The 136762-nt window shown below is 41.0% G+C and overlaps 3 protein-coding genes across 3 annotated transcripts; 2 read left to right on the top strand and 1 right to left on the bottom strand.

Annotated features, from left to right (window-relative positions):
* Positions 1–9259: 9259 nt before the first annotated feature.
* On the bottom strand, positions 9260–12333 carry cUnh1orf52 (chromosome Un C1orf52 homolog). Its single transcript, XM_079157445.1, has 3 exons — positions 11907–12333; positions 10731–10941; positions 9260–10605 (listed from the first exon to the last, which is right to left on the bottom strand). Exons 1-3 carry the CDS (start codon positions 12204–12206, stop codon positions 10454–10456), a joined length of 663 nt encoding a protein of 220 aa, XP_079013571.1. The 5' UTR covers positions 12207–12333; the 3' UTR covers positions 9260–10453.
* A 19779-nt stretch (positions 12334–32112) lies between these two features.
* col24a1 (collagen type XXIV alpha 1 chain) lies at positions 32113–110262 on the top strand. Its single transcript, XM_079157929.1, has 60 exons — positions 32113–32453; positions 41106–41176; positions 43921–45293; positions 47664–47717; positions 51320–51373; positions 55825–55878; positions 56565–56618; positions 60218–60262; positions 60751–60804; positions 61259–61303; positions 62237–62290; positions 63077–63121; positions 64857–64910; positions 65534–65578; positions 69420–69473; positions 69812–69856; positions 70260–70313; positions 70545–70598; positions 71550–71603; positions 72617–72670; positions 72761–72814; positions 73651–73695; positions 73918–73971; positions 74832–74876; positions 77979–78032; positions 79251–79304; positions 81274–81327; positions 82694–82747; positions 84132–84185; positions 84431–84475; positions 85955–85999; positions 88089–88142; positions 88844–88897; positions 89015–89068; positions 89363–89416; positions 91373–91426; positions 91842–91949; positions 92787–92840; positions 93202–93309; positions 94649–94702; positions 95597–95650; positions 95783–95839; positions 96878–96931; positions 97960–98013; positions 98522–98575; positions 99821–99874; positions 100274–100381; positions 102937–103044; positions 103184–103291; positions 104548–104601; positions 104760–104822; positions 105012–105065; positions 105236–105271; positions 106100–106135; positions 106565–106591; positions 107477–107542; positions 107772–107940; positions 108076–108185; positions 108509–108727; positions 108812–110262. Exons 1-60 carry the CDS (start codon positions 32401–32403, stop codon positions 108956–108958), a joined length of 5154 nt encoding a protein of 1717 aa, XP_079014055.1. The 5' UTR covers positions 32113–32400; the 3' UTR covers positions 108959–110262.
* A 681-nt stretch (positions 110263–110943) lies between these two features.
* Positions 110944–135146, top strand: znhit6 (zinc finger HIT-type containing 6; the record flags this gene model as incomplete). The annotated part of the gene is made up of 10 exons (XM_079157928.1): positions 110944–111083; positions 111646–111711; positions 113301–113407; positions 113675–113760; positions 115288–115391; positions 124764–124832; positions 125093–125173; positions 127820–127900; positions 132489–132613; positions 134758–135146. Exons 1-10 carry the CDS (start codon positions 110968–110970, stop codon positions 135144–135146), a joined length of 1224 nt encoding a protein of 407 aa, XP_079014054.1. The 5' UTR covers positions 110944–110967.
* Between the last annotated feature and the right edge of the window lie 1616 nt (positions 135147–136762).

Genomic DNA, 136762 nt, shown 5'->3' with positions numbered 1-136762 from the left:
AGAACTCACACTCAAAACAAACGAATAATACATTAAGCGTGTTAATCCTTGACGCTCTAGGAAAGCAGCACTTCATCATAATTGAAAATCTGGAACACGACATTTTTTATTGAGGTTACTTATTATAAAGACTGTCGACTTGTCTCTAGCCTTCTTATCGTTATTATCTGTATACAGTCTGTGTCATCAATAAATGTTCATGAAACATTTGCTGTTAAAAATGTTGATAAATCATCATAGCAAAATTAAAACCTTAATTATGGGTTCATCATAAATAAAATATAATTAGTTTCAGACATAACATCAATCATGCTTAAAGTATATTTTACTTAAAGTTATGGTGAGGAACTTTAAACTGGTTATGAAACAGTCTGATTGTAATGCTGATGCCTCAATATGACCTACATAAGTAAAAGAGAATTTTCTCTATTTCTATAGTTCAGATGAAATCATTCAGCTTGACCAGAAACTCCTTCAGCACAGATTCCAACGGGATATCCAAGGACCATGAAGCCCTCCGTGGACAAGACCCAAAATCCGGGAGGGAGGAGGAGAGCTCATCGCCCAGTAGTATCATGTCCTCCTGCCAGGAGCAGAGCTTTGCCTCAATGCTCCTCCGGTCCTCACTGAGAGCCACCACTGACACCACGCTGCTTAGGCTGTATTACTGGGCCCGCAGGAGGGGAAGGAAGGAACTCCAGAACCAGAACCAGGACTGAGCGGAGCCGGCTATCAGACCCAGATCAGTAAAATTAGAGGTTTTCGAAAAGGGACTCTGGTACTAAAAAACACTACCACTTTTGTCCTCAGGACAGCCAAAATCAACACAAAATGAATGTTCCTTGCAGTAGCTTTAAGTTAAAAAAAGATATATCTACTACCGTATTAAATATTGCAATAGAAAAAGACTCTCATGAGTAAGGTTGTACTAAAGAAAAACTACAAAATATCAGCAAAATGTACTGTGAATTAAATGCAGGTTATCATAATACTATGATGCATTAACACGTGAGCAGCATTTTCATGTAGTCAAAATGGAGTGTTTTAACTACTTTATATATTTTGAGGTTGTTTTATCTATAACAATATATAACAATATATAACAATATATAACAATATATAACAATATAACATATTTTAGACGCTGATTGTATATTTTGGATGAAGCTTTTAATGTGAAAAAACAACTTCTTGTCAAATGGAGTCAAAATACAATAATAGGAATAGGAAGAAGCATTAAATACTTTTAAGTAAAACTACCTCAAAATGATATGCACTGGAGTAAATGTACTTATTTACATACTGCCAGTGTATTCACTATACAACCTTTAAAAAGTTCAAATGCGTTTTAAGGATGAGGAACGCTCCGATTATTATCTGAATGTTTCCTTTTAATCTCATACCCAGGATGAGAATGTATCTTTGGGTCCGGGTGATGGTAAGTGAAATGTAGCTGCATCCTCTCTATTGAAATTCAACACGTATTTGTTCCCGAAATGTGAAATAAATTCAGCTTGAGTGCAGGGAGCCAGGACTTTAAATTACCACCTTCACTGGTAGCTGTGAAGGCATTCCAGCAAACAGCAGGGAAAACAACTCTAAAATGTGCTCGACCCGCTGCAGAGAACGACAGAGAAGCAATAAGGAGGATGGCGATAACCTAGCGGCTCCGGATCGTCTCTTACCATTTACAAATGAGCAGGATTGTGTATGTCATGAGGAATGTGTCTTTTCCTAGTTTCATCTTCATTATTACACACCCGCAAAGGCTATTTTTCATCCTCCAACGGCAACCTAAAATGCGCAGCCTGCCACATGATGGATCACTGCCGATTATCGGGCTGACACTTTTATCTGAAGTGTATCTTGAGTAATCCTCTCCTCTTTGACCTTGCAGCTAACCCACGTCCCCGCTCGCAGCCCAGCCCGGCACTGTGATAGCGTCCCAGACAGCAGAGAAAGAAATGAAACATACTTCACTTGAACCTTAAGCCATTTGTTTGCTGTTGCCTCTACTTGGAATGTGCGAGAGGATGAGCTGCTGAAAAGCTGCAGTGGGTGTATGAGTGCACATGCGCTCTCTGCCTCTCTTTAAGGCACACATACTCCAACTCAAATACCTACACACACATTCCCCCTCTCTCTGACTGAATCTCTCTCCTGGCATTACCGCCTCTCTTTTCCAAGGTAAAATGTCTACCCATGATTGAGGGCATTCATTTTCGGAGACTGTGCATCGACAGGGCCCCACATTCACCCTCCCTTCTACCCCACCGCCACTACTACCCCCAGTAAAACATGATAAGCATCTGTTATTGCTCTGCAGGAGCCGTGTGGGCCCTGACGCCTCGGTCTGCCTCCCCATCTGACTGCCTAGACCCTGTCTGGGCATTTATTTACAGGTCAAAACTTGTAGGATGCGGGGTGTGTTTGTGTGTCGCAGAGAGAGAAAGGGAGAGCGTGGGGGGAGAGGCGAGGGTCGGAAAAGAGGCATATGCATCAGGGAGGACACAAACAGAAGTGTTGCAATTATTCCACACATTCACTGGAGGGCGTGAGCCATATCTCTTTGACATATAACGTCTATTAGTGCAATTTGAATGCTGCAAATGTCTTGCATTCCTGAAAATGTGATTTTGTCTCGTGATATCTCTTAGTACGCGGTAATACAGCAGTGTACATGTACATGCAGTGATGGCTTGTTGCATGTGTGGCAATGGAAAACTGGGTTGTAAGATATTTCTACTTCTACATAGTTATTCTTAAAGCTTGTCATTATGCCACCAGTTCAGGTTCAGCGTAAAATCAGACGAAATCACACAGGTTCGGCAGAAAACTCCTTTGGCTCCGACTCCAGTGGGGACTTTGACAGCGACCAGCCCTCAACGGACCACCCCGGATGGCAGGCAGGCAGGCAGGCAGGCAAGAGAGAACCAGAACCAGGACTGAGCGGGGCAGGCAGTCAGACCTTGCTGCAGCAAAATGAGAGGTTTTCTAAAGGGAATCTGGTGCTAGCATACACTGCCACTTTTGTTCATATAGGGACAGCCAAAATCAACACCAAATGAAAGTTGCTTGTAGTAGCTTAAATTAATCGTCTATAAAATGTTAGATAATAGAAATAAAATTCTATCAAAGTTTTTCCAAATCTGAATATTGAAATTGCTACATCAACAGCAAATATTCACATTCGAGAAGCCATAACCAGCGTGGTCGAAAGCAAAAGTTGCTGATAGTAAACCTGTATATTGATTTCAGGACTTGTAATGTAGCATTTTGGCTGTGGTACTTGCGTAAAGGACGTAACACTTCGTTCACCGCTGGTTACTGTCACTATGCTATCATCTATCTTAAAGTGATACGGCTTCCTCACAAGACTTCTTGGATACACATCCTGCGTCGGTGTCAGCTCACTAATTCACAAAAGTGGAATATATGACATAACATATACACGCAATGAGTTAACTAAAAACACACAAAAAGCTCTTGTCAAGAGACTCGGCATGCTGACTCAACAGCGTAGTAAAACGTTAGGTAGTTTGTTTTTCTTTTTTTTGCCTCCACTAGTCACTTGTACCCTTTGTGAAGGCAGTGGCAGAACATCTGCTTAGCTGGCCCCCTTTCAGATGGCCGGGCCGACGAGTGTATGAAGAGGAAAACTGTGTGGGTGTGTGTGTGTGTGCGGGGGGGGGGGGAGAAAGATAATATATATATGTGGGTGCACGTGAGTGTGTGTTGGGATGCGGGGCTTTGCAGCTGTTGGGGCTCTCCCCCTGATGGATGCCCATTGTTCCCTCTCTCTGTGTCTCTGGCTCTCTCTCTCTCTCTCTCTCTCTCTCTCTCTCTCTCTCTCTCTGTCCTGGCTGGTTTATGGGCCTTCCCATTTTCTCAATGCACACCGCAACTAAATTTACGTCCTTGGACACAAGCCTTTCTCAGGGTATAAATCAGTCTGGATGGTCCCTGTAAGAGTAGCGTTGCCAAGGGCCTGCAGCTTCACGTTCCATTATTGTCATAGCTATTCACTCATATTTTACCATTGAAGAAAAACATCTAAAGGGAGCTCTTATTGTGCCTCACTGCAGTTATATCCACACCAGTGTCTTTTTAAAGCTGTCGATTTGTATGTTAGGTTTTGAACAATTTATCTTATAGCTTTAGAGTGAACCTTTTAATAGCCACATTTTGTGCAGAGTAAAAATCTTTGAATTTGACTGATTTCCATAAAACAAGGAGTCAGTTTATAAAATCTTTATGAGCACAAACAATAACGTAATTAAATTATTTGAAAACCAATAAAATGCATTGCAGTGTTTTGCTGCATCTGTGTGATCATGGTAGGGACAAACATTACCATACAAGTTAATATCCAAGCCATAATAAAAGGCCAATATCAGTGACCTGATTGGTGTTAACGTGAGCGTCCGGTGTTTGAGTTTGTGTGAGCAAACATCATATTGTCCTGTCCCGAACACAGATAAGCTCTTATCTTGTTATAGATATAACCCTGAATGAGATAGCTGCCATATTACCTAAATATTCTGTTTGCTCACGTTGACTGGAACATCTGTGAGTGTTATATTAAGATGCATAGCATAAAAAACTAAACAAATAAGGCCCTCTTAGCTGTCAGTGTTATCTCCTGTGAAGCACACACAGTGACTTATGGGGGAACCGTCTAAGTCTGGGGTGACTTCACCACTGCTGGTATAAGACTCTACAACCTAAACTTCTTTTAACAGAAGCTGCCAATAGAGAAACTGAAAGCAAAGCACTCATTAATCAAACATTTTAGGATCAATAATGCCAGGAAGGATAGTGATCTGGAGAAGATAAAGATAATGGAATTGGGCTGCATTAACCTTTTAACCTTATTTTTTGAGGCTTTTAGTAGAACACAAAGACTGCAAAATAGATAGAATAAAATAACAGAAAAGACCATATGTACCCAAGTGTCACGTGGAAAACAAGTATACATATCCTTAATTTATATTTCAATTAATTATATTTATGCATTCATATAAGTATATTATCATGACATGTTTATTTTCTTGATTAATCAATTAAATATTTAAAATATTATCAGAAACTGTAAGACAAAAAGGGTCCATTGCAATTTCTGGGAGCACAAGGTGACATCTCTAAATAGCATTTCTATGTCAAAGATATTCATTTTACTTTAAAATAAAAAATAAAAAATCAGGAAATCACCACATTGAAGAAGCTGTACCCAGCAGAATGCTTGGCTTTTATCCTTTAAAAAAAATGTATGACAGTCTCTTGATTGACTATTAGTTTCAGCTTGGACAATTTTGAATGGATTTGTCAGGAATACATTCAAACACAATTAGTGGTTACTTACTTTTAGACACATCCCCACTGAAAAGAGAAAACACTGAAGACCTACAGCAAACTTAAACAACTTGCTGCACCCACTTAAGCCTGATTGGGTAAACGGCAGGACAAGGATGGAGATCACAGAATTCTTACAGATTGTATCTCCTCCATTACCGAGAAGCAGCCAGGTTAGAAGGCCGCCGCTAACTGACACACACACACACACCCACACACACACACACACACACACACACATACTGGGCCCGTCTAGTCGACTGTTCCATATCCTTATCAACAGACAACCTCTGACATGGTTATCATGAGGGAGGTCAGACTGCTTGTCTCTTGCTACTGTTCTCTATCATCTCTGAGCTGAACGTTCCTTTCCCTGAGTGCATTCATCATGTGACCAGGCCTAAAATGTTCAGCTTTGCAAGTCTATCTTCATGTTCTTTCTGTCTCTACCAAAACTAAATCAATGTGTTGCTATCACTTATCTTGCAAGTTTTACCTTAGATGTAAGACTGCACTCAATATTTTTTAAAGAAATCAATGATTTAAAGAGAGTTTAACAGATAAAACATTGATTTTTTTTCAAAGTGCTAAACCTTAAGATTCCCACATGATATTGTTCTTAATGCCATATTTGTGGTAGCTTTGTACTGTGATTTTATAACTGCTCCTAAAAGTTTTCACTGGTGCAGGCATCATTTGCCTAAAAAGAATAAAACTCATGGGACATTATGTATGAGTTAAGTTTAGACTTTTTAGGTATTTTTACAATAGAAATAAATGGAAATTTAGTATGTTTGACAAAGTATTTAATGTACATGAGTTTCAAAACCAACTGTGTTATTTTCCTGAGATTGTTTCTCCATTCCTAAATGTGTTACATTTCTTTGTAACGTGTTATCCCTAGTTCTGAATTGTTTTTGGCAGCCGATGAAGATCAGATGAAATCCTACAGATGTTCTATGTGTTATTGGAGGAATGGAACCAGCACGTCACGGGGGATTGGAAACATTCAGCTGCAATCAGTGGCCAGAACCACAATCTTCCTGTAATTTACAATATTATATTACTGCCTCACCATTGTTTGGAAAATTTGACTCCACGCTAAATAAGAGGAAAGAATCTGTGGTTTATAGACCACTGTCTTCTCTGAGCCAGGCAGTCATTTTAATCTTTTTAGTTTTCTCTAAAAAGAGACGTGATTTCAACATACCATACATTGATAATTACGCTCTTAATATTCTTCCCATCTAAAGTGAAAGCTCAAATGACAGGTTAGAGGGATCTGTTTGTCTCTGGGCGCCACAGAGGTTTCCTCTTCTGCTGAACATCTGTTCATGACTGCTGGTGTGAAAAGCCACTGTTTGCCTCTGGAAAACATCCAAGGATGAGTGAAGGTTTTAGCGAAGTCGACAAGTCAGTGGGTGTGTTGACATGGAACCAGCGTCCTAAACTGGTGTAGTGTTTGCAAGATGTTAGCCACACCGTCATTGGCAAAGACTGGGTGGAGACCCACAGGTGGGTCCGCAGAAGATTTTATTAGGGTCACAAAATCAATTTGCAAAATTTCCTCCGTAGTCTTTTATTCAACACTGTTATGGAGTACACATTTAAGCCACATCAGGGATCCTGAATGTTCCTACTGTTCTGATTATTGTAACTTACTCATAACATTGAATCTAATATGAAAGGCAAGAGAACATTCTGTTTGTTTAAATGATAGAAAATGAAAAAAACAGCCCGTTAACTCCAGCTAAATGCATTTATTTGGCCTAATTTATAAAGTATTTAACATGTATATATGTTTTCAATAGCACATGCTTATAATCAAACCTATATCTCTTCAAAGGGGCTGGTTTACCTATTCAAGATAGGGTGATAAGTAAGGTGATGCAGAAATGGCAGTAAAAATGGTCAGGAACGTTCATTCAGGCACAAATACGCTTGTGGTTCGGGAAACACTGCGCTAGCACCATGGCTTTATGGAATGAAATGTCCATCTGTCAGTTGGTCGACCACTTTGATCCAGACTGAAACATGTCCACAACCATCGAATGGATTGCCATACAATTTTATACAGACATTCTTGGTTCCCAGATGATGAATCACTGGCTTTGGTGCCATTTAGAGGCCCGTAGAGGATCAATTCTACTGACTGATTCCCTGACATTTCATGCCCATATCTGCAAAACATCCCCACCAGCCTCAGCTGTGCTTAGTGTTAAGTGCTAATTAGCAAATGCATGCTAACATGTTAGCTCACAGCACCACTGTGACTTTGAGTACAGCCTCACAGAGGTGCTATAGCTGGGCTGCAGACTCACAGTCTTCTATCAAAGAAAAACAAGAGGGGAAAACCATTCTTCTTGTGTCAGCCTCGGGTCCCCTGCAGCACCACGCCACAGCCACAACTCGATTTCCATACAAGCTGCGACATTGTGCAGACTGTGTGAAAATGTCATAAGTCAGATAGCAGCAGCTGTAGGCAGCCAACTCAGTGAAGGTCCCTGAATGCTCAATGGCCATCATGAGGTCTTGACCTGCCAGTAAAGGTGTCACAGTGATAAACGGTTAGTGTGACTGACACTTTTCTTCGCCCTGACTGCACCAGAAAACACTCCTCCTCTCGGCAATTTAGTTAATAAGTCACAATAGTTCCAATCCTGAGGGTGAGTACGGCACGTAAACCTTGTTATTTTATTTAGACATTGGGGACTTTGTTGAGGTGAAATGTATCAGTCTTTTAGGGACTTCAGTGATTGATGCTCTGATAGTATGGAGGGTAACATAAGACCAAGATGTTTTCTTTTATTAGATGAAGATAAGGTCAGTCTTCTGTGACATCCAGTGGGATGAAAAAAAGCTTTCCTCTGGTAACATGATCTCTATGATACAAAAGGGCTACAGTCCAGCAATACAGTATAGATGTCATATCATCAGAGAGTAAAAATTCAAAAGCACAAAAAAAACAAGCTGGAATTTATGTTTTCCACACAAATCTATGAATAGAGAATTGCACAACATATTATCTGGGAACTTTCCAGTCACTGATTCCTAAGAACACTGATGGATGCGACCTGGCTGGTCATTACTCATACAGTACGGAGAGAGAAGTTATTTGTGCGTAAATATGGCCGATAAAATCAGTCTGCTGCTGCTGCTGTTGTGCGGGCCCAGCTACGCGTTTCAGACCAGGCACATACCTGCAGGCTGGAATATTATCAGAAGCATATTTTTGCACTATTTCATGTCAACCCACAACTGGCTGATAGGCCAGGAATTCCCCTGATCACTAAACTGTTGCAAAGTGGAAACTTTTTCTTTTTTTTTTCAATGCTTGGGAAACCATTATATCTGCTCCAATGGTCACAGAAATTCAAAGAATTATTTTGGGAATGTATAGTCTATTACCTGGATAGAAACAAAAAGTATTTAGGCTGTTCCACTGACTGTGACCGGCGGGGGGGGGGGGGGGGGGGGGTTCTGTTAGAGATGTGACGATAGCAGATTTGATCACGCATCACTATTAAGACTCTCACATTGATCATTATCGGGATGGTCGTGAATATTCTTTCAAGTGACTTGGAAAGGCTTTTCGAGCTTTTTTAAAATGTATCTTTTATTCATGGGCGACCGCATGATTTATGATTACTTTATTTAAGATTGTCTGGTTCCCTAAAAAAAAGCAGTGCGTCCTCTGTGTGATGTAATAAAAATATGTTTCTCAACAAAATGTAAAGTATAGTGATTCCAGTATGTTTGAGTATAATTTAACGCTTTCTGTAGCACTTTCGGAAATTGTGCCTTAATTAAGTCAACTTCAAAGACGGAACAGCGTTCTCCAATAAAATATGACCAAGTGGTTTATGATGAACACTTAAAAACAATTTATAAAATGATCTGCAGACGACCAGTTTACACTGATGAGCAGATTTGCCGGCAGAAACAGAAGGTTCATAAAACAGTACAATGTTCCAAAAAACATTTGGATACTAAACATGCAAGACGTTTTATTTCACACAGGTGTAAAGTGTTGCGCAATACAAGGTACATGAGACTGAACAGTCTGTATGCATCGAGTATCTCAAGAGAACTGAGATGAGACTAACTTCCAAAGTGAAGATCAGAACTCCCCCTCCTGACGAACAGCTTGGACCCTTCTAGTTTGGGTGCCCAATGTTCACGCAGTCAAAGTGAAGCAGACTTCACTACAAACATGGAGGGAGCATTTCCTAGCGTAGCTTATGGGCGACATCTAGTGCTCATAAGCAGGAAGAACAAGCAGTTTTTAAAAATGTAATTTCAACAGATTCACAGCCATTTTAATCACATTTTTTTTTTATAGGAAAGTCACTGTATTAACACAACACACACACACATACACACACATATATTTCATGTGTCAGTGGTGATTAGATATTTTATACAACACAAGACAAACACAGACAAAGAAAACCACCACAGCTGAACTTCACTGTTATTTTAGCTCGTTAAATTAAAGCAAACAAGAGGCAAAGCCACCTAACCACGTTTATGTTCAATGTGTCACAGCAGGCTAAACCCTGTTTCTTAAATCAAACCACATGGCCTTCATCATTATGATAACATCTATATTCACCGACTTCTTTGCAAAGACTCAAACGAGAGCAATGTGGCAGGTTTAAACTCTCACGTCACCTTGTCGTCTAGACTACATATTGGGAAGTAAAGCGAAGGCGATGCCCAGTACACGTTGTAAAGCTGTGACTCGTGATATCCCTCATCCCTGTGAAGACAGCTGGTGGGTAAAAATCAAAAGAGGGATGATGACCAAAACTATGCAAAATACGACTATAAAACACTTCTTTTCCTTATACTTGGGAAAACAGTCCGTGGAGATTTACCAGAACCTGAGTTCTGAAAATGAAACTTTAACAGTGGGACTGTTAAAGTCCTTTAATAACAAAACACTATAATATTGCAAATGATGTCAACACGTAGGTAAAATGTCTATTTATGTTTGCAGCATACCACCTACTTGACCACTGTGCTTATATCTTTGAGCGTTTTCAGCCGACATAAAATATTTAAATTAAAAAACAGATTGTTGCGGGAGAGTTGGGCCTCAATCGACATTTTGCCTGAGGAACCTTTTCTCCTCCTCCACGAAATTCTTGTCCGAGGTCGCTTGTCCCATGTCCCTCTTCCTCTTCTCCTTCTGCTGGAAGGTCTCCACTCGACGTTTCTTGGTGGACAGGTCGAGCTCTGACTCCTCATCTGATCGCCAGGTGGTGGTGGTGGTTGGTTTAGGGATTTTTTGGGGTTGGATGGAGAGCGGGAAATAATTAATTTTGAATTACTCAACAGCACGCCAGTCAAACATATCAACCTAACCAACTCACCTGATTCAGGAAGTTCCTCCTCTGTGGGTAAGAACCGGGCGTTGCCAGCGAACGGCTGTGGTGCATCTTCCCCGTTGTCCTCATACACATTGGACCACTTTATTGCCATGTCCATGCCCGGGGGAGGTCCCTTCTTCTTCTCTGGCTCTGCAGTGTAGCTCTCAGGAGGGGGTACAGCGTTTGTCTTCCACGGCTTAAACTCTCTGGCAGGCTTCAGGTAGCACAGAAAAACAGGGTGTGAACTGGCTTAAGAGGAGGTAACAAAGGAAAAGTCTGTACTATTTACTAAACTAGACACATAAAGGCTCCAACGAATGAGCTGTAACCTCCGAGTTTGTTTGAACTCTTTCCCCTATATAAAGAGAAGTTAAATATCGATAATTAAACCTGTACTATCACATAAGTCACAGTCTGTCTACAAGAAGGCCCGTATTAGTGAAAAATGCTGTTACAAATGATGCCAAATAGGTCTCATCTTGCGCTCTTATTTTGTGTACGTGAAACTAATTTGTTTGACATAAATATCAATAAAATCAACTATAAAATAGTGTTGCCCTTAACACCAATATGAAGACGTGTGTCTCACTTGTCCAGTCTTGTGGTATTGGTTTGGAATCAATGGGTCAACTTACATGGACTCCTACATTTTACTGCTGCACTGGCTCTACTCCAGTTACGTCCCGTTCCTTCTTTATGTTCTTTATATATCAGGTGAATAGCGCTGCCAACACCAGATGACACGGAGCAAGAAGCAGAGATGCTCACAAGTCCAAGTCCTAATAACTCTCTTATGGTTGTAATGAATGCACCATTGCTATTGTTTACATTCCTTATGGTGCACTACAGGAATGTAGTAGTGTTTGTGTTTTGTTGGTCATGTGTTTGTTGTGTTACAACTGAATTATGTCGTTGTGCATCCCTGTGAAGCACAAGGACAATACATGATCCCTGAATCCTTAAATCACCGGCTGCATGCCATCTAGTGTGCTATGCACACTGCACAGATACACCTTAAGGTATTCAAACCGTGTACTTTATCATCACTCCTTTATATAAATACCTGTATTGTGCCCATAGGAATGAATACAGACTCAGGTTACACGAGGTAACAGGCAGACGTGTAACCCTTTTTCAATGACGTAAGTAACGCATCGCTGTCTTAACTTGTGCTTTTACCTCTTCTGGAGCTTTGACCGTGAGACTCTCCCAGTCTATCTCCTTGTTCAGCGGGTTGTAGAGGAAAGCAGGCTTGGACACGGAGCCGAACAGCTCCTCCGGTTTGGGTAACGGGGCTCCACCGGCGGCTCGTTTGGTCCCGTGTTGGGAGGACTGGGCTCCGCTTCCCGTAGCGTCGGTCCCCGGTTTCTTCTTTCGACTTTCTCCCTCCTCGTCGGAGTCGCTGCCATCGCTGCTGTCGCTCAGATCGTCGTAGCTCGAAAAGAAACCTAGAGAGCTGGACTTCTTTTCTTCTGTCATGTCTGCAGCGGCTCGTAATGCTCCAACAAGTAACAACCTGTGTCTGTAAAAAACAAATACAAATGTGACTGTAAGGCTATTTCGGTTGGGTTCGGATTAGCACCTGTAAGCCCTACTCCATTTTGAATCAGCCTCCAAGAGAGTCGTAAAGTTTGGAAGTAGTGTCGTGGCGACTGTCGTAAAGCTATTTCATTAAAGGAGCAAGCCGAGAAAAAACCGTAAAAACAAAGTACTGTTGGATTTGGACTTCACGTCATTTTGTCAACATGCAATCGACTTTTTTGGCAGAATAAACGACTCTTTACTTTCTATTTATCTGCATGTGCTGTAGTCATTTATATTGTTGTAGTATTTTATCAGTAAACAGCCGCACAGTCGGTGTACAGATGTGAAACAACAATATATATTACAGAGTGCTTTCACAAAACTTGGCAGTGAGGCTTGGCGCTGCAGTCATGCTTCAGCTGTCGCCCAAATAGCCTCCAGATGTCACTGTTAAAATTATTCAAGTTGAACTGATGTCAAAATGCAATGCAATTATTTATTATTTGTTGCATTTTGACACATGATATTTTAGCCTGTAATCTTTTTGTGAGACATGTAATCAGATTAGTTGGCTTATGAACACATATACTAGATATTAAAGACAGGCTTCAAACAGTCCCAAAGCGATATGTAAAGATTTTTGTTAAACACTGTAACTTTTATTCAGCAGGCAGTGTGACAGCATGATCATCAGCTTGGGAACTATGAAAGAAGAACAGCAGTGCGCCATAGGCACTGGTATTGTCTGACCACTAGAGTGCGGTATAGTCCCACCAATGAGCCCCCTAAACAAATCGTGAGGAACTGACAGCAAATGAATACCAGACAACCAACTCTGCATTGGCCTGATCATTGTCCACTCTGGTTTGGAACTAAACTCTTATACTAAATAAATATTGGCTATAGAAGCATGACCCTCCAGGACAAATTCATAATCTCTTATGCATCATTGTTACTCGTGCTTAGATGTTCGTCCAGTGAAGATTCTTTCTCTGCTCCCATTACTTGGACCGCCGCCTTCAAAACACTAAAGAATTCAGAGGGTCACATCTCTTCTCCTGATGATTTAGAGCAGTTCAGAGAACCTAAACAGTTTATCTTGGGTTTTTGGAAGTCTGCTAGACTTAGAGGGGCCAGTCTTTGCGCGTTCACAGGTCAAACAACGACTAAAAATGGAAAGGATAGACAAGTGAATTTAAATGATATACTGCTGCTAATTCCTCTCTCCATTCCCTGTTCTCTTCCTCTCCATGCTCAATACTAACGATACAGATGCTTCAAATGAGACGTTTACATTTTTAGGTGCAGCTTGTGATCAGATTTAGATTGAACAGATCCATAACACATGTTCATGTGCAGGAACATATTTAGATTGTTTCACTGCTTCCTTGTTGTGATTGAGTGTTTTGACATTTTCTTTCTTTGTCTTTATTTCAAGACCGTTGTGCTCCTTAGTAAACGTAGTAGCAGCAGCGCCAGCAGTGGTGCTGCCATGATAAGCACCTAAAGGAATCGTTGGATGGGTATGACTGTCAATACATATTTCACGAGTATGTTATGTTTTTTGGCAACTAATGAGCAGGTTGTGAGCTCAGAGGTGATATTCACAGATATTATCCTTTTAACAGGTAGACAGTTTATGGACCGTCTGGGCCGTTTTAATGAACTGGCAATCGATGTGACTACAAATTCTTGGAACTTAGCTTCCAGAGGTGGTACCCTGTCTCTCTTATCCTCGTTGTTCAACTGCACTGCAATTAAATGAATAAAGAAGCAACATCTAAAAAAGCACAAGATCTTAGGTCTTAAACCAATAAATGTTGTGAGATAATTCCTCTTTTTTCCCCCCAGTACAATTTCGCTTGTTTTCCAGAATTGAGACTAGATGTGTGTAGATTGTTCATCAAATAAATAAAACTTGAACTCAATTTGAATAACTATTGCAACAAGCCATTGTATTGACCCTAGTCCCTGTTTTTCCTCTTACCGGTCCCACTGATAGGACTATGAGACTCCATTTGCCCCCATATGTACTGCAGATTTTGTTTAGTTCTTCTGATCATATTGTTGGCAAAACAGATAATAAATCCAGCAGGGAGGATACTGTCCTAGTTGGGACAATTGGCCCTTCTTTTTGCTAACGTTTTTCTCTCCAATCTCTACAGAGACTGACCATGATATGAGAAATTCCCCATGAAGGTGAAAAGCCACACCTCTTCATGTCTCTGTTTAATTTAGCCATTCATAATCTCTTGAATGACTTTAATTGATCTATCTATCTATCTTAGCTCAGGTCAGGACACATCTGTGACAGCACATCAGTGGATTGTTTACTGTTTGCAAATACAGCATTGGGCAGAAGTTTTATTCTCTCTATTTCTCTTCTAACTTTTCTACAATTAAGAGAGAGATGCCGACTAATTTGAGCTGACTAGGACTTTTTTCTCTAAATAATCCCTACTGGTTGACAGAAGGCATCTCCATATGTTTTATAACACATTTGGTGATTCAGAGCATTTTTGATCTTGATTGTGGAAATCCTGATTACGTTTTTGATAATTAAACCCACGGTCAATCATTAAGTTGCCAAATAACACCTGGAGAATAAAAAAAGGGTTATGATGTGCTTGTTAAACCCAGATGGAAGATTTCACTCTTAACTGTAGGCCGGATATCTTTGTGATTTTGTGTTGCAGCCCTCTTTGGAACAATCCAGCTGTTTTCTCCGAGGTCCAATCTGTTTTTTACCTGAATATCATTGTTTGTGATTGGTTGGAGACTTAGTAAGGGAAGATCCCTTTAATATTCTTAGAGTGTATCACTGCATGTCACCTTATAAGAGTTAAAACAGCCTACCAAAGTAGTTGCAACCTCTGGCTGATGCCACTGAGGTGACATTTGAACTCAAGCTTTGTTGATGTAGTGGGATGACACAGTAAGTAGAACAGTGACCTTAAAACAGTTAATGATGAGAACAGATGCTGATGTCAAGATCATTGTCATTTTCAATGGACGTGAACATGGCCTGTCTTTATGATTTAGGGGTTGTGTTTATTTATTTTGAGAAGTCACGTATGGCCCAACCAGCATTTCTATAATCAATTTCTATATAATCCACAAGATTCAAGTCTGTAACACCCTAGAGCCGCCATGCTGACAAAAGTGTATTAAAGCTAAATGATTGTTTGTACTGATAAACAATAATTTGGTGACGTGACAACATATAAACTCAGTATAACAAACCTTGACCTCACCCCTTTATTTCTAGGTTATAGACCTTATTATATTACGATGATCATTTTCTATGTAAATTATACTGAACATTTCATATGCTGTTGCTGTTGATGTGTGTCTGAGAAGAAAGCTGGATACTATTACCATTCCTAATGCTAAACGCCCTTCTCCTGATTATCTTGTCTAGTCAAATAAAACAAACACACATGTTTTTTAAAAATAACATTTGATATTGTATTTATTTAACCAGGATATATTTTACATACATAAACTAGACATAATTAGTTTACACCAAAACAAGAGAGGACGTGTAAGGTATGAACGATAGTAGCTTGACTCTTTAAAACAGTTGCTGGCTTCATGTACAAATAGGGAATATGTTTTTTTCTGTGATAATTATCTATCATTAGAAATTGATTCGGCTTGACATTCTCCAACAAGTGTTGAGGATTCAATTATTGTAATCATAAATCATGTATCAGTTGAAATATAGAAGAAATAACTGTGGCATTTCATTCATTTTCTTTGATATACAACGTATGGCCGTATGCCACATTGCAGCTACACCGTTCTGCTACTGGAAAAAAAAAATAAATAAGTCAACCCCAATTGTCAAAGCAACACCTGGGGGGAATCAAATATTTATGCTCACCGTTTCTTCCAGCATTACTCGATATAAATGTCATCACTCCTTTTATCTTCTTCTATCTCTTTTTTCCATCTCAATATAATTAACTGGAAAATGACTGAGGTGGAAATAACATGTGGTGTCATGACAGGTCTCCCCCCCCCCCCCCCCTCTTTTTCCAGAGAGAAAGACTGAGCTGGAGCCAAGAGGCGACATTCATGTTAAAACATGCATTTTTATATTCATACACGGTGCGTGTGTACATGCATTGTCAAATGATGCATATTCACTTCATCTTCATTCGTCAAGACTTTTGTTATCCATCCCTCATGTTCCTCGCTTTCTGTACTTCTCTTTTGATTCCTCTCCTGCACTTCTGTTTATCTCTCCCAATGTGTTTTCTCTGGTCACTTAACACTCAAACTTAAGAGGTGACATTCTTTGGCTCGTTACATTAACTCAAGGCTCTGTTTGCACTGCGGCCTGTCGGGGCTCGTGGCTGGAGGCCGTAACGGGATCCAACTGATGTGGCAAGTATAGAGAAAGTAAGAGACAGAGAGACAAAAAAAAGGGAAAGAGAAGAGACGAGGGGGCTGCTGGGAGAAGGTGTGGGAGATCTGGGTCAAAAGGACAGTTTTGGGGGCGAGTGGGATGTGGTGTGGGCAGGAGCGGGTGCTGGGGGGGGTGATCATCCCCATCACATGTTCCACGGTGTCCTGCAGCGTGGATGGCTGTGGGCTAAGCACACACAGCACAATCAACCCCATGCCCTTCCTGATGCTTTGATTTTCACCGCTCTCTCTCCTCTACAGCCTCCACAACATGCCCATACAGACCCCCCCCCCCACACACACACACACACACACACACACACATACACATACACACACCTTGAGATCTCGACTGTACTTTGATCAGACCCATTCATACAAAAGTACATGTTAAAGAGAGGTAGTCAAGGAGTTTGAGAGTGGCAGGACACTTTTTTTTTTCACTGCTCTAGTTTATGACGGAACGTCAGAATGATGAATGCGTACTGTATGAGGTAACCACAATGTCAGCTTTTGATTATGGGTCTTCATTATTTCCATGTTCAACTACGTTAAAACATGCAGGGGAAAAATGCTAACGGCAGCTAAACCTCCCGCTCCCAAATATGTAACATTTGAGCAACATTCACACTTTGTTAACACTTATTGTCAGATGATCAGTCCGTGGAAGTCCAAATCAACATCTTTTGGCTATCCATTTCCCTGTAAGGCTCTTAGTGGTTGTCTAATTGTGTGGTTCTCTTGAAAAAATGAAATGTTTCTCTGTCTTTTAGCAGATGTAGAAATTCTTTGAAAATACTCTTAAGATGTTTTCTTAAAAGCTACACTGAAAGATAGAATTTAACCCCACAACAAGCCTGACCCCTGACCTTTATGCTCTTTGACAGTCGCTACTCAAAAGCTAACATTTGCTTCAATACTTTATCAAATAGTTGCCAGATACCATCTTGACTATTCTCGACAGACAAGCGAGAGACAGAACCTGAAGGGGCACAATAATAAAGAGAGACAGGCAAGAGTGCTCCTATGATCTTCATAAGATTTAAGGCTGGCTGCAAAACAGATTGGTCACTTCATGGAAAAGCCCCCTTGTCTGCATGTTCTGCACATGTCACAGAAGAATGCTTTGAGTCAAGGCTAGCAACATCTACTTTTCGAATGCATAATTGTCAGTTCTGTCTGGCAATCATCTCTACAAACAGGAGAAGAAGAAGAGGATTTAAGAGTTAAGAGCCAGGTAGTGAATAAACATCAGCAAGGTCTATAAGAGAAGATCTGAAGCACAGACAAACGTAGCCTTTCCACCTCATGCTGTTGCACTTCTATCGCCTATATTGAATGTTATTCCACATTTTCAAAGTGAATGAGACAGAAGCTTTTGCAACTTTCTAATAATTTATAAGGAAGAAACTTACAGAACAAACATTCTCTGAACAAACAGCTGTCAATGTGTGTTGTCATTTGTTTCTAGCTGAAGGCAATGTCGTCTTGTCAGAACTGAACTGTCAAATCTAATGACTTACTGTACATGTTTAAACCATGCGGAGAAGACATTTTCTTTTTGACAGCTTGTTTCAAAAATCATGGTCCGTCTTGCAGGTAATTATGCTCTGGGTTTGTCAGTTGTTTGCACCACTTTATAAGGAAATAATGCATGACTTCTCATGTCTAACGAAATACATGCTTGAGGGGAAAATCGTGTACATGCTTCATTCACAAAACATTGCAAGGAGTGTCTGGTACGTAAACTCCTTAAAACCAGAATGTGTTATTTTAAAACTTCAGCTAAAGATAGAACATGTCAATTGAGTTTTAGAGGTGCCAGCCAAACCGTTTCAATATGCTACCAGTCTTAACGCTAAGCTAAGCTAGTCACCAAGCTTCATAATCTAAAAGACAGATTTCAATCTCCTCATCTAATTCTCAGCAAGAATAGACATAATTCCCCAAAAGTCTAACTATTTCTAACTAACTAATTCTACTGCTTCGGCAAATGCCAAACACTAACAGTATGACAGCGGTCTGTTCCTGTGCCAGTCCTTGTCTTGCTGTAGGTCGCTGTGTGATGGGGCGTGAATGAAAGGGATTGGGGGCACATTTCACACCTTGGGGGCAGCTTGGTGGGGGGTTGGCAGCGTCTTGATGAACAGAGTGCACCTGGCTGACAGTTGAGGTCCCCCAGCCTCCCTGGTACAGACAAGGTTTACAGATCAAAGCAGGGTAATCCCTGCTTCATCCAGTCACACACTCCTCCTCCTACGCCCTCTCCTCCTCGTAGCGTTTCATCTCCCAAACTCCCTATCCTCGGACGCTTGCTCTGCATCTTAAACAACCCGCAAAGTGCTCTCTATGAAATGCACCTCAGCCTCCCTCCCCGTGCTTGAACTACCTGTTTCCCCTGATGCCCATTTTGAACCCTGAAGCCCTGGCTGTGGGATTTTCCGACTCATTAGCTCTGCTCAGTCAAGTGGAGAAGCCTGCGGATTCCTTCCAGCCAAGTTCATCAACCCAGCCAGTGGCTCCGACTGTGAGGTGATAAGAGAGAGAGGGCTCCAGCCATCGGACCCCGCGGAGACTTTGTTTAGTGTGAAATGAGATGAGGAGGAGGGGGGACAAGGAGGAGTGGGAGTGCAGAAGATGGGAGTGCTAATCAAGGCCTGTGGACGGGTTTTGATGCAGTGGGATATGGGAAGCGGGGCAGCACCACACCCTAACCCAGTGCAGCGTGTTTAACACAGCTTAGCAGTGTAGTTACGGGAGTGTTAACGCCTGTCAGTTATATTACTGCTCCTCTTGGCAGCAGGTGTCTCTTTGACCCTGGGTCTGATGTGCAGACGGTGTCCTGTTGACCTGGTCTGTTTGAAGCAATACGTCTAGCACAGAACAACATGGAAAGAAGGGGAACACCTTTTCACACCAACATTCTCCAAAGGTTTACCGATGACCCTAACTGTTAAAAGAATGATGGTTGCTCATGTCAGATGTTCACTGACATTTGAACATTGTTCTTTTTTTTTGGGGGGGGGGGGGGGTGTATCTGAAAAGAGTTGCAAGGTTAATTGTTGCTGAAGAAACATGAATGTGTGTATCATCATTACCTGAAATCTCCTCCTGAGCTGGCTTTATTGGGCTTTAAAGGAATAGTCCACCAAAAATCTAGATTACAGCAGACAGAATTACAGCATACAGTGGGTTCATCTGAGATTTGTGTTTCTTTCTTCTGAAACATGGCTGATGAGAGTGGTGAGAGTAAACTAAAACGGTAAAGTTGTAAACAAAACAATGAGCTAAAAGACATGAAGACGCTCCGAGGGGAACAGTAGAGTCAGGTGATAATTGCCTTTAGGTTTGTCAATATGAGTGAGCCCTTTCACATTGTTCACTTTTTTCCATTGTTAAACCAATAACACTGATTGGTAGATTTGGTCAGGTTTATGTAACTATAGACTACTTGGTTAAGCTTAGCGAAAGTGAAACAATATCACGATACTTTGCCTCTGAGAGGCAATATAAATCACATGACCACAAGAGGTCCTTGTCAAGTTAACCTAAATATAGGTTGTCTTAGGCATTTGAACAAATGGTCCATGCGCTCTGCATGAGTGGTGTCTATGTGGTAAGAGTTTTTGCTGTGAAACTGGGTCACCATTGGAATCTATTGTAACTATTTGTAATCCAAAGTAAAGCAAGTTTGGTGCAAGCTTTATACATTTCAGAGCCACCTTTCAAGAAAATAGGATATTATCTGATAGGTAAACTATATTCCTTAAAAGTAGAAGTGGAAGCAAAATGATCTTTCTGTGTTATCATTTTCCATTCATGATCTAAAATGCAGAGTTTTATTCTCAGGCTTCTGGGGACTATGTACTTTAAGGCTGCAAGAGGACAGAGGTAAATCACACGCCTCTGTTTGGTCGGGAGATTCACAGGGTCCCTCTGTTGGACATTTACAGGAAGAACTCAGAGCGGTCCGTCAGACGCTCCCTGTTACGAGAAGACACCGTCCAGCACCCGTGTTACTGCACATGTCAAACCTCACAGGTCAGCAGAGCTACTGTGCAGCAGGTATGTGATGGGCTTAATGGAAGTATTTGAGCTGCTGTATTAAATTCCACACCGATTTAATGATTCAACTACAAAGCTCTGCTTTTTCTTTTTGACCAAGCACTACTTTAGACTTGCCACCTCTACTCAGATCAGAACTGAATACAAGTAGAGTTAAAATTGCAGGATTGTTGAGATAAATGGACCGAGGTGTTGAAAAGATTAAATCTCTTCCTCCTAATGGAAATGCTTACCAGAGTCCTGCTTTGTTTTACTCATTTCTGGACTCTTGTCTCACATGCTGCTCACAAATGTGGGCCTTATTTGTCTTGGCCCTGGAGCCATTTTTGTTTAAGAAAAAAAAAACAGGCAAACAAAAGGGCGTATACAGAAATAGCCCTGTGAAAGGGGATCAAGTGTCCTTGTTTCTATGCTGTAAATAAATGCAGAGGGATTAGAATTGACAAGCAGCCGGAGTCTCTTAAACGACAACATGGTTATTTAGCCCTGAAACACCAATAGTGACACTCAACTCACACAGGAAATGTAAATGAGCCTAAAACAGGCAAAGATCATAAAAAGTATGACTTTCTTTTCCAATTTGTGTCACATAACTGTACAGAGAGCCATCTTGTTTCATTTAGGTGCATTTCCTACAATTTAGCATTCATTTTTCCTTTGAGTTGTCCAGAGAAGAATGCAGTCAGTGTGTAAATCCACCAGCAGGCACTTCACAGAACATGAGGGGCACAGATAATAGCTGGATGCTTTCATCCAGTGTTGCTTTTTTCATTTGTTTTAGTCACGCCACAGGCTACTCATTTAGAGCAAAGTGTTCACAGATCTTAACTCGATCACTTTCTTGATCTACAAAGAGGTTTCTTTCCATTGAATTCACTTTTGGACTTTGTCACTGACCTCATGTTGTTTTGCTTTGAGTGTGTACGTTATTCTGACTGGATTGCCAGTGTTGCGATTGAAAACCTCCTAATTTACATTGCTGGTGATTTTCTTCGATGTTTTACTTCAGTGGGTGCACTTCTGTTGGTTTTGATAACTCTGCTTACTTAAAGGTTGCCAATACAGAATTCAGAGGATATCTATTGCCTCCACACAGCTCTCAACATGGCAACGGCTGAGCCGGTGGCTAAAAGCTAACCGTGCCAAACGCTAACCGTGTCACAGTGTTACCACACGTGTAAAATACATTTCTGCCAACAACACCGTGAGTCAGCATTGTTGGCGGTTGCAGAGCGACGGTCATTAGCTATTCACACACAGTATTCACGTGCACTAAAATGACCGTGCGGCCGACCCGGCCATGCAAACAAAGCACAGAGAAGCTCTGTTTACAACACACATATATCTCTACATAACAAATAGTTCTTTGCTGCTATATCAATGCTCTGAATGCCATATATAGAACCTTTTAAGTTTGACATTTTTGAAAATAGCCTACACTTTACATTTTCTTTCTGAAAGTAAGATCATCTCTGAGAGTGGTATTGACCTTTTAGCCTGACTCGAATAAGCATATTCCCCAAAGTATCCAACTATTCCTGTAAAAGTCCTTATCCAGGATATTTTAACAAGATTTTCACATTTTCAACATCGTAACAAGTTTTATTAGAAAAGATTAGCTACATTTTGTTCATGTAAAAAGTGTTCAGTTACAAAGGCAAAAGATAAGATGATGATGAAGATGATTAGATGAAGTTATTTTGGGGGACACGTTTATAGACTTTATTACATAATACAACCACAGCTGACAAAGCCACAGTCTTGGCCAGCTTAATGTTTGGGTTTCCATGAAGTCCTGTATCCAGCAGAGCTAGTCAGCTCAAAACAGTCTGGAAGTCATGATGGTAATGACCTCAGGGGTATCTCTGTCTAGACTGCTTGGATACATCTTTTATTTTTCAGGTCAGCAACAGGATATGTTCCCAGATATTCATGTTGTTTTAATCACTACTGGTGTACAAAACATCGATGCATCTTTCCATGTATTGATAAAGACATGTTGTAGGGCGTCCTACTGGGCCTCAAGCAGTGAGCAATTGCTCAACAAGTTAATATTACTGCTGCGTCTTATTGGCAAACATCTGGGGGTAAATTAGATCAAAACCTCTAGGAGTCCCAGTCTGAAAGAACGAAGAAGTCTTTTTCAAATATTCAGTAATTTCTACTACAAGACATAAACTGACATGCTTCAGTCAAGTCTTCAATTTCTATCCCAAAAAGTAAATTATAGAACGATCACATTTCATATTAAAAATTCTGCTTTTCAGACACATGTAATAATAGAAAAACAATACCTTTAGTGTCTCAACTCCAGGCCAATTAGTTCAAACTGAATATGTGAAAATGATGTCCTGAATATATAAGTAATTAATAAGTAACTCAGTAATTATTTAAAACAGCTGAGCACCCTTAGCAAACGATACTGAAACAGGAACATTTGTTGGGAACTATTAATATTTTTACATATTTGCTGCTCTAGTGAGTATTTACGGCGGCAGGACTGTGGATGTGAGATTGACTTAAAATAAACTGTACAATGCCCACGTAGATAGTAATGAAGAAACATGTCACCCAGTGCAACAGTGTGACCCAATGAAAGGTTTTTAGTAGTTTTTGGAAAACAGCACTTAGGATCAATTCGTGGTTGGTTTTGTTTTTTTCAAGGGATTTGCTGACAAGAGAAATATAGAATATATCCGTTAACAGCAAATTGTCTGTTTTGTCTTTCACACATACTTGGTAATAGTGAAGTTGCAGAATCAAATTCAGAGGTGGAGAGTAACATTCACTCCAGTACTGAAGCTTAATTTTGAGGTACTTGTACTTTACTTGAGTATTTCCATCTTATTTAATTTCGATACTTTAAGTACATTTTGCTGATGTTACATCTGTACTTTTCCTTAAATTAGTCAGAAATGTAAATCACACTGCAGGAAATTCTTAATCTCATGTCCTTTTTAATCCAAGAAATGACCTAAGACTTTGCTCTTTAATGTCTGTAATACTGCTGGTAGCCTGGATAGCATACACATATGAGGTAATGATGATGAAGTCCTTTGCAGCGAGCCAGACACACCAAGCCTGGCTGTAGCCCCGATAGCAAACACATGAGGTAGTGGTGATTGCCCATCTGTGTCTGGGGCCTGGCTTTTTAACCTGTGTCCTGGCTAACAGGTGGCATTGCTTCGCCCCAGTGGACAGAGGGGCTGCAGGGCAAGGAAGCCGCGGCTATTTTTTGCCTTGGTGACACGAGGCAGCTGTTGAATAGAGAAGAGCTTAAACTAGTCCTGACATGCAGGGGACAAAAGGTCCTTGCCACCCATGGGTTGCTGGTAAAAGAAACGCAAAGTGGAAATTTACTGAAACATGACCTCATTGCTTTCCTGTGACCAGTTTTCTTTTACCTTTTAAGCAGCTATTAATATTGTTGGGATGTAATACTCTGTAATACTTGTAATACTCATCAATATTCAATGATGACATGACTATGTGCATGTGAAAGGTGTTGTTGTTCTGACAAACCAACAGATAATTATCACTGTAGTTCCCGTCAGCTCTACAAGGCAGTTTAGCACCTTTCAGTACATTGTTTTGGTTTGTTTTGAGTTTGTGTGTTATAAAGCCACTGCTCAATATCATTTCATTACCAAACAATGAGCAGTCAACTTAGCAACTAGCTGGAGAAGAAAGTGGAGCGTTTAGCAGCTTAAGAGCTGGAGTTAGTGAAGACATAAACAGAGCTGAAAAAAGAGTGAGTATTGCATTTGTCAGATGGTAAAATAAACACATAAAACACATCCCAATGAATAATGCTGCTCCGAATCTGTTGAATGTGCCTATCAACTTAAAATGTAATAATGTTGTCAGTGCTTTGTTTGCAGTGTGTCTCTGCTGTTGCCAAAAAGTTATGAACCAATAAAGAATAAAGAATAAAGAATGAACCAATATTTAGACATTCTTTTATAGCCAAGCCAGCACTTTCACAATCTGAAATTGATCTGCTTCGATGTTGAATGCTGTCTGCTTCTTGTTCAAGTCTTCTTCTCCTCCTTTGGGGTGTTGCTGTGGAAACCAAGGATCACAGCAGGCCCTCTTCTCCTGCAGCAGTAAATGCATGTTACCCCCCCCCCCCCCCCCCCCTTGAAACTGGCAACAATTTTCTGTGCAGTTGTTTCTAATCTTGTGTGTTTGCTCTCCCAAGAAATAAATAGTTAATCTGTTTTTCATTGTTTGTGTTTGAAGTTTTGAGTGAATGCACTTGGGCTTCTCAATGCGTCTGCACGGCTGCAGTTTCATGCACAGGTGAGTCTTGAGAGAGGAGGAAGAGCTTGCTTTTCACTCAGATGGCCTCACAGGGGCCGCCCGCAACTATTGAAAGAGAGATATTAATCATCAAAACATGCACACATGTAAAGCCATGAAAAAAAAAATCTGGATGTTTCCCAATGTCCTCTTTCTCTGGTTTCTCTGAGCACTCCACCATAAAAACCTGCGCCAGATAGTATCTTAAACATCCAGAATGTTTGTTTGAATCCATTTGGAGTAGCAGATGTGGAGTGTGTATTCATAGAAAACTGTATTAAAAATAGCTTTCCTTCCCAAGGTAATCTGAACTTTCCTGCACTTACACTGACTTTATGGCTAAGCGGGCTAAGTCGAGAATCAAAAAGACTTTGTAAAGCCAAGGAAGAAGAGTTCAAGAGGCCAGGGATGCCTCTGTTTTCCAAGCTCTGCAGAAGCATCACATGGGAAAAAAACCTGGTGGTCCATTTTCCCAGAGCCACCATGCTCAAGTCTGATGTTGTGACAGGTGTCTGCGGTAGGGCTCCTTAGCACCTTTAAAAACATCCTAATCTCTCCCTTTGAATCTATGGACTGATATGACGGAAGACAACAGTCAGTTTGCACACTCCAGTTGTTTCATGAACTTTGTTTTTCAGTGAAAAGGGGGAAGAAACGACAGTTTACGTTCCCCAGAACAACCCTCTGCTAAAAGCCATAGTTAAATGAAGTATGATGGTCGACAGCGAGCGATGGGCGGGGGTTGACCTGAATTTTAAAGTGTATTTGTGGTAGGAGCAGACACGGGAAATGTTTATATCCTAGAGAGGCGTCAGTGAGCTGGTGTGAAGTCTTTTCCGGGTTGAACACGCCTGTGAAAGATGGACATGTACTGCTGAAGCCCCGTGTCATGGCTGCCGTTACCGCCAAGGTCTCTGTTGAGCAGCACTTCACTTCTGTTTCCTGTTGTCGCTCTAGCACCTGTGTCATCTCTTCTGACAACGACACTGTCTGAAACTGGACCCAGCTACTACCAATCCGCTCTCCAAGTATCTCAGCGCGGCCAAGTTTAATTCAGTGTTCGTAAATTGCACTTCAAATACTTCCAAATATATATAAAATGTGCATTTTCCACAAATTTGTCACAGTAACCGTTTGGCTGAGGAAGCATTCCCAGAGTCGTAAACCCATTGCAGTCCATGCTGAGTAAGACTTTCCCTGTTAGCTATGGCAGCACATGTGCTTGTCTCATGCCCTGATAACAAAACTGAGCTTAAAGGAATGGTTTGACACTCAGGGAAATACATATTTTTTTCTTTCTTGCCAATAATTAGATGAGTTTGATATCACTCTCAATTCTACTGAAAACTGGAAGTTAATACCTGGCTAACTTAGCTTAGCATAAAGACGGAACAGCTATCGTGGTTGTATACAAAGGTGATAAAATCCACCTACCAGCCCCTTTAAAAAGATCACAAATTAATTCATTAGTTTAATCCGTACAAGAAACAAAGTGCAAAATAAATGGCGCACATGCCAAATGATTTCTTTATGTTAGGATAAGTTAGCCAGATGCTGCTTATAGCTTCGTACAGACATGAGATTGCAACAAATCTTCTAACCTAACTCTCGCCAGTAACATAAAAATGAATACATGCATTCATTCAACAATCTAATACTGCTCATTAATCATGTTTTATGTCATTGGTCTTTGCTTTAATGGTCAGAGTGAATGCAGAAATCATCGGAAGAGATGAAAGGATATCTGCAGCACACACAGGGTTTGGACACATGGCATGCTTGAGGATTCATGAGATTTCAAAACACAACAATGATTTTCTTTGTGATCTTCTGAATCTCTATCAGGGTTGTTCAACACTTTATCCCTGCGTAAAGATTATCGTCATCAACGCTGGCTTCACTTTACATGGAAAATATATGGGATCAGGTCTAAATTACCCGAGGCCTACTGGAGATAAGAAGGAACATGCCTTTCAAGCCATTCTCTCAACCCTCTCAAGAAATGAAAAGGGATTTTGTATGAGGAACATTGTAGTAAGCAAGCATAAAGCCACTCTCTGTTCCACAGCCAACTCCTCAGAGAATTCAAGCCAGACAGAGGATCAGCTCCAGAGATGAAAGTGAGGTCAAGGTGGCTTTTTTCTCCTCCTCCTGAGGCTTCTCCTCTCCTCTCTTCTCTCTTCATCCCAAACTGGGAGCAGACAGAATTCAAATTATATAATAAGGTGCTCTCTCTCTCTCTCTCCCTCTATATATATATATATATATATATATATATATATATATATATATATATATATATATGTATACATACATATGTATGTATACAATTGCATCCACATTGTGTAACTCAATATGCAGTTATGTGCATACGATACAGATCTGTAAATCTACTATTTTTACTGGAACATTTTCTAAAAAATAGCTTTTTGCTGGAAAAAAATCCTGAATCTTCTCAGAACAACTCTGTGTAACAAAGTGCTCACTAACTGTTCCTTTAACCATGTTGCTCAGATTCAGTGAATTGAGTGGATTGAGAGGGGAAAGATTACCATTTGTTCAACAGATTAAGTTGATTGTCAAGTAGTCCTTCAAGTGCTTTTTCTTACAGTTATTAATTGTTTTACCAGATTTTCTAAAACTGTCTTGCCATCACTTGTAGCTATAACGGTGACAGGCTCTTTATCTATAGCTATATCCCCTCAATTAAAGCTTAAGGGCCACTTCCCTTCAAATTTCCTCTGAACTTTGCATTTGTTTCATTTGGAAAATCCACAGTTTTTCTTTGTCCCCTTCAGTGAGATGTATAGGAAATCCATCAGAATACTTTGGGATGAAGGCCTGATTTAACAACAGGTGATTTAAGAGAAAAGGCAGGAGTGGGACATTAATTACATCCACAGTATACAGAGCAAAATGTCTTCATCTTACTCAGCACATTTCTTCTTTTCCTGTTTTCCTTTTCTTGCCAGGCAGTTGTTTCTTTCCTCGGTATCGTCAGATTCAAGTACAGGCACTGCACTGGTTTCCCAAGCACTGTTAATTGATGATGTTGAGGAAACCATGATTGATTTAACATTCATCTTAAACGTGAGTAATTTATAATGTGATTATGGCAACATTTGAATGCCAGGTTTTTTTTTTTTTTTTAAAGTTGTGTGACTTCTGCTCGACATGTGCAAAACTAATTACACACACATACAAACCCCTCTGTTTTAAAACAGTGGGAATTTTAAAAGACCTCCGTTTTCTTTGAATCAAAATGATATTTGGGAAATTGTTCAAATGAACCATCAGCTAACCAGACAATGTTTCAAGGGCCATAGCTGCAAAATCCGTCCGGAGTGCATACAAGGTTTCACGACGAACATGAAAAGCCAAACATGAGGCAACACCTCACTGTGCAGTGTGTGTGTTCCCCCTCTGTGCCCTCTCTCCACCCCATATGACCCACAAAGGGACTTTCACTTTCTCTGCACACTCTCAAACTTCCTCTCAGCCCAAACTCCCCCTTCACCCTGGACTCCCCTGGCCCCTCTCTCCCTGCTTTCCCATGGTCCCTTAAGCTCTACAGACCACCTCACTACATACACACACACACACACACACACACGCTCTTACATGGAGCATTGTTTCAGCTATCGACTGCGCTGTATTCCACCATCTGTTAAGCACTCTCCCAGCTGTTGCCCACTCTTTTCCCACTCGACAAAATAACAGCCCTACGAGCGGGTGACACGCACGCAGGACAGAAATTACACAGGGCCGTGTCTGCTAATTAGAGACGGAGGCAGGTTTAGTGTCTAGTCAGGCTGCAGGTAAGTCAGCTGTCAACCTGGTCGCACACACACACATGCCGACCTATTGCCCTCCCTCACACTGATTCACGGCAGACGCTTACTGATGAGCTGTTTACCTAATGAGGCACACTTCGTGTCTGCAGCATCATGTCAAGAAGATGGCACTTACAGTCGGCACTCAAAAGCACATTTTTATTATGTCTCCTGGCCGGTTACAAGACAACATTTTGTTTTACGCTCTACCAACCGTAGAGCCTTCCCTCTTCCTCATCTACTTTCCAGTCCGGTTGACTTTGGCTTCACTCTGGTCCTGTGAGGCTTAACGTTTCCACACACTCCACATTTACAAGCTGTTACTGTACTATGAAATGTTAACCTGAAAGACAATATGCTCTCCAACCAGCACATGGTGTTCGAATTCAGGACTTCCAGTGGGAAGCTCTGGAGCTGAAATCACGAGGATGCAGATAGTGATACATGGAGCCCCTGGGACTGGGGCCAGTGACATCCCCGAATCCAAATTAGGTAAAGAGACACAACATACTGCCAGAAAATGCAACCTATAGTTATTTTTAGTTTTGTGCTGAAAAAAGGTCATTATAATCATGTTAAAGAAAGTATGTTTTCCATTGCTTTTAAACTATTTAGTAATTTTGGTACAGTAAGAAGTCAAGCTATGTACACATGCTCTCTGTGCATTATTCAATAGTTGATTGTTGGAAGGACTTTGTTTGTGACCTCATTCTGCTCTGATCAGAATCCTGCTTGGCCTTCGCATACTTCTAAAACTCTGTAGTAATTGTCTGAAAAACACAGATCCATTGACTACCATGGTGATTGTGACTTCATTACAACACATTTATTCTCATATGTCTTATTGGATAAATTATGAAACTGCAGGAGAGGAATACCACATGTTTTAAAGGAGGGGGTCAGTGGACACTCATCTGGGTCTGTCCATTCCTTAAGAGAGAAAAAGAGAGGTGATCTGATTCTGATTATTGGACACCAGTCATTCCGTGGGCCGTTGAACGTTGTGGTGCTCAGTGCACAATGGACTGATTAGTACACATCTGGACATGTGAAAAAAAGAGAAAATTCATCTTGAAAAGTTTGCTGTAAATCTGCGTGCATACTTGGCTGAAGTACTTTAATGGTATAATATAGTGAAAAGCTCTATAGAATATTTTCGCATCATGAGAGGCCCGATATCAATTATTTCATCAAGGTTTCATTAATATGACACATGTCTGGATTCAAACTTTCTCAAGTGTTTACCAGTAAGCACATGCTTTACTTCTCTGCAAGATATTATTTAAGCAAAGGCAATGTCAGGGCTTTGCTACAAACTGATCATGTAATTCGTTTGTTCATGCTGTTGATTCACAGTCTTGTCAGAGAACCAGAATCTCAACATTTTTGCTTCCTGGAAGTGGAAGAAAACATCTGGTAGAAGCATTGCTGTCCCAAGATGCTGGCTGCTGGTGGAGCAAGAGAGAGGGAGAGCATCCAGAGCAAAGTGCTTCTTCCTCTGAAACAACTGTCTTTGATGAAGAGGGGGAAGAGAGTTTGACTCACTGCTGCAGACACACACAGACCTCCATAGCGTGTTTGCAGGCACCGCGACATGAATGCTCTTTATTAGCCTTGCCGTTTATAGTGGCTGGCAGGCTCACTTGGAGTTTCCAGGGCACGTAGACCCCTCTTATATTACTCCTTGTTTGGGCATTGTGACTGGTCACTGTAACTGTCCTTTTGCTGTTTTCAGGTTAAGAAACGCTGTGTGTTCCATGTGGGATTAGAGGCAGGAACAGCAGGAACTGTCTCCTTGTGGCGTCCCCCCCAGTTCCCTAAACTGCAAACCATATGGACTCCCTCTACGTCCAGGCTGAGCTGTAGGAGGCTGCGGACGTCTGGAGGAGGATGCTGGGGTGCGTTGGGGGTTGGGGGGGCCCAGGGATCCACAGTGCTCTGTTTGTTCTAGGGTAATGGGTTATCCTTGATCAGGAAAGGTAGAAATGTATTAGAGCCTGTTTGTTTTGAAAAATCGATGGGAGGGATAAAGAAAAGCTTCGGAGGAAACACGGCGGTGCTGAGCTCAGACATAGTTACTGACAAACAAAGAAGGGTTATTTCTAACTACAGTACATTAAGTGCCAGAGCAAAAATGTTTCATGATAATCACTGCTAGGGTTTATACAACTTATACATTTGTGTTCAATTTCAGGACTAAAAACAATGCAGCATATGGAACTGATGCCAAATCAAAGCCTCTCAAACTGCATGCATTGCTACCTAGCCTGTTAAACCACCTTCATGTTTCATTTTCTCAGACCGGCACAGGATTATGTCACATGGTAGTCTGTAAAATTTGAGTAGAAATTCAGTTATTAGGTCCCTGGCCCGCACTATGCATTGCACTGTGAACCCTGAAGGATCATAGGTAACCATTAACCAACCAAACAATGCCCAAAATACTTTCTCATTGATCTGTTTTGGCTTATCCTCATACTGTCAACTGCTTATGACATTCAAATTAACTTTTGCTGTGTCCAATCCACCCTCTACTCCCCTGCTAAGAAAATACACTCTTAGATAATGGTGCACTTTTAGGGATATGTGTCCACAGACGTTTTGCACCAAAAGTAAAAGTTATAAACTAACCCCGATATGAGTTGCCTAATGATGGATAACATACAATCTTGCCATTGTGCCAGAACAACAGTGCCTTGAGCTGCAGCACCTGCAGATTTGCTTGTCAGCATAATTCTGACATTGTCTGGCATCATTTCAGTCTTGGTGTGTACTCTATGTGTATACATACACATGTGTCAGTAAGTGCTGGTGTGTGTATGTGTCTTTACATGCAAGTTTATGCTAATTTTAGCAATTAGAGCCTGCCCTGCAGAGTATACGGTACTTTCATATATTATGCCTGCTTGGGGCATTTTCGCGGGGGCTTCACTTCGGCGAGTATCAAACTACGTTTTAGTTTTATGGTCACTACTGATTAGTCAAATTGAGGCCATTGATGAACACGAGCCAAAAGTCCATCCGTGATGTCACGAGCTCGTAACTGGTGAAATTCAACACCACCGGCTGGTAGGAGTTGTGTCGGGGTGAATACGGATCCCCTTGCATCAGTGCAAGTCAAGGCACATAGCAGAAACCACCGCCTGGGGGTAAAGACGCTCAGAGCTGGATCTGCTGTTGTGTTGGAAACCACTCAGTGAGAAGCAGTCGAGCTGTGACTCTGTATCGCACACAGCAGTTGAGTTAACTCTCCTGCAGTCCTCCAAGCCAACTTTTCCATGCAACTGTTGCGCGTCTCCACTTTGGATAGAAATAGTCGGATCACTGCGCGCCGCAGAGCGCAAAGGATCTGAAAAGAGTGGGAGAGATCTCTCCTCCGGACTGCGATACGATGAGGAACTTTTGAGGTGCAGAACTCATCCGTCCACTTTACGCTTCCTTTGGCTGTTACCAAAGGGCTAGCCCATGAGCAGGTATCCTCTTGAGTGTGATTCTGTTTTCACCCAGATCTCTGCTGCCTGGACAAATGCATACAAATGCATTTAGGAGCTCAACGGACAAGGAGTGGACACGTTTCCGCGGCAGCAACGTAAGTGGGCAACTATTGGTTTAATAGTATGCAGATGTTAGGCCACCTATGTACATTTTAAGCTGTTCCTTGTACAGATTTTCTTATAAAATGGCAACGGGGGGGACTTATTTACGCCAGTTGACTCAGCAAAGTCCTTGCAAATATACAGGATTTGCCACCAAAACGTGACTGAAAATACAGTATTTTCAATTCGGTCAATACGATAAATGCATAGAGTTCAATATTTAAATGATTGGTCAGTTAATATTGTTTTACATTTTCGTATGTTTTCAATTAGATCCTTTTGTTTCTGTTGACTTTTCGTCCCTCAGTTCTGCACAATAATCATGCAAGCCACGCTACAGCTGCAGATGTGTACTTTAAAAGTTTTGAATATTTACTGTGAACTTCTTTTTCATGCTGAGTTTATCTTGATGAATGTAGCTGACATCTTAGTACGTGCACGTCTTGGCTTTGAACTAGCCTCATGAACATGCAGCCTGGGATCTCCTCCATTATTATCTGAATACCATGTGGTCCACTGCTGAACGCCCTTTCACTGACATAGCTATGATAAGCCGGGAAATGAACACTGAAAATGGCTTGGAAGCAATGATGCTTACTCAGCATCTCTGTGATAATTCCCTGTTGTGCTCTATGATGACAAGCATAACAGAAATTGTCACAGACTCAAGATCTAACACATTAATCAAACTCTGTCATAGTGTTTGCCTTAAATGGGGGGAAACATCTATTCAGTGCCTTTTAAACCTTAACATTCCTCATGGAAGTGTTTATTATTGACATCCTGCATGCAGGTTTTGTTGTCCTGTTACATTCAGCTGGGACTGTGGAGCTACAGAAATGTGCACGCCTCCATAGGCTACTTAACAGGAAATGTATTTTCTTCCATCAGAAGTGAGTCCAAGTTGTCTGTACTCTATTATGAGTTCCTTCCAGATACGATCTAAAGAGAGCTGAGCTCACAAAGCATTCTGTTGTTCTCCGCTGATAGTGTTTGCTCAATGGAAAACAAAGTCAACCTGAACTCCTGAGAGATGCTTTTTTCTTCCTCCCTGAGAGTGAAAATGAGAGCCTTACGGGAGAACTGGGTTAACTAAGAACAATCACGGCCTCCCTTGAATTCACTGGGAGAGTTAGTGTGTATGCATCAGTGGTTGACTGGCTCCTGAGCTCCAGACAATCGCCCAGTGTTGCAAGTATTGCTGCTCCATTGCTGGTGGCGGTTGGACGGTAGAGCTGCAGAGACTCACAGCTACTCACATACTGTACACTTTAGTGAGAGCATGCTGTCTCCTCAACGCTAGCTGGTGCTTCCCATGATAAGTTGATGATGCAAGTTTTTCAGGAAGTGGAGATGAGCTATACTTTGGAGGAGGGGATCTAGACTAATGGCTGATTAAAATGGTAAATGTAATGATGGATGATGAGGTGGACTGTTTTTTGCCTGGTGCTCTGACACAGTGGTTAGTTTACTATTACTTTAAGTGTGATTGATTCATCTAAGGTGTGGTGCACCTGTGTTTTAATGAAAGGTGTGTTCGGTATGTTGCTAAGGTGTTGGATACAGGGTTTCTCTTTTATTGTGAACATCAATGGAAACTAAAGAGGGTACCCTATTAATAAGGAGGCATAACACTCAATATATAGTTTATTTACATGAGGATTCAAATATCAATGTACACACTCTTCTTATTTGACTGGACCACCAACAAGTCTACTGTGAAGAACTACTCTCCAACTCGTTAAGTACAGATACTGTACCTCGTCATGGGGCTATCATCACACTTACTGTGATTATGGCCTCACATCTTTTGTTTTGTTTTCCGTGTATTTTAAGCTAAAGAGTCTGTAATCTTGGGCCAATAAGAGTCACAAGCTCAGTTCAATCCTATGTGGGTGGTATAACATGAGGCTGAAGATAAAGAGCAGTCCACTCCTAAATAAATAAAAAAGTCTCAATGATTGGTATTTAGCTATGTAGCTAGTTTACTTTTTTTTTGTTTACATTTACGCTCAGACTTATACACCACCCCATTACAATGGAGGTGAGTAAAAGCTGTTTGTAACATGTGAAAAATGTATTGACCTTGACAAACATTAAAAAAAAGTCAACAGCTACGGGTCTTAAAAGAAACAATGTCTAAATTACTCAAGATCATCTACAGAGCCCAATGCAAACATTTCTATTGTGACCTAATTTCTGCCCATGGTGAGGAACTGTTGATAGGAAAAGCATTGCTGAGGTGGCGTTATAATTATTATTACTATTGTTGTTATTTTTTCAGAGTATTCACTCCTGTAAACAAAAATAATGCAAGGTGGAATCACAGTCTGCCCTTTTCCTCTTGCTGCCATATAGTCACCTTCTCCGCACCATTGCCTGCAGGGATTGTAGCCTGTCTGTGAGAGTGAGTGTATTTAACCCTTCTAACATCTGCAGGTCCCCCCCGCAACAGGAAAAGGGCAAACTATTAAAGGTGGAGGTTTACTCACAGCTCTTTGTCTGCTCGCTGTCTTGTGGACTAAGTCAATCTTTACTCTTGTCTGCGGTGACCTCTTGACTCCAGTCACCCATCTGAGTGAGCACAAACACGCACCACGCTCGGCTCTTTGGCAATTAAGACGCCGTTGGTCTTAGAAAATAAGATGAATAGTTTTGTTCACGAGTTGCCTGGAGTAGTTTGGAGATGCACCAAATCTGCAAAGCATTTCGATCCTTATCCCGAGAGAGAACATCAAATGGCCAATTGAAACCTGGGAACTTGTTGACCTGCTAATTTCCGCTCACGGCTGTTTAGACACGAGAAGAAGACAAGCCCTCTCAGTGCTTCCATAATGAAGTAATTATGACCAGGATACAGGTGCTAAAGCTGAAACATGGCCAGTAGGAGCATATATTGGCTGTGGATCAGTTACTTGCTCATGTCCAGGAATCTTTTGGTCGAGACTGATAAGCGAAAGCATGCAGTTACAGAACACCTGATTAGCAAGACACTCAGATGTTTCCATCGAGAGAAATATCCGCTTGGTCTTAGCATCTGAACGGTGTGTGTCTGTTTGTGTGTGTGTGTGTGTGTGTGTAATGCTGGGTATTAACAGTAGAGCTCTATAGTTTATATGATAGATGTCATTTTTGAGCGCTCCGATTTATTTCTCTCACAGTTTGATGTCTTCGCAAAGTGACTAATGTTATGAAACTCACTACAGCGAGTGAGAGCACTGTGTCAGTTTATGTGTCGAAGCTATTTGCTTCACTCTGTTTTGAATCCCGCTCTATTTAAAACGTGGGCTCAACTGAGCCATATTTTTGCCACGAAGGGCATATAACAGTGGAGGTTAGGCAAATGCTTCAAGGTCAAGCTCTATGAACCTCAATTTTCTGAATGATGACTCCATGTGGAGTACTTCTAAAGAAGTGAAATGTGACAGGTCAATCAAGGTGACTCCCATTGTGTTTATTTAGATGGTCCAACATGTCAGAGAACCTTTCCACCGAAGGCGAAGTAAAGAGGAGCTGCTGTACATGGTTTTTACCCCCAACACAGATCAACAGCAATTTTACCCGTACACCTTCCGTTCTGTTTATTCCCTCAAGAAGGCAAACATTTTAGCGTTGTTTGGGTAGATTAACAGCTTTGCATACTTTGTTGAGACTAATGGATTTAGTAAGTGGCCTGCCAAATGAGACATGTAAACATTGTACTGTGAACGTCACTGCTCACAAAGTCACCCCCTGACAGACATCAATGATGAAAGTAAGAAAATGGTTTCCTTCTCCTTATGAGGGCTGTAAACAGACCTTAAGTGACATCGCTCTATTTGCCAAACCAGATGAAGCACTGCACCTCTCCATTTGCCCCTCAGCCTTTTTCCTCAGTTGAATGAATCATTGTAAAGGCTCCAAGCTAATTTTGAGAGAAGAAAGGCAAGATCTGTTACTGCTGGAATGATTCATTGCAGAGAGGAGTTTTAAATTGGGATTATTTATAGTCTTGACATGACACCCACTCCCCACGTGGTGGCATTTCCCTCAGTCAACAGAGCAGTGTTTGGGGAGCTTTGTCTTTCTTTCAGCAGTCTTTTCCATTAACTGCAAGGACTGGAAAGTATGTCATAGTGTGCTGTCACTTAGACTGGGATTTACCACAGGATTTAATAAAGAAACAATGAAACTGGTGGCTCTGCCTGTAGCCTATGTTCAGGGCACGAGCAACTCAGTTCTGTGGCTTCCTTCCTGTTTGCATATAACTAAATAAAAAACCTTTAAAAAAGGTCTGACAAAGTTCACCAACTGAAGCTGAGACGGAAGGATGTAAATGCTAGGATTAAGTTTACTGCGTCGCTGTAGATGTGCTGAAGCGATGACCTGAGTCTGCACGGTTGATGAGTCTCAGGGATGCCTTAAATAGCCCTTTACAGGGAGACTGTGTGACAGACAGGCAGAAAAAGCTGTCTGAATCAGCATCACATGGCCCCACTTGACACTCCAAAAGGGAATGTTACGGGTTATATTTAGTTTTTTTTCCTTTTTTTTTGGTCTTCTTTTAAACTCTGCCAACTTTAATGCAGAATCAGCTCGTCATTGGCTTCATAAATGTCAGTCTTATCCTCTCCCAACAGATGAATGATTGTAATCATATATTCCCCCCTCGTTTTTCTCTGTTGCGTTTTCCTGCTTCAGGGATATGTCTGTTTCCGACAGTGGAATGTCACACCACTTTCTCGATGGGGAATAAGTGACAGACACTGCCCATAGTGTTCCTGCTTTTCTTTCCTTTTTCTCTAGTTGTCTTTTTCTCTTCATCTCTTTCTTTCTCTCTTTCTCTCGTTCTTTTCTCTGCCTGCGTCTGTCTCTCTTTGTTTTGCTCAAATCTGCAGGGCCACATTGCTCTGGGAAGACAAACATGGTTGCCTGTCTGTGGCTTTCCATCCAGCAGGGCCACGCAAACACGACTGGCAGCCTCTTTGCCGGGTTAATCTTGTCCTCAAAGGCCATGAAGGAGAGATGTTTGTAGCCATAACAATCCCTACATTTCTAAGGTGCGACAGCACCCGGTGATTGATAGCAGTCTTACATAACTGCATATTAAAATAGCAGAACTACAGTCTCCTCTTGTCGTTTGTCCTACCACCGCTGACAATCATCCCGCTAGTTGCCAAAAGCCCCTTCAAGTTGTGTCAGCAGCTGTTACTGCGTCCAGGACTGTCGATGTGATTGATTTGGTTTGAGTGTACTGAGTATGCTTTGAAGCAGTCTGTTGTGGGAGAAAAGAAATGGCATGTCAGTGACGAGGACTACTGTTTAAAGCAAAATCCAAATATCAGATCATATTTTAGTTTGTATGCAAAGTTTCCCCACATTTACTAAAAAGTTATTATTCCATTTTTTAGGTTTAATGGTTTGGTGTATTTGGTAGTTTGACATGTGATTTGACTGAGGAAAACATGAACAAGAAATATGATTGTGCTCACCTGTGGTATTAGTTTTTGTAAAGCTAGGGTTGATATTTTAGTTAGTATATTACCCTTACATCCAATCTGTACCAATACTAAAACACTGCTACATATCTTGCTTTGCTTTTTCACACCCCTATACTGGTTGACAATGTCGGTAAATGTTACACTGCATTATACAGTTAGGATACCCACAACACGGATGGTGAGAGTGTATAACCAGGATGAGATGCTCTGCTGTTGCTTTAGTTTTAGACATTTCGTTGAATAAAGACTGAAGACAGGTGGGGACATTCGTGCATGGTGGTCTGTGTAATCGCTGGCCTCTGAATTACTAACGTCGCACATGTTCCCCATTTAAAACTGGTCTTAACGTAATATGTATGTGAAAATCTCATCTGAATAAGGCAAAATGAATGTCAATGTGACGTGTGAATGCACACTTTCTTTACATTTCTTTGGCTTTTTACTGATGGTGCACAGCACAAGCTGCCCTCCTAGCTGTATGGTGGGCACTGCCACCTAGAGGTGGGGTCAGTGAGGGTCAAAGTACTGAAGTTCCAGCGATGAGAGAATAAGGTCATGCAGTCATATATGAGTTACACGTAGGTCCATCTCATTGCGTGAATATGTGTGTTTACAAGATGTGCTTTTTCTTTTTCTGTTTTTAGCATGATGACAATTTTCAATAGCAGTCAAAGCAGTAGTATATAAAGACGTCTTTTGAATCACTGTATTATCATGTATGGTATGTGTGGCTTTTCAGAATATATAAGCAGATCATGATCTTATTTTATATTTAAAAAACATTGAACAAGAGAATGAGAATGAAGATCGATGAGACAAAGTGCTCTTTGCAAGTTAAACACATGATAATCTTGAAAAGCAGGCGTGGCTCTTATCAGTCTAAATTTCAGCTGGGGATTTCCCTCTTTGTGGTCAAAGCTTTGCTGAGGCATGCCTCCATGAACAGCATTTAATTGATATGAACCAAATGTGCCTTTGAGACAAAATCCCTGATTGTCTGTGAACAGTAAAGCATGACACAGAAATGCTCCCTGCATGACTTGTCACTATATTTACCGACATAAAAAGCCTGAGTTAGGTTGCCTTTTAACGGATTCACGCTTCTTCATACAAACCGATTTCAACTCAATGTGGTCTCGGGCTGAAACTTTTACTTTCATTATCAATTAATGTGTCCAATCAAATGTCCAAATCCAAAGGTATTCAATACACAATGATATCAACAATGAATGCTTATGAAAATTGTTCCCAATAACTTTTTTGGTCAATTAACAAATGAATTTACAAATAATTTCAGCATTAATGTTTACCATTAGCCAGTGAGCCTATAATTAATTGAATGTATAAAGTTTAGATTCAACATGAAATATATATTTTTTGTATATTTATGGTAATCATTTAAGTTTAAGTTTTCGCTGCTTGTTAAATATGTGTTTACCGTCACATTGCACAAGGTTTTCTTCCTTTATTTTGCCCATGGTGTGTTTACCCGATGTGAACAATGTCATAACATTTTTAGACGTTGTTTAGGCCACTGCCATACATTATTCCATCATGCTTGTTTCTAATTGGCCTCAAGCACACACAGGACGCCTCAAACCCAGACGTTCTAAATCACTGCGCAAGGTAGCGAATTACCTGCATGCTGGCGAAAATAATTTAACTATAGGTCACAGTCAGAACAGACTTGACTTTGATGAATTAGTTTTGTCAACGTTAACTAATGTTGCCGTTAGTTAATGTCAGTTAGCTAGCCTAGCTAGCTGCCCTTACCGTTGGCTTTTATCGTTGTATGAACGTTCAATTAACGACCGTTATGGCTGGCTAGTCAAGGTCTTTTCCTTGTGACATCTCATATAACGTTAATATGTGAATGTTACAAGACATTTTGGCAATCACAGGTGCAGTTAGGCAATATCGTTAATAACGACTGCTTTCCGTTAGCTTTAGGTGTTTGAGTTCTAGGGCCCGTGTATTGTGCATGCTGGTTCAACGTCATTGTTTACTGACTTGCCTAAATTGAACATGGTCATCATTCCTGTTATTGATTTGCCTGTGTTTCTTTCTGCTATGGCATGTCAAAACAACTGATGTGAGAAACGTTAAAGGCAGGGTTGGTAATCTTGAGAAACTAGCAAGAGTAAGCTATATTTAAAAAAATGATCCAACCGCTGGCTGGGATGGCATGCCACTCTTGTTCTAGTGGCATGTGGCAAGCCTGAGCGGTATGCCACTGTCGGTTTTGGTATACTAACTTCTGGCACTTATAAACAGTAACATGCCACTTGTGTTCTAGTTTCAAGAGGTAAGCCATCAGGCAATCTTAACCTCATCACTCAAGAGGCCCGTGCCTTCTACTCTAAATAGCTGATTTCAGGGAGACTCTCCCTATGTTGGCAGGATAAGGCTAAACTTGTGCAGCTAATGACTGAATAGAAAAAGAATAGTCAATTTATAGTCATTGGTGTTTTTCTCAGACTTACCACAATTTCGTGCTCCATATTTCACTTGTGACCGAAACAAAACCTCAACAAGAGACCATTGTTCTTTGTAGAGCTGATTTATTATTTGACTTGAGTGTTGGCTCATCTGTGCGTCTCAGTGTACTCAGGGTAATCAGTATGGTGTCTGAATGTAGCATACCATCATCTCTCCTTTGACAGTTTCACATGCAATGAAAACCTTATGGCATGCATCTTTAGGATGAACAGCAGTTCCTTGTTTGAACTATATCCCCAGGACTGTAATTGGTTTGGAGAAGGGGTGCCACCTTTGTTAATAGGTTAGCGGTTAGCATTGTTGTCTCACAGCAAGAAAGATCAGGCATGAGTTTCCAGTCCTGGTCCCCTAATATTTACTTTGGTTTCATCATGGACATCTAGTTTTCATCTTAGGCTGCAACACACGAGGAGACTTAGACACTCTAATCAGTCTTACATGTAAATCTATTTTTGCCCTGCGATGGAACGGCAACCTGTTCCTCAAATGATTCAGTGGACATACTGTATGTAAGAGAGCAGGGTCTTTTGATCTGAATGGTTCTTCATTAGCTTGACACGATTACTGATTGGAACATCTGCCTACATTTCTCTGTTTCAACCTTTCAATCGATTGCAATTAAAATGAGCTGAACTGTTATTCATTTGTGTTTGTGTGTCCCTCTAGGTGGAACTTTATCCTGCTCCTGTCAGTATGCTCAGCAGTACTCTCTGGAGAAGAAGACTACCTAGCTCAAGGTAAACAGCAGAACCCTAATACATGAATTAACTAGCATTAAGAGTATCACTTATATAAAGGTCCCCATCTTTCTTTATGTCTTTGTGACTAGTGAACTACTCTTTCTGACATTTGATCATGCAGCCATATCTACACTCAGTTTTTACAACTTCATCCATCTTTTGACATTCAGAGGTTTCTGCAAGAATGTAAAGAGAACTGATATGTCTTGATTCCACGGGTTGCTCTCTGTGAATTTGTTGACGGGTTATGTCACTGGGCCCTCTGCCAGAAATACCAGATAGTGTATGCACACTTAACTTAAGGTTGACCTCTCAATATTCCTCACATCTCCACATATGTGTGCATTGTCTATTGCCCCTTGCACAGAGGAAACAAACCGCCTCAAGGGTCCCTACCCTTATTTCATCATTGTCATGAGCCCACTCCTAGCAGGATCAATCCATCATAACGAGGGGAGGAGGAATGCACACAGTGCTAGAGCAGCTTGTCTTCACATATGAGACAGGTTAATTGGAATCTGGGCTGACTCTACCTCGGGCTAAGAATGTCAAGGACATCTCAGTGCGTGCTTAGATCAGCTGCAGATAGATAGTCTCCCTGCCAGGACTATAAATCCTGCAAAACAACATCCAGGATGCTGTACCGTATATCTTACTTTTGTTTATTACACTTTATTACAAGTGAACATAAACACAGACACACAGGTCAGGGCTGCTTCTTAAATGGCCGACCCATTTCTGATTCACTTGATATTTACATTTGTTTTTCTGGAACTATTACTTCTCAATACTGACATAAAGTGACACGTGTGACACATATGTCTATTGCTTTCATTCAAAGCCAACACTGCACGGAACTTCCTCTGTCTCCAAATAATGTAATAATGTTTGACTTAACATACAACATCTGTTACCTGTGGGCATAGGAAAAGAATGACAAGACCATTAGGAGGAATGCTGATCTCATGAATCTCTGGTGGCAGATTGATTCAAAAAGGCTGTGTGGACTGGTTTCCTTTATCTTAGTTAGGCCCCATCCTTTCTCAAGTCCCTTCCACTCATCTGGGCCACAGCTGCCTTTCTGGTAACTACTCCAGGAGAATAACTGGGAGGGGTCACCAGCATCATAGGACAGCCAGTGACCAGTGACTTGGTTTTTTTTTTACTTGAAGAAGGACATTTATTAAACCTGTGATCAGTGAGAATTGCAACAATATCTACAGATAACATGTGCGTGTTACGGTGGTCTGTAATGACTTGAATATGTTTGTCTAGGGACCATTGTCCCGCGTTACTCCCCATGTTTCTTGTTGGTCCTTGTTGTCAACTCTCGAACAAAATCTTCACTTCACAATTACTTTTTCACAAAAGACATCAAAAGCCAAATTCACAATCCACGACTTTTGAAGTCGTCAGATCGCTGTTCACACTATACAAATTGTTGTCTTGTAATCGTGAGTCTTGTAGTCGTCGTGTTTTTCACGCTACATGACTGATCGGAGAGAGGGAGTCACACACTACAGCCTTTCTCCAGGAGGAATTCCAGATGAGGTCTCTAAACTATGTTTTGTCACGATAACACACGCCAGAGGTGACACTGGAATAGCATTGCTTGTGGATGTTGGCGTTGGCACACATGTTCACATAATAGCCTGTGTCAGCACGTCCTAACTATTTCCCTATGTAGATCAGTCACTGTGTTAAGTTGTATGTTTAGTCATGCCAACATCTAACACCCTAGGTATCAACTTTGCTATTGCAAATGCAATACATACAGTACATGAAGTGTCTCCCGCTCTCACTGGCCTTGGTTCCCTGGCAGACTCCCTTACAGGATAAGATATTTAGTATCCTAGATATCTGGAATGCGTTTGCGTCTTGGCTTGCGTCATTGAACAGTTCACACATTGCGCTTGCGAGCCGATGTGTGACTTCCGAGGCAACACGGATTTGCCTCTGATCTGGGGCTAGTCAGTGAGTGGAAAATCAGGGCTAAAGTTGTGAGAACTATTGCTTTCATTGAATATAAACACAGGCATTATACATAGCAATGGAATTGTGTTGGCCCCTGTAACTACACAATACTGAATCTGGCTTTGTCAGGCTAATTAAAAGATATTTGTCTCTTTTGGTTTATGATCTTAAATGGTAGTTGTTTCCTAAGGATCGTTGTAATCCGATAAAAAGTCTCTCAATTACATTACCAGTAATCTTTGCTCTTTTTTTCTATATTATTGTATCAATTTAATAGTTTGTAATTTGATTTAAAAGTTTAGTTTTGTGGTTCTAGATAAAAGAGAGAGGGAGAGAAAACATGGTCCCCAGTAGGACTTCACAATTACATGGAATTAGACTGTTGCATAGACCGCAGAGCTACCTGTCTTATTATCTTTTCTTTTAATATTATTGCTATTTTGGTTTGGTAGCGTTCTTTAGATGTGTCGCCCTTTATTGTTACAATTAACTATTGTGCATTTCTCAAAATCCACTGCAAGTACCAATCTCCATTCAACAACAAATCCATGAAGATGACCTCGAAAAAATTGTATTCCAAAACAGTTCAAACTTGTTTTAGTGACTTTATCTCGAAATAAATTGTCAATATTCACAAAAGTGAGTACCTTAAGAGAAGTCCAGGACATGTTTAGTTTTTTTTTTTAGAAACTATTTAACCAAAGCCTATCTGCTTTGTGATCCAGTTTAGGCATCCTAAACTTACCATTGTCTCCTCTGTCCTTCAGGAGTGGATATCCTCTATCGACTGGGGCTTTCAGCTCGAAGCAGCACAGAAAAGAGGACAAACCCACCCTCGACGACTCACACCACTCTTCCCTCACCTTTCAATCTTCCTGTTTCTGGATATGGGGTATTATTCGACTCAAACTCCCTCTATGAGGCTCCGGCAGCCAGTCTGTTCCCACCTGAGATTGGCGAGGAGTTCTCTGTTGTGGTTAGCCTGAGTTCCTGGCGAGCAAACAATGCTTTTCTTTTTAGTGTCAAAGATGGCAGGGACAGGCTGCGTTTTGGCATTCAGCTGCTGCCACGCAGAGTGGTGGTTTACATTGCAGAGAAAGCCTCCATCTACTTCACCTACAACTGGCAGGATGGGCGCCAGCACCCTTTTGCTGTTGGTGTTCGTGCACGCTCGGTGTCATTCTACGCGGATTGTGGAGCAGTGCAGCAGCGGGAGCAGACCCTGGGGAGATCTCACACACTGGGAGATTCTGGGGGTCTCTTCACTCTTGGCAGGATGAACTCTAAAGCGGCAGCATTTAATGGTCGAGTCTGCCAACTAGATGTCTATCCCTCTGCCGAAGCTGCCGCACACTACTGCAACTACCTTAAAACACAGTGCCGGCTGGCCGACACTTACCGATTGCCTTTGCCACATCCGAGTTTGGATATTAAGGCAAGTGACCCTCCTTCCAACCCTTTGACAAAGCCCCTTGTTGGAGTAGCAGCTACCCATCACACTCCCTTAAAAGCTACAGCAGTTTTCAAACTGTCCCCCGGTAATTCGGCCATGCAGTATTCAACACTGAGCCCATCAGGACAACCTCAGGATCAGAGCCACATTTCCAAATCGGATCCCCTTGCTCTCTCCACCTCATCTTCGTTTCAGCGTGACAGCCCTACCTTAGCCACCCTGAGCGGACGAGCAGTTCTGGATCTTGCCTATAGCACAACTATCACCACTAACAAAAATGTCTTGGCAAAAGGGAGTAGCCCGCAGGGGGACACTGATCACTCTGAAAACAGCACAGAGGAAGAGATCAGCTCTGGGAGCCTGCAGTCTCCAGATGCCACCCCAGGCCTGATTTCCGCAGTCAGGCAAAGTCGGGTGAAGGAAGAACTCAGGAACAGCACCATCAACAGCTCCAGGGACTCTCACTCTGGGCCTCAACAGACTCATCAGCTCCTGAAGACTCATCTGAGAGTCAACGGCACCACTTTGTACCGAGAGAATCAGGTGGACACCTCAGAACAGCATGAGCTGGATGGCAGCTACGAGGATGTCGACATGGGAGGATATGATTATGGGTATGAGGATACAGACTATTTATATGACTACGAAGATGGTTTCCGTGGCCCCAAAGGAGAGCCAGGTTCTCCGGTAAGTAATCTATGAATGACAAGTCGTGTTATGAGTGTTTATGGAACTTTATTCAAAGAGTTGAGACACAAGTCAGTGCAATGCTGTACATGCTCAAGAGGGAAATGGCAATACAAGGCAATCAAAGGTAATTTAGGCCCATCCCACTTAAAATACTATATAAAAACATACACACAGTATATATGAAAATATATTTTGGCAGGGCGGTGCAGTGATTTGTAGTTGATGGCATGTCCAAGCACTGTTCTTTTTTCATGTATCTACAAGTTGTTAAAATAACATGTCATTCCCTTGCTGAAATACTGGCAGCCACTTTTGCTCTTATGTTAGAGAGGAAACTCATCTGAAGGTTGGAAGTATATACCCTGGCTAGATAAATTAGCTGTACATCTAGCCGTATGATGTAAGCAGGCTGTCAGGATACCTTTGCCTCTGAACATGCTTTTATAGCTCAGACTTACAGGTATTGCTTAAGTTTCCATGAATGAGATGTGTCGGGACTGAGGACTTAAGAGTTTGTGTAATGACGTAAGATGTCTGGACTCATCTACCAGTTTCCATAGATCCACTTTAAGTGCCTGCAGGTCTGTGGGTGCAACCCAGTTTTGCCAGCACTGAGCTGTTGCAACATATCTTCATGTCTCAGAGCATGAGTACACTGTACTGCAGTATTATGTATACAGTCAAAGACTTTTCCAGTCGGTCACAATTTGACAAATGATTTGTCAGTCTATGTCTTGGCTACTCTGACCACTTTGTTGCAGGCATGCTTTGAATACTGGGTCATCTGGAGGTCGGTGGCTCACTCTGTGTCATTGGCTCTTCGTTTGAACTTGAAAAGAGCTGGTTTACATCCTCAGGGGAAGTATTTCATAGTTTTACAGCCACATAACTAGACAGTGGCATGTGCAGGGTGAAAACGTGAGCCCGGTTAACCCTTTTTTGAGCTTAACAGCAGTTAACAGCATTTCTTTCACTAGAGCTCATTTTTTCTTTTGATTGTCAAATTATTCATTATTTGGATCAAGTTTGACAATATACCTGATTATAACAATGATCAACAATCCAATATGGATTATACATAAGTGTGGAAGTGTAGACTTTCGTCAGTCATCACCTCCTTAATGCATTTCCCGGCATGTCTTAGTTACATGGTCTGTTATTAAGCTACCTACAACAGACAGCTTGCGTTTTTACCACATGTTGGGTTACAATGCAGGGGCTATTCAGCTCCAGCTATGTCACACAATGCAACAAGTTGAAAAGATGATTCATTCTACCCTTCAACTTTACAGAAATGTGACTTCTTGAATTGACCCTTGTTTTGGCCGCATGTGTGAAGGACACGAGTATTATCATTTTACTGCATGAGTGCCTCTCTTTCTTTCGGCCTCGTTGTTGTGGCGAAGTTGTGTGCTCACAGTTTCCATGTGTCTGTGTGTGGGAGTGCAGATGAACACACAACTGTTTCTTTATTCATGTCTCCCTCTGTGCCCATCTGCTCTGACGGGGGTTATTAAGGATGCTCCAGAACACCCTGTCACGAGCTCTTATAGCAACAATTCAGAAAAGTAAATAATAGTAAATTAAATAGCACAAAGTCTGTTTTTCATCTAAAAGTGTGAACTTTACCTTTAGGGGGTGAGAGAACAACTTGAGGAATAAATAGCTTCCTTGCCCAGAAGGGGATTTCCTGCTGACTGCTTGATGTTATGCAGTATTGGTCATTTCTGTTCAAGTGTGTAATATTCAATACAGCTCTCCTTTAAGGGAATCAATCTCTCTCACTCAATTTACACCTCTAATCTATTCAGCGTACTAGCTAATGCCCTCCACTAAGTGTTAGTATTTTTAAACTCTACCCTTTTTTCATTCAATATAACTGTAATTGTCCCTTAATAGAGTCAGATTTTTGTGGAATTACCGGATTGTGGTTCAGATTTTATTTGAATATATGTATTTGATATTATAATAGATTTTTCCAGCAAAACAATACAAAAACACTGGATATTGTTTAACATGAGTCTCCTTACCAGAACATGAAATGCAGTTTTTCCATGAAGAAGGGTTTGTTAATGCCACAGACTGACCACGGGCTGGTGGTGTCAGTCTCATCTCGAGAATGTAACCTGACCCTTCTGTTCGGAGAGATTCCCAATAGAGCTTTTAGTTGAAAACATTTGGCGCCTGTCTTTGAACTTCATAGCTCTCTTACATAAATATAGCACATACTCATCATTGCAGGGCCTGGACAGTGCACTGCATGTTATTGCTTGCCATTAACATACTCTCATCTCTCCCCCCTTTTCTCCCTCTCTCTATACAACATTACCTTCTTTCTTTCCCTGTCCCTCTGTCTCTCTGATTTAGGGTCCTCCTGGTCCCCCTGGTTTACCTGGTCCTTCAGGAAAAAGAGGTTCTCGGGTGAGTAACCTGCGCAAAGGGGAAGGTACACAGGAACATACTTTTAAATTAATTATTTATCAGGAGCATTCTGACCATTTCACTCTATGTGATAGTGGTATTCAATAAAGACGTTCAATTTAAAATAGAGGATTTCTTTTCACTACCAGATATGTGTCTATTATCTCTCTTCATGCATTCTCTGCTTTGCATCAAGGGCCAAACAATGCCCCTTAGCTTTGATACAATAACATCATATCACAGCCTGTTGTAAGCTTTTATAGACAAATTCCAATTTGAATAGGTTTTTATGAATACATGATAAAGTTCACATCACAATAGACCCTCCTGGGCTGGCTGAATGCATATAATGATGATGATGATTTCATTATTTGACTCTTTATTTGTATGATTTGCATGTTGCCCTTAGAGGTGCAAAGGATCACAAAACGTACGGATTATATTGTATCACTGTTTTGAGTCATGGATCGGATGATCAGAAAATAGGGGCGGGGCAAATATTACTTTTATAGATACCATGAACATGTTTTCTGCCGTCGTTTTGATCGCTGCTCATCGACTGCTCATCGTTTTATATGGTGAGGTCTGTATAGCTGACTGATCTCAGATGATGTGAACAGAAATACCATATGGAACTATTGCAACATCTTTTGAGATGCTGGCCACTCTTCAGGGGCCAACATGCAATGGAAATGAAGTTAGTGCTTGGTTACCTATTGACAGTTTGAACACCTGCTTTTGGACAACGACTCTAAAGTGTCTGAATAATGATCACTGACAAGTCATTGCTTATTAACATGGGGAAATGTTTTTAAGTGCATGAGCATACAGTAGTTGTTTCCTTCTGTGTATTAAATGTAGGCAATGTGTGTGTGGTTGTCTTTGTCAATTAATAGTTAAAACAGTGCAAGGGGTTTCATATGTGGGGGCATGTTGCTTAAGGTACCGTTGAGATAAAGAATGATGATCCAGGGAGTTGGAGTAACAGGTCAGTGCGTGTAAGTGCTTAGACTTTACGCAGATTTTACAACTCTGGAAAATGACCGAGGCAGCTATTATTTCATCTTTTGTTCACGATGATTGCAAAGTTAACAGTCGAAATGCAGCGTTTCAGAGTAATGCAACGCATTTTGCCAGATGATGTCATGTTGCATTGCAACAACAGTTGAGCCAGGTTCAACGCTTTACTGGATCCCCCTGCTTTGGCATCCCCACTGCGTCAAATTCAAATTATTTTGAAAGCGGACGTCTGTTCTGCTGCATTTTAAGAGAGAGCGACAGGCGGACCAGAAGGCAGATAAACAAGAAGACGGGCTGGCAGACAGAGTGAGGTGGCAGATAGTAAAACATGTCTCCCAGTAAAAGGCTGGGAAAGCACATAGCTGATACATAACATACTCTTAACTCCATTGGCTAAGTCATAAAGTGGAAACAGAGGGAGGCTTGGAATCATTACGTGGTGGGAAGCTGAGGGCAGTGTGCGGTACTGTGGTTGTGTCTTTGCTGTCTCAGCACAGAGCAGCAGACTTATTTTGCTGCCTCTAATTGTTAACGTTATCAGACTATGAGTCTATGATCCAGGGTACACCATTTAGCGTGGGCATTTTTCATGGAAACAGGCACTTCAGAGGTTCTTTTCTTTTAAAGAATCTCTAAAGGCGGAGACAGTTGAAGTATTCAGTTGGTGATTGATACAATAATCAAGTATTATTAAGGAATGAAGGGCTGCAGTGATTTTTGTATTGCTGTTTTGCAAACTTATTATATCACTATATATTGTTTTTTTTTATATATCTTTGAGGCATACATAAGCAAAATGTTTTGTAAGTTAACATTTAAGACTTGTTTAATCACACTTTACCAAAACCAAATAATAACTTTAAGAGTTTTACTTATATTCGATTTGTTATGGTCAACATGCTCTCGCGGAAACCAAGCTCAGATTACTGACAAAAAAGGTGCTAAATTTGAATTTCAGAGCATAGCTAGTGCATACACTAGGCTCTATGGCTCATTGATGAAAGTATTGCGAAGTTTATGTATTTACAGTATTACAGACTGGGTGGCTGTGGTGACATTCCCGTAAATCAATGTTGTATTCAAAGTTTCAACTACAAGACTTCAGACTGCTAAACTCTAAGCACAATTCCATTGTTTTCACTCAAGTAGAAATACTAAATTAATCAAACAGGACAGAAATCTTAAGGATTGCCACTTTAAAGCTCTGAATATCTTAAAGGGAACCTTTAAAACAATGACAGTGGGAGAGAATAAGAAGGCGAGAAGGAGAGCCTGCTTCCTGGTTCTTGGCTGTAATGCAGAGAAAGCGTGGTCTGCAAGCAGCAGGATAACAGATGTGCAGGAATGTAGTGCATTTTTGGTGTGTGTGTGTGTGTGTGTGTGTGTGTGTGTGTGTGTGTGCATATGAATGTGCACGAATGCACAAGGCATACGTGTGGATGTGGGGTTGTGCATTCATTGCATACCTGTGATGTTCAAGGAATTCTGTCCCATGACGGCCGTGGTGGTAGTGGAACTATCAAGGTGCTTTCCATTGAGAGATCTGAGCGAGATATGAAAGAGAGCCAAACTATTCAGTTATTCCAAAGACACTACTTTCTGTCACAACTTTATCTCTCTTTAGTTCTTAAGACTTATGACTCGTCTTAAGACAGAACCAGAAGAGGGTTGATTGCCAATTAGGTTATTCACAAGAAATGTGCCTCGGTACAATAATACAATAAACAATACTGATAAAATACAAGAAACATAATGAGGAAATAAAAATTCAGGCAAAGTACTAGTTTTAAAATACCAGAACAAATATGTACAATGTATGAGACGGCTGTAAAGTTTTGTGCTGAATGTGCAAAAATATTGGTCAGTGTGCAAAAGTTCACAGTGAAGAAGGTATGTGCAGTGTATGAAGGGTGTAGTTAGTGGAGATATGCCTCCTCTCCTTGCATCTCAGTCCCACCCAAGGGAGAAGCGAGCGAAGGAGACGAGGAAGAGATGCAAGTCGAGGCAACAGGCATTTAACAGAATGAGCATCCTTGACTTGGAGCTGTCACTTTAAAGCGGGGTCAATTAAATATGATAATGTAGTGAAATTGCAAAATAGTGTTTATTCAAAACAACATTTTCCCGTTAACAGCCGTTTACACTTTTAAACATCATGTCACGATAATAGCAGTTGAATTCGTTGAATACATTCAACGATAAAAACACAAGTAATATCAAGGTGAAATGTCGCCTCGCTACACAAACGGTGAAGGGCAGAGAGTTTGATCAAATATTGTTTTTTTAAGATCATCTTCCGCAATCGAACTGTCTTCTCGCTTATAGCTCCTCAGGCAAGCCTCCCTCTCAATCCTTGCCCCCTGGAATGCATCCTAGGCTTCAAGATGAAGTGCTGAGATCAATTTACTGGGCGCAAGTCAGAAGATTGTGGAGCGAGGAGATGAGGAGCTACAAAATTAAGAAATGGGAAGAGCCCCAAGTCAGTACTGAACTGTTGCTTTCAGCAATGCACAGCCATTTAATGTCATTCTCTCTCTCTCTCTCTCTCTCTCTTTCTCTCTCTCTCTCGCTCTCTCTTCCAGGGTCCCACCGGTACACATGGAAGCCCAGGACAGCCTGGACCACCTGGGCCCAAGGTGAGTGGCCTTCTCCCATGGTAGGGAGATACAAACAGTTACATTTGCTGTTTGAGGGAACTCTCAGAATCTGGATTCTGCTCAGAGAGCTAATCCCCCTTAAGTCCCTATTTGATAACATGCTTTATCAAGCTACAGGGAAAGGAAATTCAACACAGAAAAAAATACTGATGTATGAGGCTGGTGTAGAAGACATCTACCATTTGAGAAAATAAGGATACGTAACATTGCAAAGGCTGATTATTAACACAAAGCTGACACATTTGTACACATTCAAGTGGTGATGAATATGATCGCACCATTGTTAATAATGGCACAGTTGGTTGGATTTGGGAGTCATTGTTGGACAGTCAAATTAAGATTTCAAAGAAGGGGATGAGAGCCTGATCTCTCTGCTGCCTGAGGATGTGTATTGTCATTGAACATGTTGGCCTGCCGAAATAAAAACACAACCAAGAACGTGAGATGGCAATGTCATTACTGCGAGAAATCAAAGGATATTGTATCTAGCTTGAAGCCAAGTCTTTGATGCCTTTCGGATCAAATTGTCTGTTTTTGTCATTTGTAATCAAGAGCCATCTCCTCTTCACAGGCAGGCAAACAGTCTGTCTGTCAGTCTGTATCCATTGTAATCAATATATCTTTTTGAGTTGAATATTGTTTGTCACTAACATCTAATGTTTAGAATGAGTATTTATACTTTCGGCCGGAAAACGACCCAAACTCAGATCATGTGTGTGAAATGTGCGTGACTCTTGCCTGAATTTGTCAAGCCCCCCACGCTTGGCTCGGGTTGTTTTTCAGAACCTCTTCAGGAAATCTCTGCTGCTCGTGTTGTTTTCCTTACAAGACTCTTGTTGTAGTGATCTCACCAGGTCACCTTAATGTCTTTTAAACCTTTGACACTAAGTCTCCTCTGCTGTAGTTAAAGTTTTCATCAAAAGGAATTAATTGTAGCAGATAATGAGCCAATCGCAATCTCTCAGCGCAAGGGGGTTTAAACCAGACACAGCCAGAAGTCGGTAAGAGTGATAAAAATGAGCCATTGTGTTCTCACAGTGCAGCAGGAAAGGCTGGAGGAGACAAGGATGGTTGTTGGCCTAAATGACAGACCCCATAGCAGATATTGTTGTAAGCCTGGCTTTCACCGTGGCATAATGGGGCTAGTCCTTGCTCATTAGCCATGAGGCTGACTTCATATGAAGAGAAAATGAAAGAAATTAGGCATTTTTTAATCTTTGGCAAGTTTTTCCCAGCATTCGACCGGATGAAGAGGATACTTTGGTACAACTGAGCCAGGATGTGTGCTGATGCTTGTGGTGACTGTTGTCCCGACTGACTACCACAGAGTGGCTGCATACACCATGCAGTCAGTTAGGGAACAGTCCTGCTATAAAAGCTGAAACAAAGGACAAGTGGATGGTCCACCCTCCCCTCCTTTGTCTTTTTGTGTGAAACTGTTTGCTTATAAGTGAATAGCTCTTCATTTGGAATTGTAATACATATACTTTATAGCCAATGACAAGACAAATATATGGAAAAGTACTTTTCATGAATTATGATCTCTTTGTCTACCTCACCTCACACACATAAAGAGAGGAATGTTCTGTTTTCCTCCGTGATTAGTCAAACAGCACATCGACATAGATGTATTTGTTCTGTGTCACCCTTGACCTTGCTGGGACACTGTGCGCTTTTGGCCGAGGGCGTCTGATTGGTGAAATATGGGGCCACCTGCTAGCTCGCTGTTCCTTCAGCTCGTGGACCCACATTGGTTTGTACACATAGAAAACTCAAAATCAGCGTATCTAATACCGTAGTGACCTGTTAGTGAGTCATCCTCACATCCCCAGCCCCATTGTGGAGGCGGAATAGAGATTGAGAGACTCTTTGTCTCTGTTTGGAAAAGATATCTCTTGTTGAAATGTGTTTGGTTACTAGGACGAACACAATGTTGTTTAGTCCCTGAAGCTGAGCTTAGTTGACGTGTTTTAAGCACAGTCTGAAGTGTTATGACAATAAGCTTGCTGAACTTAAAAGATCCTCTTGGTCTGCTTCATGCACTGCTGACTTTTTCAAACAGAAAGGAACTCTGGTATTACGCTGTGATAGCACTTCTGCTCTCCCACCCCCACGCTTTTCTATGCCTCACTGGCTGTCAGTCAAAACTATGGAAACATGATGCTCAACATCTACTGAGGAAAATGTACGGACCTAAGGTGTCAAACAGTGGCTTAGCACGCCACACCAGAACCAGCTGAAAGGTTTTTTTACATTTTATATTCAGAAGTCCTTGCTACTGCACACCTCATCACATTTGAACAATCAAAGAAGACATTATAGTGTATTGAGTGACACTTGTTTGACGTGTTTTCTTACTTTACAAACACGTTTTTATTATAGTTCACTTGTGTTCCCGATGAGCACAATTACGATAGATTTTCAAACGAGATATAGGATGAGACAATCCCATTTGTATCGATAAAGTTTAATATTGTGACATATAACACGTATATTTTCCTGTATATGTGTATTAAACATGGTCAGATCTTGTATTTGTAGGGTGTGGATGCAGTTTGATTTGTATGTTTTAAGAGTAACGTATAGCTGTGTGGACGAGCGACAGAGAGAGAGGTGGATGCGCTAAAAGCAGACTGGAGATCAGAGCGTAGGTTTGATAGTTTAGTTTTCACTGTAGGATTCAGTTTGTATATGAATAAGCATTGTTGCTCCTCAAAGCCAACATGTGAGGATGTGGGCATGTTCATAATTCTCTTGGGAGGCAACTTAGGCAAGGACTGGTCTGTTTAGCAAAATAACATTCATTTCACAATAACTCTTTAGATGAGTTATTGTTTTATACTTTTAGAACCACAAAATTGTTGAAAACAGCACGATTACCATATTAAATTAAAGCAGTCCTCAAACGTAGCTTAACCATGTCATGTGATATAATGTCTGTTTTAAGAAAAAAACACATGTGGCTTTGACTTTCAGCTGAACATTCAGCTGAATTGTGCTGAAATTCTGTTGAGGTATCCAAAGACTGCTGCTTTGTCATGCCATGTCACCTCTGTAGATGCAGCTCTATCTGTAAGAATGTTTGAGTTTAAACTACATTTTTATATGTCTGACAATAGAAAACATTGTATGACCCTGTCCTCATCAGTTTAAGAAGAAAAGCCGGAAGACCTCTGGCTTTTGAAATGCAATATTGCTGTTCTTTGGAAATGCACTTACCATCAGTTCCATTCTGGCAGACTCTTTGATTTCCCTTCTGCCTTGTGGGAATAACACATGTGGTCTGAGATGACACAGAAACTGAGTGAGGTCTGGATCCTCAAAGGCATTTCTACTTCATTGTTTAGTGTTACTTGCTTAGTCACTGTGCAGACATGTGGATGGCAACTCTGCAATGAGTTCTAGATCTAGATTTCTTTATACATGAAGAATTGTCTGTACGTTTAAGTATGACATTGAAAGATCAAGGGACCTCTAGAAGCTGCAGTGTATTCAGAGTAGGACTGAAATTCCTAAACTATATAAATAAATAAAAAATATGTCCAAGATGTACTCTTTTCTGGGCCTTTTTTAATTTCTTGCTATTTTAAAAGTCACTTAAAATGGTAATGATACTTAAATTATGCATCCTTACCGTTCACTGATATCAATAAATTGGGTGGATTATTGTCCTGGTTACTACAAAAATGTTCAGAAAGCAAAATTGGTCCCTTCAAAGGCACATACATGTACACATACTCTCCAGTATTGCAGAGCACACACCTCCCTCCACAATGCCTGCTGTGTCACGTATAGAACTGAGCTGCAAACGGCTGAAACCACAGACTGTAGAAAAATATGGATATAACATCCTTGACTTACCCATAGATTTCTAAAGGGACATTTTAATTGTTTCAGCTGTTTGTAACCACAATATCCTAATTTGAACAACAGTGTGGTATTCATCACAGCTAGCAACGTAACTGTCCTTACGTCACCTATTTATACCTCTATTTTTAGAAACGTTTGAGATCTTAATCTGCTGACTTCAATAAAGTTGAATATTTTTCTGGCGCTAGCATCTTGCTACCATTAGAGGAGCTTTATCTCAAGACATCTCCACATTGGCCACAGATTTTGCCGCTTGGCTACAGCCAAAGAGATAATGGGAGAAGCGGTCCAAATTATGGGAAAGAGAAAACATGCAAATTTATCTGATTTCATTTACTTGCTTACTCACAACTATTGTACTTCTAAAAATCAACATCTTTCAGTTGTTTATTAAAAAAAAAACACTTTATTGCTGGTAATAAAATGGGTGTTTCATGACATTATTGAATAATTTATTTTTTTGAGAATAACCATAATTTGAAAAATCTGGTGCTCCCAAAAGAATGTAGTTGCTGTCATCATAAGTCATCCCTTATCCTTTGACCCTGTTTCTATTCTAGGGCTCAAAGGGAGACCCAGGGCTGTCTCCGGGCCAGGCTCCACCAGGAGAGAAGGTAAGAAATCTTCCACCGGTCTCTGTGTCAAGCGCCCTGGTCCTCTGTGCTCCTCTGGCCCTCGTAACTGTCACAAAGCCTTGAGTCGTTTGACAGTGATTCTTGTCTTGAGGCATTTTACCTGAGCTGGTCGCACAGACACTTAATCTCTGCCCAATGGCTGCTTTCTTATCTCTGCTTTTGATTTAATGTATCCTAATGTGGGCAAAGATATTGTGAAAAGAATCCTAAAATGTTTGTTCAGATCAGTAGATTATAACAGTTTATATATACTGTAGTGTATATGATGAAGCGCTTAACGCTTTCTAATATGTGGATGATGAAAAACAGATTTTTTTTATTTCATCTAATTAACCATTTTCTGTATATATGTGTTCCTTCAAATCCCCCTTTCTGCATTTGTGACTCTATTATCATTCATGTGTCTGGCTTCAACACAGCTGGTTTCTCTTACTCTCTACTCTCTCCATCCTTGTCTCTTTTTCTTCCAAACATCATCACAGTTAGGATTTTCTTGAGCAGCGCAGCTAAATGTCTTGAACTAATTAAGCTCCGAAAGTATCCTTTTCCCTTCAAGCGTTAATGCTCTGTGCATTCAAGCTCCCACGAAAAACTGTCATCATGTCTCCCTCTCTTTAAAACCAAAGATATAACATTTGTCCTAACATTAACATTTGTTCCAACAGGGTGACAGAGGTTCACCAGGTCTGACTGGGCTAGATGGATTTCCAGGTCCAATGGTAAGATTTTAGTTTTTTTTTTATCTTCTATCTTTATTTGTGATGTTTAAAGCAGCAGCTGATGCTGAAGATAGAGGAAGGCTTACTGTCAGAAACTATTTTAGTTTGATGTGTCCAAGTAACTCAGTTTGATAATGATCAACAAAACTATTAGATTATAGGGGTGGGTAAAAAGAAACGATTCACCTGTGTATTGTTATTTTTTTATTTTTATCAATGTTTTGATGCCTGAATTGATGTAATTGCCTCATTTTAGTCTATGCAGAGGTAGAAGGATGTTACCGCTTTTATTGTTGTAGCCTGAGTAACGTCATATGTCGCTATATCCGTTTCAGCTGAAGTGAGAAAGCAGATAACAGCGGACGGTCCGAGATACACTTCAACGGCTTTAAACAAACTACATCACAGTAGCATTAGTGCGAGTATACACCACGAGGCTGTAAAGACTGAGTAGATGGCGCAATGACGTTTTATAGTCTCATTTAGCCATGGAAAAGCTAATCTAGTTATTTAATTTATTTTACTCGAATTTAAATTAAAACATTTATAAAGCTATTTCAGACATCTAACAAAAAATCTATTCAAAAAATCCACTGACTTCGAGACAAGAGATCCAAAAATGCTAACTATGTCCGGGTAATAAGGCTCATTCCTGCCGTACTCTATTGCGGAACGTGCAGTCAAGCCAGCCGTTCCGCGCATCTCCACGGTCAAATCAGCCGATGCTACAAATGAAGTGCACCCATAATACTGACATGCTTGTCAAAAGTATTCAAACTGCCCAGATTGAGCTGACCATAAATGTATAACGAGAATGGAGCTGATGCTGAGTCGACTGCTGGTTTGGGCAAATTTAGCGGGAGCATACGCGTGTGACTACGTCTGGTTTTCAAAATAAGGTGATAACAAAGGTTATATACAAAATAAATATATGTAAATAAGATTAATTAGATTTATTTATTAGATGTTTACTGTATCAACTGATTTTCCAGAGTAAAAGTCCCTTGAAGTGTATAATTCAACTTTCTCTTGTTTATATTTTTACTACTGTTAAAACAGTAACCAAAAATCACAATAAATCGTAATAATATATGTATCTTAATAATACTTGCAAAATTGCAATATATATCAAATCAGCAGTGTTTTGATCATACCAAAGTGGGAGATAACCATATCGTCCAAACCAGTTAAGATTGCTTCTTATATTTTACTTTTAGAGCAGCATTTTTCATCACCTTTATAACAGCAGCTCTGTCTTTTAATCATCTGCATTAATTAGGCACAAGGAGGCACACATATTATTATTTCATTCAAGTTAAATGTTAGCTAAAGAGGAAGTTTAAGGGTTAAGGGCAAGCATTCAAACACACGCGCAAACACACTTTGCTTATGTGCGCACACACACACACACACACACACACACACACACACACACACACACACACACACACACACACACACACTGTATCAGTGTTCCCACTGTGTTCTCCCCTAAGTGTTTGCCACAGACGTTAGCTGAGGCCTCTTGTGGCCTAATGTGGTCAGTATTAGGTTACCCTGTCAGAGACAGCCTACAGCCCACCCTGCTCTCTGCCTGTCTTCATTATTTATTTTGATCTAAATAGAAAGAAACATTCATAGAAACCAATAACCTTTTCTTGCTTGCTTTCTTTTTTCATATATCTTCCCTACACTTGGTTTTCTTCTTCACTATCTTTGCATACCTCTGTCTTTGCATATCTCTCTCTCTCTCTCTGTGTTGTTGCCCCTCTCTCTCAGAGCCTCAAACCTGGCTGTTAAGATTTGCTGCTGCCATACTTAAACTTGATATGCTTTGAGGTCAAGGTCAAAGGTCTTCCAAAAGAGGAAAGGCACACTGCCCAGGGTTAGGAGGTCAATGACACGCACAATATCCCATGCCTCCTTAGGTCAGCAATTGTCATGCCTAAGGAGTATTTCAAGGATACAGCTATCAATAAAATGCAGGACACTGCCATTCTTCCTATATCCACCAGTGTGCACATATTCACAGGCACACTCAAGCCCTTTACCTGTTAACTCAGATTTGTTCTGTTATGCTGTATTGCGTTTCATTTCTTCTTCAAAATGGTACATTGCTGTTGCTGTGCTCAGCATAGCTGTGACTAGAACTGAGCTTGTGGCTTTACAGAACAGACTTAATCTGTTATAGCAGATCACACTGCTGCCGTGGCTATATCTACACAGTAGTATAGTTGCCTCTTATTGAAGCTTTGAGTTGTCTCCACATAGCTGGCCTTCACCTTGCCTCCCAGGAGGCCATCCCAGTGTTTGCAGTAGCTGAACCTAATATGCCCAGCACATGAACTGTGCCCTCTCAAGTATTTCCAGAGGAAATGAATGGCTCGGGTCCTATGCTATTTACCCTCAAGTTGGCCTTTTATAGTGTGAAGGTTCATGTGTCACAACCTTGGAAGCACCCAACCGAGTCAATGGTACTGTGCAAGAAGGTGTCTTGCTTTCCCCAAAAAGACGATGACCTGGCTTTGACCAATGTGTTTTGGAACTGTTAACATCTGTTGTTGATAATCAAGTCAAATGGAAAAATAAAAGGGCTTAAGAGAAGCTTGGATTTACCGAACAATACATCTTAGCAAAGGAACTAGCAGAATTTGGCGGTAGCACAAAACTGACTGTGGATTAGAATGAGCAATTTATTTTATAGATTTTCTTTTTAGGTTTTAGTCGTGTCAGTTTCCTTTAAACCTCAACCACACTGTACTCTGCAACCCATCAGTCAGAGCCCAGAATTGGTCATGGACTGGATCCTCAAAAGACAAACAAATGTAGTTTCTATTTTTGAAATAGGAAATGAAACATCGAAACTGATTTATTGTATCCTCACCAATTCCATCTGATGCGCACACATGCCCACCATCTCCTTCCCAGTCTCTGCCCAACAGTAACAGAGAGTGCAAACTATATGGATCTTAACACTGACCATCCAACCCATTTTAAATGTCAGTCTTGAATGCATGGGAATTTGCAGTCAGAATCACACCATCCCCTAACATGCCTCAATGTGTTTAATTGTTTGATTGTTTGTTCGTCCTTTTTTTTTTACATTATTAGCAATGCTAGTGCCATGCTATTTAATGAATTGCCATGAAACTCCGTACAGACATTCATGGTGCCCAGAGAATGAATCCATATGACTTTATTGATGCCCTGGCTTTTCCTCTGTCTCTAGCACCAACATGAAGTTTTGTGGGAAAGTCTTGACAAATGTTGACTGATATTAACTGACTTTTGTGTAAAAAGCCACCAAAAATGTAATTAGACCAACACTTCAGCCTTCCATCAGCCTCAGCTTTACTTTGTGTTCTAATTGACAGATGTTAGCCTACTAGCATGGTAAACATTGTACTTGCTAAGCATTAGCATGTTAGCGTTGCCATTTTGAGCATGTTAACATGCTGACATGAGCATTTAGCTCAGCTGTGCAGCATTTAGTACAGCCTCATAGAGTCACAGCATGGCTGAAGACTCGGCTTGTTAATGTCAATGGTGTTTTTTGGGGAAATCTACTCAAAATACATTTGTTTTATTCCATTTTCAAGGGTCTTAAAGGTTATCCAGGGTCAGCCGGACTGCCAGGAGAACAAGTAAGTTGTGACGTCTGCCTGCCTGTGTGTGTGTGTGTGTGTGTGTGTGTGTGTATGTGTGTGTGTAAGCAAGAGAAAGAGTTTTATTATTCCTCTGCGTCGGCAACAGCTGTGGCCGTGGCTGTGGTCCAATTCCAAGCACCTGGTAAAGCACTATCAAGCATCGATCAACAACATTTGAAAACCGTTGTGTTAAATTGTGTATCAGTTGAATGTTTAAAATGAAAAATGTCATTTTAACACTGGGCGGAAAAACAGCAGAGTGAGCCAGTGAGGGAGGAGTGGGTTGGAGGGCTGCAGAAAGGTACAGTTGATAGACAGGGTTGTCTTGGTGGAGGTTGTCCAGAATGAACAGTGCTCGTTTTATTCCTCAGTTGGCAATGCTGGTAGAGGTCTGTGTGTCTCCTCTTTCACTTTATCCATCCATCTAATCTCCCTATTCACCGTTCATTCATCTCTCTCTCTCTTCCTCTTTCTCTCTGCTGCAGGGCATTCCAGGACCTCCAGGGGAAGCCGGTGCTGCAGGTTACCCTGGCAGGCAGGTGCAGTGAAAAATACAAAAATACGCTTTCAGTTCCTCCATCGATCCTCTTAGATTCTTTGTTGCTCTATCAAGAACTCTACAGAAAATACACAGCAATGATAATGCTAACTGCATAATGCACACTTCTTTCTGCTTTCATATGCACGTTTCTTACCCATTTTGGATTAGGAATTAAGCGGTAAAATACTGCTATTTCCCTCACAGTGTATTGGAAAATATAGTTTACAATGAAAGGCATTATTCAATGCAATTGGTTTCATGATGTATTTTCATGTTTGCAGTCTGTGCACTTAAACCATGTGCAGTGTGGACGAGAAAATATAAAGTCCAACTTAAAGTATAAAAAAACATATTTTGTTTTAGCTGTCTTTCAGTCCATTTAGAGTCTGATATGTTTATGTTTCTCCCACCATGTGAAATCACAATTCACCTGAGTCCTTCCTTTTTTACAGGGCTTAGCTGGGCCACAAGGTAACCCAGGACCTAAGGGTGTCCGTGTAAGTACAAGTTGCTCTTTGCTCTCATTCTCCCCTCTTTTCTGTTGCAGCGCTGGATGGAACACTTAATTTCCTGAAAGGATTAGGACAGTGTCAGGCCGACAGCCTCGTTCCAGAGAGGCTGCTCTGAATCTGAGTTGTATTTCTGACATACTGCCTGATGAGAGGCTGCTTGTGGGGGCCGGTCTAGGCAAGCAAAAATGCCCCAAAACAGGAGAACAGAAGAATGAGAAGAGGATGGAATACAAACAGATGGGAGAAAATATTAAAGCAGATGGACAGGGGTCAAATCAGCAAGTGAGACAAGGGACTTAAGTGGATCATTGCTGCTCAGAGAAAGAGGATAGCTGGGATTACTATGTCAGAGTGAGGCATGCAACGTGAAAATGAGCCACAGATAAGCTAAGATACAGACACTGATAAGATTTGAAAGTGAGAGTGTGTAAAAGAGCAAAAGAAGGAGACAGGTTTATGCACATTTCTCATACACACTGACTACATCTTATGACACTACACTACAGCCACAGCATTGGTGCCTGAAAGAAAATCTCACAGTCATCATGTCCATAATGACACATTTCAGTGTTTTACATGAAAATATTATAATGTGGCTATCGTGTACGTGCACAAGGACACACATTCAAGGTTCACGCATCCCAGGGACGCAATATCGATCCTTGCCAATGGTTTCACACTATTCACTGATCGACAGGAAGCGGCAACACACAAGGTATGCAGCAATGTGCGAGCAAAGGCAGGAAAGAAGACCTCAATCATTTATCATATCAAATATTACAACAAGGTTTATGAGCAATGTGCAGTGTTCGTGCTAAATAGAAGTGTTGTGTTGAGGAAGGTTTTAATGAGATAATGTATCACGCTGCTGAAAAATGTTCAGACAATATTTTGATGTGAAATATTGCTGATTTCCAGGGTTTCATTGGGCCTCCAGGCGTTGCTGGGCCACTGGGGCTAGAGGGGGACCAAGTGAGTGATGCACATGATGAAGGTCTTTTTATACACTATTCCTGTGTACTGGGACTTTCTCATTCCCATTATTAATCACATTCATCTCTAATAATCTCCTCTATTTGATTTCTTCCCACTTTTGCTCTCCATTTGTTCTCCCCTGCTTTGTCTGAGTCTTAGTACCTCCCTGATTGAGGTTTGATAAATGCAAGCTTTCCTGATATTTTTGGTTTTAGCACTTTGCCATAATCAATATTTCTTTCAGCCAGCTCTGTTCTAATATATCTTTATATATCTTGAGCTACTTAGTACTTGCAGATGTATGTCAAAACATCTTTTTACTCACAGCCATTTGTTCATTTTTGTGTAAAAGTAGAGTGTGCTTGGCAGCAGTAATTTAAAGTTGACATTTACAGTTTTGAATGATTAGATTACAGAATCCATTCAGGCTATCCTTCCTGAATGCCGTCACTCCTTCCTTCATTGTTGTGATATTTCGGTCTCAAGGAAATCCTGGTCTTTATTGCTCTTTTGTGGTTTGCTGCACATCAGCGTGGTTTGTGCCAAGTAAGCAATTTTTTCAATGTGGTGAAACAATTTTTGAATCCTGGCTTGCTATTGGCCATATTACGAATCTCTCTGTATAATTGCCATTGTATAAGAGGAGGGCAGTTTTTCTATGGTACATTTTATTCAGACAAATTAATCAGATCGATACAGGAGATTAGAGAACCAATTCCCTCGTAGCAGCACAGGTTCATGACGCAGATTTGAGTCACTTATCCACTTCTTTTTCTTTTCTAGGGTACTCGTGGTCCTTTTGGAAAACCTGGCCTCAAAGGAAGACACGTAATAATACTTTTTTTTATTTATTCCTGCCATAGGTCCTAGTTGCTTCCAGATAAAAAAATATATATACCGTTGTCATCTATCAATAGCTATGAAGAGACAGCTGCAGGCATGATTATCTGTGTTATCTTGTGTGACAAATCAGGGAGATTGTAAAAACGGATACAAATCTCATCCATCTGATCATTTATACAGTGTCTCCTCTTAAAATAGCAGTACTCTACATCCACAAAAGTCCCAGGGACTATTCGATTAATTTGCGTGCTGCATCTGGTGTTAATGTGCTCAAGCTAAATCCATTAGAGCAGTGGTTCTCAACTGGTCTGGCTGCGGGACCCACCATCACCCCTGAATGACAAGCCGCGACCCAAATGTTCAACTTCTCAAATGTATTTAATGAAAATATGGTGCAGTTTGAACCTGAGTTGAAAATGTCCTCTGCAGTCGTAGTATAGGGAGCTCTCTTGTGCAGAGAAATTGTTCCTGTAAGTCCCCGTCCCACACATGTTTCACGTAAACGAGTAAAACTGCTTTGTTTGTTATGTCTGTAGATTCGTCCATTTGTAATGCAAAATGACCACTTGCCTAAAATTCGAGCTGTGGTCTGTTGTTTGATGTCATCCGACATGTCTTCAATTTGTCTACTTATAGTGTCATTTGACAGAGATATAGTTTTCAGTTTATCCGTTGTGGATTGATCCAACACGTCCATGTCCATGGCTGCAGTTAAGGAAGACACTTTTGTGATGTCCTCAGGTCTTCTAAAGTACTCAACAGGTTTATCTTTGAGGGAAGGGTGTTTTGTTTCCAAATGCCGCTTCAGTTTTGACGGCTTCATGCCTTCTTGTGCCAGAACCTCGCTGCACAAAACACAGACGTTTTTGCCCTCTTTTGTCCTCAATGTAAGAAAATCCATATCTCATGTAGTCGGTGTTGTACTTGCGTTTCGCTCAATTAGCACATGAAAACAAACTTTGTGGGTGTTCTTCTAATCTGTGAAATTGCGGGTGTCTATTAGCATTACAAGGCATTAAGGCCAAATACTTTTAAGAAGTGTGAATAACTCCGCTGCATAAAAAATCCCCTTCAAAGTAAAAGCACAAGACCCACTGAAAACGGGTCCGCGACCCACCAGTTGAGAATCACTGCTTTAGATGATTTAACAAAGATGTGTCAAATCACATTGGAAATGTCGGGATGGCTGTATTTTGGCATTGGTCCTGCAATGCCAAGTTTGTTCCCGGGTGGCATCAAAAAGAAATACAGATTGAGATAGATACAAATGGAATGTCAAGATCGGAACCTCACACTGTGAAAAGTTAATGTTTTAAAAACAAGCCTTGGGTTGTCTGTTGAAGTTGCCAAGCGGGCAGTGAGCCCAGTGTCTGTTTGATCCAAAGTGTTTTTTTTTCTGGAATGTTTAGCGAAGTCTAGCTAACTGGATCAAAGTCTGTGGTCTCAGGGCTGTTGTAATCCCATCCACAAGCTCATCAATAGACAGGCGTATCGTGCCTCATTCGGAAATTGCATGTTAAATGCTATATATATTAGGTAAAGGCTGGAGGCCATGGATAACATAAAACATAGAAATTAAGTAACAGTATGGAAGTTGAAAAAGCTAAATAGACGACTGTCCATTCACCTTTATGGAGGTGCTTTTCACTGCAATGTGGACGGTATAATTGGCAGTGGTTGCACTTGCCTTACATTGAGTGTGGATGTACTTCTCCCACAGGGTGTGGTGGGAGATGTGGGGGAGAGGGGGCCTCCTGGTCCTGATGGCAATGAGGTGAGAACTCCTGTCCGCCTCCTGGTGAATTAAGTCGTCCTCTTTTTTTTATTCTGCACTTTTTGTTTATCTCTGCCAGTTATTTCGCCTTTCTGTCCTCCATCTATAAAGTCTAGTTCTCCCTCCCTGCTTGTTACCTGTCCTCTTTCATCAGTGACTGTGTGTAAAATGTATGAAAAAGTGCTGGGCTACTTCCTGCATGAACTTATTCACATTAATATGCGTGAATCATTTCATGCATGTTCAGGCCTTTTGTATCCACTTCTGAAATGTATATATAATGTGTAATACAAAAACAAAAAGATTTTTACACACATATACTTTTCACACAAAGTCTTTATTTAAAAAAACAAAAGTTGGCATCACAGAAGGTGGACGGATAGTTTATTGAAGCGTGTTTACGGAAGGATACAGATAAATGGTCGTCAGTCGTCAAGTACAGGAATGACTTATAGTGAACGATTTATTAGTTTTTGGGTTCAGACATAGATATGTTAAGATGCTTTGTCATCTCAGGTGTTTTGATTTTACAGTATTTCCAATGAAGCCTTTGGGATGAGGAATGTGTAATACTGTAAGTATCCTGTCCTGTGTACTTAGGATGTTGCTGTGATGTTTCACAGGGGCCTGTTGGTGGGATTGGCATTTGTGGCTTTCCGGGTCTGAGGGTGAGTATCAGTTTTGCAACGTTATCATTTGTATTAATGTGTTACATTTCCCATGGCGAATAGGTACGATGTTTGATCTGTCATTCAATTGGTTGACAGTTCTGCTTCTGTCTCTCGTACTTGTTCCGGAGATTGCTAGTCTGTCCATCTTTCTTTCGGCTTGTCTGTCTCTAGTAGTTAGATTGTGGTTAGGATGATGGATAGCGGGATATGCTGTGTTTCTTCATGCGTGATAGATGTGAATTTTCCTGCTACCATCTATGTTTGGGTTAGATTTGCTGGAGTATTTGTTTTTAATGGCAGTAGCTCATTTCTTACAGTTAACGACAGCCACTACTGAAATCTAAGTAATCTACAGGTACTCAAAGGAATACAATATAAATAGGACAGGATTCAGAGTTAAACTGTTTTGGCTGCACCTCATGCATCCTCAGCACTAATCGGTCCATGGGCATGACGGTGCCAAAAATGGCAAACGGCTCCTAAAAGTTGACTTAGAGACTTAAACTTACATTTTGGCAGATTTCCTGCATGTGTAGTGACAGATGTGCATTATACTGACACAGTAGTTCATGGTTTGGCACAGTGAAGATACCGTAAACATATTTAAGTTTGACACACAGTATGAGGGAAGCATGTCAAATGTGAATAATGGAAATTAAAAAAGAACTCCAGTGTCTAGCTGCCGAAGGTTTAAATGTTACCAGCACAACTACTTGGGAGGCTCTGTCTTCTTATGGCAGTGAGACAAACATCTAGACTGTCACAGACCTTATAGAGAGCATGCTGTCTTTTTTTTTACTGCACAATATGTTAAAAAGTCTTGAGTTCACAGAGGTCTCCTAAACATCAACCTTTTCATGTCAGAAGAATAGATACAACTGTATATGGCACCAGTCCTGTACTCATTTCAAGCTTTATTTACACTGGTTAGCTGTCCTCATTGCATGGGGATTTATTGGGGTGCCTGAAGGATCACTCAGTGTGCGCGAAAACATCTGGATGGATTGCGTTTCCTTAACCTTCACCTCAGCTACTGGGTGTAAGTCATCTTTACTACAGACACAGTCAGACATGAAACACGCAGACACTTCTTTTTTTTTTTTTACATAAACAAGGATATTAGCAAAGAGAAGGTCGCACAAGTAGAGCAATCACAATATAGAGAATACCACAGCTTTAAAGTAAACCCACCTGAAGTGTTCACTATATCTGAAATTTGGGGTTTCTTCAGTGTGTCACTTCAGAGTTGCAGACTAACATTAACCTAGTTCATGGAATGGGATATGACACTGAGTCGTTGTAAAACTTGGTCGGAAAATCTACAAAAGTAAATCATTGTCACTTCAGATTATTTGAAAAAGACGTTGGTAGAAAACCTTTTTATGTGTTTTTCTGCTCCAGAGTTTACCTTCATGTCTCAGGTCTCACTTAGACCTGACACTATAAATCAGGTTGCAAACAAGAATGGGCAGCACACAGGAGTAAATATGCCCCATTTCTCTGTTATCCCAAACAATATTATGAGGTGGTGAGTGTTGATTTATTGCCTGCCTTGGCAATCCATTTAGCAAAAAAAGAAAAGAAACAGTGCCCTTGTTGATGTCTGGAAAGAGAGGACACTGAGTTGTTTGTGGTAGAATAGTTTTGGTCATAGCATTACCGGTATTTATAGCACTACAGGTCTGACTAGATTAAGTTTCAGTTAAGGTTACTTCACTACTGGATCTGCTCTTACACCTTATTACCGTGTGCAGTTTTTTTGAACGTTCAGTCCTCACACAAGTGCTTTTGTGGAACAAATCGAAACACCATCAATCATTCATAAATCCATAGAGTTGATGATAGGATCATGATGTATATGTAGTTTTTATGGACATTGCCAATGTTGTGAGCAGGTCATATCTCCAAAATGCTTGAAAATGTGTTTATATCGCACATTATGTGTTAATGATGATTTTGAAAGACTACAACATTTCTCATCATTAGCAGAGAAATTAATTATTAATGATTAAAGCTGATGTAGTGGTTGCTTGTCTTTATACCAACAAATCATTGCCTTTAAGCACTTTTGAGTGATCACACAAGAGAGCCAAAATACTTTCACCTCCTTAATCCTGGCTTTGACGTAATTCATATTTAGTCAACTTTCCGGCTGAGTGATTTTGTCACAGGTTACAGCTCACAAAGAACTTTGATTTGACATCTAAAACTCACTTTCACTTCCCAGTGTCAATCACACCCTTGTGGTTCCAGTTGCGCTCACTCGTCTATTGAAAGGCAATTAGACAAACGTTAGTTAAGTAATCTGTGGGAGAGCCGAAACGGAGCAGCAAGTGTTCGTTCTGGTATGCAATTGATGTCTTTGCCAGTGTGTGACTCAACAAAATGTGATGCAGCCAGACACTCTTCCACAGCCCAAATGAACGACATAGTAAAGACAAAATACAGTTGTTTGAAATGTTATGGACTTTTTATGTGTGTGTGTTACTGATTTACCACTTTTATTTCAACCAGTTATTTTTAATCATTTGCATGTGGTATGGTGAGGCCTGACTATATACTGGAGCAATGCAATTGTGCTTTCCCCACTCACAGGTTGTATCAAGTATATGATACAACCACGTATATGATACACTGGGTGCTGAAACATGTTGTGTTTGATTGGCCTTTCTGGGGCTACAGTGGTTGTGTTAAAACAAGAGGTAAAGGAATGCTCCTATCTGGATTCTGTCAAGTCTTAACTCACTTGTCTTAAGTGTGGCTGGGAGATAATGGTTTGGATGATGTCAAACCACCTGGCAGTCAGGCTACATCTTGACAGCACTGTGGGATGTTTATGTACCAGATCACTTCAGCTGGGCTGGTGGACACCCGAGTTATGGGGGAACGTTATTTGTTCTTGCCTTATCTCCCGCTATCAGTATGACATTTCTCATGTGTTCTCTGTTGAAAGTTTCTTTTGATAGAGTGCTTTTGATTTGTGCCTGTCCTGTGGCAGTACCACGGGGGAGCCGCAGCATCAAACACCAGCCTTACAGGGTCCAGATGGATTCCTAGTTGAAGCCACATGTCCTTGATGACAGAATTAAGCCATATCCTCTCACTCGCCTGCCTCACTTTTTTTACATATATTTTTTATGTGATAAACGTTTAGGTTAGATTGAGTATGATAGCAAATCATTCGCCTCTACATACATCTATAATACTGGAAATGGAATATTTTAACATACGTATACAAACATGGTATTCTTGTTTGTCCATGTTTATTATGATATTCATCAACTGCCCGCCAAAGGGCTTTTATTAACCCCTCTAGTCTTTCAAATATGCCCTCCTCCCTTCCCCTACCTCATCAAGACAACCCAAGAAAACAAAACTGAAAAATAGAAAAGGAAAATATATATTTGTTTACTTTGTTTGCTGGCAGATTGTTGTTTGCCATTGATTCATTGCCAGCAACATAGTTGCCAATGACATGGTTGCAGCAGTCATAGTGAAAACCACCCCATCAGTGACCATTCTCACCTCGCGTCTGTCAAGTAGAATGGATGTTTTTGGCTAACACGGCCAAGCCCATACCCATAAAAACCAACTGGATACACTGTCAACACAGCTCAGTTGTGTTGTAAGGTTGTGACAATAAGGAATGCTCTGTGTTGAAAACAGCAGAGAGTGTTCGTGTCAAAATAACGTCCCTACCAAGAAGAAATCTGAAACATTTAGTGTGAAATATGCCATTGAGTCTCACGTAACAACCATTGGCCAGTATAGAAGTGTGCGTGTGTTTCTGTTTATTTGTGATGCATCATTTCTATTGTGTACCTCCTTCCCTCTACAGGGGGAGGCAGGGCCTGAGGGACTGCGAGGACTGCCTGGTTTGGTGGGGCCTCAGGTAAGTTAGACATTTGGCTACTGCAAATGCTGCACATTTTAGGAATATACTGTACAGTACTGTCACATCATTGAGATATCTAAAGTATCCACTGTATGTAACTCCACATCATGAATCTAGCACCACCATAAATACATTTTCTGGCCTGTCAAAATATATAAAGACAAAGACAAATAGGTTTCACAACATTTGCCACAATGTCAATTTGTATTATCCATCAGCCTCCTCCTTGACTTCACTTCATTTCAAATTCCTGCTTCACATTTTCCCTTTCTTCTCTTCTCATTAATGGACTGATTCTTCTGTTTTCCCCTCCTTCTTTCCTCTTCCTGTGGCAGGGGCCAGCAGGACCAGCCGGCCTGCCTGGATTGAAAGGTGATAAGGTGATCTAAATATTTATATTATTGCAGTGTATCTGTGTGTAATGTGTCAGTAGTAGCCCAGCTCACATCCTGTTAACGTTTGGATAATGCAGCCACTATGAACTCAAATATAATAACACGATAGTAAACAGAGCACGTTAACAGTTCTTTATGTAAGAAATTGATATTGCTTCAAATGTGTATTGGTTCTTTACAGTGTTGTCATTTGTTTTTCCGATATTCAAACTGAATTTTAACTGCGACTTACCTTGAAAGTTTACACGTGTTGCTGCATGATGTTCTTATGTATACAGTATATACTTTATTTGCAGGTTCACCTTTTTTATCTACTGTATGGCCGTATTGTGATCACTGTGGCAGACTAGTGTTGTGTTATATCTCTGTATGATACTGTGAAATTCAGGGTGAAGTGGGACGAATGGGCGAACCTGGAGAGATGGGGTACCAAGGTGATAAGGTACGTCTCCCGTCACACAAGTACGATTTTAAGCAAAACACAGATGCTCACCATTTGAACATTGTGTGCATGGAACTATTGTTCCCAGTCATTTTTAAAAAGATAATCCGATATTTTATTCCCACGCTCATAGATCATGACATCATTAGTAAAAATACTCACGTTTTGTCGAGAACATGTCATTTGATAATACTTTTACAATTCATGCGGTGTCATATCTCTTTCTTTCAGGGTGTTGTGGGTGCAGCTGGTCCTACTGGGCCAAAAGGGAAACCTGGACCACCGGTATGTGAGTGTGAGTGTGTATGTGTCTATGCAGCCAAGAGTGCATGTGTAGAAATTCCTGAAGGTGTATTTATTTGCGTGTTTGTATATTTATATATTTTATTCTGTATTTTTATTTTGGATGTATGTGTGTGTGTGTGTGTGTGCGCGCTTGTCCTTGCCATGTTGTACAGGCTTTGTACAGGTTTTATGCACAAAACCAAGTAAACATGGTGTGCCACAATGAGATCGGGAATCTGTATTTGTTATGTGTAAACTGAAGTAAACTCTGTCACATTCACAACACATCACCTTTATTGTGCACTTGCTATTAGTGAGTTCCAATGAGGGAAGAAAGAAGCCTACATTATTGTGAATTAATGTCTCTCTCTTTTCACGCTGGAATACTGTATAAACAAGTCCAGATGCTGTCCTGTTCCAGAGCACCTAGTTCCTATGCGGCATCAGCTGTTGACGTAGTTCAAGTTACCACAGTCCTCTGAAGAAACAGAATAACCGCACCGTTCACTACAGCATCATTTGACGAAGAAGAAAAATATGTGGTGCACAACCACACAGTGTTAAAGTTTATCCAAACTTAATTAATTCAGTATCGTTTCAGGAAAACAGCTTTCTTGTCCATAGTTTTGCAAATGCAGCTGCACAACATGGCCACACAATGCATACTAAGCCAGCAAGCCAGCAAGCATTACTTGAGAGAGAGAGAGAGTTTAGTCTTGATACCTGATAGCAAGTGTACATGCAGCATCATGTTGTGACTGATTGGTGCTTAGTTTGTTGTTGCTCTACACCCATCAGTGTGATTAAGCATCATATCAAATGGCTATAAGAACACAATGTGGCATCACATTAGTCAATTTCATGTTGAAGAAAAAATAACAGAGTACATTACCTAAATGGTGACAGAATGAACAGATAATAATTAAGATGTGCTCTCTGTATTTTAAACAGGGTAAGATTGGCGATTTCGGGGCACAGGGACCACATGGACCTCCAGGACCAGAGGTAGGACATACATATCGGCAACTATCTTGATAAAGGATTAATTGTTAAAAAGTGTTTTGTTGAGATGGATCTGAGAACAGTAAATCAGTATAGTCAGTATACTCCATACAGTGCATCAGTAAGTAGCCATTCCATCTAACATTGAGTTGTATGGTGTGATGTTTGAGGCCTATGCGAGCTGTTGGTATTTCGACATTTAGTCCTTTTATTTCATTTTACACTATTCTACGGCGTTTCATAATAATAACAAATTTAAAAAACAAAAACAAATTTAAATGTTACTTAGACTCAGTGGAATAGTTAAACTGTTCATGCTTCACTTATATTGACATAATATGAGTGTGGGCAATGGAGACATTAACCAACTGGTCTTACTAACCCTAACATAGGCTGCAGCACTCGATATACAACAAGATGAATCTTGTGCTTTTTCTGTTCTGGCATCTCCCTCCAGCACGTTTGTGCGTTAGAAGTAGAATACCTCACCTTTTGTCAAAGAGGTCATTGTTGATGCTAGCGTATATGGAAAGAATGGAAAATGCCAAAGACATGCTGCGGTCAGGAGTGCAACATGACCATAAGTCACATAGGCCACAGCTAACAGGTATAACTCTCTCAAATGAGTAATTGTGTCATGGCAGGTGTGCTTGAAGGTATTCAGCCTCTATCTGCTCAGTAACAATCCATCACCATCTTTATATCGGTTTGCAATAAGTCTGCCTCAAGAAAGGCCTCACCCCTGTCTGTCTCACACAGATGTATGCAGGATGCCTTGAGTGATTTGCAAAGAGGAGCTGCTGTAATACATCAACATAGGCCAATAAATAGGCCTACTTCGTACCTGCCTTTTTAAATGCAGTATAATTCTACCCCTCCTGTAATTTAGACAAAGATGTAATGAGTTAATTTACTGTGTGGAATCAAACTCCACCAATAAGTCACGTGACTCATAATTTCAGGTTAATTAATAACATATAATGATAATAATTGACCTCTCCTCCTGTTTTTGAAAGGGATTTCCTGGGGACATTGGAGTACCAGGGCTCAACGGTCCACCTGGACTATATGTAAGACAGCATCTTTCACTCTTTCTCTCTGTACATCCATCCATTCGTTAAAGTCATCCAACTGAATTCATGCATTTGGCTGTGTTTCAGGGTTTGCAGGGTGCCAGAGGGCCCCAAGGCCCGCCAGGACCACAGGGAACACAGGTGAGGCAATTCAACATCTTACTTAATCCCACACGTCAGCTCGGTTCTTGACTCACTGATACAGAAAAATGGAAAATATGTCCCTTGAAGAGATTTCCATTGGATCATTAGTCAAGATTAACTTAAAGCCATGATTAACCAACACAATACTTCTCATTTAGTCGTGGTCATATCTCAAACAGTTGAAGCTTAGGTCCTATTGGGAGTTTTTTTCAATACCATAACTCTCGGGGCATTTTCCACTGGGTGAAGTCATGATTCATCATTGGGTGCTTATAAAAACAAGGCTGAGACTTTTCCAGCTCTGGAAAAAAGGAACAGAAGCCTTTGGAAGGTGTTCAACATACACACACTTTTCTATTGTGCTAAATGATACAGTCAAACCTGGTAGTTGGCCAATGTACTCTCCTCACACACACACACACACATACACACTTTCCTGGTATGGGTCACAGCACCTCAGTCAGATAGACTGCAGAGACAAAGCTGTTTGATACCTGAAAGTATAGAAGTGGAATGTAAAAAGTACATTCACTTCAGTGCTGTTCTTGAGTAGGACTACAAAGTCGATTACATTTATCTAACTGTAGCTGTAACCAGTGACGTAGGTTTGGTTTCAGAAGCTGGGGGAGCACAGTGAAGGTGGGAAGCGGAGAGTTAGAAGTAATGCAAATGGAATGGTAACTTTACTGTGTTTGCATTTCTATGTGTGTTTTGGTGTGCCAGCTGTATTTACTTGTCTGTTGGATTCTGCCGCGTATATGTGAGCATGTGTTTGTGTTTGTGTTTATGATTGCAAATATTTGTGTATGATGAACTATACTATGTTTCTGCAGGGTGATGAAGGACCACTCGGCCCACCTGGCGGCGCTGGCCCTACCGTAAGAACTCCCAGATTCACATACGTCATATACACTGATACACAAAGAGAGACATGCACACAAAATGAGCCTTTTGCAGGTGGTTTGAATGAAACAATTTGCTTCGATATTCTCTCAGGAAGCAGCTGGGATGAGATGTGATAAATATATTATAAGCTTTGCTGTCTTTTGATCATTACGAGTGTGTGTGTGTGTGTGTGCGTGTGTCTGTTTCTCTTAAAGGGGAGACCTGGAAGGAAAGGCTACGTAGGCGAACCTGGCCCGGATGGTTTAGAGGTGAGTCTCGTTCTGTATCAATGTATCATGCCACAACATTGGGGATAACAGAAATTAGTTAATATATAGATTGGCCTTCTTTGTTAATTAACACATTACAGTTGAGCTATTTAGACAAACACTCTTCTATCAAGTTACTTTTGCCTCCATCACTTGCCATGACAAACTATTAGACATTAAGAAATTAAGAAAAATGAAAAAAATGTCTCTGTATGTGTAATAGATTGTGCTGGCCTTATTTTTCTTCTTGTTAGCTTCCTGCCATTCACATTGTTGTAGACCTATGATTCGAAACAAATGGAAATCATCTACTCTAGCTACTTTACCAGAACAGCCTCCATCTTAATGAACACTGACACCCAGTCTTGTGTTTTATTTAACCGTCAGTTTTTTACCTCAGCATACCACAGCATTCCCGACTTGATCCTCACCCTTTTTTATTGGCTGAAATTGGCTTTTGTGCAAACCACAAATGCAGCGTCATCATCACTGTGTCATGTGTTTCAACATTTTATATTTATTACATATTATTTTGTCTAGTGCTTGCCAGTGCCAGTTTCACCATGTTTGTGATCCATTTATTCTAAGCCAAGATTTACTGTGTTGTAAACATGCTTTTAATTAGGAGAGAAATGTATTTCTTCCAGGGCTATCATAACACACATTGGCAAACCACAAAGAGAAGCAGCACAAAATTAATTTACAGTCACATGCAATCTGTGTGTGTGTGTGTGTGTGTGTGTGTGTGCTCCTTTTAACTCTTAATATGCTGAGTCCTGTGCCAGTAGCAGGGCAGGATGGTGACAGAGATCTCTTTATTTACAGGAAGCTAACCATGTTTTGATGTTTTCTGCTTTCAGGGAGAGAAAGGGGACATGGGCAATGTTGGAAAAATCGGACCACAAGTAAGTTGCTTTCGCAGTTGAGATGTACAGGACTGACATTAATTAACAGCCCTCCAGCTGTCGACTAGTAGCTTCTCATTAAAGCCCTTTTTTAAGAGTGTCATTGTGAAGTCTGTGCTGTAACTTTTATTAGCTCGAGTTCCTGTCCTTGAATGTTTTAATAGTTAAAATGAACATGTTACATTGAGATAATGATGTAGTGCTTCCACAAGTGAATTAAACCTCCCAGTGTGGCAACTGTGGAGGAAGTAACGGGAGCATTTTCTGATGTCTTGCTGTTTTCCTGATCCACTTTAAACATTTAGAGACATTTGGAGCCTCTCCCACCACCAAATAATGTTCTCATCATGAAATCGGCCCCCACAGTAGAACAAAAGGAACACCAATCAGAGATCCTCTGTGGAAGTCACCTTATTTGGGTTACACACGTGTTTATGCCGCAAACCCTGCCAAAGTGTGTTTGACGTCTGGTCTCGCCAAAGAATCAAACTTATGGTGCATGTTGTAATATACTGTATTTAACTTAAGTTGAAGACGTTGTACCAAAAAGATGTTGGTCTTTGCAAGTGTCCCAAAACATCTGTGTTAGGATTGTTGTATCAATTAACTGTAAAATCCCAGTTCCATGTGTGTTTCTCTCTGCTTCAGTTAATGTGTTATACCCAGCACAACTACTGGAGAGAATTGTTGGGGCATGTATCCCCTTCGTTAAAGTACACAACTGCTCTGAACATCCAAAGTATGTCCGTCCTTCCCGTTGGCCCCTTAATGTTAATATTTGCATTCTGTTCATAGTGGAAGCAACCAAGTGGGCCATGTTGGACTGTGTTGCTGCAGTGCACATATGAGAGGGATTAAGCACTTACTGAGTAGAGGGGCCTTTGAAGCCAAGGAGGAGACATGGGGCTATGCAGAGAAAAAAAACCTCAAAGACATATGGAGGCTTTAATGAATGCCATTACATCACTTTCCAAATAAATGAGATGTGTAAGGAACTGAGAAAGATTGGATAGTGCCGGTTAATCCAGGGTTGATGCGAGGAGGCTGTAGGCCATCTGTCTGTATCTGGTACAACCGTATGACCACGAGGCCTCTCATGAACAGTTTCAAGGGAAATTTTACTGGATGTTTTTACAGTTTATTTTATTTTAGCCAATTTAGATTGACCGAGGAGTGTTTCATTTTGAACTCAACCTCCAGTCCATGGCTAATAAAACATGTATCAGTCCTCAATTACCAGAGGCAACCAAAGGTGTGCTTAGAAATATAGTTGACATGTCAACTCAACCTCTGTGCTTTGATTTTAATGTCAGTGACCCAGTGTGTGTGCATGTGTGCACAGGAAAGAGGCACATGTGAGGGAGAACCTTAATACTCTAAACTATAAGTGACTTGGGCTGTCTTTCCTCTCTAACAGTAGGGGTTAATGGTTATAACAGTACTTTTGTAATCCAAGCTGTGTCTGAGGAACCTGTAAAAGCTCCAACGTCAAGTCCCTGTAACATGGAAACCCCTTTAAAACAATGTCCAACGTTGAATAATACGGTGTACCACATTGTACCACATTCGTCTCCAAATGAAGGGATTTGAGGTCCATTTAGAGCTCCTGTTCCCAAGCCTGCAGGCTGCACCCCTTCACAGACACTCTATGTCTGCTGATGCTACTAATCTGTCGCTCAACTGCTTTACTTGCATCCAACAGGATAATACTGTTTGGGAGATGATACATGATTAACACTTTTGAGGCTGTTTGCTTTTCTCGCTGAGTTATGGAAAAGCAAATGGAACAAATTCTCACTGTGTTTATCTTAGTGGTCTGTTTCTTTTCTCACCTTATGCATCTGTTAAGTTACTCTCAGTTTTTTTTGTCCTTCTTTCCCTCTCTGATGAATAAAAGTAAATAACAATAACATAAGTTTAGCAGTCATGTAGAATCGTGTAACCTTTTGATTATGGGAATGAATCATTTTGCAAGGAGGAAGTGCAGCAATGGAAATTGTCCCTCACAACCAGAGTGAGCCGCAGTCTGACCACGCTGGCTTTTGTGGTCTGTAATTGTCATATGAATTATTACAGTAACACAGTTAGGTTCAGATGTTGTGGGAGCTTGCAGTGTCCCGGTGGCTTTAGTGCACTTGCTGTGGTGCTGTGTACTTGGTCTGGCTTGTGATAAGCGCATGTTACTCCGTTAATTGGCCACTCCTCATACTTTTACTATTGTCACACAAAGTTACGCTACGTTTTTGTTTTGCTTTCATAGAAAATGTAAACACGATGACAGGATTTCAAAAAGTACTGTACAGCTGCCCTCTCTGGCTGAATGTCTATGACCCAGCTGAAACCAAGTCTTACATTGGGTCTGAAGCTCCAGATTGTCCAGTGGGGAGGCTGGCACTGGTCCAGACCACAGACCCTGTCCCAGACGACTGATCTGGAAGTGGTTACGATCCTCCAATAACCCTCATATTTACATTAGCTGTTCTTTTCCCCATGAGGGGAAGTAGTTTGTGACTTTCGGGGGCCATCTGCATTGATTTACTTTACGCTGCGATGCTACCAGGCCCCTAGTAAATTCCCAATCGTTGATATTGTGCCCAAGAAAAAGCTGGTATAATAGTTAAGTTCCACGATTCACAAAAGCTTCAGAAAATATCAAGGTTGTAACGTTTTGTATAGCTATCTTTGTTGAAAAATCCTTTATTTTGAGGTCAACATGGACTGTAAAACAGTTTTTGAATCAATAATAGTATTCCATGGTCACATAGTGATGTGTCATCTGCTTTTGCTTTGCTTTTCTGTCTTACTTTAAACTGAAGCAGGAATTGTCTTGTTTACACTGTGCAAGACCCCTAAATATAAAAAACATTCTTCTAAAAAATGATTTATTTTAAGATGTAAAGCTTTTTTTTTGTAGCATCTGTAAAGTTATATTGTGAATAAATTAAAATTTCAAATGAAGTTAAACCTGCAGGTTTGTTGCAAAATAACCATTTAATGGATGAACCAGGTCCTCACACTAACATACTTTCTCCTCATGTCCTCTCCTCTCCTCTCCTCTCCTCTCCTCTCCTCTCCTCTCCTCTCCTCTCCTCTCCTCTCCAGGGTTCACTAGGCGTCATTGGGATAGCTGGTGTGATGGGAGTTCCTGGTGAAAAGGTAAGGAGCGTGTTTTCTGTCATTAGGCTGTCAGTCAGCATCAGCTAGTTGCCTGTCAGTGGCAGACCCCTGTAATTTGGGCTGTGTTAAGCAGCCACGGCTTTAGGCCCCAGAGGGCACAGAACACATGCTTTGATAAATACTCAACACTCTCACATCCACATCAATAACAATAAAGTCAAAGCCATGTCACCATTACTGCCCCTCATCCATCCGCCCCCCTGCCGAAGCAAGTAATTATAAGGTTGATTCAGGAGATTCTGGTCTATGTCAGAAAAGTGTATTTGTTCCTAAATGGTGTCATTAGACATGTGCTGCACTGACACATATACATTATATATACTACTGCATATGCAGTCATAAAACATATGAAAAAGGATAGCACCACACAGCCAAGTCTTATATAATACTCGTGATGTAATCTGGAGAGGCCCTGAGGCTTTATCCATGTCTGGCTCCCATTGCCTCGCTCTCAGCTTAAAATAATATATTTGAATTGGCTCTGCTCAAGTGAAATTATTTTGAAAGAAGTCTGGATGTTGATTATTGTCATTCCCCAAAAAAACTTCCCCTATTTTCTTCACTGTTCCTGTCTCTAGCTCAACCTGTTTCCCCTTCCCTTCCTATAGCTGTGTGTCAGAACATGTTCTGGAGATGGGAGGCCGTCTGCTTGTCATACTCTTGCTTGCCCTCCGCCCCCTCTTACACAAAATCCTTCTCCTGGTTCAATCTGTCAGCACCAGCCATACCTTGACAGCCCCCAAATTCCTTTCACATTATATATTGTATAATAACAATCTCTGGATTAGACTTTTCTTTCCAGTATAGAGCCTTAAAACTACTTTTCTCACGGTTTGATAGAAGTGAAAGAACTAGAAGTATACTTGTCAGGTCATGAATGTAACACAGTTCAAGAAGGATTAAAGCATGACTGACACAAGTTTTTGTTAGAGTGGAGACCTAGGCAGCTTTACTGCTCACCCGGGGTTACCTTTGCTTAACGCAATATGCCACCAACTGGGTTTCAAAGTACCTGCTGGCTTTAAACTTCCCTCAACCAGGTGTCAATCTAACCTTCTGCATTTGAGAAGCTGCTCTCGAGTTTCATGGCTTTTTATTAGGAAACGGGTTTGTGAGGCTGTGTTGGGTTTTTTTTGTGTTTAGCTTTCAGGTCAAAGTTAAATAATCAGCTCTCTTTCTGTATTTTTTCCCCCCTAGGGCGACCGAGGACCAGCGGGTCCAACAGGTCCAGTCGGGGAGAAGGGGCCAATGGTAAGTGCAGTCACACAGGATGTACTGCAGAGCTCTGCTTCTTGTCTGAGAGGTGGTAAACCCCAAAGCCATAGTGTACAAAAGGAAAAAAGGATCACCAAGAAATCAGCAAAGCTATATAACAGCCTACCCAAGCTATAATACATTGTTCAGTTAACTAATGCAATGATGATTAGTATAAAGCTGAACCACTAAACAATTTGGGCTGTAATCTTTGGCAGATGTTTTTTAGCAGCAATGTTTATTTCATGGAAATGAAAGCAGACTCACACGGCCTTAAAGGTTTCAAACTACTCAATGTTGCAACTTCTGTAGATATAAATCTTCATAATTCAGCTGTGTCTAATTGTTTTTTCCATAGTAATGTAATGCTGAAAATCAAAATCAAAACAGCTTTTGTTTGAGTGACTCTTTTAGATCACTCAATCTGGTATGTATATATTTTATAGATATTTGGATCTGATGCAGGACCTATTGGTGTTCTCTGTCTGTGACGTCTCCTAAAATTCTTTGTCAATCCTCTGTTGCTGAGACCTGTGATAAATCTAACTAACTGAAACAATGACGTTTTGGTTTATCAGTCTGAACAAGAGGCAGGTCAGTATCACTCACTCCCAGTTTGTACCTTATTGTGACAGTAAAAGGCCCCAGCAGCATTCACTTTTGTCTCTTCTTTGACAGAATGACAAATGCCCGTGTTGTAGTTTGAAGTTGGAGATTTGTGGAACAGGAAAAGCACATTTGTCCAATCTTAAAGCGGTTTCAAATGCCAGAGTGGGTAACCTTGAGTCTCATTGAAGGTGTTAACATTTTTAGGGACTACACCAACTCTTCAATACTGAAAAAGAACAAAACAAACTGATCCAGTAAAGACTGAAAAAATGAGTAGTCCTCATTAACATTGCGACTTTTGCACAAAAATAGTAACTCATTGTGATTGTTTGTCTGTTGTTTTGCCCTAAATCCATACTTTATGTTCAAGTTGGGTTTGATAAATGTTTGTATATTTGCAGGTTAATAGTGAGTAAATGTTACAACAGTAACCCACACACTACTGTGGAAAATGTGTTTTCATGGAAATTGGTTTGACAGTTTTGATTCTCTGGAGAAAAAACAAATGCTGCTGTCCAGTGCAGCAGTGTCTCCGCTGTCTCCCGTACTGCTGCATGAGAGAGGTTGTCCTGCACCCCTCACTGTCCTGGGGACTTGGAATAGCTCTGTGGCTTTGGGCCCCGGTCCTGACCGAGCTGGCTAGCAGCCTGGCTGATTGGCTGGCTGGAAAAGAGGGGTGACTAATTTGGTGGCTGCCTGGCTGAATAGTTAGATGATTGAATCACTGCTAGTGTGTGTGTGTGTGTGTGTGTGTGTGTGCATGTTTGACTGAGAGAGCAAAAGAGAGCTTTGTGACATATTCAAGGAGTTATGGGGATTTGTGTGAACCAGTTTGTGCTAAAACTAAGCCACTTTAGTGAGGAGTGGCAGTTTGACTTTGGGCTGCACCACCACAGATGACAAAGATAATTTCATGAAGTTCTGTTTCTGTTTAAAGGCACTTTGCAGGGATTAGCATTTCCTGGCAAAACCACATTTGTCTAAATTTACTTTGTTTGATATTGGGGTATTATTACTGAATAGATTATTACAAAAGGAGAATGGTTGTGCTGTGATGAGAGCCATAGACCCAGCTGTCCCTCTTTTTCCAGTGGGTCTTGAGCATTTTCTAAGAAAACGTAATATGAAATGCAGTTCTGCAGAACAGTCCCTATCCACAGATGTTACAGATGTATTAACATTTTACTGCACAGTCTTGCACTGCTGTTGGGCTTTTCCTGCACACCAACAAGTCATTGTTGAAGCACTATTGCAGCGTCATTTGAATGTGTATAACGGTAACTACTATGCCATTAAACAGTCACATGGTTTCTTGTCTACCTTTCTATAATATCTGTTATTTCTGTTTTGGTGTAAGGGGTATCCAGGGTTGCCAGGAGGTCCAGGGGACATCGGCCTGCAAGGTGCAACAGTAAGTGTCATACCTTCGTCAACACTGTGTAATACCATGTAGTGATCGTTTGCATAGGGATGAGCTCACGTAAATCCAATATATTATAATACATTATTGTATTGGTAAAAAGGTAAACGTTTTTTACTCCTTGCACTCGGGCTGTAGCTTTGAATTGTTTTAGTAATTTAAGTATTTTACAGGTTATTTCATCAATCATCGAATAATTGGATATAAATTACTTTTGCTTTATTGAGGAGCAATATACAAAAGAGAATATAAGACTGAACAATTAATTGGTTTAGTTTTTAGAAAAATCTAAATTTGTATTGCTGATATTATCTGTCAAAACTAAACGGTTTAGTTTTGACAGATAATATCATTGTACATTCTGGGTTTTAAGGCTCCAGACTAACTTATTTCTCAACCGTCCTGAAAAAAGAATTTCAACCGTCCCGAAATCAGAGTAAACTGACAAAAATTCAACATTTTTACCTTGTTATTGTCATCTACACAATTTTATTCAGATAAGAAATTAATAATTTTATTTCTTGGCATTAGTTTAATTATATATTGCTTATGTAAGCTGCTTAGAGCTAGTGTTAGGAAGTTCATCAAGAAAATATCTCCTTCAAACAACTGGATTTATTTCAGTTTCCTGCCAAAAGCTAAATTTTACAAGATTACATTTGAATACATCATGATGACGTTATAACTTACCTTCGCTCGATACCGATTTTAAGCTTGAATGCATCATAATGTAACTCAATGTTAGCCATTAGCTTTGTTATTTGCACCGTTGATAAGCGACATTGCAAACCTGCAGGGAGAAATTCAGTTACTTGCCAAGCTTTATGTTTTCTTTTCTTTTGCTCACTCTGACTTTATGAGTCATACGTAAAGTAGTATACTTAATGGACTGAGAAGTGTAGATGCATTTACTCATCTTCTCTACTTCTTTGGCTTGATATTATAAACACTTTAACACAAGAGCAACTTGGACCCTTAAACTGAGTTGGAGGAAAGTACTCTTGGTTTTTGTAAATAGATAAAATTGAAGGGGGCGATTTGATATATCAGTTTCTCTGTTTCCCACAATTTAGTTTAGACCCTTGTAAACAGCATGTCTTAGCTGGCAGATTGTTCAGTAGTTCTGCTGACGCCTTCGTAATGCATCCAGTAGGACTAAAGTTGGTGTGGGCCAAAAGACGCATTGAGAGGTTTTGCCCTATTTAGTTTGTGTAAATATTCATACTGTATTTTATAGTTTGTATAACTGCACTATGCCAAAGGAACACTATGAAAACCTTCCTAAATTACTACGATTTCCCAATCTTTATTCTCTCTCTCCGATCCAACTTGTGTCTGTCTTGTTTTTTTCTCACAGGGTCTACAGGGGCAGAGGGGTACTCCAGGCATTAATGGGCCAAAGGGCAGGAGGGTAAGAGCAACCTTTACCTTTGGGGCATTAGTTGTATAGTCCTTTGTGTAATATGTATGTGAGCCTACCTTAACTCATGGAAACTTCACTTATCAGAGCCTTGGCGGTCTGTTTTGCATCACAACTTAATTTGCACAAACCAAAGTTTAAAGCAATTTAAGACGTGTGTTTGTCCCTCTACTTGGCTCGAGCTTCTTTATAGGTGAATTGAAACAGTTTCATAAGGCCCATCAATCTCACGTTGATAGACATGGTAATACTGGTGAGACATCGTGTGGCTGAGGGGTGAATAACACCTTCACTTCATCTTCTCACTAAACTGATGGTTAGCATGCGCTTTACCCGAGCAACAGACTGCCCAACAATGCTACATGACTAAAGCTAATGCAAGGAAATGGATGAGGAACACTAACAAGCCAATGTAGTTCTACCGAATACCACACTACTTCCCACACTTCATCACTTATCCATTATCCACTTCCATTTAGGCCGAGCATGTGGCAGTACTTAGCGTGCCATGGCATGTGCTGTTTACTGTAATCCATACATGTGTCAGTCTGTGGTTGCATTTCCTGTCTGGCTGAGGTAGGATATAGTTACCCTCATCCCCCCCCACCTCCTCATCAAGGGTTTATCTCCATTTACAAAGCATATGATCCACTATGGACCAGTGAAAAGGTTAATCATTTCAACCAAAGTCACTCGCTTTTGCTTTTGGAAAGGTTTTCAGAAACAAACACCATTCCTTTCTCAACACATTAGAGATTAACCTCAGAATGCAACATAAAGGAAGCGAAATGAAACTGCTGCACAGCTTATCACTCTTAAAGAGCTCTTAAAAAAAAAAAGTCATACCCAGGAGCTGAATTAATTGGTGAGCACCTGTCCTCTTTGGCACGCATCTGCAATAGTTCGAAAAGTTTTTGGTCGTTATGGGAAAACAGTTCCTGCCTCCTCTGAATTATGAGTTGCTACCGTCTTATCTAATCTATCTATCTCTGATTCCCCGTTTTAATGATCACTCACAGTGGAATACACCTTACCCGCTCCAGCAAGGTTGCTGTAGATAAACTGTTGTATAAAAATCTGTGTCATAAATTGTGGATAAGCAGTTGTTGAATTGGCTTGTGAAAAAAAGGTACTGGGTTGTATTTACAGATTCTTATCTCTCACCCTACCTGTGTGGTGGTGCTACATTGCTGGGAAACCTCTGGAATGTTTGTGGGAGTGGTGAAGATACAGAATATAGACTAATGACTGTTGTTGGTGCTATTTCAGAGCTGTCTGTATACATACCAACTTATGTATGATGCTTTGATGTGTGCCTGTACTGCTCATTCTTCTTTGAGTGATGAAAGGTGTGTCTCATGTTGCTTTTGCATAGGGGCCCCAGGGTCCAGAAGGCCCACTGGGAGAACCAGGCCCTGAGGGCACCAAGGTAAACATGCACACCACCCTGTGTGAAACATCACCGTGCACATGTAAAGATGGGATGAATGTAGTACTTTTACAACAAATATGTCCATCCCCCTGTATATCAGCCACAGTATTATATTACAGTTGAAGTCATTTGCTCAACTTGGGAACGCTGCTTCTGTGAAATTATTTGTCACAACGTATGGATGAGTTATTTCTTTAGTCCATCCTAATTTTTCCAAAATGTATCATACTTTGTCTTTGCAGGGTGAAAGGGGTGACATCGGACAAAAAGGAGAGCCGGGATTCATCGTAAGTACTCTTTAAATTTATGTGCAGACTTGATTTTTGTCTTTCGTCTTATACTAGCTTATGTTGGAGAAAGACAGGAAAAGAGCAAAGTACCTTGAATAACATGCTACAAAGTTTATACTCGGGAGTGTTAAAATACTTGTAAGTACCTGCTGAATAGTTATAATGCTGTACATTTTATGCGTAACACATTTCCGGATGAAGGCTTCAGGCTCTTAATAAATGAGAAGACACATTTGTATTCAGTCACATTCATCTAAAGCCAAGAATGATCATTGTCCAAAAAAGGCATCATCCTGAAGCCTTTAGGTTAACATGCACATACTTTTGAAGATGCACACTGACCTCATGGAAAAGACATTTCCACATTTAGTATAACCCTCGGGCCTCTGTAAAAGCTTGGTTAGCCTTTAATCAGTTTTTATTTGCAGATTTTATCTGTTCACCTCTGGTGTCAGGTATCATGTTATTCCCAAATGCAGTTATTATGTACTGCTGGCGTTTTTTTATAGAAGAACCCTGAGCTATATCGGCTTAGGAGTAGCAGGATGGACATAAACTTTGCATTTAACGGATGTAGTTGAGTGAAACGCAATCCAGCTTCAATTTTGCCTGTTATGCCTCGTTTCAATAAAAAGATTTTAAGTGCAATGTCCTTTTTCCAAAATTGTACATCACAGCCGCTCTAGCTGTGGGCATGTCATGTTCATGCATAGTATATGCTTATGTGTTTGTATGTGATGCCTCCTTACACTCATTTGAGTTGAGTGTAGTTGATGGAAAAAGATATTTGTAATTGACTACCATTGTCACTGATTTAAAAGTGAAACTTATACTATGTGTCACAGATAGTTGCCACGTTAATATTTCACAGTGGATTATCAAAGGATTGATTTGGCCATCGTTTTTTGCCCATTGTCTGGCCGTCGCAGACAACGTTGCTCAATTATCCTAATAAAACCAACGAAAAAAACAAATCTTAAAGGGCTTCATAACATTGTACTTTAAACAAAACATGATGTACAATGGTTTATTGTGGGGGCAAATTGATGAGCCGATGACAGTAGGTTTAACTGACGTCAAAATCTGTAAAACTGTTGTGGATCCACACTTAGCAAAGCAATTAACTGCAAATGTGTTTCCACCAAACACGTCAATGTCAGAGACATAACATTTATTTTAAGTGTTGTTGTTGTGCTGAATCATTCAAATGCTTTTGGCCACACACTTATGTAGGGCTTCCCCCTCTTGGTCGACTAGTCCACTAATTGATCTTTGTCCTTTGTTTATACTTCTGTCAGTCTGAATGACTTATTCCCAAGGAACTAATGAGCACATCTCTGGTAAACACATGATTTGAAGTGGTGTTTTGCAGACATGGAAGATTAGTATGTTGCCAATATTTTAAAATAGATTGAAATCACTTGGGTTGATTTAAACTGCTTTTGAATCATTCAAATAATCATTTCTCCTCTGAAGGGCAAGGCTGGCACTCCAGGAGCAAGAGGCCCTCCAGGGAAGAATGTAAGTCATGTTTAACTGAATGCTGACTGTCAAATGTCTCTTTCAGAGCTTTAATTATCCTCTTTAGTTTAGGAAGAAGCATCACTATGACTACAGCAGACACCACACACTTGTAAAACATTTCCACATCCTCTTTGACCCGTAATGTGTGTAATTACAACTTTAAGAGTGTGGACCCATAAAGTCACTGAGTTGTCATAGTTAAAAGACGGTTTTCAAAGCACAATCAAAACCAATGTGCGTCTATTCCCCCTTCTTCAACGGGTGTGTGTTGGTGTGAGGTTATTGTTGAACACATCGTACAAACATAACTGAAACTGTCCTGCCTCTGAATTGAAGAAATAATCATCATATACTTCACATAGAGTTTAGACGAGCCATTCATATGGAAACATTTATTTATGGTTTTTATTGTAAATAAGATATGTACAGTATGGAGCAGAGGACATTGTACAGTTACAAAATAAACCTTTCAGTGCTCTCTGGTGGACAAATTATGTAATGATTTCCCACAAACATATCTATGGCATTTCTGCACTGCAATTTCTAGTTACCTGTATCCACTGACATGTGTGGCAATACCAATATATCCAGCTAATAATGCTCCATGATATCAGCCAGCTGACTCATTGGTCAGGCTCCACTTTGGATGGGACTTTAACAACCCCAGAGGACACACATTAACTATAGTGTCTTGTTATAATACCACACAATAGACATACTTTTGGCAGCTTTGAAGCACCATTTTGCAGACTCTTCTATTATTACCATCAACACAATTATGGATGGTAGTTTTTTTATGCTTTTGAACTGCGAAAGAATGAAATAACTGATGTTCCACAGATGGTAGAAACATGCAAACAAACAAAAAAAATGATCAAAAACAGATTCAAAAGCTGATTCAAGTGGGCTGTCTAGTAGTCAAATGGTGATCATCATATCCACAGTGTGTTTCTGTTTGTGTCAGCCATTTATGGAAGGACTCTCTCTCAGAATAGCCATCTGGACATCCGCACATAGTTGTGACTAGTTGTGACCTGTCCTTCTGAGCACATGCTGCTCGATGCTAAATGGAGATCGACTTGCCTCAGAACTTGCCCACTACATACTGTATCTATCGACAGGGTCAGCGTTTACATTCTCCATCTCTGGACTCATAGCGCCATCTTGTGTTTGATAAAAAAAAATCTTCATCATAATCTGTTATGTATCCATTCCTCACCATTTCTGTGCTCTATGGCTAAGAATGATTGTGTCCCAAAATGATTGTGTCATCTGTGACGTCAAAGCCCATTAAGTTCAGCGCTGAATGCCATTTTGTCGTCAACGCAGTTGTCAGTGATTGTGAATGTGGTTGTTGTCACATTGCACTGTATTATAGCAGTTTCCATACACTCTTTCGACGATTACTCTCGCTGGCTCTTTACATAATATGTGAGCTGTGAGAAGATTTCAATGTTTTTCCTGCTCTTTCATCTGCCTTTGATTCAGATTCACTCTTGAAATACCTCATTCGCACAGCTTGAGACATTTAATATATTCTTTATATTTTGAGTAATATCTACTCAGTGAATAGAAGCAAAAGCTATTTGAGTGTTAATTGTCATGAGTTAGGTTGTAATGTTTCACTATAGAGTTTGTAAACTAATGTATTCCACACGATTGATGCTACTGAATTCATTGTTATCCCATAAAATTTTGGACCATATATTTCAGCGCTTGAAACAGCCAGCTACCACTCACACGCAAAGGTCTTGGCGTCCTCTTTCGATGTTGGACTAAACACTGTTTCAAATTGGCGTGTCTTGTCTAAACTTGGTAACACAATGTTTGGAATACAAAAAGATCTGACATTGCAAGAAAGGCAATCTTTTTGTATTACATCAAAGAGTTTCTGTGTCATGTCTCGAGGCATTAGGCAGCACAGAAATATTAGACTCTGTTATCATGTTTGCGGTTACGTTGCTGATGTTGAGAATCATAACGATGAGAAGAGGATCGTGGCGCCAAAGCCAAGCTTTCTCTTGCTTCTTTTCTGTGATCACACAAATGAATGAATGAAGCTATACTTGGCTGTGTGTGTTTCCAGGGTAAACCAGGTATTCCAGGCAGCACCGGGGAGAGGGGACCCCACGGTGAACCAGTAAGTATGCGGTCTTCTAACTGTTAAATTGATGTGGTTGTTTCAGGAAACTACAGACAAACGTTACATTTTGAAAACCGACTTGTCTGGAATCTATAATGAATCTTTATTCTCGCAAAAGTTTCAGGAGAAAGAGTCGATCAGGGGTCGAAATTCTTTCACAAACACCTCTCTGGTGTTGCTAATTAAGAGACATTGAACTGTTTGAGAGGGAAAAGAAGGAGTTATTTAGATTTGACTTTGTTTATTGCTTTCTCTCTCTACGTTCCGCACACCTTTAAGCACTACACCTTGTGCTTCCCTTCTGGGATTAGTATTCAAGTTCTTGATTTTCCTGGAAATCAGCCGATCCCTCAGGAACATAGAGCATGTCAAACAATGTGATACAAATATTTATTAGGGTGGGACGTTCCAATATCACTAGAGGCACGGTTTATGTTATGCTATGGGTCTCATCTTGCCTTTGGCAGGTCTTCAATTTTACTACAGGCACTCTCAGTTCTCAGCTTTCCCTTCTCTACAGACTTAAACATTCAACTGTATGTTTTTGTTTTGCCATTGTGTGCTAGACTTGTATATTATGTTGTACCGGTGTTTTATTACCCGATTTTCTGTATCTAGCAAGTCCAATAAAGTTATTATTGTATAATTTAACTGCTTAAGCTGCTTAAGGCGTCTTATGATGGTTCATTTTCTTGCAGGGACCCAAAGGACCTTCTGGAGAAGCTGGACCTGATGGAGAGCAAGGACCCGAAGTACTTTTCATTAAAAAATAGTTAACATGAGTCAATTTATTTGTATAGATTTTTATAGTTGACTTTCGTATGTATACAGTACAAATTAAACATTCCCTTTGCTTCTCATCTTTTTAGGGGGGGCCTGGTGCTGAGGGGGAACTGGGTGCCAGCGGAGAGCCGGGGTCAAAAGTCAGTACGACCTCGTCATGTTTTTTGCAACCACTCCTCTCACCCCTGCATCTTAGAAAACATATGTCATGTGGGGCTTCACTCCCTACCACCCTCCAGCAATGTGAAAATATGTGACCCTGCTCAGCCATTTTGACACAACTGTAACCTTGGGTGAAACGACAGCTCATTGTCAATTCTAACGTTGCCCCAGCTTCAAGTATCAGTGGTTGGTTCAGGTCTGGGAGTGTGCATGCACATATGAGTGTGTTTTGACCTCCAGACAGCCCCTTGGTTTATTTTGTGTCCCTGCAGGGTGAGATTGGGCCTCCAGGAGCTGAAGGGGAGCAGGGACAGGAGGGAACGAGTGTGAGTAACTGCAAACATCCCACTAATCCCTTCCTTCCTTGTGTTTGGGTAAATTAAACCCAGTCGTATATTTACTCCAGCTCCTTTTTGACGACGGTGTCTAATCCCCCAGCCCAAAGAAAGCAGAACAATGGACTGTATTAATAGCACTTCCTGAGTCTCATCTTACTGTTATGTCCACAGAATTAGAATTAACATTCTTTAACAATGTTACATAAACCCACTGTGATCAACATTACATTTTTACTCACTTCAGTTCACTGGATGAAGGAAGATTAAAGAAATAAGATGATGTCTGAGAAACTGTCCATTGTGTCCATAGAAGTTCTCTTATCTTGTCTAACTGTCTAAAGTCAGTTGGACCAAAGAAATGTTTTCTCTCTCCATAATACAAATGTTCCCAGAGCAACATTTTTGTTTGTTTATTAGTCACTGAAATTGTAAATACAATGCAGACTTTTCTATTGTGTCTATATCTGTCTTATTGTGTGTCATAAAACAAAAAGCGTAACTTAACAACCCCCTAAAATCTTGTTTTTGGGACCTCCTGTGGTATACTTCCTCTCCTTGGTGCACTGATGCACAGGTGTTCTTCAGGGCACTGTGACATCACTGTTCGGTGTCATGCTGGCTGTAGTCAGAAGTGAAACTGCCTTGAAACATTCAACCAGAGAGGGCAGTGAAAGACTTGGCTTTCCAGCCTGGTGTTAAAGGAGCAATATACGACATTCAGAGCATTAATATAGCAGCAAATAACTGTTTGCTATGTAAAGATACAGAGGAGTAATGTCTACCTGAGCAGAGATTGAAGTTGCTGTGTTGTTATCCGAGCTTCTCCGTGCTTTTTTGACAAAGCTGGGCCGGCTGTGCATGCTTTTAGTGCATGTTCATGCATGTGAGCATGCCCCACTGGCTAGATCATGGCCACCGCTCTGCTCTCATACGGCGGTTACGGCTGATAATGGCGTCGTAGCACACATCCTCCAGTTCCCCCACAGGTTAACACTGTCAGCTCTGTCAGCAATTGTTTGCTGCAGTTTGGACTGTTTGACATGTTGAGAGGCAATCAAAATGCTTCCAATAGCGTCTCTTGCACCTTTAAGGTACACCTTAACTCTTAAACGATCTCTCATCCCTAGATGATCCCATTCGTCTAGAAAAAGTTGTGCACTCTATATATTTATAATGAGGTTGTTTATATATATATATATATATATATATATATATATATATATATAGATATATATATAGAGAGAGAGATTTGAGATGCTAAAAACAACTACAACAGCAACAGCTCTTTCCAGAGTCCCTGTTACTAAGGATCCACTGACAAACTATAATTAATTCATAACTCTGCTGCCAGGCTTTTTACTAAAGCGAGAGGGAAAGCATATCACCTCATCTTTAGCGAACCTGCACTTGCTCCCAATGTATAATCCTCCACGACCTCTTAAATCCTCTGCTGCTGTTTGTTTAAAATACAAACTATAACACAAAAAAATTGGCAGCTCAGCCTTTTTTAACTATGCACCAAAACTTCGGGTCTGAAGAGATGCAAGCTCTATGAACATTTTTAAACAACAATTAAAAGCTTTAACCAGCTGTTCGCTCTTCCTTTGTTTTACACTTATCTTTTACATGTTTTATTGTTTTTATGCCTTCCATTGTTTCATTGCTTGGTTTTATCGTGCAGTATTTGCACATTTGTATCCGTCTGTTATTATTTATTCTCCTTTTTCTTTTCTTTCTTGTAAAGCACTTTGAACTATTATTATTATGTTACCTACACTTTTTGGTATTGTTTGACGTGAGAGACGAATATATCTAAAGCTTGACACACAGAACCAGAGCTATCTGCCATCACAGAGACAATATCAATGTCACAGTTCTCACAGTTGATATGACACTTTATACAATAGTGAAGAGGCTTTAATGTGAATGTTGGTGTGTTTGTAGGGTCTTCCTGGTCCCCCGGGGGAAGATGGCCCTCAAGGAAAAGATGGAGCCAAGGTAAACATAACAAGACAGTCTTTGTTAATTTAACTTCACTTATTTCTTACAAAATCAAGCCTGTAGCTAAAATGAGTTATGGATTTATTTCTAGCAGGGTTCTCGATATGATAACAATAATGGGTGGTTTCAGTACACTCTGCTTGCTTTAGGTCAACAGAGATTAGTTGAGGTTTATTAAAAGTTAATTCAAGTCATACTCTGCATATCACCACAATACACGAAGAACACCAATCCAACCAATTTCACACTAGATTTGAATGGGTTATAAAGTTTAATAAAATAAAAACTATTCCAATAAAGCCTTTTTTTCAGCTTCTGAACACCACAGGTTGTCTGACTCATTGACCTGTCTCTGTATGTAAAATGAAACTTACAAAATGTTACTTTTACTCTGTTTTCGCTGGTTGGTCAGGGTGAGCCTGGTGAGCGTGGGCCAATCGGAGAGCCTGGGGACAAAGGAATAGAAGGAGACCCTGGGCCCCTAGGCCTACCCGGAGGGCCTGGGAAACAGGGCTTTCGTGTAAGTTTATTTTATGTTTCCAAACTGCCAATTTTAATAAAACAACCTTTTGGCGGCAAATTACTGTAACAGAAATTGCTGCTTGTATTGACTTTTTACTCACGAAAGGCACACTTGTGTGCAGCTAAATTAAAAACTAGTTCTAAATAGAAGCTCTGCTGGATGCCGCTGGTTGCAGAACTGTTCCCTTTGCTTTGTTTTTTTTTGTTAGTATGGTTATTCATGTGAAAGCCAACAATAGATTGATGGATCATAAGCATACAGCTGATGAGACATGGCAAAATAAATCACACCCATAGCATTTTAAATACCTGCAACTGACTCAGCAGATAAGTGCTCTGAACCAAATAATGCTCTCGTGTCCCAGTAGGGGTCAGCCTTCTCTTCAACAAAGCCTCTTGCTACTGGCGGAGTAAAAGTTACAATGTCATAGATTGTGGATTTTTAGCACTGCATGATAGATGTCAATAAAAGTCTCCTCAGTCTAAGTTTGCTGTGAGATCCAGATCCAGATTTATCTATAGGTGTTTGGGGGCAGGAAGGTCACGGGTGTCAGGAGGGCCGAAAGATTCAGGGCACACATACAAAGCTCTGTGAGGAAACTGTGAAAACAAACATGTAAGCTGATAAAGCTGATACACGTTTTGAATGGTATTGTGGACTATAAGCAATTAGCTTCTGCACAGAAAATTGCCGACTCATAATGTGTGAAATAAATGCTGTAGTACCAGGATCGGCAGGTTGGTGTTTATAAGTCATCAGGTGCAGTTATCAATGCCTCTGATTATAGAATACATGTTTAATATCTGTGGTAACCATTTCATGTGTCTCCCACAGGGGCCAGAAGGAAAACTAGGGCCACTAGGGAACAAAGGGCGGAACGGAAAGAAGGTAAGGACCTTGTTTACCACCACTTTTGCTCCACATTATGTTTCTCCGTGAAACAGCAGGAACTAAGAGGACCTAGTCCATGGTCCTTTGGCGTTAAGGTGGTTGCAGAGAACTAGTGGGTCATCTCTTTCAGCTGCCTGAGCTATCGTTTGGTTCAAATGTAAAGTTTTTGACCGGAGTTCTGAGAACTAACTGCAACCAGCATTAAAGACAAATATCCTTAAGAACTAGTGTGGATTTTTTTTCTTGCTGAAGAACATTACAACAGAATGGATTCTGCGTGCCGTTAAAAGAGGTTGAAAGCGGCCTTTCAACTTCAATGATGTTTTTCATCCCCCATTGGCATTGTGTCTCTTTCCAGGGAGAAAGAGGTCCTCTGGGGCTTGTTGGTGAGATCGGCACACGAGGAGACATCGGCCAGCCAGGCGAGCCGGGGCTGAAAGGTGCCAGGGGAACTCGAGGCACACCAGTGAGTTCCCATTCTTCCTGTGTTTCCTCTCACTTGATCCTGTCTCAAGTGAAAAAAAAAAGTCAATGTATTTTTTTATTATTAAATTAAAAAAGGCCTTCAGAGAAATATCAGAAATGGTCCTTTTTGTCTCAGCCAACTGAAGCTGCATGTCGGTATTTGATTGGCAGCAGCTGGCAGGCTGCCAGAGTGCTAGTGAACCACCGCAGAGAACGAGATTATGCAAATCAACTTGTCTGTAGTTTACATTTTGTGGGCTGACAGTGTGTTAGTGAATAGAAAGGACCACACCAGCATCTAACTGGACCACAGTGACATACAGGTAATTGTACAAACTGGTTAGTGTGATGCAGCTAAGCAGGTAATTAGCAATACATTCCTCGGTGTACACTATATTGACAAGAAAGCTGAGCCATGCAGTCAGTGACAATATGTACCAGGACACATTGAGCGCAAGCTTCTGTCCAACGTCGCCTTTATGCGCCTCGTCACTCCACTCAGCAGCCGGGGAACACAACACGAGAAACTTCTGTTGGTCTTGAGGAGCTTTAGCATTTATTTGTGCCTAAACGGCAAACTCTATTATACATTCACTTGATATCTTCACTGCTCAACTTAAACTCTCCGATTGCTCTCTCTCATCTGCTCACACTTCATTCATGTCACTATCTCTCTCACTCCACCACACACTCCCTGTGCACGTACACACACAAACACAAACAAAAACGCACACACATACATACACACACACACACACACACACACTACAGTACTGGCTTTGCTCTTCTTAAAACGAGCTACGCTAATTTTACAACAACCATTCGCTGTTTGCTCACGGCGGCTTAGGTTCTGGAGGGTCCCCGCTGGCCTTTTTTCGCTATTTGCAATACAAGCAAGGAGAGCAAGGAAGTTCTGTGTTCTAGAGCCTGTATCTGGCTAGCTAGAGCATCCAAGTTGCGGAATTTATTGATTTGATTGACTACATTTACCATCAACACTGATTGGACATCCACATAAAAAGAGCTACATTTTCCCCTTAAGAGCAAAGCATCAAATGCCCTTCTCCGTTCCAAGCCTGAGAGAGAGCAAGGAAAGAGGAAGGCATCTATTCTTTTCTTCTTTACTTTGCAGAACCACTTAGACCGTGTTTTGATTGCTGTAGAGAAAAGATTTATATCCCCATCATAACAGATCCAGGCACAGGATTCAGTTCGCGTTTGTGTCTGTTTGAGGCCAAGCCAAGGTTATATTGAGCTGGACCTGCAAAACAAAAACAAAGCAAAAACAACAGCACTGTAACGGATTCTTATTTTGTGTGCATTTTCTGCATTGCTTCCAGGGTCGGCCGGGAGTCATGGGGATAGAAGGGCAACCAGGGCTGGCAGGATACACAGTGAGTTTCTCCTGTCTGTGGTTTTACATGATCCATTTGTCAATGTACACATACACACTGTACATTTCTTCCTGGGTAGTTTAATACCTGACTGGTCCCTTTGGCTCACACATCCCACTATGCTTATATTCATTGGGGGCCTATTTTACAGAGGAGGATTACAAAGTTTATATAACCTTTAGTAGAAAATCCGGGATTCCGCTACAATCTGCAACATGGCAATTAAAAAGTAGCCGTTCAGGGTTTATCTCATTAAACTTAACCCTGCTTCAAGGAACTTCATACATGCTTATAATACCGATCTCAACTCAACATAGCTGTTTTCAATCAAGCTTTATCCCCTCCCTCGGTAGTCTTGTGCCTTAATCCTATGTGCTGTAGACACCTGGGGTTTGAGTCAAGTGGAGTACACATCATCCTTACCATTATTATATTTCACATTACTCTTTATTGTTAATTGTTCAATAAACACAAAATATAAGGGAAGAAAATCTACACAAATAACCACAACAGCAAAAACAAGAGGTGGAATCAAAGATGGTGAAGTCTTTAAGCTAATTTTTCCAGCCAACTCTACAACCTGGTCAATACTAACATCAATGGGTTTAGGTTGCATCATTTGAACAGGGCACCTCAAGTTCATTATATCCCTTTTAATGAATATGTATTAAGGCTCTCAGACTTGACTCAGGTTGCTGAGTGAGTTCTGAGTCTGTGCCAAAACACAAATCCTGAAGTGACAGAATGTAGGAGCATCTCTACAAAGAGTTTTGTTTATTTTAAACAGTTCGGATTGATATGCTGACTAACTCATGTTTTATCCAAGAAACATGCTGTAGCCAGTAGAAGCATGGTGGCTTTGTTAGCTACAATAATCAGCTTTTTTCTATTTAGGGTCACTCTGGCAAGCCCGGGCCCATTGGACCACCAGGGCCTAAAGGTGAAAAGGTAATATGATACCTCAACTCGTGTTTGAAATTGAATTATTTCAGTGTTTGGGGTTTTAGGTGAAATGTATTTCAATGTACTGTCTGGCTGCAAAATCTTATGTGTGATTGTGTGTGTGTTGCTGCATTCCAGGGTTATTCAGGCGAGGACAATAAGACCCCAGGACTCCCAGGGCCCTTAGGTGAACCAGTAGGTTTTGCTTTCCTTTAAACTCTCCTTTCTGATCCCGAACACTTCTCGCTCTGTTTAGTCCAAGCCATTTATATATCCGATTGACACTTGAAATAGAAGTAAATCCTGATCAACTCCTGATTTTAACACTAAGTACACACATTTTTGTCCCACCAGATCGACAACAATGTATCAGTGTTTCTGTTCTTAAACCTGTCATGCATGTGGACCCCGATTATCAACCTATGTGGGCCAAATCTTTTCTACTCATTGCAGGCTGAGCATGAACAAGTAAAAATGTTATACAAGGTAACGGTTAAGCGTAGCGTAGTGTTCTTATATTCACCAATAATGAAAATAGAGGTCTTTTCACAACATTGAACACAGATGTTCTACAGTTAAAATTTAAACAGGCTTCATTACTCTGCATTTATACAAAATATTTGGATTTTTGACAAGAGCAAGAGTTTCAGGGAGGGCCATTACTCACCCGAAGTTAACTCAAAGATTCTGCACCCAAGAAAACAAAGTCATTCCTTGAGTAATAGCAAGAGGATCAAAGCGAGTCTCAGCAGCTTGCTACAGCACAACGTTGTACAGCGCCATGGCTATTATGAACTTTGAGACACATTTCTCAGCATAGGACGTGACCACTGAGACAGCCCTACATAGCATTAACAATCGGGTCCCTGAAAGTCTACAGGGGTCTAGATGGCAACCTACCATATGAGTAGTATTGGATTATCAAGTTGGCACACTATTTCAGAACATACTGTAGCATGAGCAATACAATGGTAGCCTGTGTCTTGATGCAGCCACCAACCAAGATTGGCTGATAGTGAGGTTCAAGGTGAAATTAAGCCTTTCCATTTGACTCCAGTAAAGATCCAGACTCATAGATCACATCTATACAATACGTTTCATGTGTGTTGGCCTGAGAAGTGACTCTGTCTTTAGGTAGCTACCCAGCTCAATTGAGGCTTTGTGGGTGTAAATGAAGGCACGACTGTACAGTAGCCTATGTGTGTTCATGTGTTTGCATCTGTGTCTACACAGGGGCCCCCAGGAGAACGAGGAGAGCGGGGAGAGCCAGGGGATGAAGGATATCAGGTAGACGAAACCACTAAATCAACATCAGATATATCAAACAGTCACCACTCAGTGTGTGTGTGTGTGTGTCCACTTGATTGTTGTTCAAACTCTTTTGGCTCCAACAATTACTGCTCTGCTCAGGTACTGTAAGGTCAGACCACACATGTTTGGAGAGGATTACCACATTCCCAGCAATAAGGCCGCAAAAAATCTGGTGTTTTTGTCACTTCATGCCTCTCAGGTTCAGGAATCTTTGCTCTTAAAAAAATACACACGCACACATTCACAGTGCAAGCAACTAGGTATGTGGGCTACATTAGTTTGAACAGTGTGGTCTGTAGCTCCAGCATTTTAAACAGGCAAATACAAAAACTATATGATTAAGCTGCTGATAATAATACACTTCATATGTCTTCTTATCATAAGTGTGTTATCCCTATGTTCTTATTAATTCTAGTTATAAGTTATTAAGGAAACTACCAAGGACGCAGTAGGTCCCAATCGTCCTTTTTCAAAACCGTGAGATTGTGCCCGACCCTCTCAAGGCTTTGCTTGAATTCCCTTAAAGTAGAGTGACTTTTTAAGTATTCTACTTGTATGCTGAATGGTCATAGATGTACTTGCATTGTTCCTAGGACACATTTTAGTCATCAAGTACCTATCTACAGCCCAAACTATAACACTTATGTAACCATTGTAAGTGTAGACCTGCGAAGAATCACATGATAATCCAGCGCCAACCTAGGTTCATAGTCATAAAAATGAATTTAGTTTTCATTGAAGTGCAGAATATATTGATCCTGTCGAGACATTAAACTTGGCTTAGAAGCTATTGTATATTGTTTTGATGCTGTGAAGCTGTAATTGAGCAGATTGTCATTGCTGTATATGTGGAAATGGTTCTCGTGAAAATACACATGGCTTCAGGCAAGATGTTCTTCCTTTAGTAAAGAAAGCGAAAATGACATGTACATGTCATATCTCACCACTAATAAAGATCAAGAATCAGAGAGAAAACTATCATTTTATATTAAACTGTGTTTCAGGGCCATGTTGGTACCACTGGATCTCGTGGAGCTGTCGGACCACAAGGCTCACCGGTAAGTCAGTAAATATACGTAGCACAGTAGCTATAGTGTATAATAATGGAACTTTTACATATTGTTTTGTTGTGTACCCATGTTGGAGCGCTTCAACTATAAACAGTGATGTAAAAAGATTGAAAGTGTTGGGAAAAACAAAAAATGTGATGACAATTGTGCTCTTTTTAGAGCCTTACCAGTTGCTGGGCTCAAAATGTGAATTATGTAAACGTGTTTTTCCTAAGCGTGACACAAGAGTTGGGCATAGAGTCATTTAAAGCACAGGGATTATTTGGGGGATTATGAGCTATTCCTTGTGCTATATTTGGCCTCATAGTGTTTCCACAATGGACAGGCTTGGATTAAGAAGCAGCAGTGTAGCTAAAGTGTGACTCCATTTATTCCATTATGTAATTTGCCAATTTTGGCATCCACAATAATGTTGTTTTATCTGCAAAGTAAACATAGTATGGATTCATACACCATCTTAGTAATATTGTTTGTGTGTTTGTTTGTCTTTGTTTAGGGATCACCGGGCGTCTCTGGAGAATTAGGCCCAAAAGGAGACATAGGAGCTCCGGTGAGTCTATGCAAATCCTGACTGCAGGAAAATCAAGCACACATCTATGTACATCGTTTCTCTCATTTATAAAGCAAAGAGCGTGATGAATTATTAAATTTGGTCTCCTTCCTGCAAATAAGATCAATGGTATCAGCATCAGAATGTTTCTGCTACCAGGCTGCTTGTTTTGTACTGAATAGGGGTTTAGCTCTTAACAAAGCCAATAAATCTATTAACACTGCCTCATTCAAACACTGCCAGCAGGGTTGGGTTTGGTTCGGCTGGTTTCATAAATCACTCTGTGGATGAATAAAAAATCCTTCTGTTTGCTGGCAAAAGGAAAGACCACCCACAGACATTTCTCCAAAACACCATATTGTTCACCTTGTTACCAGATGAGCATGCTAGTACAAAGACTCTGGGACCTCTGTGGTTGATGATTTCATCGTGGCTATGGTGGAATATTAGTTATGGAGAAAGAAAAAACGAAATTCAGCTTACTTCGTATACGTAGTATTAAAAGCCAAGTGCTATAAATAGGTTAAAGAAGGAAGAGTGAATAGTAACAAGGGAAATACAGCAAGTTTTCATGGCCACCCTAAATTCTTGATCCTACTCATCTGAGCACAAATGCCCACTAGGACGCCAGGCTGAACTGATTTGGTGGTCAAAGGTCAAGGTCACTGTGACCTCACATCCGTCCCTTGCTTGTGAAAGCGATTTCTTATCTGGCACAAACATCCACTTGGACTCAAGAACAAACTTATTATAATTTTGTCACTGTGACCTAACAAAACAGGATTTTAGCCATAACCCAAGAATGAATATGATAAATATGACAATTTCACATATCATAATAATTATTAAAGTATTATAAATAATATATTGCTTTTGTTATTCAATCCTTAAAAAATCATTTTTCTATGTACTGGACAAGTTTATAAAGCTTATGTTATTTAGCATGATGATATATATACTAGAATGTGATATTATGCCACACATTATATTTCACTCAAACACCTCAATGTGATTTAATCCAATGCTATTTGAGGTGTTAAATATACAGTTTACAGTTGTGTATATTTCTTTGACTGTCAGAACTAAAGTATAGACACAGTCCTGAACTTGGGTCCTCCATAAGACTCGTGTTAGACATGGTCTTTAAAATTTCCGCTCTTCAATGAGAGGCGATTGAGATTTATAACCCTGTGTGTTTTGTGAATGCCGATGTATGTTTCATTCTTCATGTGTGCGTTTATCCAGGGCTCAGGAGGAAATAAGGGAGCACGAGGGCTGAGTGGAGCTCCTGGCATTGAAGTGAGTATCACCTCAACCAAATGCATGGCTAAGAGAGAGACAGCAGCGGCATTACAATTAAGAGCACTTTGCACCGTGATTGGCTGTGTGATGAGGATGCAGTGCATAGGGAAAGAGCAGAGTACCACAGCGTTACCAAAGTATTGCATGTTTACCAATTGGTTGGCCAATATCAGCAGCAACAGTGTCGTATTTCCTTTTAAGTGTCACTTTTAAGTGATCCTGGCATATATTTACTGTCTTCAGGAATAGATCTTTTTATTTAGAAATATCAGAGGAAGAGTTAGAATGTAGAAACCTGGTATGATACATTTTGTGACATGGTGCTCATGAGTAGTCTGTAAATGCCCCTCAAGCTGCAATTGAGTGACATTGTCACTGTTCTGGAAAACTTTCCAGGGCCCATTTGGTTTACCTGGACTCGTGGGAATGAGGGGTTACCCAGGGCTGGATGGTCCCCCAGGACTTACTGGCTTACAAGGATTTCCAGGAAAACGTGGACTACAGGTAATCAGTGACAGCACATAACTGTATGTCATTTTAATGGCGTACCCATTTTGATTTATTCCAAAGTAAACGCGAATGTAAAGAAAGTTATGAGTAAATGAATGGCTTCTCTTTTTTTGCATTATTTCTTCACGGTAATATTACACATGCACGTCCTTGATTTATAGCTTAATGATGATTAACGATCTCACAGAAAGATGGAGACTGTAAAGTTGATATGGGTTGCATCTCCTCCACCATGTAACCAACTACAAGCTCTTTAATTTCCCTCGGACTGACAACCGAAAGCCATCGCTGTTTTGAAGCTGTAGCAGCAGTAATACTGATTACTACCAGTAACTAATTGCTTGAATTGCAAACATGTTACTTTTCTCGTTACAACAATAAAGTAGTATGAGTACTCGAACACCCCTAACAATGGTCATGACAGAGATAACTGAGCTACATGGATGATGACCAGTTTGACTTTTGTCGAGCACCAACAATGGTGATCAATTAAAATGTGGAATTTGTAGTAAACTTGTAGTTTGCAGTAGAAGAATTTAAGAAACCAATGATACACCCTCATATTACTATATATATTATATTACATATACTCAACGACCTAGCCTTCACTGATTCCTTTTGTCTTTTGCCCCATTCACCTAAAGAAGCACACGGGAAGTTAAATCTCCACTGCTCTCTGGTTTGACTAAATATACAGAGTCCACAAGTAATAAAGCTGTGTAAATATTACCTGCAACGTAAGCAAGTGGACTGGCGGTATAAGTTGGTACCTGAAAACAGTCAGCAGTCCAAACAGCAGAGGTTAAATACAGCTGCAGACAACTTAATCACCATATAGACCTCACTACCCATTCAGCCATTACACTAACTTGTGCTTAATTGTCCTCTTAGCACAGGGATTGTATTTGACTGCATCTGAATGCCGAAAGATGTTCTTCTGCGGCTACTATCTGTAGATTTAAGACTGAGGCATACGGCTGTGATTGACTTATCAGTAAATGCCTTGTTTGATTTGATTGGCTTCTTCTGGTTGCGAAGCAGTGGGTCTTTCAAAATAAGTGTGCAGCCAAAGTGGATTGGGATTTCATGCATGAATGTCTTTGTCCTTATCAGCCAAGAGTTGGACAGACACGTCTTCTCTGTCTCGCTTTCATTTACGTAATGTTGTCGTCTAAAAGTCTAGTAAGTTCCTGGTGTTTTTCACCTTGACTGAAATGATATGGCTTCTCACTAGCAGAGTGAGTCCCATAACTCTACCGCTCCTAAATCACGAATAATACTGTAAACTTGAACTATATGCCTGTTTGTTTTTTTCACAGAGAGTGTTTCTTATATGTGACCTGTTTTTAAAAAATAGCAGGTTTTCTAAAACCAGTCTGCTTCAGTAGTCTAGAGCTCTTTGGGTGCTTTTTTACTGCAAGCACCCAGAGCTGTCTCAGCAGGAGATGTCCTCTGATGGCAGGCTAGGAAATCAAACTGACAAGGTTTCACCAGCAACTCAGGAACTAGACAGGTGTTTTTGTTTGAGACTCCAGCTTTTGTGTCAGCCATTTAAAATAATCATTTGTATTTGAAAACTATCTACCCCATTTCTCCAACTACTCATTTCGCATTTAAAGGAACCTATTTTTTATTTCGCATTGATGATGATTTAATCCATGTGCTCCCCGTGGTAATACTATGTGTGTATATAGACATAGATATATATCATGAGGTTCCTAGCACCTGTAGGTTGGGGGTTCACCCAGAAAATCTGGTTCCAGACTTATCCGCACAGTGATCGAGGAACAGAAGCCACGTGTAAGGCGACGTCCCACTCACTCACTTCAAATATCACTCGCTCCCTTCTGCCTCACCACACTGCTCATTTGTGGTGTGAGAAAGCAACTCAGTGACAGGCAGTCAGTTTTTTTGGGTCGGCTTAGGGAGAACTCTGCCAAGAAATATTATACAGGCCAGCAGACTTTGCTGTGGCACTGTGGTTTACAGCTGTAAAAAACAATGAATTCAGAAATTAGTTTGATATATTGAAATAAAAATTGAAATTGAAACATAATTGAAGAGAATAATTGTTTGTCATTATATATTAAACAGCTATGCCAGCTGTTTTTTTGGCCTATGTTTGACATAGCCTGCCATTGACTGTTGAAAACTTTTCCTTGTCGGTGCATTCAAGGACGCCCCTACATTAGAAGTATGACTGTCAGCTGTTTAAGAGCCATTAACCACCATTATGAATCTTCACGAGTCTTTCACCTCCAATAAATCTTTAAAGTACCGTTTGGAGTGTGTGTTTGTGGGGGAGGGGGGGGGGGGGGGGGGGTTGTATCTTATGTAAGGACACTCACACAAACTGCAGATGGTTTCATGCTATTTTACTGCTGTAATGTTCCAGGAAATGTTGCAATGCATCAGCAATGGCTGGGAAAAAGAAGAATTATTGCTGTAAACATGGATGATGCAGGTTCCAACAATTGTAATAATATATTTCCTGGTAAAACAACACTTACTTTATTGTTTTGATTTGACATTGGCAACATTTCTTTCAGGGTCAGAGAAGCTCGGTGGGACAGGAGGGATCTGCTGGACGCCCAGGTCCCAGGGGAGAGATTGGACTTCCTGGAACACTTGGAGAAAGAGGACCGCCTGGTCAGAAGGTGAAAACGATAATACATATTGAGCTAATTCATTATAAGTTGTAGCAGGGTGTCTTAACGGAACAAAAAAGTCTCTGGTGAAGAAGCATTTTTCCAAAGTTGGACTAACTGTTTTAATTCTTGACATTTGTTGGATCAGGGAGACCTGGGCCTGCCAGGGGACAGGGGAGCCTCGGGAATCAAAGGCTTGCAGGGAGTTGCAGGTGACCAGGGCAGGATAGGTGATCTGGGAACCAAAGGACAACCAGTGAGTACATAGAGGCATTTGTGATTTAAAGAAAAACATCCATCCTAAAGTAGGATTAGTTTATTTCCATAGGCTGAAATAATTGTATCAATAATAGTGTATTTAATATTGTGGCAGGTCAATTTGTAGAGATATTGGCTCATGTTTAGGTTCAGATCTGTCGGTAGCATTAACATATACAGTATCAACTAAACTCTAGTAGAAGTGGAAGTGAGCTATTCACACAAAAACGCGTTGTTCCAACATGTTTGCATTGCAGGTTATATGACAAGATGTGACCCTCCTTTTGAAGTGAATATTTTATGTTCCACTCTGTTCTTCTACTCTACCCCTGATGTTTCGTTGCAACTGTTTGATTCTCAGATTCAAACCTTTTTCTTTAACGGTCATAAAATGTCTCCTTAACACATAACATATCTTCTTGAATTGTTTAAGTCATGAAAGTGTAGGTTACTCCATTGCTTGTTTTAAATTGATACCCCTCTAGGGTTTTATAAGCTTATATACATTCTTTAATACCTCCTCTAAATATAGCTTCAGGGGGTTAGTTAGACAATCTGTGTGTTTGACACTTTTCCACCCTGAGTGGAGAAACAAATTATCTGGGCGAGACCAGGAATGGAAACATTCCGCCTGTTAAGACCAAGTTATGTAAGATCCTCACCCTCCAGAGACCTGAAAAAGAGGTGCTCCACTTTACTTACGTAACTCCTCAAAGAGAAGAAAAAGAAACAACATTCAATCCCTCGCTCTCCTCTCCCTCCACTAGTTTTCCCCATTGATGCCTGTGAAACAGAGAGCAGACTCGGGCCCTTGGGTCGGATCCCTTTGCACTGTTCAGTCAATAGAGTTTCTCGGTCAAAGTCACTGGCCCGAAAGTGGAGCTGTCTAGAGGATGTGGACGACTGGCTGTACAAACATAGGGTCTGCCACTCTAGACAGCAGACAGTGCTCAGACACAGAATAGGGTTCAGACACCGAACCCCACAGTTTCTAGGTGGGTGTGTGTATATGGGCTGAGGCCACTGTAGAGCCAGACATAAAGCCTTGTGTGTGCCCCGGGTCTTTTGAAATGGATAAGGACATTTTTAAAAGACACTTTTAAAAGGGTATGAAAAATCACTTACACACACACACACACACATTGTATTTATGATACGATGTGTTTGTCAAATGCACACTAAATGTCACAATGACGGTGTGTAAAATGCAAAGCTCCTCTGTTGCTATGATGTGATTTTCTTTTCTGCTTGCAGGGGGAACCTGGAGATCTGGGAATGGTTGGTTTACAGGGCTTTTCAGGGCCAACGGTAAGAGACTAAGAGAGAGTAGCCAACCAAGAGTTACAGTGTAACAAATGATAAAACAGAACAGAAGGAAATAAGCTAGAATTAAAAAAAAGTTCTCGATCCTATTGTCCCTGTATACTGACACACGGATTACCTAAACCTCTTTTTCCTTCTAACAGGGGCCAAATGGTGATTTGGGATTGAGAGGCTTCCCTGGCCCGAAAGGCCCAATGGGCACTCTGGTAAGTTTAACAGTAAAAAGAAACAGTAAGCACACCAAAGTGCTTTCTGCACTGCAGTGTTGTCATCACTAAATGACACCCTGAGGTCTTGTGGGATAAACTGTAACCGCCTTTTCAGCAGTCTCACTGTTGAGAACGTGTACATGTCAGACTTATTTTTTTAATCCACAACTCTGCTGTTTGTTTCAGGGATTCACTGGACCTGTAGGCCCTGAAGGAATGATGGGCCCAATGGGAAAACCCGTAGGTTTCTGTGTGTGTGTGTGTGTGTGTGTGTAATGAGAGTTGTATAACAACAAGGCAATCGCAAGACAATGATCTTTTGATAAAACCAGTATATTAACTGGCCATGTGCTAATTCAAGTTTATATAGAATAAAGAGTGGGAAACAATACTGTATATCTTTCCCACAGGGGCCAAGGGGTCTGAAGGGAAGCAGTGGCGAAATGGTAAGATCTGATTCAAACCAGTAACCAACACTGAAAAGGCTGACTGTGATAATGATTTATATTCCGTATGATTACATGCTGATATACCATGTGATTATACCATGTTCATACTTTACTGAAAGATCAGACTTGAAAATGAGAGAGCATTGCTGGGCCAGTTGTCATAGCGCCACCTCAAAGCAGGTTGTAAAAAAGACGAAGGCTGTGTTTAAATGTGCATAGCTGGGGTTCAGTGGTAGTTTATGTGACTGTCCTTAAGTGACAGCAGATCGGTATGGCTGAGTGAAAGTAGCTGATTTCAGTGTCTCGCTGTGGGGCCTTTCAGTGTTCTCAGACCCTCTTGTGTAAACACTGTTGAGGAAATGCCTTGTCAAAATATTAGCATGGAAAACCACAGTGCAATCTGCGTCCGGTAACCACAAGGTTGGCAGGTTCGCTCCATGGCTGCTACGTGTCCTGTGCCGAAGTGTCCTTGAGCAAGACACAGAACCCCAAATCGCTACCCCGGGTGCTTCTCAGCAACCCACTGCTCCTAATATGCTATGAATGGGTAAAATGCAGAAGTCAAATTTCATATTTGTACCTAATGTAAATGACTAATGAATAGAGTTTAAGTGTTCACTCTAACCCCGATGCTACATTCAAATGATCCAATTCACGTTCTTTTTAAAGCTCTCAGCTGGTAACATGGTATTCATGTAGGGTGTAGGAGTTTTCACATGGGCCGCTACATTCTTGAGGTCGCCAGAGCAAACACGACAAACTGAAAACGTTATTAACGCACTAGTTTAGCCAGATTAACACTGATATTCTTTCTCACACTTTCAGGGGCCTCAAGGACCAGAGGGAAGTCCAGGACCTAGTGTAAGTGCTGACCTCACTATCGCATTTCAGCTTACAGTACACATACTCTATTAATGTATTAATGACGTTTGGTGATATTTTAAATTATGAAGCATAGTGGATGAGCTTGCTTTCAATTCAGTCAGTGCAGGCAGACTCTTTTTATTATATTCTGGGCCTGATTGTATGAAACAAAATGGAAACAGGACTGATCGCTTTGCTAGATGAGATTTCAAATGATTTATTTTATATTTACACTATGAAATACTATAACTAAAAGACTACTCTATTCCAAATATTTTTGGTCAGTCCAGACAGGGCAGCTCTCTGGTTGCACCCTCAAACATCTCCCAATAATTAATCCGACATGGCAGTGTACTGACCGCAACCACAATGGGCTCATTTTTCACTGTGTCACTCATTTTGTCTTCTACTTTCTTCCCACCTTAGGGACCTCCTGGAGCCCCAGGTCCAACAGTAAGTGCCTCATGTCACTCAAGTAGACAGGTAGCCATACAGCTAGAAGGCAAAAGTCATGTTTTGAGTGTCATGCAAAAGACTTGCAAAAGAAAGGTTTGGATCATCACGTTGCAGGGGAAATTGCCCAGAACTTGGCTAATTAATAGTTTAAAAAATGTACATTTCACTGAACCTTGTAATCTCAGTCTGTCTGAGAGTCTCTATCTCTATTTGTTCCTGAAACCCAAGCTTTGTGACTGCCCGAGCTTTATTAGACTTTTCAGAGAAATAGAGAAACGACAGCAGAGCAAAACCAGGATGGGCAAACATTTGTTGTTTGCGTATTTGCAAAACTAAAGATGATCCAATAAATCCATGTCAGGGACAAGATTCGCAAAAAGAACACTTTAGTTCAGTAGCATTGGCGCTGGAGATCAATGCTCTAACAACAAAGTTGTCTTGCACTGTGATAGAAACCTTCTGCACATCTCTTATCTGTCATAACGTGTGGATAAAGTGTAGCTTTCTGCTATCTGAATGACCTTTTCCTGTTCGAACAATTAATTCTAAGAACCCAGAAAAGCAACTGTATCAGATCCATTTTTTGTTTACACACATTGTATGATCACTGTAGTGTTTATGCTGAGTGGAATGTGTTATTCTTCCCCCCACTGAAGTCAGGAATGTCAGGGTTTATTGATGCAAGACTTATTTTACCGCTTTTCTCTGGTATTAAAGTGTATTTTTATTCTTTCTCAATGAACAAGTTGTGTATTGAAACGTTCCTGTTTTCTATAACAAATAAAAAAGCCCACAGATTAAAATCTTTCAGTTGAATAATGAACAGGGCACTGAATGTGTTATGTTTTCATTAAACTGAATATGTTGATTTTGAATCTACAGAGGCAGATTTATGTTGACTCAGCAGTCTATGGTCACTCTGACTCTAACACCGCCCTCAGGACAGAGGTAAGGCACTGACACACAGAGCCAATGAATGGGGTGAAGGGGTGGGTTGTTGCATAGATGGCAGATAAGTTGGCAGATGGAAAGTCTAATGAATAATCGGGAAGTGGTTTAAAACACTAATGCAACGTTCTTCCTGTTTTGCACTTTTTGTTCGTATTGTAACTGTAATTAAGGCTCCTAATATATCAGTTTAGAGTTTGACAGTGCTGTCTTTCCCGTTCTTAACCAGAGTTTCCAGAACACAGAGATGAGCCTGCTAGACCAGAATACGGAGATACTGAAGACCTTACGCTACCTAAGCAGTGTGATTGAGAGCATCAAACAGCCTCTGGGCACACGGGAGAACCCGGCTCGTGTCTGTAAAGAGCTGCTTGACTGTCATCACAAGCTCAGAGATGGTGAGAGTCGTATCTACCTGATGCTGAATGGATGCAGGATTTTAGGCATTTGAAGATGTTTGGATATGCCTTTTTAAAATACTTGCCCTCCCTGTCTCTCTGTCCCTGTCCTGCCTTTGTATTGGGGACTATCAGGTTGGTTCTGGATTGATCCAAACTTGGGCTGCACTTCTGATGCTTTCAAGGTCTACTGCAACTTTACCGCAGGAGGGCACACCTGTTTACACCCAGTGACCTCTAATAAGGTAGAATTGCCCCTGTTTTCTTTATTAAAGTATAAATATAGATGAATAGAAATAGTGGTTATGTTTTGGATGGTGGGGACAAGTATGTGCTGTCAGTAGCATCTCCATCCATGTCAGTTGATTCCTAGAACTTGTCCACATTGTCTTACACAACAATAGAGCACTCATTTAGAACCTTAACTGCAACAATCCTCCTGTATTGTCCTTTGCTTTGACATTGTAGGAGGCTGCATCACGTCTTTTTAAACATAGTTGAATTGTGAGTCTTTATCCTGTTGTATTGGCAAACTGATACACACTACTGGTTCTGCTCCCCGTCACAGATGGTGTTTGATGTAGGGAAAGTCCAAATGAAGTTTCTCCATTTACTGAGTAGTGAGGCCAGTCACAGCATCACACTCCACTGCCTAAATGATCCTCCATACGGCACCACCGGATCCTTACCGCAAGAGAACACCACACTTCGGTTTCGTGGCTGGAACAAACAGATGTTTGAGAAAGACACACTACTTGAACCACACGTGCTGCAAGACGAGTGCAAGGTAATGAGCGGGACAGAGAACTGGTTCAGCAATACCTTTCCAAGCATAGTCTGGAATATTTATGATCCACCCATTCTCTTTCAGATCCACGATGGCAGCTGGCACCAGTCACGTTTCTTCTTCCATACTCAGGACAGTCGTCAGCTACCTATTGTAGACATACAGGAGTTTCCCACATCACAGTCCAATAGTCAGCAGCATGTAGAAATCAGTCCGGTCTGCTTCCTCTGACACTAACATCACCGTCCTGTAACCTATTTACATGAACTACTAAAATGCAAGGCTGTTACAAAACAATGCCTGCCTACCAAAGAGGGAGTGTATGTGAGAAATTGTTGCGTTTGTTGGAAACCGGTAGTGGGACCTGTCAGAGCAACAACTGCCCCATGTCCAATCGAAGGCAGACCTGCATGGAAGAACTCAATCCCTGTGAAAAATCCAGGCCAAGAAGGCCAAAAGATAAGAGTGTATACCAATATTTATCAAAAATTGTATAAAGTTTGTTTCGTTGATAATTGTTAGTCAAACGGTGCTTAGGTTGACTGTGTATGGACCCATATCACTCCCTGATCACAGGGTAGGGTGTCACTAAGCAGCAGCCTATCCAAACCCCAAAACTCACGCCTCCTTCTCACCCCTCACCCAAAAACACACCCAGACTGTCCTAAGCAGAGGCCTAACTCGAAGGAGCGTGCCAGGCCTCTACATAGGAGCACTGTCTAACTAAACGTTTTTATGAGTGCAATAGCATGCCGATAATGTGTGACTGCTTTAAATATTTCAATTTCCAAACAAAGGATTTATTTTACATTGTTTTCATGATATTTTTGTCTTCGGTCCTGCCCAGTCGGACCTGTACATCTTGACAGATGGTGCTCTACCTCTACCTGCTCATTTGCTTTCTAGAATAGTTGCTAATGTCAAGTTAGTCTTTTTTTTTTTTTGGCCTTTTTGTTGTATGTACCGGTTACATCAAGAGTTGTTATGTTGTCCAAGTGCCTATGTTGATTTGGTCATTTCTAATTTATGAACCATTTTTTGATACACTACATATTTTTGTAGCTTTTCCTTCTATGTGGTAGGTTCTTCAGGGGAAACCTATCATTGGTGCTGCAACATAGAATGAGTCATCAGTGAGTTTTTACATTTCCTGTGTATATATTGACAGCATACTGTATGTTTATTTATATCCTTTTTGTTTTTTGTTCACATTACTGAAACACAGTAAGTTATACTCTCAGAGAACTATTTGGTCAACCACAGCTCAGTCTAAAGAAGTATTTATGTTTAAAGGTGTGTTTGTGTCCTCACACCTGTGACTGCATGTTTATCATACTGTTATTTTCGTTAATTCAGGGGTGGTTAGGTGGACTGGCAGCTACATGAGGCCAGAGTCAGAATACACAGAAAACACAGTCATATTCTTAAGTTATGTTACCTTGAACAAAGTGTAATTATATAAGTCTGTGCAGGATAAATGTGGATTCAAATGTGTAAATAATAATAACACGTTGACAAACAAATAAATGGAGCATTTTATCCACAAATGGTTTTGTACTCTTTTTTTAAATATGGTTATACACTGTCAAAATCATATAATCTGTTGGGATCAAATTACTGAATGTCAACTGTATATACATATATAATGTTTCCTTATCTTTTTTAGATTAGTGGTGGCATAAAGGTAGAGACGCAGTTTGATATCCTGCAGGATTAATCTTGAAGGGGGAAGTGAAAGAGTCCCTCCCTCATTAACATGTCGAAGTTGCCCGACAGCAAAGGACATTAATCCCAACTGCTCCAGTTGTGTGAACTATTGCTGACTGTGTGAATTAGTGATCCAGATTTGCAAATAAACACCTCAAGTATCGTATAGAGATCATAGACTGTCTACACTTAGAGCTACATGGGGGTCATACAAACAAATCTGCAGCTGGGCACAGAATGATAATGTGTAATCACTATCTTACAATGCTATTTACTGGGCTTACTATGAGGGAAAACAAAAGCTCTGCATTGACTACGGTCTGTGTTTACTTTTTGTGTGATAACCAAGAGCGCTTGCATGGAGGACGCTGTAGTTCTCCTCCCCTGACACCGAGAGGCGCTAATGAGCAGGTTTCCAACCGGAACTCATCTCCACGTGCAGCCGTGGCTTCCACCGGCGGAAGAGGGTTTGTTTTGACTTCGCCACCGGTCTCCGTTGTGTCCAACGTGTGTGTGTGTACTCCTCTCCTGTCATGTGTTCTGTAATTGTACCAGCGACAGAAATAATGTCAACTGCGGAGAGCCAAGTGGAAAACAACTGTCCGGAAGAAGAGCTGAAAGGGACCAAAAGAAAGATTTCTCTTTCCAAGTAAGTGTTTTAACAGACAGGAAGTCAGGGGCAAGCGGCACACTGTAGTGAGCTAACGTTAGCGTTAACACGTTAGCGTTAATTAGCTCGAGTTCTGTGTTTATCTTTGTAGAAGTTACAGAGATGTAAAGAGGAGTAACGTTAGATGTTACTAACGGCAAATAAAGAAAAACAAGTAGCGTTATGTGCTAGTTGGCTTAGCCAGCGTTAGCTACAAAGTTAGCATCTAGTAAGTTAGATAACGAACATCAGACAACCCCTCCGACCCTAACATTCAAACAGTCCGTACTGTATTCATTCTTCATGAGTCCTTGTGTTTGTCCTTACACGTCTTGTTTCTATGAGCTATGTCGTCTAAACATTGATACCCGATTGGCATAAGTACTGTTAACGTTAAATGTCTGAAGTGTTGGTGTTTTTCAGAGAAGTGGTATTTCAGTCCAGTGGGTTATCTATTGCTCTTCCGTTGTGCCTTGTATCTACCCTGTCACAGTTTGTTTCACACATGTAAAGCTTACTTCACCCATGTGTGCAACATGCTAACTCGTTATCTGTCCTGCAGTTGTGGCGTGTGTGGATCAGAAGAGGCGAAGTACACATGTCCAGCCTGTCTCGCTCATTCCTGCAGGTGAGACTATTGAACAAGTAGTTATTTTACTGACAATCAACCAGCCACAAGGTTCCCTAAACAAATCTGAAAGGTCACAGTATAGCTTAATAAAGTTAACTTTTATACTTACCTATAAACTTTTAAACAGAGGGTCATTTAATTCAAATTGCTTTTGGACTCATCTTGACAGCATTTATACTTTTCAGTAGCAAGACTGGCATAGTCCTGAAAAAACCTGACATTTAAACGTATCAGTCTAAAGCTGACTTTGAGTAAGTTATTCAATAATTTAATAATAATAGTTATTTCTATATGTCACAATCATATCAGTTTGTTTTGGCCCAAAGCTAATGTGGGTTGGAGTAATGGACATAACGGGTCTGTTTTAGTGATGCAAATGGTCTCCATCTGTAGTTGTTGTTGTTACTTTTGATTCTTTCTGTTGGCAAAAAGCGTAGTGTAGTAAATTTAAAGTAGTGTACTAATAGAAGGAACACCCTGTTCCTGTACAACTTGTATTACTGGGAAGAAAAATAGACTTTGGGCATCTAATGGCTTCGTTAAAAGCCACATGTCTAGTCTTTCAGATAATATATTTGTGTGTGTATTGGACTGTAGGCGATGGATAGTGGAAGTAAAGCAAGCAAGAATTTTTTATTTTATTTCATGCATCTTAAAAGCTAAATTCCATCTGAGTCTAGTTCTCTTATGAGACACAATCATCACTAAAGAATTATGAAATAATACAGAAAATCTCTTCTACTTGGTCTAAGGTCTTTTTTTCTTTAAATTCTGTGGATGCCAACACATTTAAAGCTAAACCTTCAAGTACTAAATGGCATATTGAAGGTCATACCTGAGGGTTTCATTAAGATTCATCGAAGGGCGCCAGGGCATGTCCTTCACCCGTTCTCTCATGGATGCCCGTTGTTTTGAGCATCATTCAGCATTCCTTTTACATAGTTTCTAGGGACACGGTCTGGCCAAATACTTGTCTCTCAGCAAAAAGGGCTCTTTCCATGCCTCATTGTTTTAGTAAAGGTCTTTCAGGAAGCCAATTACAACCATATTAGCTTCAGTAATGTTTTAAAATAAGACGTCTCTGTCAGAAGTGCACATGAGCAGAGGAGGAAGACGTTTACTGATAACCAAGCTAGCTGATTGATGCAAATGAGTATTTTATCTTCTTACCTTTTCTTACTGTACTCTAGCGTTATACGTTTATGTTTACTAGATTCTAGAGAGCTGCGTTTATGTCTGGGCTAGTAGTTGATGGATGTTGTCCACACAAGTATGAATCGAGGAAACATCAGCTTGTTTTCTGTGGATCTTTGTGCTATGCTTTCTGGAGTGATGATGACCTCTTTAGCTCTAAATCGTGTTGTTTGTGCACCTGCAGTGCTTGTTATTCGTGTTTCATATGTGTTGGCCTCGGTTCAGCAGACCAGCAGTCCTTCGATAACATTTGTTGGAATTCGTCTTCCATCTGTCTTTGTCCGGTCTTCTTTTTACTGTCCTTTATGCAGCTGTCTGAACAAGCTGAGCTGCAGCCATTCTGAATTCCTTGAAGCATTGCGTAACACATTCTGTTTGTGCATATGTTCCAGCTTGCTGTGTGTGAAGAAACACAAGGACGATTCGGGATGCAGTGGAGTCAGAAATAAAACGGCCTTTGTGACCCTCTCAGAATTTGATGAGATGGCACTTCTCAATGGTGAGCATCTTCTCCACTGAAAAACTGCAAGAATAGTTATAGCCGTTGTTGACTGTCACATTTTATTGCATTTTTTATTAAAGACCTTCACTGTTAAGTAGAATTTCAAACTAACCAGAAAGTGGGTTGTTAAATATATTATTTCCGTCACTGTTGGCAGAAGATGTTTCTTTAAGCATGAAAAATAACTTTATTTTATCAATAAAAATACATGCTACTCTTTTACTTTAATGTTTGTTTACTACGTGTTCTTTCCCTGCACTGTAGACTACAGGCTTCTGGAGGATACGGGACGATTTGCCGGCGCTGCCACCAGAGACAAACTCTTCCAAACTCCTCGTTCCACTTTAAGAGTACGTGCTTTATAGTTTATTTCACGTGTATGCCTAATGTTGAGTTCCCTCTGGAGTTTGTTCTGTCCCTGTATTGTTTATTCTGCACACGCTTGATCCGACTGATCAACAGGTGGCTGTAACACGCCAAGACACGCAGCAATGCACCAGACCAAAGTCAAAAATGGATGTAAACAATGTTTTATGATGCAGGAAATGCATTCAGTACATTTTTGTAAACTATATGAATACTGTAGAACTGTAGGATCCAAAGTCTGTTTGCTACCAAAATTCGTTGTATGTCATTTTTTCAAAACAGTTTTTTTTCGGTTGGCAAGTCCAATTCAGGATAAAAAACTAAACTACTGTGAATCACCATTTCATATGTCCTTTCAATTGTCAGTCTGCACAAAGTGTTTTGTTCCCGATGTACAAAACATGACTTTTTTTGCAAACCTCTAGTACAAAGTAAGGGTTAGGCTTATTTGAAAAGAGGACTTTCTGCAACAAAAATGTAGAGTAGTCCTCTCAGACAAACCTTTTTTTTAAAGTCAGTTTTATTTTATTTCTTATAATCTCCATTATCAATTAAGGCTTGAATTTAACCACAAACTAATGTATTTATGATATAAAGTAATAGGAATAGAATTATAGGGAATTGGCTGAAATGCAAACAAATGGAAACAATAAACGACATTGAGACTAGAGTTCCACATGAGAACACGCAGAGAGAGAGCATGGAGAGGGATTAGAGACAAAGTCAGCGCCAGCTTTGTTGTTGTTGTTTGTGAGCCTGATGGATTTTAGTAATGGCTTTTATTTGTTATGTGTGAGTAAAAGTGAATGATTGTTACTCTTTACTCAAGTCTAAAATACAGATATATATATATATATATATTTATAGGGACCCGGAATGTCAAGCTAGCATCTTTATAGAGGCACTTCATTTGTGTCATTGTGTTTAATACGACTCCTTTTTAAGAAATAAACATGTAAGAAGTGGAGATGAATGTGTTATATGAAATGAGATACCTAATGCACATTAGTCTTGATAAAAGATGAAAACAATAATAGTAGAAACCTAGCTTCACTACAGCCTAATCTGAATGTTTTCCTCCTGCTTTTATTGCTTTACTTGGTCTAATTTGCATCAGTGGTTATGCAATGCTTACTGCCGTTGCGCCAAACCACAGACATTCATTTATATAACATTCGGCGTCCTTTCCAGCCAGCTTTCACCTGAACCGTTTCTACATGACAACTTAATATTTGATAGCTCAGAGTAATGCATGTTCTTTTCTGGAATTTCTTGAGGCAGTGGCTGCTTCAGCGATCACAAATCAATCAAAGTAATGAGCTTATTCTCAGCGACAGATAACTGCTTGGCACATGATAAACTTTGGGATTTGGGTTTCCTCCGGAACACTGCAAGCACAGCAATATGTTAGTAGCCTCGTGTATCGCCCAACTTTTTTAAAACTTCTCTTTCACTGTCTCTTACTAAACCGTAATAATGTACTGTACTATCTTTACTTTTCTGTTTTATAGACAAAGAGGCTGGCAGCCACCGCCAGGAAGATGTTTATCACATTGAGGTTCCTCCCCATCACCTTCACTAAGAGCAAAGAAAACTCTACTGTCTTCGTCTCCAAGTAAGAAGGAAATACAAACAACATATTGTTACTTGAAACAGAATGTTGTTATTTGTCTTATCCTTTGCGGTAGTTTTAGAAAAGTAGCGTTGCAGAGAGCACAAGAGCAACACATCTTTTGGAACAAATTGATTTAACTTAGTCAATATTGCAGAGGTGATCTAGTGACTCAGGCTCCTCACTTCCTTTAGGCTCTAAAGCAGTATCGTCTCTCCCTGTTTGGCACAATTAAAACTAACATGAATATCCTTACTAACTGTAAAAAAGATGTTATTTTTACCCTCATTATTCTATACTCTTATTACTGTCTTGATAAAATCGTGACCATGATGAAGTAGATAATAACTATTCTCTCAAACATCCGTCACTTGTACTACAGTATCATAGCAAAGACAGAACATAAGCGTACTGTAGCAAACACAAGTAGTAGTCAGACAACAACACGGCTGTTTAGATTTCCATCAGAGCACTGCCGCCTTACCAAACATGTTGAGGCTGTTAATGATGCGCTGCGTCACAGTCAAAGATAACGCGGCGCAGCTTTCTGGTGAACTTGAATCTTGCTTCGTCTTCAGCAAGTGAGCTTCTGATTAGTGATGTTTTACTGAACCACAGGATGGCACTCTTGTTAAGCCCTAAGCAGTTCTATCTGGTGCTGGAGCTCTTCAGGTTTCCGTATGGCAGTCTGGTGCATGATGATGATGATGACGTCAGTAGACATCTACCTCTTTCTGGTATATTTTACCTGGGCGGTTGAGCTGTTATTGACATTGGCACACTAGTTTCTGAGTTTGCAGTTTTGTTGTACTTCCCAAAAGTTGAACCCTGTTCAGGTGGAGACCCTTTCAAGACGGTAACTTGCCATTATGTTGGCCCTTGTCACATGTGGTCAGTTTCAGTATAGTTGGAGATTTCAACCAGCACACACGCATGCACTCTCGTTGTTGAGAAGCAATAGCACCATATTCTATGCTGCAGACGAGCCATCATTAGGCAGCAGCACTGCATCTTCTCTGTTTCATTACTAGTTAAAGGAACAATCCCTAAATTATTGCAGGATTAGGTGAATAAAAACCATAACTAGGCTGCTTGTTTCACATTCTGTCCTAATGTATTACACATTGTCAAAAGACCTTTTGAGGGCATGCTGTTTTATTACGGTTTTAAAATGTATTTGAGCATCATTACGTCTATCATCAAGCTTGGATAGTACAGGGCCAGTAGTCACAGAGCATACATGATGGATTTAACATGTTTGTGCATGGGGCTGTCGTTGCAGCTGGGCGACTTATTATCGACCGACGAGAGGTTAACGTTGCTGTAAAGTGGTATCGGGTGCGGTTGTATCGGAGTATTTTTACGAGTACAAGTACACGAGCACAGTATCGTCCCTAGTTTTCAGAGAGTTGGCAGGGAGAGGGTCAGTGCCAAGCTGCTCCTGAGCTGTTGACCTCATCTGTAATTTGTATGTCGCTGGTTTCATCATTATTACAATGTGTGATATTTTCACAAATGGTCTTTAAATGTGTTGCCCTGCGTTGTAGCTGGACAGGCTCGGTGTTGTTGACTAAAGCCAGTAATTCCAGTCACAAAATGTGAAAGAGCTTCCAGTAAGCTGTTGTTAGACTTTACTGCGACATGAGTAAAATAACAGAAAAAGACTCCTTGTGACCAATAAACAAATGTACAGTGGTATTTTGATGATTATTCTATTAGCACAAATTATGACACCTCCAACAAGGCTGGTGTTGTTATTTAACCATCCCCCCCCCCCCCCCCCGTTGGTAGTTTAATGTTTTTGGGAGAAATAATTTCAGTGTGGTCAACTTTGCAGACTTGTAAGTGAGGCGTATTACTTCCTTTTAGACCCTGAAGTAATAAGTCATTATTTCGTGGACAACCTTCTGCCAATCATTTTACCATTTGTTTTGAGGCCGAACCCTGCCACTCTAATCCCTCTGTGGAAGAAAAGAAAAGGGGATGAGAGGAAAATGGTTATTGAAATGCCCAGGGACGACATTGGGTGCCAGTCAGGATTGCCACTAAAAAAATAATCCTTTGTGGTTCTCTCCAGCAGTTTGATGTTGTTACTTTCCCCTTCACCACCCACTTTTCCATCCTTAAAATCTACCCCTCTGTCATGTCTGCCTCTGGTGTTTTGCAGATGATTTAAATGTGCACGTCTCTGCATGAGACAACATTATGTCAGGTTGTAGCAGCCCACCCTCCAGCTCCATCGTCCTCATTCCCAACTCAACGCTTGTCAGATGAGACCAGAATGTCTTTTACGTTTTTTATTTTATAAAGGTTGATAAACTCCCACAACCGCTCCAGCAAAAGACACATGAAGAATATTTCTACTTTTGCTGCTGCACTTTCAGTAGAGGGATCTTTGGCTAGCTGCGCAGCCTTATTTCTTTGTTTAGTCTGGTTAGTGTCCCTGTGTCTCACTGTGAAGATGTTTCAAGTAACTGCAACCGTGTCCCATTCAGAGACCAGCAAATGGACACGAGGGATGGGGGATGAAAGGTGTACAATAAATTGCGAGGGATCGAGAGAGAATGTGCTTCAGAATGTACCAAGTACATAATATAAAAAGCAGATGTGTGAGCAGTGCGACTGCAGCTGGTTAGCGACATATTCATGCTACGCACTCGAGCTGCCAGAGAAGGATCATTACTGGCAGACAGCTGACTAGAGAGCTTTCATGCCTGGCAATGGTGTGTGTGTGTGTGTGTGTGTGTGTGTGTGTGTGTGTGTGTGTGTGTGTGTGTGTGTGTGTGTGTGTGTGTGTGTGTGTGTGTGTGTGTGTGTGTGTGTGTGTGTGTGTGTGTGTGTGTGTGTGTGTGCACGTGTGTGTGCACGTGTACGTTTGTGTGAGTGTGCGTTTGTGTAAGTGTGAATGTATGTGCTGGAGTTTGTGAGCATGTATCTCTCTGATTAAATGTTTTTATGCTAAATAATGGCCATGCAACTACTTTCTACCTTTTGCCGTTGGCTAATTGAAAAAAAAAAATAGACACAAAAACAATCCCAGGCTGCCTCTCAGTCCAGCCCTCGGAGGGTAAGTATATAATAACTGGCATTTGGCAGAACATCGGGAGTAGCTGTGTTCGGGTGGAATTGTGTTTTCTACAGCGTCAGCCTGGCATGGCGGGGCATTTTCCCCATGGACAGCTTGAGTGGACTGGACAACACGTTGCAGAGGCAGTTACTGTGGATAATAACCACATATTTCTATAATAACTTGAGATAATTAGTAATCCGAGAAGCTGTGGATTCGTGCCATGTATGTCATCCTACCGTAGATCAGCCTCACTTAACCCAGCTCTCTGGGTTTGAGGTGACCTCATTTGGTCCCCTGATATTGACAGATGTTAAAGAACAGTGAACTGTTTTCTGTTCGGCTGTCGAACATTGCACGTCCCAGTGTAGCGGCTTCTCGTAGAGCGACATAATAATCAAGAGATCCTTCTCGATCCATAAAAACAATGTCTTGCTTGCCGTACACGCACACTTGATTGCATGAAAGGAAACTGATATGTTTCCTGGCATTAACTCGTGCTGCAAATCAAGCACTTCCTAAACTAACAGCCGACCACCAGTGGGCTGCTGAGATGTTTTGGCTTCACTTTTGGGGAGCTGTCATGCTGCTGCTGCACGGGCGACCTAAACGTGTAATGCCCGACAGCATTGTCGGCGGCACGGACGTCCCCGGGGTCCACCGGTAGATAAAATGTACCCCATGATTATGTAGGTTATTACTACTGACATTTCTGTAATGTTATGTTGCAGCGTCTGCTGTATTAGCCACGTGTTTACTATATGTCTATTTGCATAGAGAGCGGGGAAGTGAAGCCGGATCACAAGTGGTCTCTGGAGAAGCACGTGAAGATGCACTGTAATTCCAGGTGTGAAGAGACGCACTGAGAGATGTCCACTTGTGATCGGATCGCTCAAGTGGCATGTTAATGCCAGCTCTGAAAAGAGCCACACATCAGAAAGATTTGTGCATCGCAAACACTCCACTTTAGACGCACAATTTTGCCTTCAAATGAGATTGGTTGACATGTCAAATATTCCCGTCCTACATTCTGGAGAAGCATGTTCCAGCCTTAAATCAAGCCATTCTTCATAGAACTCGCTGGTGGAAAACTTTTAATCCAAAGCCACAGCTAACGAACATTAGTGGAACAGACATCAGTAGCACGGCACAGGAGCTGGTAGTGGAGCTATTGAAGCACATTCACAATGCTTCGGTTGAATGGTTGGTGAACGTAAAAACAGGAATGTTTACATGTTCTTTTGGCGGTGTGTCACTGTCAGTCCTCCAGACCACAAGGAATCTTGTGTTCTGCAGGTGCTCCTAAACTAATAGAAAACTGAACATAGTGAAATTGTGCTATCATCAAGGCAGAACAGTTTGGTGTTGTTCTGCCGCTGTGACGGTGACGTGGAAATGCACTTGTCACATCTGGGACAATGGAAACGTTTTAGTACGTCAGTTAGGCCAATTAATGCATTTTTGCACCATAGATGTGATTGTGCTGCATGAATCAGAGAGAACACACTTGCCAGGTGTCACGTTTGGTTGACTTAATTTTAATGGTTAGCTTGTCATGTGTCGTTCGAAATTAATTACATAATGAATTACATTGATTACAATTCGGTACATTAATTACAGCAGAAGGTGTTCGCGACTTGGCCATGAAACCTTCTCATTTTCTAAGCCACACTAATACTTTGCTCTAGAGGTGGCTACGTTGGATGGATTCAATCACATTTTGGAAAAAATATTCATGGTACCCAGAGAGTAAATCCTAATGACCTGGGTTATCCTTTAACTTCACATTGGTCCAACATGTCAGTTCATGTGAGGATACCTAAAGCTAACAGCTATTCACATCAGACCCAAGTTTATGGGTTTTTTTTCCCCCCGTTTATGGTAAGACCCTAAAGACTTGCAATAATTGTCTCTCCATTTGTCATCCTTTCAACGATCTTTCTCCCAAGTAATGATCATCACAGCCTCACGGAGCTGCTAGCGTGACTGTAGACTCGTCTTGATAGTTTTACGTACACATACATACTTAGACCCTCCACACTTTAACATCTTCTTTTCCTTTAGACTGCAGGAGAAACACACTCGTGACTTGACATGAAGGCATTTGTCCAGCAACTCGGGCTCCCGCCAGCACTTAAAAAAAAGTTTTTCGATACAGCTGCCTGTAATCTTTGTCTCCTCTCCTTTTTCGTTCATCAGCCTCTCTGCACTCCACCCTCTGAGGTTGTGCACGGCTTTGGATACTGGATTTATTTTGTTCAAAGTCCTGTCATCTCAGTCCACCCGCTTGCCACCCAAATCCTGGCATCCACCTCTGACGGGCACATCCACGAGACACATGGTTCCTTATGCCGCACCGTTTTTGTTGGATCCGTCCGATTCTTAATCCAGCCAGATGGATCTGCTCTAACTGCCAGACCACCAGTCAGACTTTCTGCTCTCTCGCACAAGCAACTCCAATCGCTTACTTAATCAACAGAGTGTGTGTTTGTTAATGAATTCATCCGTCCTCCTCTGAGTCTGCTTTATTTCTCAGCCTCCCTCATGGATGCAGAGTGCTGGCAGTTGCTCAGACTTAAGTTTAGAGAGAAGCAAAGGTGTGTGTGTGTGTGTGTGTGTGTGTATATATGTGTATATATATTATAAAGCTTGTCAGGGCAATGTTGACTAATGTAGACATTAGTGGGAAAGACCTCTTCTCTCAAAGATTGTTTTTATTGTGAAAGTAAAAAAATGGTATATTTCCTACTTTATAGGTTTTAAGTTTTCAGGCCAGTCCAGACTAGCGATTTTTATTGTGTAGCATAGTGAATACTAAACTATTGTCGCACCAATTTAAGAAAGAAGAAACGGCAACCAATTGGTAAAGCAGCGATGACCACTTCCATCCTCCATAATAATTTGAAACCTCAAGGTATTTTACTCCAGACAGGTTTCAGAATTAGACAAAACAAACTGAACGTCAGTTATTACTTTCAGAGCCGATATCCTGCCTCGTGCCTACCTTTAGAAAACTGTTCCACTCTGGAGAGTATTCTTCCGCACATGTAGGCAAGAACAAAACACACATAATTAAGTATGTAACATTTATATTTTCCCCCTCTGGTCTGGTCATATTCTGATCCTATTTCTTCCGGTTAAGCTTAGTTCTCGTGGTCCAACAAGCTGTTTGATGAATAATCCCTCTTGAAGGAGAAAATACCTTTTTTAATGCAGGCCATGTAGCAGATAGCTTAGTGCTCGGGATTCTTGTGGAGGTAATAAACCTTTCAACATAATCTTTGTGTGGTTTAAGCGCTTAATCTTTTCAAACGGGCATGCAATAGATTGAAGGACTAGGCCATGCGTCCCGATATTTGTCAGCAGGTCCTGGTATTCAAAGCAGTCGTCCTCTTCCAGTGATGCTTCTGTTTTGACTTTTCTTTTTTGTTTTGTTTTATGCCGCTCTCTCCTCTTTTCTCCCCGACAATGAATGATGGCACTTATCCCAGGTATGCACGCTGGCCTTGCCTGAAGTGATTGCACGCATCTTCGGGCAAGCCCCTTTTCCATTGAAAGACATAGTTTCCATTTGCTGTAATGACAGAATAATGGCATCACACCTGGTGCTCCACCCTCATTTGCTTGCACTTCCAAACACATGCACACCTGCACAGATATACACGTGCACACACAGACACACACACACACAGACACTAAAGAAGGAACTCAGCCAAAAGCGAGCAAACACATAAATTCCTCTGACTAAGGGGGTTAGAGGTGTTCGGTACGTCTACAGTTTTCGAGGGAATCACCTCCCGGCAGCTTGTTTTCACTCCCAACATGCCTGCTGCTGCTGCTGCCTTCACTACCTACAGCTTTTACCCTTTCACCCTCTTCTTACAGCCAAGTGGAAACTCATAACCACCTTTTATTGGGTGTTCTACCAGTACTGCATATACTTCTACATTTTTGAACTCCTCCTACCTTATCCTGTTTTCAAGGAAACAACATGCCCCGTGTTGTGTAATGCTACCATCTTGATCCACAAAACAATCGCCAGAACAATGCCTGCTGTCAAAAGATTCATGGTATTAAGCTCAGCAGCTGTGATTACGGACGGGGGTCAAACTGGGCCGGGGCTGTCTGGAGCTTGATATGTCGTATAATCTCTGCCTGTCATAACTGATTGCTCGCGCATGCATGTACGCATCAACACAATGTTCCCTCCCTGTGATAACTCAATGCACAAAAAGGTTAAATCCATCATTTAGATGGAAAATAGATGATAGAAGATGTTTGTGCTTCCATTGTCATATAGTTATGCAGCCACTTTAGTCTCCTCTTAAATGATTAGTTTAGCTGCGAGGTTGTCAGCTGTGTGTCTTCCTGGCAGACTCGCTCAGGGCTTCCGCCAGCGTATTGCAAACCCGGCTTAACTTTAGTGAGTGTCCTCAAGATTTAAGCCAAGATTCTGTGTCCTGCTTGCTGATTAAAGTTAAGTGGGTTAGCCCCGAAGCTAGCAACCACTTGGGCTCAGGCGCACTGAAGGTGGGCCAACCTTTTAAGGTGGACCCGCTTGTTTCAAAAGGAAACCACAACTTCTTGTACCGTATCTACTGGTAACTGTGCAGATAGCTTTGCAGAGCTTTGTTTTTAGAGAAGTCAAAAAAAGATAGAAACATCTTAATATTACAAATATCAAAAGAAACCTCAGAGTTGTGCTCCGGATCTCTTTTGGTGAGCCCTAATAACAAGTTCTCCTCTATGTGCCTTACAATTATGCGTTGCATGTTTCATCTTCATCCTTCAGATCCATCAAGGCCTCGTCCTCTCCCCCTGATGGAGAATGGGTTGATGAATCAGCTCCACCCTATATATGGCAAATTCTGTGGTCTTGGTCAACGCGAGTCCTTGTAGTTAAGTTCAGCTCAGCATGTGGGGTACGCGGGTTTACTGGAGAGCAGGACTTACTGATGCCTGTGCCAGTAGGCGATATCGCTTTCCTCTTGGGGGCAGCAACATTTATTCTTTTTTCATGTTTTTCTTGGTTTTATCTACACTAGTGCAGTGCCCGTTTAAAACATGCCTGCACAGAATGCCTGGTCTGTGGCATCGCTGCTCGCTCATACAAAACACTGCGCTTCTTCGGGTCCTGAGCTGCATGGCGGCAACCTCCGGGTCTGAAAAGTGAAGCCAATGCAGAAGTGCGTTAAACTTACATTCTTTCAAATGGCCAATAGAGGGCGTTCCTCTGATTGCAAAAGGAAGTCTGACGGTCTATGAGAAAATGACCCTACTTCTCACTGGATGTATTACCTCAGTAAACAAGAGTTCATGGCCTCAATCACTAGTTTCAAGTCGTCTTCAGTACAGCTATAGATTTATTTTCATTTCAGGGAAAACAGTGTACTGCATGCCGCTGACAGAGAAACATTACTGGTCACAATGGCAGAATAGTGCTGTTCCTGTGTATGTTCGTAGCTAAAGTCAACTGCAGTCAATAGATGCTGTATAGACTCAGTCTGCAGAGCCTCGGAGCTCTGTGTGCTTGTTTATTCAAATGTCATCAATATTGAACTTGTCGCGTTGTTGCAAGTTGCACCAATTTGGACAAAGCACCACATGGAGTCCCCAACAGACGGACGGGAATCATCCTCTGTAATGTCTGAGTTAATAATGATTTATTAATCATTTATTTTAAATGTGTCAAAATGTTTTTTTAGGCTGACTAAATTACTAGTAATTAATCCATTAATATAAAAAGAATAAAGGCAGAAATGCATCTTGTTTTTCATATTTCCCAAACTGTTTGATATCTAACATTTGTTGTCTATATCTGAACCATGATGACATTAGCGAGTATGAACACAGCGGCTGTTTAGTGGATAAATGTTTGGTTGTAGAGCACGCCCAGCAACCCCCCCAAAAAAAAGAAAACCCAACCACGTTTAATAGTTACTGCCCAGAGCATTACCCCAGAAGAAGTGATCATTATGTGATATCCACCAGCTGGTGTCCTAGTATTGAGTGTATATGTCATGGTCTCCATGGTGACTCTGGTTTATTCAGTTACACACACACACACACACACACAGTCACACAGATGGACACGATTTTGGAAGCAGCCAGGCATATTGTCTTGGACAGATTAAGGCTGAATCCGTTTAATGCTGTTAAATTAAAACAAGAGCGTTTGTGTTTGACTGTGAAGGGAACACTGTGAGAGCACTGGTGACATCATCTGAGAGAAACAGGCAACAAGCAATACTGTGTTTCAAAAGCTGAAAGTACAAATTAGTTGTTTTTTTTCTCTGTGCCTCATTTAGAGAGAAAGTGTTCCTGTGGCACCTGAAGGTCATCTTTCCTCAGAGCAGCACAGAGTTCAGTCAGAGGAGGTGAGTTACACAACAATATTCGGTTTCTTGAATATTATACCCATCAAAGAGCAAATGTTCGGCTCTGTTTCAACGCTCAGAAGGAGCTGTTGTTGCTGGAGGGAACATTTCGGTGTGGGTGCAGCGTCTGCATGTGGTTGTCCAGGATTGTAAAAGCTACACACAGACATTCTCCATTATAACTTGACTTGATTTGGATGTTGACAATGTTAACAATAGAATCTTTTCTCTCTCATTTACTTTTCTCTTTCTTGTTTTAGGGTGTCCGACAGGCAGACCCTGGAGCAGATCTTGACCCCTTACATCCACCCTACAGAGTCGGACCCTGTGACGCGTCAAAAGTGAGCCTCTTCAGATTAACACTTCAGTTTCATGTCACATTTGTGTCCTGATTATTTGCACGGCACACGGATCCATCTTCTTAGAGGGCGTTAGAGTACCAAGAATGTAAAATGTGTAAACCTCCCTGTGAGGCTGTAACTACAGGTCACTTCTTAAATATAAGTGGAAATGTTTATTCACCTACGTACTTTATAGGCTTTTAAAAACATTATTGATATAAAGATATTAAGCCAATCAAAGGCCGGTTTTCAGCTGATTGGGGAGTAGTTTTATAGTGCACAAAGCCCGGGTCCCTCTTGCTGTGGTGTGGTAGTGGCTAGCTAAATATGAATATAAATATGACTAAATGTAGTTTTTGGCGAGAAACTTGAATAAACAGTTGTTTGAAGGAGATCTTTTCACTGCAATATAAAATAGATATTAGAGAGGGATCTATGCTCTGTTTAACTTCCTAACAGGAGCTCTAAGCAGCTTATAACACTACTAATGACAATCTTTTTCTTTTAATAAAAGCAAATATTCAAATGCAATCATTTTTTCCAAATCATTTGAAATGTGTGTTTTATGCTAACAACCACTTGTAGAGGACTATAACAAAGTAGAAGAATAACATTTAGAATTGTCTTCGGGGCGGTTTATATTATTTTTGGGCACGGTGGTGAAAAAAGGGAAGGACTTGCAGTCGATTATAGTTCTTTGAAAGAAATTTGAATCGTCGGATGAGGCTTTTAAAAAATGTAAACCAAAATCAGCCATGAAAATTTCAATCAGTGCATCTCTAGTAAATTCATCCTGCGTCATTAAAAGACAGACGCACCATCATGTTCTTATATAATACATGCATATGGCAGAGTTTGGCCAAGCAGCTCATTCACATTGATGAATAGTGTTTCGGTTGGAGTGCTGGGGCTTTGCTACAGGAATGGACGTGTGCAGCTGAAGTGAAAGCTCATATAAAGTCCAAGTGCATTATATAAAGTGTTCAGCGTGTCGCTTTAGTTCTATTGAGTTAATTACCGCCATGAGCTACAGTCCCTGCTGAATCCTGAAGCAAAGCCAGAAACCTCAGCATAGTGAGATCCATCCAGTCAAAGAACTTCAGTAACTGGGCTCATGGATAGAAGTAGGAAACTTCACAATGTGATAATCGACCCAGAAGTCAACACCACTTTGAAATAACGTTTGGAGGAATAGTAATGACTGCTACTCCGCCCATTGTTTTCTCCTATAAAAGTTCAAACGAGCAGTTTCGCTCTTGGCAGCGGCTGCGGAGCTGTGTTTAGTTACTGGTTTCTAATGATCATAACAACTTAGGAATGAGACTGAGGGAAGCGAAGCTAATTGAATCGCTCACAAAATGCAGATCCAGATATAATCTACGCTATTGCAGCATAGTATGAAAACACACAACCCCGACACCAGTGTGACGCGGTTCCATGCGTCAGCTAATGGGGATGAATACACAGCATATATGAGCTTTTTTTTATTGTCACACAAAAATACAATGACCTGTTGTATTCCAGATTTACTCCCCATCGTCACCATTTGTTATCTAAACATATTGGGTGTTTGTAGCCATGACTTCAGCGTTGGTTGTGCTAACCTGTATCAATTCAACTTTCAGTTACACAATAAGTACAAATCAGTGTACATGTACAAGAGCCCGACACAAGAAGCGACTTTCAAATATGTTTTCTATTCAAATCAGAGCCTAACTCTGTCCACGGCATCATTTTGAGGAAATGCAATATTAACACCAGCGTTGATGTGTTTCATCACAGTCCTATCATTTAGTTTACAGCCTAAAAAAACATGCATCAATAAATGTAACACTGCTGATCTGTGCCACAACACTTTGTCTCATTGGGCTCAACTTGAATGTGAATGTTTCCCATAGAGCAGACGAATAGGCTGCTTTTAATAGGTTCCATTTATCTTAATGTAACTAAGGTCATTTTATGTCCTGATCTTTAATAGCGACCAACTCAATCCAATTTCAGTCACACCGGATTCGTTCGGTGTTTAATTAATGACCACAATCTCACTGTACTGCATTTATCTTTGTAATTATGCTCTTGCTTCACTTTTTTTTTTAAATTCCAAGGCTCATGTTTCTCCCAACATGAACGGCCGTCTTTGAACAAGGCCGGCTCTTTGATTGGAGAACATTCAGTATTTCTAAAATGAACCTCGAACAGATCAGCAATCTGACTCCTCTGACCTGTAAAAAACCTCCAGCCAGAGCATATTGCTCTCCGGAGAAACTTTTAAAAATAGACGCTTAACTTTGGTCCAGTGCCAACCATTTAGACTCAAACCTGTGCTTACTCTAGATTCAAGTGAGTGGGGTTTAACTCTGCACGGCTCATTGGCCGGCTGTTAACAGCGGGCTCGGGTGCCGTGGGCCGTCAGTCGCATCAAGGATTGTTCCTCACGCGAGAAAGCCTCAGCCAGAAGCCATTCATATATCCGTCAGCATACCAAGACACGTGTACATGTGGGTCTCGCCTGTGCTGCAGTCAATGAGCTCTTTGATGATGACCAGCTTAAGAAACACAGACCCTGCTCCCGTGTTTTTAATTCTCTTCTTTTTGGCTGCAGTGGAGACTCTTAACCTCCCGCGTTGATGTGAACTTCTGTTTCAGGTTGAAGATGTATGTGCGCACTCCGTTTGATCACCTGAAAGTCTTCATGAAAGCAGAGGGGAGAAAGGCGAACTCTGTCAGGTGAGGTTTTCTGACATACAGTACACGCTGCAATGAGCTACCACTGGTGACACATACAGTAGTAAAACAGACACATATATAATTAAGATATATGATACAGGGTTCATATTCATTTCAGGTGTGTGGATGAGTTTTGAGACTGTGTCAGCATCCGGTCCATGTGAGCGTTCTATCGGACTTGCCATTCATGACTGTTTTACTCAGCGGGTAACATCAGAATAATTTGTTTAGGAACATGACATCACTGACTTGTAAATTCCTGCAGAGCCTTTTGGCAGGAAGGCCTTAAGAGGGCTTTTTCCTCCCCTTTTGACTTTGATGCCAACATTGAGAAATGCCATTGATCAAGAAAATACTTTTTGCAACTTGTATCTACATCTTCCGTCTTTGCTTGCCTTCACTCTCTCTCTCTCTCTGACTCACTTTCTGTTTCCACAGTTTCTGTCCCGTGTGCTCTTTCTTCCTGTTCCATCTGCCTTCTCTTTCTCTCAGTGTGGGTGGGGGGGGGGCTCAGGGGATGGTGACGATGGCACCCATTTGCTTCACCTACTTTCAGATTCTTTGGCTGTCCTCCATTCCCTCTTAGTCATGGAGTGAATGATGATCGTCGGCGCTCATCGTCATTGCCCCCGTCATGAAACCGCCCCATCCTTCATCCCTGTAACACACACACACATGCTCCTTTGGGTTTCTGGGCGTCACACACTTTCTAAGCAGTAGATTACGTTTTGTGTCAGCTAATGGAGAGGAATTAGTGATGGACGAGTGTAGAGATGTGACACGCGAGCAAAGATGTAGCTTGAGCTGTCAGGCTGCCACCTTTTTAACCATCACGTGAATGTAATGAAAGTTTGAGTAGTTTATATATCATTGTCTCTCGACCACCATTAGCTTAAGCCGATGGCATTTTACACCGCACACGTTAGTCAACCGGCTAGCAGACTGTTCCTTCAACATGTAGCTCGTCTACTCTTAGTTAAAGTTGCTGCATTTACCGACAGAAACACCACACTTGAATTTCAGCCTGCATGCTCTTTTTTCCAGCCTAACATTGTTGAAACAGAGCAGTTAATACTAGCTTGACAGCTGAATGTATTTACCCGGATCAGAGGCAAATGAACTGTTAAAAGACGCGGTCGGCATGGCAGGCATATTGTAGATGTCTAACATGCTAAACATCTGGATCTGTCTGGGAGCTACAGCCAATGAGAGCACAACTAACCTGTGTGTGTGTGTGTGTGTGTGTGTGTGTGTGTGTGTGTGTGTGTGTGTGTGTGTGTGTGTGTGTGTGTGTGTGTGTGTGTGTGTGTGTGTGTGTGTGTGTGTGTGTGTGTGTGTGTGTGTGTGTTGCAACATGGAAGTTGTTGTTGCACCTGTTTGCATGAATCAACATGTAACACAGCGACCGCTCTACTAAAGGGAAATTGTAACGACGTGTGGAAAAAAGTTTATTACGCTGACATTCCAACAACAACATCCGCAAACACCTCCTTGGAAATTCCTCGAGGCGAAGGATATTCTTGTAGTGTGTGTGTGTGTGTGAGACCCCCAGCATCTACTATCAAGCTTCCATATAAAAGCATGTGTCATGCGCTGTGTAAGCACAGACATTTCCTGAGAAAGCCGTAATAATTGAGTCATAACAGTTGTCAGCGTTTTCCGGCGAACATATTTCATGAATTACTCCTAACATCTATTAGTCTGATACAGGCAAAGTCATAAATCAGACTTTGGAGAAAGCCCGTTTTGACTGTGTCCTGTCAAGTCAGCGATACTGAGTAATTCAGTGGCATAACTTTCCTTTCTCTCTCTATCCTTTGCCTGTCATACCTTAATAGCTAGAGTACGGGTTGATATAAAGAAGGACTTTTAAGTCTGTAACTCAATTCTTAGTTAGTGTTTATTGTCGACATTATATTGGGGACGGATGAATGGAATTAGGGCAAAATTAGGACACTTGTCCAACAGGAATTATTCTTATTATATTAAGTATTGCCACCGCAAAGGGGCCTTCACGTTTTGTTTTGAATAACTCAGTCTTAAAAGAAAGCCTCTCATTTTGAAACGTGTTGTTAGTGTTATGAGGTCATGGACAGTGGTCGTCATGGCGAACACAAAGGGCACGGCTGCTTGTTTATGTTGTTGAACGTCTACTGGAATATCAACCCACTCCAATAAAGGAGCTCTTGTGCTAAAATAAACATAGCTGTGTAACCGGTCAACATTCTCTTACTGGAAAGGAGACAGACCGAGCATCAAGAGAACCATTCACACCCTTCTGGGATGTTTGTTTGTGTTATTTTTTAATATATTTTTTTTTTTCAGCCCACTCCTTACATCCAGAGGATGCCCTTTCCTCCCATCCCTTACCGCTTCTTTTCCTCTCAGCCACTCAGTTGACATGCCAGAAGTGGAGATGTGTGTGTGTGTGTGTGTGTGTGTGTGTGTGTGTGTGTGTGTGTGTGTGTGTGTGTGTGTGTGTGTGTGTGTGTGTGTGTGTGTGTGTGTGTGTGTGTGTGTGTGCGTGCACGTTAACCAGTGATGTTTCTGTCCTGTCCAACCACAGCTTTCACTCACATATTTGTGGCACACCCTCTCCTTAGCCCTCCTGAACCCGTCCAGCCCGCTCTCCCTCAGCTCGCCCTAAAGCCATGTTTCTAGTTTGTTTTTGTGCGGCAGATGCTTCCTCGCGTCTCCTGCAATGCTGGACTGATTTTTGGGTATTGTTACTAAAATAGCAAGCAGATTATGTATTGCGTAATTGTTTAGTGTCACAGTTGGGATTGTGGTAATATTTCTGCATGTGTTCTGAATGCCCACACTCTAAGGCGAAAAAAAGCATGCGGAGACGGGCTAATCTGTGGAATACGGAGACAACGGTTTTTTCTCAAAGGCCTGGTGGTTCACTCATTTAGTACACATGAAACATCTCGTTTTCAATCCTAAAATGCATAAGCATAAGCCTACTATATATTCAAAAAAAGTTTATGGATAGTGGTGGATGGCTTTTACATCAATTTCACAAACCAATGCAGGTACCAACTATGAAGCAGCCATGGACATGCTCACTTAATTTCTGCAGTTACTCCGATTTTTCAGAATGATTATTAGTATCAAGATATTTGCAGTGATTCTTTGTCGTTGCACCTCACCACGGCTATATCCTGATGGGTCTCAGCAGTGGAGGGGGAACATAAAAGGAACCTCTGTGAACCTCTCAGCCTTGCCCTCTGTTCAGATCATTCACTAGAACACTATATAGAGACCAGATGTGTGCGTGTTGTTGGCTGAGCCATCCAGCCGTGTTTCTAGATATGGCCAGAGCTTCAACAATTGCATCAACACCACAGGGAGCCGCAGTCTGCTCTGCCATCTACCTCTCTCGCTGTTGTTTACAAACACTTGTGTTTTTGTTTAGTTTGCGTATCCACAAAAATAAAAGAAACATCCGTGAAGATTTAATTAATTACACGTTGGGACATAAAAACAAGTGAAATGGAAACGGTTATGTCTGGTATGCACAGTGCTAATGGTTGCGGTCCTTGTAGATATCCTGCTTTCTTTAATTACTTTGCACACACAGCAGCAGCTTCTTAACTCTTGACCCTATCGCTGGTTCGTTTTCCTTTCTACACTAGAATCGGTCTTTAAATAGGCGATTTCTTCTCTTCTGATGTGGAGATCGGGCCGGAAGTACCCTGCAACCATGTGCACTGTGGCAGGCTATCCCTCCTTTCTCCTGCCCTGCAGGAAGTGCAAACACATTTTTGCTGTTTATTTGTGGGATTGTGCGAAATGATCTTTAGCCCACCTTTGAGAAACCCTCCGAGGGAGGGGAGGGCTTCTCGGAAGCTGGCCCCCGCCAGTAAAGACCTGTAAATGTCACACTATAGTGGAGTGCTTTGATTGGCTTTGGGAGTGGGTGTCTACCTGGGCGGCTCTCTCAGTCTGCTTGTGCTTTTAGCAAAACAAACAATGGCTCAACAATCTTCAGTCTGGCACGCGTTTGACAGATGGTGGTGGTGCCAGTTTACTGTATATATCCCAAAATACATGATACCTTGTATTTTGGTGATGACAGTCTGAACTGAATGGCCCTTGCATCAGTTCAGTTCTCCAAGCCTCGTCCCCCAAGTATCCAGTTAACTATTTAGTCTGGTGATTTACGAGCATCCCTAATGCGTGACAGGACTTCTTAGAGACAAGACTAGACTGATGTCATCTCACACACAGAGCTGAAGGAGGGGGCATGTGTGAGATGTTGTTGATTCTTGGTATAGTCAGTTTCCATCTCATGAGACCAACATCAAGCAGGATCTTCAATGTGCCAAGCCATGACTCAAATCTCTATCAATCCTTAAAGGATTCTCAGCCGTCAACATGCCGCAGGCGGCTGGAAACAAAACGCAGCAGTTACTAGTTAAAGAGTTTCAACAACAGGGGTTATTGTTTGCTCTTGTCTTTTCTCGCTACTTAGCAAACCTGAAATTACCTACAACGACCGTAATATCGCATCATTTACCCAGCATGATGTAACTGTGCTGCCTTGTAATCGCCTCTTTTTGTGCTTCAATTGTATTCGAAATAGGTACCATGAGTTGGACATTCGCAAGACCCTGAGGGACAGCCTGAGCTACAAAACACTGATTGAATATCCTGTGCTGCATGTTGTACTGGGAGACCATTGGAAGGAGTTTCCACTAAAAGGACCAGGTAAATAACACCATTATCTTATATAATAAACTCCTTAACACCCGCCGTCATACTAATTTCTGCACCGACACTAACGCTTTATTAGCAACAAATAACTTCACTAGCATCACTATATTCAGCCTAAAGCTTATTTTCTCACCTATGTTTTCTGTAACTCAACAAAAGGGTGGACATATGCTTGAGTCAAAGCCCTACGGAGCCCCAAAACACCAACCCCTATCCACTTCCCCAATTCCAACAGCATTGTATCACGTCCTGCTTTCTCCAGCTGAGGCTTTGCGACTCCCTGCTCCCTTATTTTTCACTATGGCAACATGCTACCCCAACGGAAATAAGGGTGTTCTGCACAGCGTCACACACACCAACTTCACCTCAACGGCGACCGTGGCCAAAAAGAGAATCAAACGCGGCTCACTTTTGAACGGTGATCTCATGAGTTGTGGAATGACACAAGAGGAGAAAACAGGAGATCTGCCCGTGGCTTTTCTCACCTGTTTGCCTTTTCTAGTTCCGGATGTTTTAAATGTTCATTTAAATGTGCACAGTGTGGTCAAACTGTGCATATCTCAGCAGGGTTAGTGAGGTCACAAAAGACCACACCAACCCGGTATCATTACACGGTCAGACCCAGACGTGCTGAATGACGAATGAGGTCATTTTAGTCTCAGCGTGTGCCTGTTTTCACTGATAAGGCCTTTGGTGCCACACTGTTTTGGTATAATGTTAGCCATAGAAACATCCTGATAATTGCGAATGCCGTGGCCTGGGAAGCTGGGCAGGAAGTGATAAACAGCAGTTGGACACTGTGGCAGTGGCTCATCTAGTGTGGATAAAGGGATGTTGAGGGTCCAGCAGCTCAGTAATCGTGTTAAAGCAGCAGATGTAAATGCTGGCTCTTACATCTCTTTGATGACACATTTACCCACTTTTTAGATCAGATATTTGAATTCTGATTAAAAATGTAGCCACTATTTTGTAGCAGGGGGGAAAAGGGTTTGTATAATACGCTATGAACAAAAGGTTAAGCCGATTTAACTAATCCAAATTCCCTTTGTTTCTCACTTTGTGCCATCCAAAGCATTAGCATTAAGGTGCTTCTCTCACCATTAGCTTGCTAGCTGTAGCCGAACCTACTGATGCTAGCGAGTAAGCAAAGACAGGACTCTACTCTTCGGAGACGTGCCAGAGTATGGCTCAAACCGGCCGATAGTGAAAGCAGTCACCTCAACAAACTAGTGCCAGTCTAAGGACAATTAAGCTAGTAACTGTTGTTATGTTGGTAAAGAAGGCTTTCAAGTGTTTGAATAACATGTCAGTGTGTCAGCCATATGTACCGGTGGAGACATCACGACTGCAGGCCACCTGGGTGGCGTAACGGAGTGAGCACTTTAGTAAAAATGGGATGCAGATGCTGAATGAAAAGGTTTCCACTAGACAACACCTATGTCTACGTTTGTTTACATCAGCAGTGTTTTTTAAATTTACATTCAGTTGAGACTGCACTCGACCCATAACTCTGAACATGCATATGTGAATTGAAGATTAAAAAAAATGATGGGCCTTTAAATTCTATAAGTAATGGTCCGTGTCTCAACGATAAATGCTTAATTGCAGGCAGGCATAGCAGTTTAATTACCTCTTGTTGCAGCACAAAGAATAAAAGCTGAATGACATTAATCTTTCATATTAGAGGCTCAGCTGGAGAACCGTCTCACAATGTGTTGGCAAGCGTCTACATCTTAAAGTGAATTTCATGCAAACGGGTTCATGCGTTTTATTAATCTGCCGACTGTGGGGAGATCATACTGGGGAGTAATTGCTGCTAATTCATATTATCGTTCCTACAGTCATTTATTCTGCATCCGTTCTCTCACACGTGTCCGCTCTACTTTATTGCATAACTAATTGCCGGACTCGCTGCCTCCTCCTGGAAACCAGCATGGAGCCGAAGCGTGGCGTTATCATTCCCAACCGTCTTCACTCGTCCTCTGCTTCTCGCTTTAAGCATGACCCCCAGCTGTGCTCTAACCATCTTTGTGCGACTGACCGCTCTGATGACTTGTGTATATGTTTGGACATGCAGAAGTTTACTGTGTTTTATTACCCTTTTTTTTTAATACACAAACGGGGTCATATTGTTTCAGCTGAACCTGCCTCAGCCTGCAAACGTTTTGCCTTTAAGAAGGAGGGGGTGGACCAAGACAAGGAGGGTGTCGTCCAAGTTTCACCGTCCCTACAAGGAGCTCGCAACCCCGGGGGAGCCAACATCTGGGCAGGAGCCCCAGAGACCAGCCCTGAAAGTCAACGTCCACACGTGAAAAGGGCCAAGAGAGAAGCAGGGAAGGGAGATCTAGAGGAGGGAGAGATCCTAGACAGCAGTGATGAGGAGGAGGAGGAGGAGGAGGAGGAGGGAAAAGCTGAAGAAAACTCTCCATGTGGAAAGAGCTGTGACGGCCCTGCTACTGACATGGAGGTCATTAAAGACGAACTAAACGACGGCGTGGACGTGAATGTTGATGACGGTATTCATTAACACAGCGACAGCAGCTGGGCACCAGTGTATAACTGAGAACATCTCTGGTTCCTTCTGATGACAGTTGAGGTGTTAGAAAAGAGTGCTGAGGTCAGCATGACTAAGGATGATGCTGTGAAATAGTCTGAGCCTGTTCATATCCATCACTGTCACGATGAAAATGAGTCGGCTAATGCTGCTGACAGCTGTGGACTGGAATGATAATGCCCAGATGGTGAGGGTGAAATGAATGAGGAGGCAGACGTATCTGACAGGAAGTCATCAATCTTGTGTCAGTATGCAGCGGACCAATGCAGCCCGACGGTGTTTTCAGTTGTTTTGAGAAACGGACAGTGGTTGATACCTCTGTAACATTTAAATGTTCAGGGTTCATGTTTATACATTTTGTTGTTGTTTTTTTGCATTTGTGTTGTTCTGCTGCTCTTCTGTGGAAGATGCAGACCAAACACAACGGAAATATCATTTTAAGGTCATCTCATCTGTATGTTTTAGTTCACTTGGCTGCCTTTTATATCTGCTGATCTCTATAACCCTTATCTTGAGGTACGTTTATTAGCTCGTCTGGAGCTTTTTAATCGTCTTCATCAGACCTCATCTGTTCATAATGATCATGAGATACGATCGAAAGCTCCAGAACACCTAATAAATGGACCTTGAGGAAAGTTTCGTTTTATCTTATGTCCTGCTTCCAAGATCAGTAGGACACTTTGAAACTCAATTTTAAGCCGACTTTAGTGAGAATTCATCAAACTTTCGACATTTAGGCAAACTCCATCTGCTGGTGAAGATCATGTGATATAATTGAAAGCTCAAGTACTCTACTGCTAATTAATGTCATTATAAAGCTCGTTTGTGAACAAATGGTATTGTTTGATTGAATGTCTCATGCTACTTTGTGCCTTTTAGTGTTTTTAGCTATTTAGCATCTTCTTTTTCCTGTCGTGTAAAGAGTCGGGGCATCTTGAAAAACGCTTTATAAAAGATCTATTATTATGAAGCTCAGCAGTGTTTTAATTTGACTGTTTCTTTTAATTGAAAGCTAAAGCAAACCATCACCTTTTGAAGTTCAACTAAGTTGTCCTCTCTGTCAAGCGTCAGTAAGACCGTTGGTCTCATTTTTCCATCAGCTAATAAAAGTTCATGTTAACATGCTGGTTTTTCTGACACCTCCGGGGTGTCTCCCTGTGTGAATGTTGTTAAGCATGCGGTGCCTCCGTGTACCGTATTCTTACCTAATGTTAGTTTATTACGACAACAGAGCGCCAGTAATAACTGACGCTACGGCTCAGTGGTGGGGCCTGTGTTTATACGTGTGTTTTCTTAACCCCTGCTAACCTCTTTTGGACGTTAACCCCGATGGACCGGCGCTCTTTGATGTCTGGCCTGTGATGACGCATTTTCCGCCCTTTTGCAGTCAGAGGCAATGATCTCACATCTGACTGCGCATCCCTCAGCAACGGAGGACACGGAGACCCCGAACTCATTCACTCCTTTGTCCTTTGCTCATACAATATCCAGCTGGGCCTTCATACAGTTTGCTGAACCTAAAGCATAGCTGTTTTTGCTGCAGAAATATTGTTTAATGCAGCTTTTTCTTTCATATACAATCTTTGTAT

Source organism: Pholis gunnellus (assembly GCF_910591455.1).
Source record: "Pholis gunnellus genome assembly, chromosome: 4".
Taxonomy (NCBI): Eukaryota; Metazoa; Chordata; class Actinopteri; order Perciformes; family Pholidae; genus Pholis; species Pholis gunnellus.
The sequence above is the reverse complement of the archived record's forward strand: the minus strand, read 5'-3'. Positions and strand labels throughout refer to the sequence as shown.

Coding starts and splice junctions, on each gene's coding strand:
- cUnh1orf52 (XM_079157445.1), bottom strand. CDS start 12,206: ATGACAGAAGAAAAGAAGTCCAGCTCTCTAGGTTTCTTTTCGAGCTAC. Junction 10,942..11,906: donor CGGTCAAAGCTCCAGAAGAG/GTAAAAGCACAA, acceptor TGCTACCTGAAG/CCTGCCAGAGAGTTTAAGCC. Junction 10,606..10,730: donor GGAGGAACTTCCTGAATCAG/GTGAGTTGGTTA, acceptor CCTGGCGATCAG/ATGAGGAGTCAGAGCTCGAC.
- col24a1 (XM_079157929.1), top strand. CDS start 32,401: ATGCATTTAGGAGCTCAACGGACAAGGAGTGGACACGTTTCCGCGGCA. Junction 69,857..70,259: donor CTGGATTGAAAGGTGATAAG/GTGATCTAAATA, acceptor TGTGAAATTCAG/GGTGAAGTGGGACGAATGGG. Junction 108,186..108,508: donor ACCCAGTGACCTCTAATAAG/GTAGAATTGCCC, acceptor TCCCCGTCACAG/ATGGTGTTTGATGTAGGGAA.